This window comes from Nicotiana sylvestris, chromosome 11 (genome assembly GCF_000393655.2).
Source record: "Nicotiana sylvestris chromosome 11, ASM39365v2, whole genome shotgun sequence".
Taxonomy (NCBI): Eukaryota; Viridiplantae; Streptophyta; class Magnoliopsida; order Solanales; family Solanaceae; genus Nicotiana; species Nicotiana sylvestris.
The window spans coordinates 60,144,411-60,278,711 of record NC_091067.1 but is presented as its reverse complement, the minus strand read 5'-3'; the positions used below and the strand labels follow the sequence as shown (position 1 = coordinate 60,278,711).

The following is a 134,301-nucleotide window of genomic DNA, read 5'->3' as shown; positions in this document are numbered from 1 at the left end:
TTATACTGGTGGGCGACCTAGAACTTAAATGTATTCCCGCATTATACTGGTGGGCGACCTAGAACTTAAACGTATTCCCGCATTATACTGGTGGGCGACCTAGAACTTAAAATGTATTCCCGCATTATACTGGTGGGCGACCTAGAACTTAAAATGTATTCCCGCATTATACTGGTGGGCGACCTAGAACTTAAAATGTATTCCCGCATTATACTGGTGGGCGACCTAGAACTTAAAATGTATTCCCGCATTATACTGGTGGGCGACCTAGAACTTAAAAGTATTCCCGCATTATACTGGTGGGCGACCTAGAACTTAAAAGTATTCCCGCATTATACTGGTGGGCGACCTAGAACTTAAATGTATTCCCGCATTATACTGGTGGGCGACCTAGAACTTAAAATGTATTCCCGCATTATACTGGTGGGCGACCTAGAACTTAAAATGTATTCCCGCATTATACTGGTGGGCGACCTAGAACTTAAAAGTATTCCCGCATTATACTGGTGGGCGACCTAGAACTTAAATGTATTCCCGCATTATACTGGTGGGCGACCTAGAACTTAAACGTATTCCCGCATTATACTGGTGGGCGACCTAGAACTTAAAATGTATTCCCGCATTATACTGGTGGGCGACCTAGAACTTAAAATGTATTCCCGCATTATACTGGTGGGCGACCTAGAACTTAAATGTATTCCCGCATTATACTGGTGGGCGACCTAGAACTTAAAAGTATTCCCGCATTATACTGGTGGGCGACCTAGAACTTAAATGTATTCCCGCATTATACTGGTGGGCGACCTAGAACTTAAAATGTATTCCCGCATTATACTGGTGGGCGACCTAGAACTTAAAATGTATTCCCGCATTATACTGGTGGGCGACCTAGAACTTAAAAGTATTCCCGCATTATACTGGTGGGCGACCTAGAACTTAAATGTATTCCCGCATTATACTGGTGGGCGACCTAGAACTTAAACGTATTCCCGCATTATACTGGTGGGCGACCTAGAACTTAAAATGTATTCCCGCATTATACTGGTGGGCGACCTAGAACTTAAAATGTATTCCCGCATTATACTGGTGGGCGACCTAGAACTTAAAATGTATTCCCGCATTATACTGGTGGGCGACCTAGAACTTAAAATGTATTCCCGCATTATACTGGTGGGCGACCTAGAACTTAAATGTATTGAAATTGTTTCCCCGTTCTTCCGAGAAAATTTTCGACAATCGGCAGAAAATTTTCTGCCCCGGTTTTTGGTAACTTCCATGGCATTGCATCTTGTTGCCGTCATCAATTCTTTGCTCTCCTGCAAAAGACAAAAGGATTTAGTCAGTTTTAATCGTGGTGGTAGAGGGTGCCTTTCTGGCGAGCAATTTTTCTCTCTTCCCCTTTTCTTGCTCTTTGTCCCCATAATTGGTTGGCAGGCAAAGTTGCCTGTTGGGGGTCTCTAGCCTGCTGGGGATTGGTTTTCAATTTATCCCCTTTTCTGCTTTCTCTTTAAACACATGATGTGGGAGTCTGCTTCTAACTCCCGAAACCACTCCCTTTTGGAGCTTACTTCTTCCAAAATTTCCGGGCACAATCCCTGCATTGCCTGGGACCGGCCTTTAAGACTGTTTGTATCATCCTGCATTGGATGAATTCTCCTTTGGTTTCTGGTAGTAAGCTTTGAAAAATCCTTTCAAGACACATTTTAGGAAAAGAAATAAAGACATGGAAAAAAGAAAAACTTTCTGAACCAATATTTTGTGGGAGGAGACAATCCAAAGAACTTATCTGGAGGACACAACTGGTCCCCGTGATCATGACGTGCACCATAGATTCCCGACCCAGTCTATTTGTATCAATCGATTTGTCCGACGGTCTGACTTGCTGGGGATGATAAATGGATGTTCATCTTGTTGCGAATGTGGTAGCTTTGCTGATCTGTTTCGTCGCCTCATAGTGCCCTTCGAGGGGTTTTCACTAATGAGACTCTCTCTTTTCTCTCATCTCCCGGCGCCTTATGGTGCCTGTGAAGGTCTTCACCAATAAGACTCTCTCATTTTATATCCCTCATCTTACATCGCCTCTCGGTGCCTGCGAAGGTTTTCACCGATGAGACTCTCTCATTTTATTTCTTTCGAGGAATCGGGGTGTTGTAGATACGACCCTCTTTTCTGGAGATTCCTTTGACTATCAATTCGTTCCCAATCTTACGATCCTCTTCTTTGCTGGGGCTTGGTGTATTATTCTCGGTCTTATTCGCCTGACTCGACATCTCTTGAACATTGATCGGGAGGTCTTTTGGACGTTGATGTTGGTTTTGGTGTGGGGTTAAAGAAAGGCTATGAAAGAAATGAAAATAATTTGATGGGTGATGTGCTACAACTTTTGGAATCGAACCTTTGTTGGAATTTTAAAACATAACTTCTGCCCCAGTTTTCTTGCTTGGGGAATTTATTATTTATACTTATGTTGCGCTATGTGCGTTACGCACGCTGTGCCTATTACGCACACTATGTACATTATGCATCGGATATCCCCTATGATGCATACTATGACCGAGCCGTGAGGCGCCTACGTATCCTCTTTGAGGAATCAGGTCAAACGTAGTTCCCACGGTTTTGTATTTCTTATGATTTTATCTTCTTTTTTCTTCTTTTTTTTTTTTTCATGTCCTTTCCATTAGTGATTCCAAAAGAGGGGTATGAAAGAATTACTTAAGGCTCAAAGGGGGAAGCAAGGGTTAAACAGTGTTTGGATAGAAGAAAGAATTGCCTCCGTCATCTCATTATCCATCAAATGCCAAATACAAACAAATAAACCAAAAATTGCCATAATTAAAGAAATTACGCATAATATCTCTTGACTGCATCTGAATTGATAGCCATGTCGACACATCTACCCTCGATATCTGTCAAACACAGAGCGCCGTTGGACAATACTCTGGTCACGATATAAGGCCCTTGCCAATTTGGGGCGAATTTGCCTTTTGCTTCGACCTGATGTGGGAGGATCTTCTTTAACACCTGCTGCCCTACCTCAAACTTCCTGGGGCGCACCTTCTTGTTATATGCTCTTGCCATTCTCTTCTGATACAGTTGACCATGGCACACTGCTGCCAATCTTTTCTCATCTATCAGGCTCAACTGTTCCAATCGAGCTTTTACCCATTCATCATCATCAATCCCGGCTTCAGTGACAATTCGGAGGGACGGAATTTCGACCTCCGCTGGTATCACGGCCTCAGTTCCGTATACCAACAAGTAAGGAGTTGTGCCTATGGAGGTCCGGACGGTAGTGCGGTACCCCAATAAAGCAAAGGGTAATTTCTCGTGCCACTGTCTGGACCCTTCCACCATTTTTCGCAGTATTTTCTTGATATTCTTATTGGCTGCTTCGACTGCTCCATTTGCCTTAGGACGATATGGGGTGGAATTGCGGTGTGTAATCTTGAATTGTTGGCATACCTCTCTCATCAAGCTGCTATTAAGATTCGCACCGTTATCCGTGATGATCACTTTTGGGATCCCAAATCTGCAGATGATATGGGAGTGAACAAAGTCCACCACTGCTTTCTTAGTTACTGATTTGAAGGTTTTAGCCTCAACCCATTTGGTGAAGTAATCAATGGTCACTAGAATGAACCTATGACCGTTGGACGCTGCTGGCTCGATGGGCCCAATGACATCCATGCCCCATGCTACAAACGGCCAGGGTGCTGACATCGTATGTAACTCTGTTGGCGGAGAATGAATCAAATCTCCATGTATCTGGCACTGATGGCATTTCCTTACGAAAGTGATACAGTCGTGTTCCATGGTTAGCCAATAACACCCTGTTCGAAGGATCTTTCTTGCCAATATATATCCGCTCATGTGTGGCCCACAAACTCCGGCATGTACTTCCGCCATAACCGTCGTTGCCTGCCCGGCATCTATGCATCTCAACAATCCCAAATCCGGGGTTCTTTTGTACAATACTCCTCCACTGAGGAAGAAACCATTCGACAAACGCCGAAGGGCTCTTTTTTGGTCCCCAAAAGCATGTTCTGGATATATCCCCATCCTAAGGTATTCCTTGATATCATGAAACCAGGGTTCGCCATCTGCTTCTTCTTCTACGGCATTGCAGTAGGCGTGCTGATCACGGACCTGGATGTGTAGAGGATCAACATACAGTTTGTCAGGGTGGTGCAACATTGATGCTAAGGTGGCTAAGGCATCCGCAACCTCATTGTGAACTCTCGGGATATGTTTGAACTTTACCGATCGAAATTTCTTGCTCAGATCATGCAAGCATTGTCGGTATGGTACGAGTTTTAGATCTCGTGTTTCCCATTCTCCCTGAATTTGATGTATCAAGAGGTCCGAGTCTCCCAAGACCAAGACGTCTTGGACAACCATGTCGGCAGCCAGGCGCAAACCCAGAATGCAAGCCTCATATTCGGCCATATTGTTGGTGCAATAGAAGCGCAGTTGAGCCGTAACAGGATAATGCCGTCCTGTTTCAGAAATGAGTACTGCTCCTATTCCAACTCCTTTTGCGTTTGCAGCTCCATCGAAGAAAAGCTTCCAACCCGGTTCCTCAGGTAATTCCAAATCAGTCGTGTGCATCACCTCTTCGTCAGGAAAATACGTTCTTAAGGGCTCGTATTTTTCGTCAACGGGATTCTCTGCCAAATGGTCTGCCAGTGCCTGGGCTTTCATGGCCGTCCTCGTTACGTAGATGATATCAAACTCTGTGAGCAGAATTTGCCACTTTGCCAACCTTCCCGTGGGCATAGGTTTCTGAAAGATATACTTCAATGGGTCCAAGCGGGATATGAGATAAGTAGTATATGAAGACAGGTAGTGCTTCAACTTCTGAGCTACCCAAGTTAGGGCGCAGCATGTTTTCTCGAGTTGAGTGTACTTGACCTCATGCACTGTGAATTTCTTGCTAAGATAGTAGATGGCCTGCTCCTTCCTTCCTGTGTCATCATGTTGCCCCAGTACACAACCAAATGAATTTTCCAAGACTGTCAGGTAAAGGATTAGGGGTTTCCCGGGCTTAGGCGGGACCAACACGGGTGGATTAGACAGATACCCTTTGATTTGGTCGAAAGCCTCTTGACACTCTGTCGTCCAACCTTCTGCAGCATCCTTTCTCAGTAGCCGAAATATGGGCTCACAAGTTGCTGTGAGTTGAGCGATGAACCTGCTGATGTAATTGAGTCTACCCAGCAAACTCATTACCTCTGTTTTGTTCCTTGGCGGTGGCAAGTCTCGGATGGATTCAATTTTGGATGGGTCTAACTCAATCCCCCGTCGACTGACGATGAATCCTAGCAACTTTCCTGATGGAACCCCGAATGCGCATTTGGCCGGGTTAAGCTTGATATCATACCTCCGGAGTCTTTGGAAAAATCTCCTTAGGTCTGCCACATGGTCCTCCTGACGCCAAGATTTGATGATCACATCATCGACGTACACCTCTATTTCTTTGTGTATCATGTCATGAAACACAGCAGTCATTGCTCGCATGTACGTTGCCCCAGCGTTCTTTAAACCGAACGGCATTACCCGATAGCAGTAGGTTCCCCATGGCGTAATAAACGCTGTCTTCTCAGCATCCTCTTCGTCCATTAGGATCTGATGATATCCCGCATAGCAATCCACAAAGGATCCGATCTCGCGCCCAGCGCAGTTATCGATCAAGATATGAATGTTGGGTAACGGGAAATTGTCCTTGGGACTTGCTTTGTTGAGGTTGCGGTAGTCGACGCACACCCTGATTTTTCCATCCTTCTTTGGGACTGGTACCACATTGGCCAGCCACTCGGGATATCGAGTGACCCGAATGACCTTCGATTGCAACTGCTTGATCACTTCTTCTTTGATTTTTACACTCATTTCTGTTTTAAATTTCCTTAGTTTTTGCTTGACCGGAGGGTATGCCGGGTCAGTGGGTAGTTTGTGAACCACTAAATTGGTGCTCAATCCAGGCATGTCATCATATGACCATGCAAAAACATCTTTGAATTCCCTGAGAGTTTCGATCAATTCTGCTTTGACATTCGGCTCAATGTGGATGCTAATTTTGGTCTCTTGGATGTTATCAGCGTCTCCTAGGTTTACAGCCTCAGTGTCATTTAGGTTAGGCTTGGGTTTCTCTTCAAATTGGCACAGTTCTCGATTTACTTCTTCGAAGGCTTCCCCTTCGTCATATTCGGATTCATCATCACAAACGACCTCTTGCATCATTGAGTCAGATTCAGATTGATTTATTAGACTAGGTCGAAGATCCGCTGCGCATGCCATGTCATTAGGACCAGTAAAAAGAGAACTGTTCAGAAAGAAAAGCACAAAACAAGAAATTAAAATGGGACAAAAGAGAAGAACTTTATTAAATTTGCAGGATAAAAAGGGTTCACACTTTTACAAAACGAAAGTAAAATTGGGATTACACCCTTGAATAATCCGATCAAACAAACAAACAAACAAAACATTAATCAAAGCCTACTACCAAGACTCCCCTCGGACAGGAAGAGGAGTAATCGTCCAATTGCTGGTCTTGGCCTCAGGCCCCACAAATTGTATCTCTGCTCTGCTGGAACCCTCTCCAGCTTCCACCATACTGACATCCGCGAATAGTCTTTCAAAACTCTGATTTAGGTCTTCACTTATGCCGATCAAAGGTCCTCGAATCTTTGGGATCGCTGACCCCTTGGCACTAGCTTTAACAAAAGACCTCGAGAGGCGTGGCACTGGTTTAGGCAGAAACCAGACCCTCTTCTTCATTTTTCGCGCCTGCTTCCTGTCTGCTGCGGTTGGTTTGAATCCCAACCCGAAAGTTTCCAGATTCTTAGGAAGGGAGACAGGTTGGACTATCCCTTGAAGTTCAACTCCCAGGCCTTTTCCCGGCACAAACCCATTACCCAGCATTTCTGATACCATCATTACTGTTGCGGCAGCTACCCTAGGGTGCGGGATGATTTCTCCTTCAGAAATTTTGTTGGCCGACCCTGTATCGAGAATCTGGTAGACCCAGGGACCCTTGTCATCAGTGGTCTCTATGAAAGGCACAATGGTTCCGCCCATGGTGCATGTTGTATCCTCGCCGTGCAACACGACCTCTTGTCTTTCCCACTCGAACTTCACTGTCTGATGTAGGGTGGAAGGCACCGCTTTAGCCGCATGAATCCAAGGTCGTCCTAACAGCAAGTTGTAAGATACCGTGGCGTCCAACACCTGGAATTCCATGGTAAATAGGACCGGGCCAATGGTCAGTTCAAGTACGACATCCCCCACAGTGGCTGTTCCGTTTCCGTCAAACCCCCGGACACAGATGCTATTCTCCCGGATTCTTCCACGGTCAATCTTTAACTGGTCCAGGGTGGATAATGGACAAATATTGGCGCTTGAGCCGTTATCCACCAATACTCGAGTTACCACCGAGTCTTCACATTTGACAGCTAGATATAGAGCTTTGTTATGCTCCGTACCTTCCACCGGCAGGTCATCATCTGAGAATGTTACCCTGTTCACCTCGAAAATCTTGCTGGCAATGGTTTCCAGGTGGTTTACGGAAATCTCACTGGGTACATGGGCCTCGTTCAGTATCTTTAACAGGGCCCTGCGATGTTCCTCGGAATGGAGGAGTAATGACAATAGTGAGATCTGGGCAGGCGTTTTTCTCAGCTGCTCAACCACAGAATAGTCTTGTACTTTCATCTTCCTCAGGAAGTCTTCAGCCTCTTCCTCTGACACTGGCTTCTTGGTTGCCACTGGGTTGGTTTTTCTTAACTCCACCGGAACAAAACATCGACCTGATCGAGTCAGCCCTTGCGCTTCACAACTGACTTCTTCCACCTGTTTTCCTTGGTACGTCACCACTGCTTTTTCATATTTCCAGGGCACAGCCCTGCTGTCAAGCATAGGCAGTTGGACCACCGGCTTTATGGTTACCCGTTCTCTACATACCCCTTTCAACACGACCGCCGGTGTGGGCAGGATCCCTGGTATTACCAACTTACTTGGCTCGGGTTTGCTTGCTATGACGGACGGGTTCTTCCCCCATAATACTACCGGCTTGACACCTTCTCCCTGCGACTGTACATTTGTTCCTCCACTGGTTAAGACTTCTTTTGGGGCAGCTTGGATCATCATCACTGTTTGTGAGGGTTTTCTTAATTCTCCTCCCTCACACACCAACTCAATCATGTGAGTTTCGTGGTGCGCTGGCAGTGGGTTTTGGTTGATGTTAGGAGCCTCTGGTGTCTGGACCTCGATCTTATTGGTGTCAATAAGATCCTGTATGGCATGCCTTAACTTCCAGCACTTCTCGGTGTCGTGCCCGAGCATCCCTGAACAGTATTCACAACTGATTGAACGATCCAAATTCTGAGGCGGGGGATTTGGTTCCCGAGTATGGACAGGACTAACCAAACCTAATTGCCGCAGCTTGTGGAACACAGCGGTGTAGGTTTCTCCCAGTTCGGTGAAGGTTCTTTGCTTCCGCAACCTGTCATTTCTGGCATCTGGATTTCCCCGAAAACCTGCCCCCGAAGGATTTCTATATGCCCTTGGTGGAGGGTAAGTGTTTTGTGGTGGTGCATATATGTTCTGGGGAGCCGGTGCGCGCCATTGTGGGCGAACCGGAGGCTGAGTGTATACCTGGGCTTGGTGTACGGAACAATGTGGTTCTCGAGGTGGATAGAAATTTTGTGGTGGGTTGTATGGGTAGTTTGACCTGTGAGGCCTGGGTTGGTTGTAGTGCGGCCTGCCAGCCCTGGACCAACTGCCTGCCTCGATCGTGGCAACCTCTTCTTTCTTTCTTCTTAGCGCACCTCCCGTGCCGCTTTGAATAGCCTGGGTTGTGGCCTTAAGTGCCGAATAGTTTAAGATCTTGTCCGATCTCAAACCTTCTTCTATCATGACCCCTATTTTGACCACCTCGTTGAAAGATTTTCCAACCGTTGTCACCAAGTGACCAAAGTAGGTTGGATCCAATGTCTGCAAAAAGTAGTCTACCATCTCTCCCTCTCTCATGGGAGGATCGACCCTAGCTGCTTGTTCTCTCCAGCGGAACCCGAACTCGCGAAAACTTTCCCCGGGTTTCTTCCCAGTTCTCAATAACGTGAGGCGGTCAGGGACTATCTCCAGATTGTATTGGAAATGACCTGCAAAAGCCTGCGCCAGGTCATCCCACGTGTACCACCTGCTGAAATCCTGCCTGGTATACCATTCCAATGCAGATCCGCTCAGACTTTGGCCGAAATAAGCTATCAAAAGCTCATCCTTGCCTCCTGCCCCTCTCATTTTGCTACAGAATCCCCGCAAATGGGCCATGGGATCACCGTGCCCTTCATATAAATCAAACTTGGGCATCTTGAACCCAGCCGGGAGTTGGACATCTGGGAAAGGGCACAGATCTTTGTATGCCATGCTGACTTGATTGCCCATCCCGTGTAAGTTCCTGAAGGATTGCTCCAGGCTTTTGAACTTTCTCAACACTTCATCCTGTTCAGGGGCCTTAACCGGCTTCTCATCTTCTGCCGGTACTTCCAGATGGGGATTGTAAGCCTGTGGTTCCGGTGCGTGGAATGTAGGCTCAGGGGATAGTATTGTGTATCGTGAGCCTGAAACAATGGCTCACTGGTCGTTCGCTGCAAAGGGGCTGATGCAGGTCCCACAAAAATGGGAATATTAGGTGTTGGGAGAGGTTGATGGTGTGGTGGAGCTTGGGAATCATGAGGGCTTCTTCCTTGATGATAGAGGGGATTTGGGTGGCTTGTGGAAGGGCCAGAGTGAGGGTACTCCGGCACGTGTCCCAGTGTCTCAGGGCTCTTTTGCGTTTTGGCCAGGGCTAGCTGCATTGCATGCATCTCTAGTCCCATCCTTTCAATCTTTTCCATTGCCTCTTTTAGCAACTGGCTCATCGGCCTTTCTTCCTCATTACTATTCTCAGAAGTAGTCATGCTTGTTGCCACCGGTCCTTTGGATCTGGTTTGGTATGAATGTGTTGCCAGAATTCTTTAACAACTAACTGTCTTATGTCAGACAACAACAAACTTTGTTAGTGTTAGAGCTTAACAGATTTGATCATAACACATAGAGGATGCAAAGCACCTAAGCAGTTAACCGTTTCTACATGCTTTGCTTCAAACCACATGCGTCATCCCGATTTGTTCATTCGTTTGTTTTTAAAGTATTTTGCGAAACCCCGCGTTTTATTTTATTTACATTTTTCTTTATTTATTAAAAGCGGTCGAATCTTATGGGGATTGCCTACGTATCACGTCCCCGCGTGAATCAGACCAGGCGTAGTTCTGCCTTAAAGTAAAGAAACACAAAATTCTTGTGAAATCGTTAAATTCATTCTCAAAATTTTGCTATTACAAATTACTTCAAGCAAGGAATAGCAATAGTACAGACTCCACAGTTCTTAAGCCGTTTTGACTAAAAGAAAAGAAAACAACATATGGAAAAACAACAAAACCAAATAAACAAGACTCAACCAAAGATTAATTTTCCAACTTAGGGGCCCGCGAGGCATCATTCGGCCTTTCCGCGGCCCTTGGTGTGAGGTCTCTCTGCAGACCTTTCAACTCATTCATGATTCGGTGGACGCAACCCATGATGGAAACAAGGAGGGTCTTCCGAGGCATTTGCTCGCATGCCAGGCATCTCATGTAGATGTAATGCCCAATCTCGTCGATCCTTCCTCGAATGTTGTCCCTTTCTGCGAACAAATGCCTTATCTGTCGGTTCTTCAACCCCAGTGTTTGCGCATTGTTGGCAAGCTGATCCTGGAATATCTCCATTCGTCTTTCCATTCTGGTCATTGCATCGTAACATCGCCTTCTGTCGGCTTGGGCATCTCGTGCTTGTTTGACGATCCGATCATGTAGAGTGGAGTTCGTCTCCCTCAATATTCCGATGCTCATCTCATAATCCCTTATGACCTGTTGCAAACGCTGCTTCCGGGCCATTGTGTGCCTTGCCCATCTGACCTTCATCCTTGCTATGCATGCTTCTGATTGTTCTAATTCTTCTTGGCTCTGGATGACCTGACTTCTCAAACTTGCTATCAATCTTTCGTCAGAGCGACGCTTCTGTCGGTCAACGTCACTCTTACTGTCTTGGTGAAGGCGGGCCTTCAAGATTTGGTTTTCTTGGGCTAGCTTGTTTCTTTCAGCCTGCTCCGAAGCGGCTTGCACATTGTTCTCGAATGTAAGTCTTTCGACTTGTTGCTTTAGCTTCCCGATTTCAACCCGGTAACCTTCCTCCCTTTTTAACCATCCCCATTGCTCTTGCGAATCATCTGTGAAGTGTTGGACGTGTGCCCTTTTAGCAGGTCTTTGCCGAATCTGAAACCTTCCTTCGAACCAAGCATCGTACTTTGGGTCTACCTCACCTTTGGCTAGTTCTCGCACCATGGTCTTGGGCTCCAAGAATCTACATTCATGCCACAGTTTTCTAATCTTCCCCTCGGGGAATATGACTCCCGGGCTTAATTCTAAGGCATGCTTGCTCATGTCTTCGTCAGTAGGGACTACTTGAAACCTGCCCAATTGTCGTAATACCCGATGAGGGGCATATGGCTGGATGCTGCGAAGGCCTATTAAGAGAACATGACATTCTTCAGCCGACATGTAGATCACCTCAGTATCAGCCAACCAACCGAATGCCCATTCAATTTGGTCAGCTGTTGTTGACCTTAACCGTGTAAACCATGCTTCGACGCCTTCAGGAAATCTGGCGCCTGTCATGCGCTTCTTGAATCCGCTGATACAATTCCTCTCGGTCAACCCGTGGTTCATGTATCCTACTCGGTGATGGAGATGTTCCTGCATCCATAGCTGAAGTAACAGGTTGCAACCTTGGAAGAACTTGCCTCCTTCTCGGCATATAGTCAGAGCCCGGTAGATTTCGGACAAAATCAAAGGAACCACAGTACTATTGGTTCTTTTGATTGCCACGTCGGCCATCCCTACCAGACCTATCTCTATCTTTTTATCCTTCCTTGGACAGACCATGACTCCCAAGAATGCTGTGATAAAAGCCAAAGTACGTCTTGCTTCCCATTTGTTTCTGTTCCCTCCGTGAGTTAACCCAAGGTTCGGTTCCTCAAAACCCTGCGGGGTTCCGTACCGCTGATACAAGAAATGGAGATCACAATATCCTCTCGATAAATCGTCATGTTGTACCTTCCGACTAATGCTTAGTAGATCCAGAAACGCATGCGGAGACACTGGCCTTGGCGAAAGCAAATATTGCCCTCTTAACCTCTCATTCAATCCCGCATATCCGGCGACTTCCTCAAGTGTTGGTGAAAGTTCAAAGTCAACAAAACGGAATACATTGCGGGTTGGGTCCCAAAATGGTATTAGAGCTTCAAGAATATCTGTCCTTGGCCTAACGCCCAACAAATTTACAAAACCTCCCAATATTCTTCCTACTACCTCTTTGCTATTGGCTTCCAAATCATTCCACCACATGTGGAGTTGTAGGGGGACCTCGCTGAGGGCCGAGAATGGTTCATTTTTCTCTGTGCTCATCCTGCACATTTATTAAGGTGACCTTTTAGGCCAAAACAGAAACCTTTATTTTGACTCTAAACAAAAATCTTGGAAAACAAAACAAACAGTATATGTATTTATATACATGTGTGTACATATATGCTTTATGGTATATCATTATTGGTAAAATGGAAAGGGGAGTTGGACCCGATGAGGGTTGCCTACGTATCTCACATCCGGTGAGAATCAAACCCGCGTAGTTCGGGCGAATAAACTATTTTTGAGAGGACCCTTTTCCATTTTCTATATTTTTTGTTTTTGTTATTTTTCCCACAACAATCAAATAGACTATTATTTTTCATTCATAACAAACAAACAAATTAACGAAAAACATAAAACATTCCTTCTTTTTTGAGAAGGTGGGGTTGGACCCGATGAGGGTTGCCTACGTATCTCACATCCGGTGAGAATCAAACCCGCGTAGTTCGGTCAAATAAGAATAAGTAGGCAAATAATAATAAGAAGATGAACTAACCTTTTTTTTTGAATTTTCGTTTAAAAGAACTACTTTAAAAGAAGCAAAAAAATATTATTTTTTGATTGATTTTCTTTTTTAAAAGAAACACTTCTAAGATATATTTTTTGAATTTTCATTTGCTTTTTTTTTTTTATTATTATTCTAAAGAAGAAGAAGAAAATATTTTTCGGAATTTTGCTTTTAATAAAAGAAATGCTTCTCAAAATGTTTTTTTTGAATTTTGAATTTTCTTTTCAATTTTGAAAAAAGAATCAAACTATTTTTGGATTTGTTTTTTTTATATATATTATATTATTTTTTGAAAACAATTAGAAAGACTTCCTAAAGAAGTCAATAATGGAGAAAATATTTTTTGGATTATTTTAATTTTGTCATTTTCATAAACAAATAAATAACACATATTTTAAAAACAAGACTCTTTTTTTCATTTTTATGGCAAGACAAACTTTTATGGCAAAACAATGATTATTTTTTCTACTTTTCCTTTGCTTTAATAAAACAAACTAATAAGACATATTTTTTATTTTTATTTCTCAAAATTTCGGCAGAGTTTCGACACTACTTGGACATTTGCGTTTTTTTTCTCTTTCTAAAAATAAGTAGTTATATCTCTACACTGTCATTTCCTCATCTTTTCACGATTTTCTAATTTGTGGAAAATGATGACAACATACAAAATCTTTTGAATTTTCATGCCTTGTTTTTATATGTATTTTTATTTTTTTATATTTATTGTTATTTTCAAAATGTGGCATGGGAAACATAAGGATTTCCAAGACATCTTGGATTTCGCAAATGTTCTCCATGCGCTTTTTCCAACATATGAAGCGTGGGGGACATATGGGAATTCCAAGACTTCTTGGATTCCACAAATGTTCCCCATGTGTTTTCCCAAAAAGCAAGCGTGGGGGACATAAGGGAATTCCAAGGCTTCTTGGATTCCACAAATGTTCCTCATGCTTTGATTAAAATAACATCATGCTGGAAATGACCAAATGACTCATTCGCCCTTGACTGAATACAACATGTAGCACATAGGATGCCATAAGATGGTCTATTATTTTCAGGTTGCTTGTCCTAGACGGACCCAACCCCTGTGTTGAGTCCCCTAAGTCAAATGCACATGATGCAAATAAACGTTCCTACTAGGGATCCGGCATGTGGCTTTGTTATACTAGGTTCAGAACCTGGGTGTTTGTTCTAGACCTGGCTTACCCGAGCGGACAGCTCGAGCCGAGGGGGGGCAGCGTACCGGGAATACAGAAGCTTCACCGGCTTAGCAACTTGTCCGAACCTCGTTCTAAATTGGGATTTGACACTATACAGAAAAGAAGTCGTACGAAGTACACCCTTCTTCATGATTCAGAAGACTCAGAGAGAAGATGGGTTTCGGCACAATTTATATACAGTTCACATAATATCAAAGCGGTAAAAGCAACATTTAGCACATTAGGCTTAAAACATGTAAAAAATCAGATAAAGCCAAATATAACAATTTATCTAAGCTCGAATTTCTAACCCTGAACCAGTAGTTCTGGGCCAAGTCCCCAGCAGAGTCGCCAGAGCTGTCACACCTCCTTTTTCCGCGCCCGCAGGGCGCCTGGGAGTTTTTTCCAATTAAAGGACAATCGAAACGGGATTTGTTTATTTATTTCAGAGTCGCCACTTGGGAGGTTTAGGGTGTCCCAAGTCACCAATTTTAATCCCAAATCGAGGAAAATAATGACTCTATATTACAGTCTGCGTACCAGAAATCCGGATAAGGAATTCTGTTAACCCGGGAGAAGGTGTTAGGCATTCCCGAGTTCCGTGGTTCTAGCACGGTCGCTCAACTGTTATATTCGGCTTATTTATCTGATTTTTAATACAATTATGAACCATGTGCAAATTTTATCTTTTAACCGCTTTATTAATTATTATTATTAAGAAATGTGAACATCGCTTAAAACATATCTTTGGACTGTGTCACATGAAATGCACCCACAATCCGAAACATATTTTATTTGATGTTTTAGAATTTGGATTTGGGTCGCATGAAATGCGCACCCGAGTTTAAGAAAATTAAATTATTAAAGGCGCGCCTAAAGCAACTAGCGCATTATTATTTTTGGGGGGGGCCGTGAAATTTGCTAAACGACCCGTCCCGGAATTTAAGTATTTAATATATATACTTGGAGGGCCCCGCAATTTGTCCCTTTTATTTGGCGAGGCTCGTCTCATTTTACTTATTATTTTTTATTATTATTATTTATTATTTTTTTATATATTTTTAAAGGGATGCCATTTTATGTCTTTAACAATACTAAACCTTATAGCCTATTTACAACTGAAATCTCATAACTCGTTACAATTTTAATAAAAGGAATCTAGCAAAATGAGTGTTTTGGAAGTAATAACAACAAGTAATACTAGTTTTGTCCGAATGAACTAAGCAAGGGAGAAGACGAACAAATTGACGTTAAACTGTGTCGTGGAATAACTAACCCTACTTAATTGAAGGATATCAAATAAACAAAAATACATAACACCAAAAAATGAACAAAACGCATATGGTGAAAACATAAGCAGAAAATTATCATATCAATTTATATATTGCATCTTCGAACATTTAACGCAACATTTCCTTATCTAATACTTGAGGTTTACTAACCTTTGAACCTCGGCAAACTCAGGACGACAAACACGACCCCGACGGAGTTCAAGCCGGACTTCACTGAACGAGGAACAACAACGAAACCTCGGACAAACACCTCGACGAACCAAAGACGACCTCGACGGAGAGCTTGGACCCCACAACTGTCGACGAGCAGGTGGGTTGGTTGAAGGTTTTGGGCGTGAGGGGCCGACGTTAATGGAGGTGGGCGTTTGCTGGTTGTTTGGTCGTCGGGCAGTGGTCGACGGAGGGGAGTGCGACGAAGCTGGTGGGTTGTTTGGACGTAGGGAGTAGAAGCGGCAGCAATGGAGGAGACGGGCTCGTCTGGTGCTTGGTAGTGCACGCCGGTGGTCGACGAGGGCTTTTCTAGTAGTTTTTTTTGTTTTTTTTTTTAAAAAAAAGATGGAGGAACAGTGGTTTGTTGATGATGTTCGGTCGACGGTGATGGGGGAGCTGGTCGGGACGGAGTGGTCGTTTGGTGGTGTCGTTTGGTCGACGCAGGCGAGGCGGAGATGGAGCTGGAGCTCGCGGGCTGGGGGAAGGTGACGGGGTGGTGTTCGGACAGTGGAGGTGACGACGCTGCTGCTACTCGTCGGGCTGGGTAGTGACGATGGTGGAGCTGGGAGGAGGAGGGTCCGTGTGGTGGTGGTGTTTGGAGCGTTTGGACGTGGGGAAGGTGAAGGGGGGGGGGTCCGGTGGTCACTGGTTTTTTCGTTTTCCCTCAGTAGGTTTCCTTTCTTTCTTCGTTTTAAGAAGAAAGCGGAACAGTAGTTTTTTTGCTTTTTAAATTTTTCAAAAAAAATCCTCCTTTCCTGTTGGCTTTCGTCCGTGTTTTGTATTGGAATGCCCATGAAAATGAGCCCACGCGTGGTGGGGTTCAAGGCATATGTCCCCCACGCGTGGTGGGGTTCCCCACGTGTCCTGGACACGGTTTATTATGGGCTAGGTCCGAAAATTAGGCCTAAAACCGGGTAGTTTGAACCCGAATATTATTCTTTTGCCCGGACCCGAGAAATAGGAACACGTTGCTTAACTAGTCCTATGTAAGCAAAATAACTACCAAAAATAAGACTAGTATTTAAACAAAACTATATATTTTTTTAAAATATTTTTTAAAGATTTAAAATAGCTACAAAATATTAATGAAACTATTTTTTTTGTAATTTTCGTTTTTCTTAAATATTAAGATAAAATATGAAGTAATATTTTTTGTATTTTTCAAAGTTAAAATGACTATAGAATATTAATAAAAAACTATTTTTTGTAATTTTCGTTTTTAATAAAGACAAAATATAAAGTAATATTTTTTGTATTTTTCCAAAATTAAAATGACTACAAATCATTAATAGAATTATATTTTTTTGTAATTTTCGAATTTTATATAAAGTACCAAAATAAAGTACAATTTTTTTGTATTTTTCAAGTTTATGAGAAATACATAAACTAAAATTTATATATATATTTTGTGATTTTTTCTTTTTGCAACAAAATAAGGTAAAATAGTTAAAATAGCTATACTAGACCCAATTTCACATATTCACGCTAAAAATGTGAAAATTCTCGGGGAGGGTTAAAAATCACGTGCTTACAGCTGCCCCTCTTTGACTGGAAACACGAAGAGTTTTCCGACAAATTTGTATGGATCATTAGACAACAAAATTTTTATAAAAGTACCTGAGGGATTTAAAGTGCCAGAAGTATATAAAAGTTTTCGAGAAACTTGTTCAATAAAGCTTTAGAAATCTTTATACGGATTGAAACAATCAGGTCGTATGTGGTACAATAGCCTGAGTGAATACCTGTTGAAAGAAGGGTACAAGAATGATCCAATTTGTCCTTGTGTCTTTATAAAAAGGTCTGGATATGAATTTGTTATAATCGCCGTGTATGTTGATGATTTAAATATCATTGGAACTCCTGGGGAGCTTCCAAAAACAATAGACTGTTTGAAGAAAGAATTTGAAATGAAAGATCTTGGAAAGACAAAATTTTGTCTTGGTCTACAAATTGAGTATATGAAAGATGGAATATTTGTCCATCAATCAACATACACCGAAAAGATTTTAAAGCGATTCTATATGGATAAAGCACATCCATTGAGTACCCCGATGGTTGTGAGATCACTTGATATAAAGAAAGATCCATTCCGACCTCATGAAAATGATGAAGAGCTTCTTGGTGCCGAAGTACCATATCTTAGTGCAATTGGGGCATTAATGTATCTTGCCAATAATTCCCGACCAGATATAGCTTTCTCAGTAAGCTTATTGGCAAGATTTAGTACTTCGCCAACACAAAGACACTGGAATGGTATTAAACATATATTCAGATACCTCCAAGGGACCATTGATATGGGTTTATTTTATTCAAATGAATCCAAGCCATCATTGATTGGTTATGCAGATGCAGGATATTTGTCTGATCCACACAAAGGTCGATCTCAGACAGGCTATTTATTTACAAGTGGAGGTACAACCATATCATGGCGTTCGACAAAACAAACTATGGTTGCTACTTCTTCAAATCATGCAGAGATAATAGCCATTCACGAAGCAAGTCGAGAATGCGTTTGGTTAAGATCTATAACTCAACACATTCAGCAAACATGTGGTCTTTCTTCGAAAGAGAATATTCCAACAATATTGTATGAAGACAATGCTGCATGCATAGCTCAATTGAAAGGAGGATATATCAAAGGAGATAGAACAAAACACATTTCACCGAAATTCTTTTTCACTCATGATCTTCAGAAGAATGGTGAAATAGATGTACAACAAGTTCGTTCAAGTGATAATTTGGCTGATCTGTTCACTAAGGCATTACCAACCTCAATATTTGAAAAGCTGATATATAAGATTGGAATGCGTCGTCTTCGAGACATTAAGTGATTTTTCATCAGGGGGAGTAACTACACGCTGCACTCTTTTCCTTAACCAAGGTTTTGTCCCACTGGGTTTCCTGGTAAGGTTTTTAATGAGGCAACAAACAATGCATATTATAAATAACTATGTATATCCCAATATTTTTTTTGTAAGTTCTTAATGAGACACATTATCTTACATAGACATCCAAGGGGAGTGTTATGAATAGTTTGTACATTGGATGCCCATGTTGTGAATAATTTAAAGATTATATCTCCTACTTTATGTCCATCATCTTTACTTTTTATGCCTATAAAAAGTCATTTGCAATGGAAAGATACACTAAAGTGAAAGAATAAAAGACTGTATCTCTTCTTATTTACATTTTAGTCCCTTGCTTTTATTTTATAATACTTCCTTAATTATAACATTTTTGCCTGGCAAAAGAAACCAGTCACTTTGTCAGATCTCATCAGACAAGACTACAGGTGCACTTCGCCTGTTTCATTTGTCACAAGATCACCTCTTTAAGTCCTATATTGTACTGAGAGAGACATAAGGACACTGTTCACTTCAAATTATAGAAATACCAGCCCTCTCTCTGTCTAAGAAGCTCACCTCCTTCAATGGAGGATGCTTACGCCCGATCTGTCGCTGAGGTATTCTCAATTGTACCATTTCTGCTTAAACTGGATTCTCTCAAGACCCAATTTTTATAACAATGCTGCGATTCCATTTACAGGTTCTTGAATTCTTTGGCGTGGATCCAACTAAAGGTCTTACGGATATACAGGTTCATATATTTAATAAGCTTACTGCTTCATCAATTTTTGTTTATTTCAGTACAATTACAAACAACAACTATTACTCTTAATCTCAAACTAGTCGGGATGTGCTGTATGAATCCTCTATAATCATTTTACTCCAATTGGAACCCCTTTCATTTCAATACCGCAGTAATGCTGTATAAAATGATTCCTTTTCCCATCATACATGTATCTTTGTCTTTCTTCAGCCGTGGTTAGGAAATGAGTTTTTTTGGGTTGTGATGTAATTCTTTTTCTTTTGTTTCCCAGGTTACACAACACGCCAGATTATATGGCAAAAATGGTAATCATTCTCTTCCATTTACTTCTCATGTGCTATGCCTGCATATTGGGGAATATTTCTGGGATCAGTATCTTGTATAGTGTAAACAAATATAAGTTACAGTACTCTGTTGTGTCCTATTTTATCGCATACTTAATTGGCTATGCTGCACGCATTATTGCCATCTTGTAAAACTATTGTTTTTGTGAAGTATGAGTTCACAGGAACGAACTCAGGACCAGAATATGTGTAATTTGACTCCATTGTGCCCTTAAATTCAGTAAGCGGAACATTATAGGCATGTGCACACTTTAATTATAGCATACATTGTGCTAGCGGGAGTTGGTCTTAGGTTTGTGGGCATTCTGTTGATGTAAATTCATAGAATCTGTAGAGATTCCTTAGCCAGGTCTTTTGAGAAGGAAAAAAGGTTCCTAGAATTAGAATCTTCTAGTTTAGTAAATTTAACAAGATTAGTGCTAGTTGCTCTGATGGTAAGCAACCTCCACTTCCAACCAAGATGTTGTGAGTTCGAGTCTCCTCAAGAGCAAGGTGGGAAGTTTTTGGAGGGAAGGATGCCGGGGGTCTATTTGGAAACAGCCTCTCTACCCCAGGGTAGGGGTAAGGTCTGCGTACACACTACCCTCCCAAGACCCATTAAGTGGAATTATACTGGGTTGTTGTTGTTGTTGTTAGTGCTAGTTTTTTATAAGTTCATACTACATCCAAGAGATTTAGGTTCCTAATGTAATTATGATGCTTAGGTAGCTATCATTTCTAAACTGCATTGTAATTTTTGGCTAATGACAGAAAACAATTGATGAGCTGATTATGCAGCTAGCTCGATTTGGGTGTTATAGCGGGTATAGGATGTGGAGAATAAAATGAAGTGTTTGGATCCAAGAGTTATGAGGCCACAAAATGTTATAGTGTTAATGTTCTTTTTTTCTTAACTAACAGCGGTGTCTGGCCAGCTCGCCTCGATTCCCACCGGATACCTGCTATCCTCTACTAGAACATGCATGTGGTAATTTTGTTTGTAAAGAAAGAGGTCGTTAGGCCTAACTCAACCCCAAAGCTAGCTCATGAGGTTAGGATTGTCCAAGATCATATAAGGGACCAAATATTCCACATCACACTGATGTGGGACAACTCTATACCCCTCCCCACGCATGCCCGGGCCTGCCAATTGGAGCTTAGACAACATAATATGGAGACCCAACATTGAGTAAACCAAGAATTAAGATGGGTGTAGCTTTGATACCATGTAAGGACCTTGAGTTTAACTCAACCTAAAAAGCTAGCTCATGAGGTGAGGATTGTCCAAGATGGACTAAATTTCAGGTCCCACCGATGTGGAGCAACTCAACACTACCCACCAAGACCAAGGATTAGGCATATGGAAGAAATCGCATAGCATAATAACATTTGAGCCTTGGGTTTCTATGATTTTTCTTCCACTTCATTGACCATCGGGTCATATCCTTGGGTGCATATTATTATCATTCTTTGAGACAGCGAGGGCATGTTTTGCACTGCCTTATGATTCTGGATGGGATGTCATGAATACAGTAATGTTCTAATGGGCAGGGTGAGACAATGTTTATTTCAGGAGAGGCCATTGTGATAACCCTAAACTGTCATTCAATTTTCTATTCTTTGTTTCTGACACAATAAGAAATGTTTTTTTCTCTTTCTAATTAGTATCTATGGTGATAAGTTTTCCCTTCAACACAAATGATAAGTTGAATTTGTTAATAAGTTATAATTTTGATAATTGTGCATGGGATTGTTTCATATTACTATATACATGCTTATCAGTTCCTTGATTTTTGTCTTCTCTGATATCAATTTTCTCTTTGGTTGCATGTTCCATGAATGTTCTTAGTGCTGCCTCAAGAAAAAAGTAAGTTCTTTCGCCTTCCTCTCTCCCCTTCTTTGTCAGATACATACAATTAGGTGGCATCTAAAATAGGGTAAAAGATAAACATGCATAGTCAATAAGCTAACTTCTGTTTACTTATGGAGATTTTATTCCTGTGTTTCATTTAATTACTTTTAATAAACATCTAGATTTTTGATGAACAAGTAGCATTCGTGAATAGAGAGGACGAACAGAGAAAGCTCTTGTTGAATTGATACAAGAGAGCTTTTTCTAGAGGAGCATACAGTACACGTGATAAAAAATGTTTCTAATTAACGGTATTCTTAATTACTCAACACAATTATAGAGCTGACCCAAAGGCTTAAGCCAAATTGGTCATAAATAAATTACCAGGTTAATCAATGTCACTGTTATGCTGTAAGTGTATTTCCTGATAAATGACAAACAAGTGTTTGGTTCCAAAATCAATAGCAAAACTCCATTTTCTTTGTGGACAAAGTAGATATTCACATTTTGTAGGCCACCGAGTTGATGCTTTCATGATTAAATCTCAAGAGAACCCATTTCAAAAGAATATCTCAAGAGAATAGAGCGAACCTGCTGTTCAAAACACCTTCTATTCCCCTCTTTCCTTGCTATCCATGCTATGCATAAAGGTTTAATTTCCTTAAACTTCTTTCATTTTGGTGCTGATAGAATGCAGAAAGATTTGCAGTAAAGTAAGCATTTTATTGATCTGCTCCGGTTCTAATCATTACATTTTCCTCTGAACTTAATGTCGCTACCATTTTTATGATTCTGAGCTATCAGGCCCTCAGGACAGTGTTTTGGATAGCGTGCAGCGACAAATAGCGACGAGGGCCCGCTTCACTGAGGCGAGAGGCGCGCAACGAAGCGCTCGCCTTTTTTATGTGAAGCGACAATTTATACAAAACATAAAATATTATATACATATAACTAAAAACTCAATAACAATAATATATTAATAAATATATCAGTCAAAAATTAAAGACTCAATAGATAGTCATAGACTCATAGTAGATTCATAACCTAAAGTCTAATAGTCTAAACTCTAAAACAAGCAACATCTATTCTTCTATAATTGAAAGAATAGAGCAACAAATCAGAGCAAACAATAGATAAGAGCAAAGAAAAACAGAGCAAAGAAAGAAAGAATCAAAGAAAGAAAGAAGAAGAAAGAAACAACAGAGCTACTGCCTCTGCTCGATGTCCAAAAACAGAACCCAAAAATAAAATAAAGCTCTGGTCGAGAAACAGAGCAAAGAAAGAAAGAAATAAGAAGAAAAACAGAGGAAAGAAAGAAGAAGAAAAACAGAGCTGAAAGAGAAGAAGAGAAAGAAGAAAGAAGAAAGAAGAAAGAAGAAAGAAGAAAGAAGAAAGAAGAAAGAAGAAGAAGACAGCAATGGTGGTCGACCAGAGCTGAAATAGAAGAAGAAGAAAGTAGAAGAAGAAGAAAAGAAAAGAAAGTAACATACCTGAAGTGGTCGCTGATGGCTGATGATGGAAGAAGAAGAAGATGTGAAACCCAAGCCCTAATTTTGTCGCTGAAGGAGAAGAAGTGGTCGCTGCTCGGAAGAAGTGTAACCCAAGCCCTAATTTTTGTGTTTTAGTATAAATCGCTGCCTTTTCTTCCATTATTTTCAAATAGCGACGCTTCGCATCGCCTCTTGCATCGCAGCGCCTCTCGCTACACAGGCAGAGGCGCTCGCTTTTCTTTTTCGCATCGCAACAGCCCAGAAATGGCGACACTGTCTCGCCTCGCATCGCTACATGCTTTTAGCGCTGTAGCGCTCGCTATTTACAACACTGCCTCAGGATTCATTGGAAATCTGTATAGATCTTGAAATCTCTCCTGAGTGAAAGTGTCCGAAATTCTAACATCAGATCAAAATATGACTCTATTGCAACCCCTACTATCAAGCTGTATTCTGGAAGATTTCTCCCATCCTTTGCATCAACAATTCTTTTCTCCCATTCTTTGTTGATCCATCTCCATAGGCTCACTCCTCAAAATGTGGTTATTGCCTTATTGGTTAGGGGTCCATATCCTTCCATTCCGATAATTTGGTCTGAATTCAGCTTTTCGTTTGCCATAGCAAAATCCCCATGGCCACTTCCCAAGACAACTTCGTATCGTGGTGTTTTAAGTGTCTGATGCCCATCTCCCTTCCTATGGCAGTCACAGTGCTTTTCCACCTTACAAGAATTTTCCCTTTTTCTTTTCTTTCTTTTCAAGAAGATGCTTCTGATTTTGTCTAATCATTTCTCCCGTTTTGCTGAAATTGTGAGTGAAGCAGGCAGTGGTCCAGAATGGTACTCAACTGCCTGTTTATCTAAGTCAGCCTGTCTAGGTAATGCATCCTTCGGGTAGTTAAGATTCTTTCAGATTTTTTACCACTCTACACCATACACTTTGCTTTTATGTTTTGCACCTAATGGCATGCGTGATGTACCAATCTTAAATCCTGGTATCCATGTGAGCTGTTGAATAATTGTGATGTTCCTCATAGAGGAAAAGCTACTCTTTTCGAAATCGACATGCAATTTGTAGGCTACTTCAAAGGCCAATAAGATACTCTAATATTGTTTAACTGATCATCCTTGTCTTCACGTGAAAACAGTGTGTCATCTGCAAAGTGGATGCTGGAAATCTGTACTTGCTCTCTTTGAAGCCAGTTGTCTACCCCATCCTTTCATCCTTATCAGTTATTCTACTAAGAGTATCCATCACAGTTATTAATAAGGGTGACGATGGATCTTGTCTAAGGCCTCTAGAAGATTATCGAAGCCTTCACCCTTGCCATTTAACAAGACGAGGACTTAAACAGTGCATTAATCCACTCAATGTCTCAATCTACTTTCACTTTTCATTTAAATCTAGAACTGAGATGAAGAAATTCCAACTAAATGTGGTCATAGGAATTTTCTATGTCCTGTTTTTTATGATCCCTCTATTTCCTTATATTTGTTGTCAATCTAGGTACTCATTTGCAATGAGGACTTAATTCGAGATTTCCCTTTCCTACGACAAAAAAATTCTGTGAATAATGAAGCTCGGCATAAAGGGCTCTTCAATTTTCTGTTTCCTAAATAGATCCCTTGATCTCCTTCTCTTTTTTTTTTCCAGTCTAGGTATTCATTTGCAATGAGAACTTAATTTGGGATTTGTCTCTCCTGCGACAAAAGCATTCCGTGAATAATGAAGCTTGGCATAATACCTTGCAGTCGGTTATTAATACTATCAAGCTTATTGGTTTAAAGACCTTTAGTTCCAAAGCCCCACTTTTCTTTGGGATAAGAGAAATAAAAGAAGCACTTAAACTTCTTTCAAAATTTCTTCTCCTTATATTGTTTCTGAAACATCTCTCAATGTTCCAGCATTTATGTAAAATACGAACACCAATCTGAATCTATCAGGGCTAGGGGCTTCTAGATCGCACTGCTCTCTCCACTTCACAAAAGTGAAACTCCATATCCTGTCCTTCTTTATGATATTACTGATTCCTAATCCTGTATCCTACAACATTATCTTTGTTGAATTGTGTGACTAACTAAAAGCTTACGCTTTTTATTACTTTATTATATCTTCAGCACGCCCCCTCGCGTACGGGTTTGATTCTTTTATATGAGCCAAGCACGTAAAAATTCTTCGTAATAATGGATGGGGGTGAGATTCGAACCCAGGACCTCTACCTGTTCTGCTACCAGGCTGAAGTGTGTGACTATTGCATCTAGAAGGTTAAGCTGTTAAGAGAGCACATTTTTAATTACTTAATTGTATCTTCAACAATCTCCATTCCTTTCAGCTATGGGGGAGTTTGCAGTGTTGTGTGAATATTATTCATTGAGTATGTAATAGAGTATCAGCCAGATTCAGGTGTTTCATGACCCACACCATGACATATTTAATGAACCGAAGCTATTGCTGGTTTCAACAATTCAATTGAGTTGAATAAAGTTCAGACATTGTGCTTATTAATAAAGAATTTTTTTTCTTCTGATAAGTAATAATTGCTACATTGTGGCTTAGTTCTGTCTATGTATTATCATTTCTTGCAGTCATTCCTTTCTGGAAGTTGGTGCTGAAGCAATTTGATGATTTGCTGGTTAAGATTCTAATTGCAGCTGCTTTTATTTCCTTTTCTTTGGCACTGGCTAATGGAGAGACGGTCTTATCAGCCTTCATTGAACCTTCTGTAAGCTAACTTGACTTCTCTTTCTTACTACCATTAGGGCACGGAGCAGGAGTACAATTTGGTGAAATTTTTCTTCTACCAAACATAACTGTCTAATGAATAAACTAACAATAGTGTGTCATACTGCTAGTAGAATGAAACGATGTTACCAAATTTAAGCTACTTATGAACATTTTAATGTATACTTTTTCATCAAACTTAAGCTACTTATGAACATTTTAATGTATACTTTTTCATCCTTGTTTGCTTCATGATTTTAGCACATGATGCACTTTTTGCTTATAGTATGAATAGCATCATTTTTGATTATCTAATAGTAGCAAGGAAAAAGTATGAATAGGAAGAGACTACGTGGCAAAAATAGCTCAGAAATAATAATTCAATATGTTACAGCGAACACGTTCTCCGTGTGATATCGATTAATCTAAAGAAAGTGTGTTACAAAGTGCGTAGAAAAGTCTTTTGGGGGTAATTTTGAAGAACAAAATTCGTTTCATTTTTGCAGTAACCTTCCTTTTACCATAATCACAAGTTATGTTTATAGGTTATCTTGATGATATTGGCTGCAAATGCAGCAGTCGGTGTGATTACAGAAACAAATGCAGAAAAGGCTCTTGAGGTGAGATATCCAGTTTAGTGTAAAAGTAGTTACATTGCTGTGTTAGCATCCTACTCCTTTAAGTTATTCTTTTGATTTCGGTCTCGTTTTACTAGGTTGAATTCTGTATCTTCTTGATCACATGTGTGCTCTTTCTTGTATATTCTGTCTTTTTGTCTTCTTTTCTTTTCCAGATCATTTTCCACAAGAGAGGATGCATAAAGTTAATTTAGAAACTAGTAGCTTAACATCTTATTTCATTTGTATAGAGGACTGGGCCTCTTTTGTTGAGAACCATATTTTGGTGTAGGTTCTCTTCTTTTTGTTTTACGACTTGTATACAGGGTTTCCCCCTATTGTTAATAAAATTATTTACCTTATCAAAAAAGGGAACATCTTATTTCATTTTCCGCGTCAGTAATTTCAGTTCTTATTATATAAGACAAGATAAGCATCACATCCTCATGTTACTACAAATTATCATGTCTCATCCAAACGCGATCCAACTGGTCCTTCGGTACAACAATTTGGTGTGTGTACTGTAGTATTTTCCTTGTCATGACTTTGTTCCAGTGATAAATTATTTATGGGAATTGATAGAGAATGCTTCACTTGTCCCTGATCGGTTGTGTAAGGTTTTCGAAGGGGTTTAAATAGTCTTGGGATATTCTACCCATTACATTAAGGTTTTGGGTTGAATGATCAGATTCTTTCACATGGTATCGGAGCTAAACTTTGGTGAGCCTGTTTGTACAGCTACTTCCTTCGCTCATGTTCTATTGCTTTTCGCTTCTCTCTCAACCTAACCCATGAAGTTGCTCTGGACTTCCCTCTCTCCCAAATCAGCTCGTCAAACCACTGACATCGCTCCAAGCCCCCGTTGTTGAGTCTAATATGTCTCCTACTCTAGGACCACTCTTGTTGAGCTTCTTCTCTCTCTGCCTCAAAAGAGAAAGTAAAAAGAATTCAAATCCACGTGTAAACCCTAGAATTGGGTGACATGCCAACATGCGGGAGGGTGTCCGAGAATACTACGCTTGTCCCTCATTGGTTATGCAAGTGTTTCCAAAGGAGTTTAAATAGTCTGGGCTACTCCACCCGTTGCCATAAAGTTTTTGATTAGATGCTCAGATTCTTTCACAACAATAATATAGCAAATTGTGCATTAAATCTTTATGGTTTGTATTCTCTTAAGATCTATAGAATAACTCGTACCTTGTTTTTGTTTTAGCTTCTGTAGACAGTAAAAGGTTGTTTGGTTCACATACTAGTTATCCAGGATTATAAAGCAGTGTGTTTATGTGGTGATTAATAGTTAAGGGATTGTTATGCGGTGATAAATAATGAAGGGATTATTACACAAGAATTAATTGCTTTAAAGGGCATTTTTGCCTTTGGATAGTTTAACGCCCATGTCACTTATACACATATCTTACTCTACATCCTATCCCCCATAAAATAATACATAGATTCCTATGTATGAGGCCAAATGCTACACTTAATCCCATAACTTAATGCGGGTATTGTTTAATACAACCAACCAAATGTTGCATTAAGTATGAGGCCATTATTTTTTCTCATGCAGCCAGCCAAATGCTAATTGAGTTGTGCTTCGATTATGTTTTCTTATGCGACCAAACCAAACACTATTATTTTACGCGGGGATTAATTATGCCTATACAATCAACCAAACGACTCCTAAGTTGTTTGGGATGCTTTTTATTGTTACAGTTTTCTTCACACAGTTAAACTTTTCGTTTAAACGAAAAGTTATAGATTTTTTTATGTGATTTATTGTTGTTGTTGTTGTTGTTAAACTTTTTGTTTATGTGATGTTATAGATTTGGCACATTATGGTAAAGCGCTTGACCATTATTCTCTTGTGTAGATCTTATCAAAGTTTCTGCTGCTGCTGATCTTCACCTTCTTTTTGTGAAAAATTTCAAATAGTTATAGTTTTGATTTAACACTATCCATTTGGGTAGCGTTTACTTGTTAATATTGAGCTGTAATAGGTGAGTTTCTATTTAATCCATCTTTCTACCTATTCTTGGCATATACCTTTTAAATTGTTGATTTCTGTTCTCTCCCTATTAACCCCTGGCAGTAACAACCTCTTTCCATTTAGCAAAAAATCCACCGTTCATGGTCATACTAGCAACTTTTATTTTACAAAAGATCCCAAAATGGATAAATTACATGCTAAATGGTTTTTGGTTGTGCTCATTGTTATTTTGATTGAGCTACATAAATATGCTATGATATCGATGTACGAACTAGATATTCCTAATTAACAAAAAGAAAAAGATAAGGTGCAAACTAATCTAGTCATTTTTTAAAATGTCATGGTATCACTGTCCCTTGATCATTAGTGTTTGGCATTTTGACTATCTATGTTTACATGGAGGAAAATTATGATTTTCATAAAATGTATCAGTTTTTGTAGTTGTTATGATCTGTCTTGTCCATTGTTTGCTCTTGAAATATTTAACTCACAAGTTGTTTCCTAATTGCAGGAATTACGTGCATACCAAGCTGACATTGCCACTGTCCTGCGCAATGGTAATTTGACCTTCCCCGAGTATTGAATCCTCTTATCAATTGGTGAAAGTTATTTTTTTGTTAGTAGTGCTTATGGGTGTTCCTTTAAGCCTCTAATCTGATTCTGATCCTGTTCATTGTGTCTCTTTCTTTTGGCTTACATATTTTATGCTTAATGGGTGTAAGCTGCATTTATGTAAGACAAAATTCAATCGCATAAAATAACTTAAAGTGGTGCTCGATTACCTGTATCCTTATTGTACTTCATATATTGGTTTTATGATCTTTGATATTGTAAAGCATGTGCCACATAGTCTTTATTTTTGTTGTCTATAGCATTCGTGATTCTGTATCTTTTTATTAGGTGAAATCCACATTTTGACTTTATTGTGAGTAACAGTTTATAGATGTGCTAATGCACAATTTATTTAGGCTGTCCAAAGCTTTTCACAGTCTCTTTTGTATTATTCTATGTCAAGGATTAGACTACAAACTCAAATAATTTTTCATCTTTAGAGAAATTGAAAAAGGAATTTAGAAAATCGGCCTGTCATTGGTAGGAGTTCTGACTCAAAGTTGATTAGAAGGTCCTGAAGAAAAGTGAACTGCCATTGCCAAAAAAGAAAAAAAAAATAGAAAAGGAAAAATAAAAATCAACAAAAGCTGTATTTTATTATGACGACAATGTTGAGGTTAGGGGGGTGAATTAGATTGATAGAGATAAAGTAAGTAGTTGGAGGGAGCACTCTGAATGTCATTAGCGCTTACGCGCAGCAAGCGGGCTTGGACGAGGAAGTTAAAAGACGCTTCTCGAAGGGGTTGGATGAGGTGGTGTGGCGTACTCCGCCTATGTAAAAGTTATTTATAGGAGAGGATTTCAATGATCATATTGGGTCGTCTGCTTGGGGCTCTGACGAGGTGCACAATGGCTTTTGCTTTGGGGTTGTGCGAGGATTGTAAGGTGATCCCGAGTGAGAACCTCGCGACTCAACATAGGCTCCTCGTGATGGATGTTGGTATCTTGATAAAGAGGAAGAAGAGGTTTGTACGGGGTCAACCGAGGATCAGGCGGAGAGTTTTAACTAAGGATAATGCACAGGAGTTGGTGAGGCGGCTGACGGCTATGGCAGCTTGGTAGAGTGGTGGGGATGCTCGCGCTATGTGGACGGCGACGGAGGACTGTATAAGGGAGGCGGCGAGGGAGGTGTTAGGGGTCTCGAAGGGTTACTCTAACCGGCACCGAGGAAACTGGTGGTGGAATAACGTGGTCCAAGGTAAAGTGGAAAAGAAAGCAGCGTACCTTAAGCTAGTGGAGAGCACCGACGATGAGCAAAGGAGAGCGAATAGAGTAAGATATAAGGTAAGTAGGAAGGAGGCGAATTTAGCGGTCACAGAAGCTATGACTGCTGCGTTTGGTCGGTTGTATGAGGAGATGGGGGCAAATGTGGGGATAGGAAGTTATTTAGGCTGGCTAAAGCAAGAGAGAGGAAGGCTTATGACCTGGATCAAGTGAGGTGCATCAAAGGTGAGACAAGTTGAGTATTGATGGAAGAGACCCAGATTAAGCAAATATGGCAGACGTACTTTTATAAACTTCTGAATGAAGAGGGGGGACGATAACATCATGCTAGGGGAATTGGGGCACTCCGAGAGTCACCGAGACTTTAGGTAGTGTAGCTGTATTAAGGTTGAGGAGGTCGTGGGAGCTATGCGTAGATGAGTTGGGGCGAAGCGATTGGACCAGTTGAGATTCCAGTAGAATTTTGGAGGTATGTGGGTAGAGCGGGCTTGGAGTGGCTGACCGGGGTGTTTAATGTTATTTTCATGACAAAGAGGATGCCAGATGAGTGAAGATGGAATACGATGGTTCTGCTGTACAAGAACAAAGGTGATATCCAAAATTGTAACAACTAACAACTATAGGGGCATCAAACTACTAAGTCATACCATGAAAGTTTGGGAGAGGGTGGTGGAAGGGAGGGCGATGTATATATCAGAAAGCTAGTTCGGGTTTATGCCAAGCCGTTCTACTACGGTAGCTATCCACCTTATTAGGAGGTTGGTGGAACAGTATAGGGATAGGAAGAGGGATTTGCACATGGTGTTTATTGACATAGAGAAGGCGTATGATAAGGTCCCTAGGGACTTGCTTTGGAGAGGCCTAGAGGTGAAAGGTGTGCTGGTAGCGTACATTAGAGCGATAAATGATATGTATGATGGAGCTAAGACTAGGGTTAGGATTTGTGGGAGGTGACTCTAAGATTTTTCCGGTGATTATGGGGTTACACCAAGGATCTTCGCTCAACCTGTTCTTATTTGCCCTGGCGATGGATGCCCTAACAAACCATATTCAAGGTGAGGTGTCATGGTGTATGTTGTTCGCTGATGATATTGTTCTGATTGATGAGACACGAGATGGCGTTAATGAGAGATTGGAGGTATGGAAGCAGGACCTGGAGTTAAAAGGTTTCAAGTTGAGTAGGACTAAAACGGAATATCTGAAGTGTAAGTTCAACGGCGTGACGGGGGAAGCCGACGTGGAAGTGAGGCTCGACTCACAAGTTATCCCCAAGAGAGAAAGTTTCAAGTACCTAGGGTCAATTATCCAAGGAGACGGGGAGATCGATGAGGATGTCACGCACTGTATTTGGGGGGGGGGAGGGTGGATGAAATGACGGTTAGTGTCTGGAGTCATGTGTCACAAGAATGTGTCACCGAAACTTAAATGTAAGTTGTATAGAGCGGTGGTTAGACCGGCCATGTTGTATGGGGCTGAGTGTTTGCCAATCAAGAATTCACATATCTAGAAGATGAAAGTAGCCGAAGTGAGGATGTTGAGATGGATGTGCGGACATACTAGGCTAGATAAGATTGGGAATGAAGATATTCAGGAGAGGGTGAGCGTTGCTCCCATGGACAACAAGATGTGGGAAGCGAGGCTTAGATGGTTTGGGCATATGTTCAGCAGAAGCATAGATGCTCCAATTAGGAGGTATGAGCGGTTGGATTTGGCAGGTACGAGAAGAGGTAGAGGGCGGCCTAAGAAGTATTGGGGCGAGGTAATCAGACAGGACATGACGCGATTTCAGATTTCCGAGGACTTGACTCTTTATAGGAAGGTGTGGAGGCCGAGCATTAGGGTTGTAGGCTAGGGGGTAGTCGAACGTTTTTCCTCTTTGTACCGGCTAGTCTGATAGAGTTGTGTATAGGACTGCTAACAGTTTATGTTGTTTTAACACCATTTTTGTGTTATTGCCCTTCCATTTATTTGCTGTCTTTTATGATACTGATCTTATTTTTCTGGTTTCGTGTATTGTTACGGATCTATTTTTTTGTTCTTTTCTGATATTATTGTCTCTTCTGTTGAGCCTATAGTCTCCCGGAAATAGCCTCTCTACCCCTCCGGAGTAGGGGTAAGGTCTGCGTACACTCTACCCTCCCCATACCCCACTAGTGGGATTCTACTGGGTTATTGTTGTTGTGATGTTGCCTTGCTTTGTGACTCCATATGAAATCTATATGTCATCCTGGAATCCAATCTAGTACATAGAGACATGGAATTGTGAAATCCCTTTCTTACTGCTAAATAAAGCCTTGGAAGATTTTATTTATCACTTTCAGTCATTTCCTTTTTATGTCCTTGGTATGACTATTAGCATTTTCGACATATCCTGCTCAAATATCGTGTGAAATTGATCTGTCAGGTTGTTTCTCCATATTACCTGCAACGGACCTTGTCCCTGGAGATATTGTAGAAGTGAGTGGTATGTTAAGTCTTTTAGGGTTATCAACTGGAAAATTGTATAACATTGTTATACTCATTCTCTTTTTATTTTGTACTAAACTTTTCTTTTCGACCTTTCCATGAAATGTGAAGTTGGGTGTAAAATTCCAGCTGATATGAGAATGATTGAGATTTTGAGTGATCACTTACGTGTTGATCAGGCAATTTTAACAGGTACACTTGTCCCTATAGATGATAATTTTCTTCAATTTTCCTTGCAGATTAATGAAAGTTGACCTTCCATTACCATTTGTTTGTCAGGAATGCATGAAAACACATCATATAAAGAATTCACAAATAATGTGAATATAGTGAACTCTTTAACAATTAATAATCTTGGGAGGCTAGAATTTTTCTTATTTGTTTATTATAATATTCCCAGATGTACCTGCATAAATAAAAAAAAGATGATCAATGATAATTTCGTCACAAACAACTTATATTTTATAGGAATTGTATATTTCTAAGACCTTATGCTACAAAATTGACATTAAAGTCATCAAAATAACAAATTATTTTGTGTTATTGACATTAATCTTAATTAATTACATAGCTGTTAATACTGAATTGATTACAGTCATAACTAAAATTTTAAAGATGTAAGCAAATTTTCTTAAAAATTATCAGTTATGAGTTATGAGTTATCAACTATTAGGTGCTAGAAATACTAATTATACAACAACAATAACAAACCCACTGAATTCCCACAAGTGGGATCTGGGGAGGTGGTGTGTACGCAGACCTTATGGGAGAGCAGAGAGGCTATTTCCAATAGACTCCTTGGGCTAAAAAAGATGAAAAAAAGTAGTGGCAACAAGAAGCAAAAACAACAAGATATTATGAAAACCCAAACGAAAGATAGCAATCAAAGAGTAGGTAGTAATAGCAATCTATGAATAAAAGATACTATACTAACACTAAAACTACCGGTGCGGGAAACGAAAAGTAAAATGCTTGACTACCTACTAACTTTCTACCCTAATTCTTGACCTCCACACCCTCCTATCAAGGATCATGTTCTCCGTAAGCTTAAGCTGTGCCATGTTCTGGCTAATCACCTTTCCCCAATATTTCTTTGGCTTACCTCTACCTCTCTTCATACCCACCAAGGTCAACCTCTCACATCTCCTAATTGGGACATCTTTGCTTTTCCTCTTCACATGTCCGAACCATCTTAATTAATTGTTGAAGGGAGAGAGAAGGGAATGGGAACCTAAGGGTATGACCTAGTGGTCTATGAAGCTGGAGGAGAACCATGAGATCCCATAAAAAAAAACTAGGTGATTTCTTTTGATCTACCTAAGCTTTGGTAGCCAGAGTTAACTCGACACCTTTGTAGGTAACAAGTACCCGGTGGAAAAGTCGACTGCCGTCATAAAGCAAAACTTTATTAATGATGGAGGGTTGCTTACTTCGGAATATTACTTACTATTGTATGGGAAACCTAGTAGTGTATGTTGTTCTTTTCATTTCCAAAAAAAAAAATTTACTATTGGAGTGCCAACATCCTCGTAAAAAGGAACTATTAGAGTGCAATATGTAAACCCTTCCTTTGAATACTCAGAGTTTGTAGGTGTTATATCTACTAATTAAATGATGCTTCAAGTTTTATGTTCTCAAACTAAACTGTTTCACTGATAACATGAGATTTTGACTGGAAAGTAAAAGTGTATCAGTTCTATGTGCAGGGCCCTTGGATCTTGTGGAATATGATGATGATGCCAGAGTGCACGAACTAAACTTGGGGAGGGGAATAAATAAAAATAAAAACAAAAAGGCAACAAGTCAGTGAGGATTATGAAAAGAAACGTTGCGATATTTAAATACGTAGTGCAACAATGTAAGTCGTGTCCTAATCTGGGAGCCTCGTTGGGCCCGAGGTAGGCCTAGCGACAAGTTGATTTGGAGAACTTATAATGCTAAATGCCTCATTTTATTGATAAAAATAAGACGAATCCCAAAATGACACTAAATAATAGAAGATAAAAATATCTGCTATTGAGAGTGTATATAGAAGCTGATTAGAGATCTTCATTGTAGGCTCTTTAGGTCCTTTCCCTGTCTTTTATTTTTCTTATGCCATCTTCTGTTTGTTCTGATGACAGGTGAGAGCTGCTCTGTTGAAAAAGAGCTTGATGCAACAACTGCTACAAATGCAGTATACCAGGACAAGACAAACATCCTCTTTTCTGTAAGTTACTAAAACCAGTCCTGTGGAGTATACTATGTAAAGGGAGCTTAGAGCATGAATTTCTTAAAATGGTACATCATGCTGATGTCATTGACCATGTAATGTGGGAGATGATAATACTGTCACTTGATTTATTCAGCCTGAAGAATGTTTAGCTTTTCATGTTTGATTTAAAAATTAGAAGTATTTGCGAGTGAACTTGCTATTGGTTGAAGCAGCAGATCCTTGAATTTGTGGGATGCTAAAGAGTGCTGAGATTTACCTTTTTTACTTAAGAGACATGTCAAAAGGTCGAAAACTCTTGTAGATATAGAGACCCTGAACAGTTTGCTTATATAAGATGACTTTAGAAGTCTAATGTCTTTTTTTTGTGTAAAATGGGAATATTGATGACTTGCTTTGGGCTTGGTAAGTTTGCATCTTCTTCACTGGTCACAAGCTCTTCCACTTTTCACCATTTGTAGGTTTTGTGGTATTAACTACTATCTTGAATCTTCTTCCCATTTGTGACTTTCTCTTTTTCTGAAATTATTCTTAATAATTATTGTTATTACTAAAAATCATTGTTAACTTCAAATAAGTTCGTTCAAAATCTATAGTATTTATTTAGAAAAATGAAAGTTCTCACACTTGGAGATTTCTCCTTATCAAAAATAAAAATAAAAAATGAAATTTTGATTCTGGATGATAGACTGCTCCACCCCAAAAAATCTGGATGATAGACTGAAAATTGATCAGTTAACCCTCATAAAGTTTTGGGATGAAAGAATTGGTAGACATCATTTAGAACCTGCAACTGAATAAAGATGATGGAAAACAATTAACTTCTGGTTATAATGTCAAAGACATTTCTTTTGTTATATGTAATAACTATTTCTTCAGAAACTTGTTTTTAGTATGTTGTTTTAGCCATAGCTGGCTGCTTAAAATAGTTTTCGAACATGGCAATGTGATAAATTTCTGTTTTGATGGCCAGGGCACTACAGTGGTCGCTGGAAGGGCAAGAGCTGTTGTTATTGGGGTTGGATCTAATACTGCAATGGGCAGTATACGTGATTCTATGTTGATGACGGAAGATGTGAGCTTTATACGTTGACCCGTAATAACAATATCCTTTGTTTTGGTATAACAGTGATTTGCTGTCTTGTTGTTGCAGGAGGCGACACCATTGAAGAAAAAGTTGGATGAATTTGGTACTTTTTTGGCAAAGGTGTGTATATTTATTTCCTTTCCAGATACAACTTCTGAGATGATTTTGTTATTCCTAGATTTTACCTTGATGTAAAAACCTGTAGATTGAACCCCCTCAACCTCTTGCTTTTTTACTTCTTATGTACAGTTTTAAATAAAAGCCCTGCTCCCAGTTGTGCACTATGCATAAATGAGTAGGATTTATTGTCTTAGTTTCAGGATATTTATATGACCTGGTATGATTATTTCTGTTGCTAATTGTGAGAGTTGAAACATACAATGGAGAAGGATTGAGAAATGTATTGCTTGATAATTTTCTAAGGTAGTGTATGTTTAAATAATACATACACTTATTCTAAACTAGGAAAGAAATCAAGGCTACATAATTACAATTAAACTAATATATCCATAATCGATTCTAACTAATGTACTGAATACTCTCAACACTTCCTCGCAAGCTGGTGCATACAAGTCATATGCACCCAAGCTTGTCACAAAGGTAACTAATTCGATGACCAGTAAAGGACTTGGTAAAAATATCTGTAAACTGATTGTTTCACGTCACAAACTTATGACAATGTCTCCTGAGAATATCGTCTGACAAGTAACAGCCGATCTCTATGTGTTTAGTTCTCTCATGAAACATCGGATTCTACGCAATATGAATAGCAACTTGATTATCTCACACAAGTTCCATCTAATTGATTTGTTCAAACTTCAATTCTTTAAGCAACTGCTTGATCTAGACTAGCTTTCAGGTTGCCACAACCATTGTGCGATAGTCTACTTTTTCACTATATCGAGCAACCACACTATGCTTCTTGCTTTTCCAAGACACGACATTACCTCGAATGAGAGTTCAATATCTAGAAGTAGACCGTCTATCAAATGGTTATTCTGCCCATCTGCATCTATATATCCATCAATCTACTCGTGTTATAGATCCTCGAAAAGCAATCATAAGGCTGATTTTATTGAAGAACACATACAACTACATCCAAATGAATGTTGCTTGGGGAGTCCATAAACTGAATTACTACACTCACTTGAAAGGCAATGTCATGTTGAGTCGATATGAGGTAATTTAGCTTATCAACCAACCGCCTAGACCTTCCAGGATGGATCATTACAGGGCTTCCCCACTCTTGGCAAAAGCTTAGCATTTGGATCCATAGGAGTATCCATGGGTCTACAATTTGTCTTTTTTCGTTCCTCAAGAATATTCGGAGCATACTTATATTGTGAGATGACAATTCCTGATTTGGACTGAGTGGTCTTCAATGCCTTGGGAATACTTAATTTGCCTAGATCCATTCTCTGGAAGTGTTGGCAGATCTTCAATTTGCTAATACCATTGTCACGACCCAATATCCCATATAGGCCGTGATGGCGCCCAACGTTGCCGCTAGGCAAGCCAACACGGAACTAGTCATGTATTTACTCTTTTTAATAATTTCAAAGTAGTTGATTTTTATTTATTAAGGAGATGAGAAGTGGAAAAATATAATGAAGTGGAAACTAATGAAGGAGCAAATACAGTGAAATAACTACTCAAAACCATAATGTGCCTACTAGCATGTTTCCAAAACCCGGTGTTATAAGTGTATGAGCAACTAGTAGAATATACAAAATACCTATGCTACTGTCTGAAATAAAATAGACAGAAAGTAAATACAAAGAGAGACTGCGGGCGTTGCAGAACGACCGTAGAGAGTAGCTCACTAATATGCCTCGAGGTAACAGGAGTGCGCGCCTGAATGACTGCCATATGCACCTGTCTCTAATCCTGCACGATTAGTGCAAAAGTGTAGCGTGAGTATATAAACAATATGTACCCAGTAAGTATCTAGTCTAACCTCGAAGAAGTAGTGACGAGGGGTCGACATCGACACTTACTATGGGCCAACAATTTAAATACAGAAATTCTAAATAGGCAGGGAGTAAGTGAGCAATAATAACACAATAACAAGTAGTGAGTTAATGATTCTTTAACTGATAATCAATTTAAAAGTCTCCAATTGCCACCTACTAACTTCCACAATTTCGGTCATTTAATAAATTGTAACCTCTCAAGCCATAAAATAATATCAAGTGTAGTCGGGCTCCGAGTATTATCGCCGACGATTTATGCCGAGCCCGATCCAAAATACTGTGTGCACTGCCGAGGGTCGAACGACACGAACCATAGATGCATCTTTTCTACTGCTGAGGCGAACGTCCCGCTCCCATGAGAGTAGAGACGTTTACCTCGCTCGCGGAAGTACTTGCGACGCGAGAGGGCATGGATTTCTCAGAGTTATTACGTATTCCTCAATTCTTCCAAAAATAAGAAATCTAAATCGAAAATTTGCAACTTTAAAAACCCTAGTCTGAGCTCTATTCAAGACAATTAATATGCATAATAAACACAATAATACAATTAAATGCATGATGTGGATCTAAGACTATCCGGACATATCATGGAATATAGCTACGCACGGACTCTCGTCACCTCATGCATACGTAGCTCTCCACACAAGCAATACACAATAAAGGTACACCTAAGGGGATAAGTTCCCTCTTACAAGGTTAGGCAAGAGACTTACCTTGTTCTCAAGCTCACTTCCGGTCTACAAATCCGCTCTAAAGCCTCAACTTGGTGCCAATAAATCCGAAACTAGCCAAATGTTATATAAATTAATCAATATACACTCACAAGTTCATAATTTAGCTATTAGAGTAATTACCCAACCTAAATTGAAGATCCCTAAAATTCACCCTCGAGCCCACGTGCCCGGATTCCGGAAATTTTCGAAGATAAATGTTACTTATAATTTCACGAACTCAAATATATAACTTCTACCCAATTCAATAATCATTTTCGTGGTTAAATCTCATTTTTATCATAACCTAGGTTTTTCAACTAAACTTGAAATTTCCACAATTTTACATGTTAAAATCTACCCACAATCTATGTATTAAACTTGCATTGGGTAAGAATTACTTACCTTCAATGGCCAGGAGGAAACCCCACTTCAAAGAGCTCTAAAATCGTCCAAGAAGTGAAAGAATTGAACCAAAATAGCCTAAGTCCCGACTTTAAATGAACTCAGTGCCTCAAGCGATTTCCGCTTCTGCGGAACATTTGGCCGCTTCTGCGGAGGTTGCATCGTAGATGCGGCCCTCCCCGGCTGGCCTCTTTCCGCTTCTACAATGCCTTCTTTGCATCTGCAACGCCTTCTTCGCATCTGCGACCCGCAGATGCGATCGAGCCCTCGCACCTGCGTCACTGCTCCCTTCAGCTCTAGGCCGCTTCTGCGGGCCATTAACCGCTTCTGCGGCCGCGCACCTGCGCCTCCATGTCCACACATGCGGACTCAGCCCACACAGCCTAGCTTCGCACCTGCGGCTAGCCGGCCGCTTCTCCGGTGCCGTACCTGCGGTCTTCGCAGGTGCGAACGCACCAGAAGCCCTGCTGCTTCAGAAATTCTTCCTAGTCCAAACAAGTTCCGCGCATCGTCCGAGTAGCACCCGAGCCCCTGAGACCTCGTCCAAACATACCAACGAGTTCGAAATCATAAAACGGACTCGCTCGAATCCTCGGAACACGTGAAACAACATCAAAACTAAGGATTACACTCCAAACCAAATCAAATCAACTTATGAACTTCAAGATCTTCCAACTTACTCCGAATGCGCTAAATCATACTTAGACTACCCCGAACAACACCAAATTTTGCGTGCAAGTCTTAAATCACCATACGGAGCTATTTCCAGGCTCAAAATCCCATACGAACCTCGATAACACCAAAACCTACTCAAACCAAACTTAAAGAACTTGAAAACCTTCAGTGCGCCAACTTTCAATATTAAGCACCGAAACGCTTCCAGGTCATCCAAAACCTGATCTGAACATACGCCCAAGTCCAAAATCATTATACGAACCTATTGGGACCGTCAAATCCCGGTTCCGAGGTCGTTTACTCAAAACGTTGACTCAAGTCAAACTTAACTATTTTAAGCCACTATTAAGGAACTAAGTATTCCGATTTCAACCCGAACCCTTCCAAACCCGAATTAACCATCCCCACAAGTCATAAAATAGTAAAAGCACATACGAGGAGTCTTATTTAGGGGAACATGGATGTAGAAAGCAAAACAACCGGTCGGGTCGTTACAACCATCCTAATCATTGCTCATGATAACTATATCATTAATGTAAACTACCAAATAAATACACAGATGTGGAGCAACATACCCGTAGAATATAGAATGAATAGCCTCATTGCAAGTCATATCTACCTCCTGATATAACCATGTTGAACTTACCAAACCATACTTGAGGAGATTGTTTCAAACCATATAGGGACTGATGCAACTGGTGTACAAGACCACTAGATTCCTCTTAAGTAATAAAACTGAGAGGTTGCTCCATATATACTTCATTCTCAAGATTGCCATAGAGAAAAGCATTCTTGATGTTCAATCGATAAAGAGGCCAATGACGAACAATATGGATAGAAATAGATGAACAAATGCAATTGTAGCCATGAGAGAATGTATTATTGTATTCAAGTCCAAAAATTTAAGCATTACCTTTGGCTACTAGATGTACCTTAATTCCATCAATTCTGCCAACTGGGCCAACTTTAACTGCATAAACCCATCGACAACAAATAGTAGATTTACGTAGAGGTAAAAGAACAAGTTTCTAAGTACCACTAGAGTGTAAAGCAGGTATCTCAATCATATCCTATCTCCATTTTCGTTGAAAAGGTGCGAATGAAAATTGCAGACAATGCAAAGGTGCGAATGAGAACAACAAAGTGAGTTTGTATTTCAACACAAAAGGTCTGGATAATTGATACTTCGAATAATCTTTCATTAATGAATTCAAAGTATACCTTGAATAATCATCGATGAACTAACGAAGTAATGGAACCCCAAAGAAGAGCTGGCTCGACTAGGACCTAAACATATGAATGAACTAAAGAGAAAGAAGACTGCATGATTATCAAGGCAACGAGGGAAGGAAGCGTGAGTATGCCTACAAGTTGACATGACTCCTATTCTAAGGTAGACAAGTTACACAAATTAGAAAGAGACCAATGAGGATGTCCTAATTGTCCATGAAGTAACTCAGGAGAGTCGGAAATAAGACAAGCTGTGGTGATCTCGAAAGATTAAGGTTGTAAAGTCCTTGTGATTCGTGTCCAGTACCAATTTCTGTCCCTTACTACAATCCTGTATAACAACAGAGTTATTGAGAAAAGTAACGGAACTATTAAGAGACCGAGACAAATGACTTATGTATATTAATTTAAAGGGGCAACTAGGAAGATAAAGAAGTGAGTTTAAAGTCAAAGACGGTAGTAAGAAAGCTTGACCTGCACTAGTTGCCATGGTTTGAGATCCATTGGCTAATGTAATAGCCAAAGAGATTGAGAATAAGAATTAGAGTAAAAAGAAATTTATTACCAAAAGTATGATATGAGGATCCTAAGTTAGTGATCCAAGGCTAAGTTGCTCTGACATGGCAATTTAGGTGTCGCACCCGTGTCGACACGACACTAGTATAGGTGTGGGTATGGGATCCGCACCGGATCTGGTCAAACAATTTTGAGTACTTTGACCACGACGGATGGAAAATTCAAGACGAGATACAATTGATTCCCGTAATTAGAACCAAAAGTACGGTAAATTGGAAGAAAATAGCATACCTTATCTAGGAAATCAATCCTTTACGTATCTACAACTTGAGAATAGAAAAGAAATCCACACTTTACAAGCTATACATAAGTATTCACAAAATTTCTCATAATTTAGAGATATCTTTATATTTTTGAATTATTTTTAGCCGACTCCTCGCACCTGTATTCGTACTAGGATCTGTATCCCCGAATCTTAGAATTTACATCTCACAGGATCCGACCTCTAGATCTGCACCCGTGTCGGATACCAGCACCCGTGTCCGAGCAACTTAGATCCAAGGTCCAATAATGTCTCATATGGGTGTATAGTTGGTATAATTTAGCTCTATGTAAATTTTGTCCTAACCTTTCGGATTTTGTCAGCTCTTTAGCTCTTGCTTAGAGCTTTTTTGTTTCATAGCTGACTCTTTTATCATGTGCTCTCCCTCTTATGTACTTCTTGCATCTTCTCGATGCCATCTATAAAATTCTTTTACTTCATAAAAAAGGTCCCAATAATGGAAGATTGAGAAAGTTAAGGTACAAGTTTACCGGTTTGGACAACAGATGTGATTTCTGAAGATGTTTGTTTACGTGCTTCCTTGTACTTAAGAAACTCAGTGTATTCCCATAAAGGAACCTTGTTAGAGTTCAAATCACCAGAATCCCTGTAGCCGTGGTTTTCAATTCTTGTTAACATTATTGAACTGAGCAGGACCAAAATAGAATACTTGGGATGCAAGAATCAGTGACAGGACTCATGAAGCGGATGTGGATATGAAGCTTGATACTCAAGTCTTCCCCAAGAGAGGTTTCAAGCATCTCAGGTCTATAATCCAAGTTATCAGGGAGATTGACAAGGATATCACACATCTTATTGGAGCGGAGTGGATGAAATGGAGGCTCGCATCCGGTGTTTTATGTGATAAGAATGTGCCACCATGACTAAAGGGTCAGTTCTACAGAGTGGTGGTTAGACCAATTATGCTGTATGGGGCTGAGTGTTGGCCAGTCAAGAACTCCCGTGTTCAGAAGATGAAATTAGCAGAAATGAGAATGCTGAGATGGATGTGTATGCATACCAGGAGAGATAAGATTAGGAATGAAGTTATTCCGGACAAAGTGCGAGTGGCCCCCGTTGAGGATAAAATGCAGGAGTCGAGGCTGAAATGGTTCAGACACGTGAGGAGGAGAAGCACAGATACTCTTAGGAAGAGCTAGAGGTAAGCCTAAGAAGTACCGGGAAGAGGTGATTAGGCAGGACATGACGCTATTTCAGCTTATTGAGGACGAGACCTTCTATAGAGGATGTAGAGGTTGAGAATTAGGGTTGAAGGTTAGTAGGTAGCCGAGAGTTTCCCCTTCCCTTACTAATAGTATTAGTAGCACTCTTGCATTTTCATATTCTTAAATCTCTATTACTTTCTGTTGTTTCTTTCGCTTCAGTTATCTTATTTTATTGTTGTTGTTCCTCCTCCAATTATCTTATGTAGGGGTAAGGTTTGCATACAAACTGCCATCCCCAGACCTCCACTTGTGGGATTATACTGGGTTTGTTATTAACATAATTGAACAAATGTTGATAAAAAGATTACCTCAGAAAAAAATTCTTCTTTTTTTCTCTTCCTTTTTTCACCTTTGCTGAGCCGAGGATTTATCGGAAACAACCTCTCTACCTTCACCAAATAGGGGTAAGGTCTGCGTACACACTGTCCTCCCCAGACCCAATGGTGGGATTATACTGGGTTTGTTGTTATTAACATAATTGAACAAATGTTCATAAAAAAATTACTTCAGAAGAAGGTTCAGGAATATCTTATTGCCAAGACAATTTGATGTTCCCTAGACTGGATTAGGAATGAAAAGTCTTCCTCCAGTATGTCGGAGAAGTGATGAAATTGGATACAAAGTCACTGTGCCACCAGAAAATGTAGTTCTGCTAGTTGGATTATCATGAGAAAATTGTTCAGATTTGAGTTGGATTTAAACAAACAAAATCCAGATTATGCAGAAACTCCATAGTGTAGCAAAAACTGCAGAATCATTGCCTGGAAGATGGAAAATTCCCTGGAAAATAACTGGCGCGTAAATAGATTTCGCTGGAAAATTCCTTCTCTGACTGGTGTGCGAGACCAAGTGAGAGTTCCTTTTCCGACGGGATTACTGGCTGTTGCTTGCTGGACGATGCATGACCTGGTGGTGGCGCTGGTTTATTGCCTTATGCACAACACCCTCGAAATTAGAGAATAACTAAAGCAACAATAATGATCACCGGACAATTGCACGACGCCCATTTTTCTTTCTTCCGGAGGTTGTGCAGCGACTATTTCCTAACCTTGCTCTAATACCATGTGAAAAGTGAAACATACACGGGAGACAGAATGTTGCGTGATAATTCTCCTAAGCTAGTGGATGTTTAAACAAATATTCCCTGATTGATTCTAATTAATATACACAAATTTTAACCAAACATTCTCAACAGTCATACTGCTATGTTACAAATTAATCAGGATCAAACCTACATTTTGAACATATGCCCTACCCTCTTAGCTAAAGGAGGAAAAGGGATGAAGGAAGGGAAAATATTATAACAGGAAGAAGAGTGATTGAGCAATGAAGTAGAACCTACAATAGCTCCTAGAAACTTATTTGTTTATCCACATTTTTCATTAATCTTTGATATGTTACGGAAGCTATGCTTTTGTTATTTTAGATCATTGCAGGTATATGTGTACTAGTTTGGGTGGTAAACATTGGGCATTTTAGTGATGCTGCCCATGGTGGCTTCTTGCGAGGTGCAATACATTACTTTAAGGTATAGGATTCTCATCAATAGCATTTCTGATCGGTTTGTGCCTAAATATTGTAAGTTCACAAGTGGCTATTTTAATGTTAAAGTACTGCTACAATAAAGCTTTATGAGTTGGATAGTAGATCTTACCCTCCTTATTTATTAGTACAGAGGTTTTTCGACATGACTGGTTTGTTTCAGTATTAGTTTTTGTACCTGACTGATTTTGTCTCTATTAGTTATTGTACACTAAGTTGCTCGCACTCTTCACTATCGGTGCCGCACCCGTGTCGACAGGACATGGGTGTGAGTGTGGGACCCATACAGGATCTGGTCAACCAATTCATAGGAAACTTTAAAGTAGCAGATGATGCTTAGATTACATGATTCGTGAGTTTGAACAATTATTTTCATTATGAGTGATACTTTCATGGACTTATTTGTTTGTTTGATATAATGGGCATCTTATATTTGTTACCCATTTTCCATTAAGTCCTTTTTTGTCCTTGGCTTCTTACATGGACTGATTTGGTTTTTTACCGTATAACTGACAACGAGTATTTCTGTCTTCCCTGTTTAGATTGCAGTTGCCCTGGCTGTTGCAGCAATCCCTGAAGGGCTTCCTGCTGTTGTTACAACGTGAGTATGTGAAACCATGTTCTTTGAATTCCTAAGTTGGTGTCTGGAAAAGTTTTATGTAAAATATCTGTGTATTTTTCAGTTGGGATACTTGCTTGAATGTCATTATCCTTAATTCTTCCCCCCCAGCCAAAAAAAATATTCCCCCAAAATGTTTCCATTGGAGCCAAACGTAAATGTCATTCCCCCTTATGGGTTTCAACAAAAAGTGTGAGATCACATAGACCATGGGCAGAGAAGAAACCTTGAAGAACTTTTTACGAGCGTCATGGCTTAAGATTTATCATGTGATCAGCATGCCAACAAAATGAGTTTTGTCTATTGAACTGTGTATTTCTTGTTATCGGCTTCAAAGATAATTCTTGGTTGTTCACTGTTTCTCTGTTTATCTGTTGCGTAAGTGCTTTGCGTATTACATATAGCCATTTTTCTCTTGGTTTAAGTTCTCTGTTCATTCTGATATGTATCCAGAAAGTTGTTTCTTTAAAACATGTTATGTGCTAATAAGGTGTTTCATCTTTCCAACACGTAGGGCAGCACCATTTTAGATAAAAAGGACAGTAAACGGTAACACTGACTTTTGGTTAGGTACATTGCTGATGGAGAAAGGCTGCAATATTTTCTCATCTCCGTCCTCTTTTTCTAATAACTTTGGACACTTATGCATTGCCCATGATAGTAGTAGAAGATGAAAAACAGTAATTTATCAATTTAGTTAGAAGGTTAACTAACATATAAATGTTAAAAATAACCGAGTACTGAAAAATTAAATGAAAAGGAATACTTTTTGTTCTTTTATTATTGAGTTTGTTACCAAATCTTCTGTTTGTTCCTTCAACACTTCAACACTGGGTATTAATGTTTTTATTTTGAAAACTAAAAGTAATACTACGAGCTAGTTTCTTAAGCATGATAAGAAAAATCAGAGTACCCCGACATATTTCTTTCTGTGATGATTACTGGAAGATGATAATGTCCCTTTATGTGATAAATTGGAAGTGGTTTAAATAAGAGTTTACGGAAGAAAATAGTTTTTACTCTTGTTGCGGTTTTCTTTAGGAGAACTTTTTGTTTTCTTAATTTTTCTATTATATCCAGGCCATTACTTTTTGTTTAATTCACCTAATCATGCTTCACTTCCTATCTGAGTTTCTCTGGTTGAAGACTTTTTATGTGCTAGTGTATTTTTTTGTTGTGGCTATCTCGAACCTCGTAATGCATGCACTGAAGAGAGTATTTATCTATTAGAATATTTTCTTTTTTAATTTCAAGATAATATATTAAGTAGTTGAGTAGGACTGGAGGTTTGGACACAAACGTTGAAGTCTAAATGTTTCAAGTTGAGTAGGACCAAGACTGAGTACTTGGAGTGCAAGTTCAGTGACGAAACTGATGGTGCAGGCGTGGACGTGAGGCTTGATACACAAATCATCCCTAAGAGAGTTAGTTTTAAGTACCTTGGGTCTATTATCCAAGGAAATTGGGTGATTGATGAGGATGTTACTCATCGTATTGGAGCAGGGTGGATGAAATGGAGACTTGCATCCGACGTTTTATGTGATAGGAATGTCTACCTAAACTTAAGGGTAAGTTTTACAGAGTGGTTGTCAGACCTATCATGTTGTACGGAGCAAAGTGTTGGCTTGTCAAGAACTCTATGTCTAGAAGATAAAAGTAGTGGAAATGAGGATGTTGAGATGGATGTGCGGACATTCCAGGATCGATAAGATTAGAAATGAAGATACTCTGGAGAGGGTAGGAGTAGCCTCGGTGGAGGACAAGATGCGGGAAACGACGCTTTAGGTGGTTTGGTCATGTGAAGAGGAGAAGCACAAATGCCCCATTAAAAAGGTGTGAGAGGTTGGCCTCGGTTGGTCTGGAGAGGGGTAGAGGTAGGCCAAAGAAGTACTGGGGAGAGGTAATAAGGCAGGACTTGGCGTTGGTGCAACTCACTGAGGACATGACCCTTGATAGGAAGGTGTGGAGGTCTAGAATTAGGATAGAAGGTTAGTAGGTAATCAAGTGTGTGTCATACCGGTAATATTAGTAGTTAGCCTATAGATTTTTGAGAAGAAGAAAAGACTTCTTGTATTTTTGTGTATTTCTTATATCCCTAAGAAAATGTATTTATACACTAAGGGTGTGTTTGGTATGACGGAAAATATTTTCGGGAAAATCCCATTTTCACTGTTTGGTTGCACAAAATAGTTTGGAAAATATTTTTCTAGATATCACATTTTCCTGAAATTGGAGGAAAATGACTTCCCTATAAAAAGTTAGGAAAACATTTTCCAAAAGCTCCACCTACCCTCACATCTAACTCCAACCCCCTCCCCCTTCTCTCCCCTAACCCACCTCTCCCATCCCATCTTTCTATATTCTGCCTTCGCACTTGATCTAGCAACTACATTTACTTTTTGCTTCTCCAAATTACTACGTTTCCTCCTACGAGCGTACACTAATTGGATGTAGATCTTCTGTCATCCAGAGATCAGCCCAATATGCGTCTGTAAAGGCTTGTATTTGGAGGTGATCATGTTTGGAGAAAAGTAGATCTTTTCCTGGAGCAGATTTTAGATACCGCAAAATGTGAAAGGTAACTTGCATATGAGGATCTCGGGGATCATGCATGAACTGATTCTCCAGGCTAACTGAATAGGCTATGTCTGGTCTAGTGTGGGAGAGATAAATGAGTCTTCCAACAAACCTCTGATATCTTTCTTTATCAACTGATTCTCCAACTCCGCTTTGTAACTTGTGATTGCTTTCAACGGGCGATTCTGCGGGTCTGCAACCTGTCATACTAGTTTCTTTCGAGATATTCAGAATATACTTCCTCCGAAAAATAAAGATTCCTCTTTTTGATCTAGCAATCTCAATTCCCAAGAAGTAATGTAATTTTCCTAGATCCTTGATCTCAAATTCATGTGCCAACAACTTCTTCAATCGGGCCATATCCTCTTTGTCATCTCCTGTCATTACTATGTCATCAACATAAACTATGAGAAGAGTTAGTTTACCTGTATGATGTCTTATGAAGAGGGTGTGATCAACATTGCTTTGTTGGTAACCAAAGGAGATCATTGCTTTACAGAATCTGTCAAACCAAGCTCTGGGGATTGCTTCAGTCCGTACTAGGCTTTCTTCAACTTGCATACCTTTTCTTGACTTTGTGCAGTATCAAATCCAGGAGGAATCTTCATATACACCTCTTCTTTTAAGTCTCCATGAAGAAATGCATTCTTCGCATCAAACTGTTGCAAGTCCCAATCAAGATTAGCTGCATAAGACAACACTAAGGGCAAATGCCTCTTGATAATCCACTCCATAAGTCTGAGTGTATCCCTTAACCACCAATCTTGCTTTGAATCTTTGAATCGAGTCATCAGCTTTGTGCTTCACAGTGAAGACCATTTGCAGCCAATCAACTTCTTGTCTGGTGGTGAAGTGACAAGTTCCCAAGTCTCATTTTTTAACAAGGCCTTCATTTCTTCAATCATAGTTTGCTTTCATTTAGGATTTGCAAAAGCTTCCCTCCAATTATGAGGAATAGATACAGAAGTAATAGACAAGGCAAATGCTCTATAGGAGTGAGACAGAGAACTATATGAGACAAATTAGATAAAGGGTGTTTGGTGGTGCAAGATTTGACCCCTTTGCTATGAACAATAGGTTCATCTAACTCATTAGGAAATGTGGATAACTCACCAGTAGAAGAAGGTTCAGCTTCGGTAGATTGCATGATGGCTTCTTCTGCTCTATTTTTCCTTGAGTAAGTTTTCAAATCAGGCCTATCCAAACGCCTAATAGTCTCCCCTGAATTCTTTCTCTAATTTCACTTTCCCCTGTGGCAATGGTCATCAAAATTGGAGAAAAAATATATTTTAAGCAAGAGTTATCTTCCACCATGATGTAAAAGACTCCCGACATGCTCAGCACTATAATCTTTTATTGTTTTAGTCTGTTGCTCGAAGATACTTTTTGCTTTTTACCCCTACTTTATGCTCTTTTTTTTCAGTCTCCTCCAATCCACCTCCCTCCCAATAGAAAAGAAATAAAAGTTACTATGCATGTTTATCTATTTTTGGCAGGTGTTTGGCCCTTGGGACAAAGCGAATGGCTCGTTTAAATGCTATTGTGAGATCCTTGCCATCCGTGGAAACATTGGGCTGCACCACAGTAATCTGCAGCGACAAGACTGGTACTCTCACAACAAATATGATGTCTGTGTCAAAGGTATGTTCTAAATTATATACTGTATTTGTCCCTTTTTAATCTTCCCTCTTTCCCGTTCTTCCCAAATGGCTTTTCTTACAGCAAAGGTTTTGAAAAGGGGGGGGGGGTGAGGGTGCTAGGATAAGTAACAGTAAGACAGAATAGATTAGATGGGGTTGTGGTGCTTAAATACAGACAATTCAGATATCTAGGCTTGATGTTCCTTGAGAATGGTACGATAAATGAAGATGTAACACATAGAACTAAGTTAGATGGTTGAAATAGAGAGTTTATCGAAGAGTTGTGCGATAGTAGTCCATCAGTCAAAGTTAAAAGGCAAGTTTTGTAGAACCGTAATAAGAGCAGGAATGTTATATAAGATTGAGCGATGGGCCTCGAAAGTCAAATATACGTAAGATGAGTGTCGTAGAAATGTGAGTGTTAAGATGGATGTGAGATTATACTAGATCTGGCGATATTAGAAATGATTACACTATTGACATTAGGTACAAGTAGCACAGTTGATGATAAGTTGAGAGAATGTCACTTGAGATGGTTGAGACATGTTTTCCAAATTCCATAGAGCCCGGCATGCAATGATCCATACGTATGAAAGCATGATAATTGAAGATATTAAAGAGGAATGAGGTAGACCTAAAATCTTATCGGAGGTTTCCTTGAAAGGGCTACAATCTCCTGGAATACATGCAAACTTTGCGAAAAATAGAATGCAGCAGAAATAAAAGATCCATATCGGTGATACTAACTAGTTAGGAATAAGACTTAGTCATGCTGGTAAGCTTATGTTAGGTCCAACTTTCGCTAGGAGTCTTCCTAATCTTTTCAAAGGCAGTTGAAAAGGAAGAGATAATCTAAATTGTTAAATATTCGAAAGAAATAGGCTTGGAGGACCGAAATGGATAGTAATGCAGATATTCTGCCAATGTTTTAAACAATCATTAGCACATGTAAATTGTGAACTCTAGATTTGAAGAGCACAATATTCTTTTTCAAGTCTATCATTTTCTGGTACCTACAGTATTGAAGTTTGTTCATTAGTCTGTAAGTTCTTTGACAAATAGTATTCACTTGCTAAAGAATTTTTGATATATTTTTTCTGTTCAGATCTGTGTGCTTCATTCAGTAAATAATGGTCCAGTGGCCTCTGAATACGTCATCAGTGGCACAACTTATGCACCAGAAGGTTTTATATTTGACAGCTTGGGAGCCCAGGTTTTCCTTGCACTACATATGCTTCTTTTGTTGACTGCAAGCAATGCCACTCATGTGTTAGCAGTGTAGGACATGGACCCGGTGAAACTGAATTCTCCGTGATTGTGATGTAAATCTTAGACAATTATCTCTTGAATGCTTATCATCTTAAGTGAAGGCTTTGCAAAGCCAAAAAAAAAAAAGGAAAAAAAGAAAAATCAGAAAACTTACCAAATATGATTTCCTGATGTCATTTGAATTTATGCAATGAGCAAGAGAAATAGGATAGTCTCTGAAAGGCAGTGTTGGCCCTGTGCTACCTTCCGAAGTTGTTAAATTGACCTTTTACATTAAGAATTTTCAAAAGCCCCCTCAAGCTTGTCATTTGTCCCTGCTAAATACTTTTCCTATCCTTTCAGCTCCTCTAAGAATGAGTCTGGTAAAGAAAATGGAGTTAGCTCAATCCCAAAATCAAGATTAAGATGTGATGATTGTGCAAGATGATATAAGGAAACTACAACCTATACACTTAATCTATGTGAGATTCTAACATCTGTTGGATGCTTAGAGCTGGACATCTGGAGCATGGAGTAGCATTACTTGGGTGAGTATAGGGTAGTTCAACATTAGGAATGTGTTCGGTTTTGATACCATGTCAAGTAAATGGACCTTGGACCTAAGTTAATCCCAAGAATCTAGTTCACCGATGTTGGCATCTGACTAGTCCTGTGTTTTCTTTGTTGAAATAAGAAAGGTACAGGACAGCTAATTCATAGTGGTATGCGATAACCTAATTTTATTGGTCCAAGGACCCTCTATGATGAGTTTGCTCCACTTTCTGGGATTCTGTGAATTGAAATGCCATTTTTCTCATGTCTGATGACTAGATGATTCTCCAGCACTTATTGGCAAATTCTTTTGCATGTACAAAACCTGTGAAGTGGGCGGCTTCTTGTTCAGCCTGTATATATGCTATTAGTAGAAAGTAAACACCCTTATACTTTACAGAAAACAACTAGTGTTAGAACCCGTGCAATGCGCGGATAATTTGACACAGTATTAAGCTTATAAAATTATGATAATATCATATTTTAAAAAAAAATATTAGTTGTTATTTTATTTTTTAATATAGTGTGCAGAAATATAACAAAATCTATATAAAATAAAAGGAACACATCATATAGTAACCAAATAATTTTGTTCCTTATTTATTCTTTGTTAAATTAGAAAGTGGTTAGTACTGTTCAAAATTCTTCAATTCTCTGAATTTATCAATAATTTTCTTGGGGATTATTTATTTATCATTTATTTTTCAACTAATTGAAAGTATAAATATCATAATATTATCTTTATCGCCCTCTTTTCATACATTATTTTCTACTGTAATATTTGATTTGTTTTCTCATTTTGTATTTTACTTAAAATTTAAATAATATAATATTTTTTACTAAATTATGATTTTTAATTCATCAAAGGTATAAAGAGATAAGCCTTTTGTTATTTTTGTAAAAGTCTATCAATATTTTAATAATTACTGCCTCCGTTGCAATTTATGTGAACATATTTCCTTATTAATTCGTGCCAAAAAGAATGACCCCTTTTCATATTTGGAAACAATTTACCTTTGTGCAATGATTTATAGCCACACAGAATATATGTGCCTCATTTTGCACCATAAGTTTAGAAGTCTTCTCTTTTTTCTTAAACTCCGTACCCAGTTAAATAGGTTCACATAAATTGAAACGAAGGGAGTATTATTTTGTGTTTTATATATAATATACTTATCTTAGGTGTAAATGTCCTAATAGTATCTTTATATTTTTGTATTTTTCATTATGAAATTATGAGTTCTATTTATTAAGTAAAATTTCCTACATGAGAAATTTAATTAATATATCTTGATATTCTTTCGTTCTTTTTTTTTAAAGTATTCTTCCTTTATGACTATTTGTTTATTATGATTTTAGTTATTATTATATGTACGACTTTTCTCATCATAATTTTAATAATAAGTCTGATATTTTATATTTCCCATATATATTATTATTTTTATATATTTTCCCACAAAGAGGGGAATAAAGATAATCTTCTTGATTGTTATTTACTTATTTTTTATTTTTAATTAATTCAAAGTATGAATATCATAAGATTATCTTTTATCCCCTAATTTTCGTACATTATTTTCTACTATAATATTTCATTATCTTTCTCATTTTGTTTTTTACTCAAAATTTAAATATATAATATTTTTTACTAAATTATAATTTTGAATTCATCACAATTATAAAAAGATAACCCTTTTATTATTTTTGTGTTTATTTATTATACGGATATTATTGTGTTATTCTTTTAAATGGATGATGTTGAATTGTTTCAAAGGTTAATCAGAGAAATTCTTTTATTATATGTTATATTTCAATAATTATTAATAATTGTAATAATTATTATTTTTATGTTATTTTCAATAAGAAATTAAATTAAATTCCCCTCCCTGTTTGTATTTAATATGGAAGTTTAATTTTTTAATTAAAATTACTACATAAGAATTTAAATTATATCTTTATATTTTTTATTTATTTTTTGGAGTTTTATCTATTATAATATTTTTAGGTACGTGATCTTATACATATAACAAGACCATATGATTTATTATTCAAAAACTTTCTCATTTCAAAAAATAAATCTGTCTTATCCTTTTATATATCTTAGCACTTAAGTTATTTATTTATATATTTTTCCTCATTTTTATAATAGTTTCCTAAAAAATATATAGATATTTAATTTTTGTTCTAATTCACTGTGAGTAACTAATTATTAATTAAACTAACTAATTTTGTTCTAAAACTACTATATGTCTTTCTCCTATACTGCCACTTGTCATAATCCTAGGCTAGACTTCCTTCTTTTTAATAATATATAGTTATAGATATAGATATAGGTATAAATATAGCAAGACCATATGTATTATTACTATTCAAAAACTTTCTCATCTCAAAAAATAAGTTAGTCTTATCCTTTTATATATCTTTACGCTGAAGTTATTTATTATATATTTTTCCTCATTTTTTATAATAGTTTCCTTAAAAATATATAGATATTTAATTATTTTTATTTCAAATTCAAAATGAGTAACTAATTATTAACTAAATTAACTAATTTTTTCCTAAAACTACTATGTGTCTTTCTCCTATAGGCTAGACTTCATTCCTTTTAATTATATATAGATTATTTGCTTGCTACTTGCTTCTATTCTCCTTAGTATCTTCATTTAATAGTTCGTTTGTTTTGGTGTTCCTATGTGCAGCTAGAGATTCCGGCACAACTTCCTTGTCTTCTTCATATAGCAATGTGCTCAGCTCTTTGCAATGAGTCTATTATACAATACAACCCAGATAAGAGGATTTACGAGAAGATTGGTGAATCAACTGAAGTTGCCCTTCGTTTGCTGGCAGAAAAAGTTAGCCTTGACTTTAGCTTCTGTAGTTTCTTTATTACTTCCTAACCCTCTAATTTATATAACATTTCTTTCTATTTTGTAGAAGTCCCAAATGTTTGACATCATTTAACTGATAACATTAGTTTATACAACTTTACATTTTTCAAGATCTATAATTTATTTAATAATTCAAATTTTAAATGATTTGATGATTTTCTATCAATCTATCTGTACAACCATTATTTTATTGTTTCCTTTCACTATTACTTATATAATAAGTTAAATTAACATTTTAGTTCCCACGGGTCAAATAAAAAGGGATGTAGGAAGTATTTGTTTAAGATATGTACATTTTGCATGCGCATAAATTGAATTTTGACTGATAATCAGATGTAATTCTGTGCTTCTTCTCTTCAATTTTTGTCAGATTGGTCTTCCTGGTTTTGATACAATGCCGTCTGCTTTAAATATGCTAAGCAAGCATGAACGGGCATCTTATTGTAATCGCTATTGGGAAAGCCAATTTAAAAAGGTGAGGTGTGCTAATTTATTTATCTTTTTACTTTGATAATATTCACATTCTCATGGATTTTCAAACTGAATTTCTTGTGCTTAAACTTGGAAATAAATCATATCTGAGATATCCAAATGGGAGCGTGATTCAAGTTGCCGAACACATTTAAAATCATGTTTCTTTCATAAGTGTTCCAAATGTGTTCCCCTATTGGATCTTACTAAAAGCTGAGATGATAGTAACTCCCTATTATCAAATGCGTACAAGACCGTGAAATTTATGCAATAGTTTTATCATGGAAAATACGGTAAATATAATGGTTTTCACCATTTCGATCGCCACATTCGTTAAAGACATCATGCATCAACTGTTCCCTCTTGTTTGCAACTGCCTTTAAAATTTTGAATGAAGGCAAAAAGCTAAGATGAATTCAGTGTAAAAGTTTGTTACAGGTAATACAATCTTAAAACAGCAGCTGGGTGCACCAAGCTTTTGCGACGTGGGGGTTCCAGCGTAGAGCTGGACCATCTATTGAGAAAAAGTGGTTGTTGCAAGTTCTACAAATCCCTAGTAGTCCGGACTATCTATTGAGAAAAAGTGGTTATTGCAAGTTCTACAAATCCCTAGTAGTCCTCAATTTTTGGTTGCAAAACGTGAAAGGTCTTGAACTGCGCGAATTTGTTTTTTCGATTAGTTAATTCGGTCTAGAGCATAATTCTGCCAAGCAAGAAATACAAGGCACTGTTATATGAATAAGTCAGAACTTGTTTTCTTATTATCTTGTTATGGTTACTGCTTGTTTTCTTATTATCTTGCTGTTGGTATTGCTTGTTGTTACTGCTCTCTTTTTCTTTCCTTGAACCAGGGGTCTATCGGAAACAACCTCTCTACCCTCAAGGTAGGGGTAAGGTGTGCGTACACACTACCCTCCCTAGACTCCACTCGTGAGATTATACTGGGTTTGTTGTTGTTGTTGTTGTATTTAGAATCAACACCTTTAATTTTCCTTCTCCTGGAAATCAAGCTGCTTTATTAATTTGTTTACTTGTATGATTATCATTTATGAAAAATAATCAGAACACCAAATTTGGTGCTATGCTTGTTGTGACATTCGTCTTTACTTATTCCATATCTTGCAGGTTTCTGTACTGGAATTTTCACGTGATCGCAAAATGATGAGTGTGCTTTGTAGCCGAAAGCAGATGGAGATAATGTTCTCAAAAGGAGCTCCAGAAAGCATACTTTCAAGATGTAACAATATACTGTGCAATGATGATGGTTCTACAGTCCCTCTTTCTGCACATATTAGAGCTCAGTTGGAAGTAAAATTTAATAGGTTAGGCCTATTCGCTTTCTTTGATGGTTGTATTTTTTCTGCAAGCTTGGTACTTGTGTGAGTGGGATATTTTGATCCGGATAGTTCAGATAGAAAGCTCTGAATTCAACTTATCTGAAGTAGGAATGACATTTGTGGAGGATATAAGTGTGGATTTTATGCTGTGCTGGGATTGTGGCCTTAATTTGGTGTCTATGCATATATATATATATATATATATATGTTCAAGTCTGATACTTAGCACCTACTTCAATTATCAAAGGACAATTGATTTATGTTTTGGCTTTGTTGACTTAATTCAGTCTGCAGCCAATGAGCCAATATAAAAATTGCACATTTCACCAATTCATCATTTAATAATGTCCTTCGGTGGTAATATGCTAGCATTTATTACTCATTATTTTATTGTCCGCTCTTTCTATTATCCTTTATGCTTGGTCTCTCTTATTGTTAGACAATTTCTATTCTAAAGGCATAGTGCAAACATTCACGGATTTGCAGATCTAAAAATGGCTATGTACCTATGAAATATCTGTGATGCTTCTTGAGGGGAAGTTCAAGGATTTAACAGCCTCTAGTTGAGATATTTCAAAAAGAAGCTGAGTTAATGGAAGAGTAACACTTTAGAATCAACCCTTTCCAACATGTGCACATACTCTATCGTGCACTATGCAGAATAATAAAATGAACAAAAAGGGATAACTGTTTTGGAAAAAAAAATCATTTTGATAGCAATCATTTCATTCGAAATTGAGAGATGGTATAATTATGATTATCCCCTGGTGTTCTTCATAACTTTGAGTCTCATTTGTCAGGACAATGCAAATAAGACTTTCTTTGTAGATCTGCAAATAAGACTTTCTTTGCAGATCATAATTTCTTTTTTTTTTTTTTTTTTTTTTTTGCTATTTCAATACTTTCTTTACAGACCGTTAGTAGTAAGATGAGTATCTCTATCTCAATCTTCCCTGAGTGAACTCCATAACCTAACAAAAGGATATGGATACTGATAAAGGTATCTCTAGATTTTAGGGAAAAAAGCGAATAAACTGCATCTTCATCATGGAATTCTCTCCTTTGTGAGAAATGACAGAAACATATTTGTCATCCTCAAGGGGATATGATTATTTGTAGTATTTGACCCTCCGTTACTTCTCTGCAAGTGTTAAAGCTTGAATCTAATGAGGATGGGATATATGATGTTATTCAGGGGCTAAATGTTCGCATAATGTGGTGCGCAGTGTGAGAAAATTATTATATCAGACATAGATCTAAGATGAAAGGGCATATGTATTCTAATTGTTATTCTTTGTTTGCTTCGCTTAGAATCTTTCATAGGTCTTTTTGGGAGTGGAATGTTGATATTCTCTACTCCAATTTTTTTTTCCTATGTGAAATTGTACCAAGGCACCAAGGTTATTGTCCCACCAGAGGCAATACCGGTGAAATCTCTCCATCTACTTAAGTCTTGGCAGATAAAGTTATCGGGTATGTGTGCTGCTAGGAAGTACTCTATGCCTAGTGGGCTAGTGAGGTGCACGTAAGTTGGCCCGAATACCACCATTATCCAAAAGATTGTACTAGGGAACCTACTGATAGACAGACCATTTCGAGTCTTAATGGCCTCTGCTAATGGTTAAGGCATTGGTTAAGTTTTTTGAGAACATTTTACAAGAGTTCCAAGATTCCGTAAGTAGTGATTACTACTTGTATGAGACATTGAATAACCTTTCCTATATATTTCTTTGATTAAGGAATGTTTTTGTTTCGAGAGTTCAGTCGCTCAGTATGAGCTCTAGCAGAATTTAGCTGCTGTTGCATTGAAATCTTCTCATTCTTGAGTGGGAGAATTACTTCTTAAGCAGGTTCAGGAGGCTCCGTTACGCCCGAGTATTGCCGTTGCTATGATTATTGGGGATTTTTCCCACTCTTGCTAGTGTACTAAACATGAATATGGTAGTTATCTCAGAGTTATCTGGCAGTTCCTCTAGATGCATGGCTGTTCATCTTTCTAACTTATTATCTTCTATGAATTAACGGGTTCTCGTAACTATTTGAAAATCTGGTGCATTTGTTCATATATAAGGTTATACAGGTGATGCATATTGTTTTTCCCTCCAGTTTTGCAGGAAAAGAAACTCTTAGATGCTTAGCACTAGCCTTGAAAAGAATGCCTATGGGTCAACAATCACTCTCCTTTGATGACGAAAATGACCTTACATTTATTGGGTTGGTATGCTCTCTCTTCTTTATGTCAGTCTTACAACTTCTTGATTTGTTTACTAATTTTTGTGTGAATTATGGAGTACTTCCTTTAAAGACAAAGTATTTAGTATCGGAATGAGATGGATCTGAGTAGAGTGGAACGGATGCATAGGATTGAAATAGTTGACTCCAAATAATTTGGTGTAGAGGCGTTGTTGATTGATATATGTATATACACACATATATATGTACATGGAATACCTTTTTAGCAGTTATTAATGCCTGTAACTGCCACTGATAATGATCTTTTTGCACCCATTCTTTCTAATACATGGCGAAAGTTTCTTCTATCAGAGGTTTAAGTTCATGAAATGCTAAGATTTTAAACTATCCAATCTGAACTTAAGGACACTGCTCTGAATTCTTCTAAATAATGAGAATCTCTATGGAATTTCTCTGGCAGAGATGTTCTGAAATTTCTCTGACATTCTAACACAGTCTGTATTTTCATACAAACATACTGAAAGAGAAGTTTTCCATTTCTTATATTTATGTGGGATAAAGACCTTGCTCTTAAAATTATATCTCATTTACCCTATTTGGCTACAAATGATTTATTTCACTGCGAAATTATTTCATATGGTCTGGATAGGTTCTCTTTTATTGCACTACCAGTTTGTTTAAAAGAATTTTAGATTTTAACTATGATCTAGCCTAAGCGAGTGAAAATTTTAACTTCTTCTATCTCTATCTGCTCACCTATCACTTAATAGATTGTGAAAGGGACATACCACTTTATCCCAAAAGTTGTATACGCAGATTTTTTTATCACTTTCTTCATTTGCGCCTTTCTTCATTAAAGTCACGCTCTATTTTGCACATTTAAAGCGCCAATAGATTTGTTAGATAGTTATGTAAATAACCCTAGTCCCACATGGAATAAGAGTAGAATAGGTGTTGTGTATAGTTATAAATAGGGCTATTGTAAAACACTTAATAGAAAAATCAATAATATATTTTTCTCCCGTGCTTTCTCACATGGTATTAGAGAATTAGTGAGAAACTTATCGCTGTACATTCCAGCGATTTCTGGGAAGAAAGACCTCGTCGCCGTGCAATTTTCCGGCGACCTAAGAGGCTGTCCGCAACAAAATCTTTTTTCCTTGGTGTTGTGCAAAATCCAACACTACCACAAGGTTCCTAAGACAGGCGACAAACCCCAGAAAAAATCTCCAGCAAAGCCTCCTCCATGCGCTTGTCAGAGACAAGTTTCGGGTGGCACGTCTGTCCCACGCGCCGACGCGTGAGCCTATTTCCGGCCATTGTTTGGCCGACTTTCAGGACAGATTGTTCGCAAGGCTTTTCCGAGCCTACCCATCAAGGTTACACCAGATTCCGACGAATTTTTTATTTTTCGGTGAGCCACAGTGTTTTCCGGTGAACAGTCCAATGAACAGTGAAAAGTGGACAGTAGTTTCTCTTATACTTTGGGAGTCAGCTAGGGCTCACGGAGGTTGTTAGAATTTTGGTCGAAACAAAATGGGAACCGATACTTTAAATGGTTTCTTTACCAGATTATATTGAGTTCCTTCAGTACAAAACATGTAAGCAAACTTCTTCTGAGATAGCTTCTGCTGTTCAAATAGGTAATAACGTGACTTGTGTCTCCCATTCTTCGTCCTCTGAGTCTAGGGTGATTGATTCAGGTGCATCTGTTCACATTTCTGGTATCAAATCTCGTTTCACTACTATTTCATGTTCTCAATCTCTTCCAACAGTTACAATTGCCAACGGGTCTCAAACCATGACAACTGTAATAGGTCAAGCAAGTCCACTTCTCCTTGCCTTTAGATTCAGTTCTTTATGTTTCCAGTAGTCTTTTTAATCTTATAGTCGTTAGTCACTTAGCCAAATCACCTAAATGCTATGATTTGTTTCTTGATGACCTTGTTTTTACATAGGAACGCAGTATTGGGCGGATCCTTGGTACCGGGCATGAATCAAATGGACTTTATTACCTTATCCTTGAAAAATCACATGGACTCACATCTTGTCTTCCTTCAACAACTTCTCATGTTACTGATTCACCCGATTTATTACATAAACAGTTGGGACATTTGAGTTTGTCAAAACTTCAGAAAATGGTGCCTGGTGTATCTCACTTGTCCACTCTAGAGTGTGAGTCATGTCAGTTCGGTAAGCATACTCTCTCCCATTTCTCTCTGCGTCCTGATAATCGAGCAGTGTCACCTTTCACTTTAGTCTATTCAGATGTTTGGGGTCCTAGTCGGGTCGGTTCTACCTTGGGATTCCGCTACTTGTCAATGTCATTGATGATTATTCCTAGGTGCACTTGGATATTTTTGATGAAAAATCGATTTGAGTTATTTTCTATTTTCCAGACCTTTCACGCTGAAATTCAAAATCAATTTGCGGTTTCTATCTGCACATTTCATAGTGATAGTGCCCTAGAGTATTTGTCTTCCCCATTTCAGCAGTTTATGAACTCTCGTGGGATTATTCATCAAACATCTTGTCCGTATACATCTCAATAAAATGGGGTAGCTGTAAGAAAGAATAGATATTTTATTGAAACTGCTCGTACCCTACTCTTACAATCTCATGTTCCGTTGCGTTTTTTGGGGATGCAGTTGTTACATCTTGCTATCTAATTAATCGTATGTCATCCTCAGCTATCCAGAATCAAGTTCCATTCTCTATCTTGTTTCCCCACTTACCTTTGTTCTTTCTTACACCCCGTGTCTTTGGGAGCACGTGTTTTGTTTATAACCTTTCTCCAGGAAAAGATAAATTAGCTCCCTGTGCTCTTAAATGCATATTTTTGAGTTACTCGAGAACGCAAAAAGGGATATAGATGCTATTCACCTGACCTCCAGCGGTACCTTATGTTTGCTGATGTCACCTTCTTTGAAACCCAATCATACTTAACAGGTTCAGATAATCACTTAGATATTTCTGAGGTGCTACTAGTTCCATCTTTTGGAGATTCAATCACTATCTCCCATTCATCTTCCTCTACAACTGCAGCTTCACCACCTACATTTCCAATTCTAGCTCCACCACCTATAACTCCAAGCTCACCACCTAGTTCAACTCAACCTTCTACCGCTCCACCACTCCTGACTTATCATCGTCGTCCGCGCCCATCAACAGGCCCAGCTGATTCACGTCATGCACCTGACCTTGCTAATACTGCGGACTTGTCTACTCTTAGTCAACCGATTGCACTACGGAAAGGTATACGACCCACACTTAATCCTAATCCCCATAATGTCGGTTTAAATTACCATCGTCTGTCATTACCCCATTATGCATTTGCATCATCTTTGTCCTTCGTTTCCACCCCTACCTCTACATGCGATGATTGACGAGATGTCTGCTTTATATATGAATGGTACTTGGGAGCTTGTTCCTCTTCCTTCGGGTAAATCGACTGTTGGTTATCATTGGGTGTATGCAGTCAAAGTTGGTCCAGATGGCCAGGTTGATCGACTTAAGGCTCGTCTTGTTGCCAAAGGGAATACTCAGATATTTGGGCTCGATTATAGTGATAATTTCTCTCCCATGGCTAAAATAGCATCAATCTGTATTTTTCTATACATGGGTGCTGTTCGCCATTGGCTTCTCTATCAATTGGACATTAAGAATGCTTTTCTTCATAGTGACCTTGAGGATGAGGTTTATATGGAGCAACCACCTGGTTTTGTTTTTGTGGGGGAGTCTAGTGGCTTTGTATGTCGGTTTTGCCACTCTATGGTCTAAAGCAGTCTCCTCGAGCCTGGTTTGGTAAGTTTAGCACAATTATTCAGGAGTTTGGCATGACTCGTAATGAAACTAATCACTTTGTGTTTTATCGGTATTCTGCTTCAAATATCTGTATTTATCTGGTGGTTTATGTTGATGTTATTCCGACAATGATTAGGATGGTATTACTAAGTTGAAGCAACATCTCTTTCAACACTTTCAGACTAAGGATCTGGGCGGATTAAAGTATTTTCTGGGTATTGAGGTTGCTTAGTCTAGCTCAGGTATTGTGATCTTATAACAGAAGTATACCTTGGACATTCTTGAGGAGACAAGAATGACAGGCTGGAGACCTGTTGACACTCCCATGGATCCGAATTCTAAAATTTTGCCAGGACCAGGGGAGCCGCTTAGCGATCCTGCAAGATATATCCGGCTAGTTGGTAAATTAAATTACCGCACAGTGACTAAACTTGACATTGCTTTTCATGTGAGTGTAGTGAGTCAATTATGGATTCTCCTTGTGATAGTTATTGGGATGCAATTGTTTGCATTCTTCGATATATAAAATCAGCTCTAGGCAAACAAAAGATTAATGTTTGAAGATTGAGGCCATGAGCAAATTATTGGATATTCAGATGCTGACTGGGCAGGATCACCTTTTGATAGACGTTCTACGTTTGGATATTGTGTTTTAGTACGAGGTAATTGGTGTCTTGAAAGAGCAAGAAACAGAATGTGGTTGCTCGGTCTAGTGCAGAAGCAGAATATCGAGCAACGGCTGTGGCAACATGTGAGCTAGTTTGGATCAAACATTTGCTCAAGGATTTGAAATTTGGTGAAATCAGCAAGATGAAACTTGTGTGATAATCAAGCTGCCCTTCATATTGCATCAAATTCGGTATTCCATGAGAGAACTAAACACATTGAGGTTGGCCGTCACTTCGACAGAGAAAAGATATTCTCAGGAGATATTGCTACAAAATTTGTGATGTCAAATGATCAGCTTGCAGATATTTTCACCAAGTCCCTTACTAGTCCTCGTATTAGTAACATATGTAACAAGTTAGGTACATATGATTTGTATGCACCGGCTTGAGGGGGTCGGGGGGGGGGTTAGATAGTTATGTAGATATCCCTAATCCCACATGGAATAAGAGTAGAATATGTATAGTTATAAATAGGGCTATTGTAAAATACTTAATAGAGGATATCAATAATATATTTTTCTCCCGTGCTTTCACTCAAGATTTAACCAACTTTTCGCCTTTTATTACACTGCATAGGCTCTACACCAGACTCTGTATTTTCCCTTGAATTAAAAGTCAAGAACACGTGGGTATTGAAGTGCATGGCTTAGTACCTCGATGCTTACATTAAAGCACCACCTATGTGAGTTAAATTGCTTACTCTGTGCTGCATGGAATACGAGTAGAATATGTGTAGTTTATAGTTATAAATAGGGCTATTGTAAAACACTTAATAGAAGATATCAATAATATATTTTTCTCTCGTGCTTTCACGCAAGATTTAACCAACTTTTCGCCTTTTTCCCTTGAATTAAAAGTCAAGAACACGTGGGTGTTGAAGTGCATGTCTTAGTACCTCGTTGTTTACATTAAAGCACCACCTATGTGAGTTAAATTGCTTACTCTGTGCTACATATAAGTTCAAGGTTTAAGTGCGCCTCAAAGGTACCTTTAAGATCATAGCCCTGGAGTTGTTTATAAATGGTTTTTCTAGTAAAGATCTTATGTTTCGGTTAAGGTTGAAATACATGTGTGGATATGGGACGGAAGAGGTTCATTTGGACGTGTGCTTCTTAGGTATTGCCTGATACAAATGCCTTGAAATTAATAGTATAGATTGACAATGAAGGAGTCTTTTTTCAATTAGGTTGTCTTACTTTAATTTGTTCAACGCAACAAGTTCCTTTGAAGGAATAGCTCCTCTAGATACAGAAAGAGATTAGGGAGCTTACTCTTATTTGTGTATACAATGTCACTACTGTTATGTTCCCTTTTGTCCTACTATGAATATTCTGTCATTCAAAATTAGTATCGGCTAAATTCTTATATATCACAAGTTGGCATTAATAAAATAGACAGTATTCAGACCTCCAGGGCTAGACCAGCTATGGTCTAATGGTAAGAGTGCATCGCGTGATGTGTTGGCTAGCCAAGGGACTGGATGTAATTGATTCAAAAGTTGAACCCGACTCATCTGGGATAGAGGCATAGTGTTTATTTATTTATTTTGGTGACATTTAGCTGCTGAAACATTGATGTAGTAGATTTGCATCCAAAGAGCCTTTTTCCAACTGTGCATCCATGTTCCTACTATAAATCATACTCCTTCCGTTCCAATTTATGTGAACCTGTTTGATTGGGAACATAATTTAAAAAAAATGGAGACTTTTTGAATTTATAGTCCTAAACAAGTCAAAAAGGGTCCAGAGTATTTGTGTGGTTATAAAAGTTTCTCATTAAGTGTAGAATTGAAAGTTTAAGCTAAATTGTTTCCAAATTTAGAAATGGGTCATTCTTTTTGGAACGAACCAGAAAGGAAATAGGATCACATAAACCGGAACGGAGGGAATAGTATGATTTAAGAAATTTTCTTTGTGGTGCCTCCTACCCTCTCACTATCCGATTAAGTCAGATGTTTGATGGACATGTTGTTGTTGTAGTTTACTTGTCCAGGCAAAACTTTACCAATTTACATTTATGCTGCTCTCATTTTAATATTGATCATATAGCATGTGTTCACGAGACTAAGTGGGCAGGATCGAAGGTGAGGAATATAGATGGGTTTAAACTGTGGTACTCTGGACGCTCGAAGGGTAAGAACGGAGTGGGTATTCTGGTGGATAAGGATCTTAGAGAGTCAGTGGTTGAGGTTAGACGAGTGAGTGATAGACTAATGTTTATTAAGTTAGTGGTTGGAGGGCTCACTCTAAATGTCATTAGCGCCTACGCGCCCCAAGCGGGTTTGGATGAAGAGGTTAAGAGGTGTTTTGGGAGGGTTTAGATGAAGTGGTGCGTGGTATTCCGCCCACAGAGAAGTTATTTATAGGAGGGGATTTCAACGGGCATATCGGCGCGTCTGCCAGTAGTTATGGCGAGGTGCATGGCGGCTGTGGCTTTGGGGTTAGGAACGGAGGTAGAACTTCTCTATTGGATTTCGCTAAGGCTTTTGAGTTGGTGATTGCGAACTCTATGTTCCCGAAGAGAGAGGAGCATTTGGTTACTTTTCAGAGTACGGTGGCTAAGACTCAGATCGATTATCTTCGCCTAAGGAACTATGATAAAGGGTTGTGCAAGGATTGCAAGGTTATCCCGAGTGAGTCACTCGCGACCCAACATCGGCTCTTGGTGGTGGACGTCAGCATCCCGATAAGGAGGAAGAGGAGGGTGGTTCGGGGTAGTCCGAGGATTAGGTGGGGTGCCTTGACGAAGGAGAAAGCTCACGAGCTGGGGAGGTGGCTATTGGCTATGGGGGCCTGGAGAAGCAGTGGGGAAGCTAGCGGTATGTGGACGATGATGGCGAACAGTATTAGGAAGGCGGCACGAGAGGTACTAGGGGTCTCGAAGGGTTACTCGGGCGGGCACAAGGATGACTGGTGGTGGAATGCCGAGGTCTAGGGTAAGGTGGAGTTAAAGAAAGCGGCGTATCGACGGTTAGTGGAGAGTACGGATGGGGAAGAGAGGCAGAGGAACAGAGTAAGTTATAAGGAAGCTAAGAAGGTGGCGAAGTTAGCGGTCACGGAAGCGAAGAGTGTAGCATTTGGTTCACTTATACGAAGAATTGGGGGAAAAACCGGAGATAAGAAGTTGTTCCGGCTGGCCAAGGCGAGAGAGAAGACGGCTCGGGATCTAGACCAAGTGAGGTGCATCAAGGACGAGGAAGGCCAAATGTTAATAGAGGACGCACAGATTAAGCGGAGGTGACAGACGTACTTCCATAAGCTGCTAAATGATGAAGGGGACGGAGACATTGTGCTAGGGGAATTGGAGCACTCCGAGTGTCACCGAGATTTTAGCTACTGTAGGCGCATTAGAGTCGAGGAGGTTGTCGGGGCTATGCGTAAGATGAGCAGGGGCAGAGCGACAGGGCCAGATGAAATTCCAATAGAATTTTGGAAGTATGTGGGTAGAGCAGGATTGAAGTGGCTAGCTGGGCTGTTTAATGTTATTTTCAAGATGAAGAAGATGCTAGAGGAATGGAGGTGGAGTACGATGATTCCGCTATACAAGAACAAAGGCGATATCCAGAACTGTAACAACTATAGGGGCATCAAGCTATTGAGTCATACCATGAAAGGGAGGAGGCTTCTGAGAATCAGTTTGGGTTCATGCCTGGTCGTTCCACTACGGAAGCGATCCATCTTATTCGGAGGTTGGTGGAACTGTACAGGGATAGGAGGAGGGATTTGCGCACGGTGTTTATTGACCTAGAGAAAGCTTATGATAAGGTACCTAGGGAAGTTCTTTGGAGATGCCTGGAGGTGAAAGGTGTTCCGGCGGCTTATATTACGGTGATTAAGGATATGTATGATTGAGCTAAGACTCGGCTAAGGATAGTGGGGGGTGACTCGGAGCATTTCCCGGTTGTTATGGGGCTACACCAAGGATCTGCGATCAGCCCGTTCTTATTTGCCCTGACGATAGATGCACTGACACACCATATCCAAGGGGAAATGCCATGGTGTATGTTATTCGCTGATGATATAGTACTGATTAATGAGACGCGAGGCAGTGTTAACGAGAGGTTGGAGGTTTGGAGACGGACCCTTGAGTCTAAAGGTTTCAAGTTGAGCAGGACTAAGACTGAATACGTGGATTTCAAGTTCAGCAGCGTGCCGGGTGAAGCGGACGTGGACGTGAGGCTGGACTCACAAGTCATCCCCAAGAAAGGGAGCTTTAAGTACCTGGGGTCGATTATACAGGGGGATGGGGATATTGACGAGGATGTCACGCACCGTGTAGGAGTGGGGTGGATCAATGGAGGCTAGCGTCTAGTGTCCTGTGTGACAGGAAGGTGCCTCCGGAACTTAAAGGAAAGTTCTATCGAACGGTTGTTAGGCCGACCATGTTGTATGGTGCAGAGTGCTGGCCAGTGAAGAATTCTCATATCCAGAAGATGAAAGTTGCAGAGATGAGGATGCTGAGATGGATGTGCGGACACAGTAAGCTAGATAAGATTAGGAATGACGATATTCGGGTGAAGGTGGGCGTGGCTCCCATAGAAGACAAGATGCGGGAAGCTAGGCTTAGATGGTTCGAGCACATGAAGAGGAGAAGCCTGGATGCACCGGTGAGGAGGTGTGAACGGTTGGCCTTGACGGGTATGAGGAGAGATAGAGGGCGGCCTAAGAAATATTGGGGAGAGGTGATCAGGCAGGACATGGTGCGGATGCAGATTTCCGAGGACATGGCTCTTGATAGGAAGTTGTGGAGGTCGAGCACTAGGGTTGTAGGTTAGGAGATAGGAGGCTAGTGTGATAATGTTTTGTTTTAGGCTGCTAGGGGCTTCAGTTATGTTCTTAATACTTCTTTAAGGTCGAAAGTTAGGCTATAGTATGTTTAGCGGCCCTGTATGTACATATTATTCCCTTGCGTATGTAGTATTGTGCCTTTGTTGATGCTTAGTGTTAATACTTTGCTCTCTATTTTCTGGTTATCCTTTGCTGCTACTGATACATTGTCTCTTTCCTTCTTGTGCCGAGGGTCTACCAGAAACAGCCTCTCTACTCCTCCGGAGTAGGGGTAAGGTCTGCGTACACACTACCCTCCGCAGACCCCACATGTGGGGTCTCACTGGGTTGTTGTTGTTGTTGTTGTTGTATACTACTCTAATATTTGCTTAATTAAAGGTTGGGATGCTTGATCCACCAAGGGATGAAGTAAGAAATGCCATCCTTTCATGTATGAATGCGGGCATACGTGTAATCGTTGTTACTGGGGATAACAAGGTAAAATGAAGAGTCTGGTGAATACTGAATAGTTTAAGCTGCAATAATCTGCTTTGACCCAATTTAGTTTCTGCATAATTTTAGACAACTGCAGAATCTTTGTGCCAAAAAATCGGTGCCTTTGATCACTTGGGAGATTTTACTGGGTTTTCTTACACTGCTTCTGAGTTTGAAGAACTTCCGGCATTGCAGAAGTCAGTGGCATTACAGCGAATGACAATTTTATCCAGGTAATACCTTTGCTTCTTGTTAGAACCCTTTTTAATTTTTAATTTATATATATAAATTTATTGACTCTTGGTTCTAGCTTATCTTTTTCTGCCATTTATAGTGGTTGATTTCCTTCCATTGACAGATATCTTTTATGATGTCAGGGTAGAACCATCCCACAAGAGGATGCTTGTTGAAGCATTACAGAATCAAAATGAAGTGGTAACTCTCCCCTCTTTTGGTTGTCGCTTTGATCTTTCCTCAAATGAAAATGTGCTTGCACAGGTCCTCTGTTTTAGACTAGAAAGGAACGACATAAAATATGGTTCGTAACTTCGTCATGAGTACATTTTTTTTTTTTTTAAAGTATGCATCATGATAAACTGTTTTGAACTGGTAGTATGATGGCACGTGTAGTAAGGCTGGTGAAGTTGCATTTGTACGGCCAATCATTTGTTTGCAAATCATTATCTCTTTGTCTATATGCTGGGGCAACTTCTAGTTCTGCCTGTTAACTTGCTTATTAATCTGCATGGGTTTGGGTACTTTGGCATCTTGAGTGCTTTAACTTGCTTATTAACCTGCATGGAGGGGTACTTTGGCATCTTGAGTGCTTCTTTTGGTTAGTCTCTGATATGTTGTGTCTTCGCATGTCCTATAGGTTTAGTTTACCTTCTCGAGTACTTTTTAATGTAAGATTACTTGACAACTCCTCCCATTGAAATGGTTAGTAGCAATGACAAGCGTATACCTCTGTTTTGAGCTGTTTTAAATACAGAGTACGAGGTACAGGATTCCTTCTGTTATTACCTCTTTCCAAACTTTTTATATGAATATTCTCTTGTCCTTGTGTAAATTTGCTGTCTTCTAGCCTCTTGTCAAGTATTTTCACCGCCTGAGTTTGCTTAACAATTGTTATCATTGAAATGGACCATAACTACGTTGATTGGTTTCCTCGATCATTACTTCTTTCTAATACTTTGCATGTGAAACTTGTTTTATCCTTGTTTAAATGAACAGGGTCCCTTAGCCTTGTCGTGAGTGTTTTGATTATCAAAGCTTGCTAATATTCTTCATATTGGAATGCACCATAAATTTGCAGAAAGAGACTTAGATTTTTCGTTCTTTTAGTTCCATGCTTGTGAAATATCTTTCCGGCCAAATTATTCTTGTGTTGACAAATTTAGTTCTTTCTCTTTTCTTTTCATATTGATATGTTTTTCTGATATTTTAATTCTAAGGTTGCTATGACTGGAGATGGAGTCAATGATGCACCTGCATTGAAGAAAGCAAACATTGGAATTGCCATGGGATCTGGAACTGCAGTTGCGAAGGTACTTGCTTTTTTTTGCATAGCTTATTTCTGGTGATGAATTAAAAAGCTTGCTAGAAGTCTAGTGAAATGTTAAAACTCCCACTTGCCAATTTGAATTTCAGAACCAAGATGCACTCTAACCCTCCCCTTGTAGATAGTCGAGGATTTAATGTAGTTGTATGTTAAGAGTATATCTAGGTAATATGCTTTATTCTTTCTGGTTGCCCATGATTAGGAATTCCAGTGATTAGGAAAGTTTTCTTAGCTTAAAATTTTCTGATTTTATGTAATCTAAACTCCTATATCATGAATACTGTTTAATGTATTGTCTAAAATCAATTCAACACGAGTTTTTCTCTTTGACTATATGGTATCAGCCTCTACAATCTTAAGTAAACATAATTAGCTTCCACATACTGGAAGAAGGCATAATTGCAAAGTTTTTTGTTTCTCCATAATATTGTTGTCTTTTGGTGATGTTTGGTGGCACTATCTCCTTTGACCATTATTCTGGCTGTTTTTCAGGTGAATTTTCTAGTAAAACATTTTCGAACTTCTTTTCTGTCTTCAGGGGATGAGTATTTGGGTATTGAGTCCTCCTCTGAACATAATTTTACGGTCATAGTTCTGAAAAAAATATCTTTTCTTCTTTTTCTTCATGATTCAGAATTTGGATATTCAGTCCCTCATTTGAACATTAAATTTGGATATTTGTTCCAGGAAAGTCGTGTTGCCTTCTTTTTCCTCATATGGTCTCAGAACATGAATTGAGTCTCTATTGTGCACATTAAATTTCAGATCACTGTTTCGAGAAATAAATGAAGAATGGAGCATTGATTATCGAACTTAATCAGGTGTCTGCAAAAATAGGATAATTTATTATATATCAAACCATAAGTTTCAGTTTTCCATTCCCAAAAGGGAAAGCTCTTTTTTCTTTCTGAGGGACTAGGAGATTGGATCTAGTTGTAAGAAGAATGCTTAGTTCATTTTTCTCCTTATAAGGAGGTTCCAGTTATCAAGAAAATGCCTCCAGTTGTTTTTGTTGTTTTAATTGCAAAACATTGAATATCTATTCATGCCATTTGAATCAAGGAACCCTAGATGCTGCTGGAGTAAGGGATTGTCAACTAGGATGTTCTTGCATGTCATAGATTCTTATTCAAGACTTGTATCATTTCTTGATACCATGGTATTAAAGTTTGGGTATTGCATTGTATCATTATTGTGGAAATTTATTTGGCTATTCTCCAGCTATCATTTCTGTGGAAAGAGTAAGAAACTTGAATAATTTCATTCATATTTTTGAATGTCATATACATGGCTTTATATACAAGAAGAGGTTAGAAACAAAATCCCATAAAATCTTACAAAATCCCATAAAATCTGGGATAAAATAAAACAAAGAATCAAAATTTGATATAGAAAGATCTTAGAGAATCAAAACTTGATATGGACAAATCTTAGAGGATCAAATCTTGATATGGAGAATATCTTCTTGGAAATCCTCTATCATTCAATACTCCCCTCAAGCTGGTGAATGGATATCTTCCATTCCTAGCTTGCTTATCAGGTCTTGAAACACATTGTTTGACAGTCCTTTTGTTAAAACATCGGCCAACTAATCTTTTGTAGATACAAATGGTGTACAGATGAGTCCACTATCTAATTTCTCCTTAATGAAGTGTCTATCTACCTCAATATGCTTAGTGCGATCAAGCTGTACAGGATTATGAGCTATATTTATTGCTGATTTATTGTCACAATATAGTCTCATAAGTCCTTCCCATCTTATCTTCAAATCATCAAGGATTATCTTTAACCATAACAACTCACAAACTCCCATCGCCATAGATCTGAACTCGGATTCTGCACTTGATCTGGCCACCACATTCTGTTTTTTACTTCTCCAAGTCACAAGATTTCCTCCTAAAAAGGTACAGTATCCAGAAGTTGACCTTCGATCCACTAATGAACCAGCATAATCCGCATCAATATAAGCCTCTAAAACCATGTCTCCTCCTCTTCTGAATAATATTCCTTTTCCGGGGCTTCCTTTAAGATATTGTAGAATCCTGTTCGCCGCTTGAAGATGCATTTCTCTAGGGTCATGCATAAATTGGCTAACGACACTTACAGCAAAAGCAATGTCTGGCCTTGTATGAGACAAGTAGATCAATTTCCCTACAAGCCTTTGATATGAGCCTTTATCTACCACAAAATCTTCTGGAGAATTACACAACCCATGATTATATTCAATTGGTGTGGCCACTGGTTTACACCCTAATTTTCCTGTTTCTTTCAACAAATCAAGCACATATTTTTGTTGGGAAATAAAGATTCCTTGTTTAGAATGTGCTACATCAATTCCCAAAAAATACTTTAATTTTCCATGATCTTTGATATCAAATTCCTTGAGTAAACAATTCTTCAAATTGTGTATCTCCTCTGAATCATCACCCGTTACTATGATATCATCTACATAGACCTTACCTTTCTTGTTTTTGAGTGCCTTATGAACAAGGTGTGGTCTCCTTGACTCTGCCGATAGCCTAGCTTGATCATAACCTTTGTAAATCTTCCAAACCATGCACAGGGTGATTGCTTTAGTCCATAGAGTGCCTTCTTCAGTCTACATACCATTCCCTTCTTGCTTTCAAAACCAGGTGGTACCTCCATATAGATCTCCTCATCTAAATCTCCATGTAGAAAAGCATTTTTAACATCAAATTGCTGTAGGTTCCAATTAAAAATCTCAGCCAATGACAATAAGATCCTCACTGTATTCATTTTTGCCACTGGGGCAAAAGTCTCCAAATAATCAATTCCATAGGTCTGTGTGTAACCCTTTGCTACCAAACGTGCTTTAAATCTTTCTATAGACCCATCAGACTTGTATTTCACGGTAAACACCCATCTACACCCTACCGGCTTTTTCCCTTTTGGTAATTCCACCATTTCCCAAGTTTTATTCTTCTGCAATGTTTCCATTTCCACCCTCATAGCTTCTTCCCACTCTTTGTTGCCTAATGCTTCAAACAAATTTTTTGGAACAGGAATTGTGTGGAGGTTACTGAGAAAAGTTTTATGGCTTGGGGATAGGTTTTGATATGTCAAGGAAAGGCACAAAGGGTGTTGTGTGCAGGGTCTGGTTCCCTTTCTAAGTGCAATGGGAAGATCAAGATCATTTGGTTGGTTATGATCTTTATGATCAGTTTGGTTTGGTGTTTCTGATTGTTCAACAGGTTCAGGATAGGTATTAGGAGCAGGAACATGAGGAGATAATTGTGGTTGAGTAGTTTGATCAGTTAGCCTCTTTCTTCTGGAATAGACCAGCAATGGTGGATTACTTTCTTGAATTCCTTTATCTATATCAAGATTAGAAGACTCAATAGGTTCATTAGGATTTAGAGACTCATATGAGTCACGCAAGGACATAGATAAGGATTTGTCATGGCTAGGAATAGACAAATCAAGTAGTGATAAGTCTAGAGATCCTTTTCCATCCAATAACTCCCCCTGAATGTAAGAATTTTTAAAAAATGACTCACTTTCATCAAATGTGACATCAGCTGAAACAAAAAACTTCTTGGTTGATGGTTGGTAACACTTATATCCTTTTTGAGTAGGAGAATATCCAATGAAAACACACTTAAGAGCACGTGGATCTAATTTGCCTCTATTCTGAGAATGAATGTGAACGTAGGCAATACTCCCAAAGATTCTAGGAATCAATTTACTGTAATTTTCGAAATTCAGGAAGAAACTCCTAAGAATATTAAGTGGGCTCTTAAAATTCAGAATTCTTGATGGTATTCTGTTACTAAGATATGCAGCAGTTAGGACAGCTTCCCCCCAATACTGATTTGGAACCCTTTTGTGAAACAATAGTGATCTAGTAATGTCAAGTAACAAACCGTTTCTTCTCTCCGCTATCCCATTTTGTTTGAGGAGTATTGACACATGAAGATTCGTGAATAATTCCCTCATTTTTGAAGAAAATAGAGAGGTTTTGATTGAAGTAGTCCTTGGCATTATCAGAACGAAATCTTTTAATTGTCATATCAAATTGGGTTTTAACCGGATTAAAAAAGGTAGGAAGAACGTGGCTGACATCTGATTTTTGCTTTAACAAATAGATCCATGTTACTTTTGTACAATCATCAATGAATGACACAAACCATCTAGCACCGGAAATATTAGGAATGGAAGAGGGTCCCCATACATCACTATGAATAAGAGAAAATGGAGTCTGACATCTTTTGTTGCTTATTGGAAAGGAAACACGTTTATGTTTTGCGATTTCACAATCTTCACAATGAAAAAACTCAACAACCAAATTTTTGAATAACGATGGAAACATTAGCTTGATTACATAAAAAGAAGGATGACCTAAGCGACGATGATAGAGCCAAACTCTCTCTTTATTGGATATAACAGATTCAGACAAGAATGAACTAGATAAAGAATTCTTAATTGTATCTCACTAGCACGCCCAATCATCTCCTTCGTGTCCTGTTTCTGAAATGCACAATATGAAGAGAAAAAGGTTACTTTGCATTTGGAATCTTTGGTGACTTTGTGGACAGAAATGAGATTTGCAAATAACTTTGGGACATGAAGAACATTCTTAAGTATCAAAGATTTTCCCAGTTGTATGTCTCCTTGGCCAGCTACAGTAATAACTGAACCATCGGCTATAGTTATTTTTTTATAGCTAGGGCAAGGTGAATATGATATAAAGAGATGGGAGGAACAAGTCATATGATCAGTTGCCCCGGAATCAACCACCCACATTGGAGAAAATTTGTCTCTAACATTAGCAACAAAAGTGGAAGAAATACCTGCAAAGGCCATTGAACAACTACCTGCCAAAGATGATATCTCCAGAGATTCCAGCAATGTCTTCAATTTCTCAATATCTTCTTTGTTGAATTCTGGGACTAATGGACTTTTTTTATCAACTTGAGTGCTGCTAGCAATGTGTGCCTGCGTTCCATCAAAATTATTTTTGGTTGGAGGTTTACCATTGAGTTTCCAACATCTCTCTCGTGTGCCGGTACTTTTTGCAGTAAGTGCAGTAAAGATTGTCCCTGTTGACAATCGGTTTGAATGAACTTGCGGGCTTGATGGTGCTCTCCAATTGTGAAACTCCAGATTCCTTTTTATTTGTCCCTTTTGTCATAAGAGCTGATCCTTCATTTATTTGAGTTTCAAGCATAACACTCATCCGTCCTTCCTCTGTCCGTATAATGGCCATTGTCTCATTCAATGATGGCAGATCTTCTTTCCCTAAAATTTGCACTCGTACAACATCAAACTCTGCATTTAGCCTGCAAGAAAATCATAAATTCTTTCTTTTTCAATAAATTTTTTCAAAATTACAGCATCGTCTGTTCAACGCATTTGAATGCATTGATAGTGATCCATCTCTTGCCATAACCCTTGTAAAAGGTTAGAAAATTCAGTGACAGATCGAGCTCCCTGTTTTGTTGCAGATAATTTTGTTTATATTTCATGGATCCTGGCAGCATCATGAACTTTAGAGTATGTCTCCTTCACTGCATCCCAAATTTCCTTAGCAGTATTCAGAAACATAACAGTATCACTAATTTCTGGAAGCATGGAGTTCCATAACCATGACATCACCATTGAATCATGTTCATCCCATGCATCAAATTTGGGGTCTTATTTGGATGGTCCTGTACCGAGGAGATGTCCTAATTTCCTTTTACCTTTTAGAAAGGTACGAACAAGCTGAGACCATTTTAGATAATTTTTCCCATTCAACCGATAAGAGGCTTGAATATTTTGTAAATCTTCGGTTGAAACTGTAGAGCTATGCTCTACAGTGGCAGAAACATTTTCAGAGACCGGAGTATTCGCAATAGTACTCTCTTCGGACATGGTTTTCAAATGGTATCAACCCTTGGGCGGAATAAAGAGGACAAATGTGATGAAAAGCTGGATGAATGAAAACAATCTGTCAGTAATAAGCCCAAGGCTCTGATACCATGTGGAAAGAGTAAGAAACTTGAATAATTTCATTCATATTTTTGAATGTCATATACATGGCTTTACATACAAGAAGAGGTTAGAAACAAAATCCCATAAAATCTAACAAAATCCCATAAAATCTGGGATTATACAAAATAAAATAAAACAAAGAATCAAAATTTGATATGGAAAGATCTTAGAGAATCAAAACTTGATATGGACAAATCTTAGAGGATCAAATCTTGATACGGAGAATATCTTCTTGGAAATCCTCTATCATTCAACAAAACTATGCCGATGATGTCGTGGAAATTTTATTATCATATCTCTTATTGGTAATTGGGAGGAGATTCCTTTTAGTGTGATATGAGAAGCACTTATCTGTGACTTTCAGTGGATGATAATTTCAACACTTCTTGTCTTTCTGGTGACACTATATCGGCGACGCTATTTTAATGATGTTTTACAAATCATTGTTCCTTTGAGAATAACTTTTTGTGGCAGCGTGCCAGTTTGGATTTACAAATTCCTTCTCTACCTTGAGTTTGAGGGAGCACGGTGAGAATCAAGAGATTTAATGCTGATATATGCCCGGGTGTATCTAGAGCCCATTGGGATTAGCTGAATAATAGTAGCTTTACTTGGGCTTAAAAGCACTTTTGAAGTGCTGGAGCTGAGTTAAAAAAAGAAGTAGTTACGTGTTTGGCTAGAAGTGATGAAGCTTAAAATAAGTAGTTGATGTGTTTGGTGGAAAAGTGCTGATAAGAACCTTTTTCTGTTAAAATGACTAAAATCCCTGTAATATCTTTGTCTCCTTATATGATCTTGGACAATCATCACCTCACAAGCTAGTTTTTGGGGTTGAGTTAGGCCCAAGGTTCATTCTTATCACGGTATCAGAGCCAGGCCCATCCCAATTTATTGTTACCGATGTTGGGCCCCCATTTATATTGTCCACGCTCCAGTTGCAGGCCTGGGCGTGGGGGGGGGGAGGGGGTGTTTAGTTGTGTCCCACATCGGTGAGTAATGGGTATCTTGGTCTCCTTATATGATCTTGGGCAATCATCACCTCACAAGCTAGCTTTTGGGGTTGAGTTAAGCCCAAGGTACATTCTTATCAACACTAAAATAAACTAATTATTGCTAGATTATAATCCATTTTCAGTTCTAAATTAATTAGATAAGATTATTTTTAACAAATATAAATTATTTATTGGAATACAACAACAACAACAACAACAACAACAACAACGACCCAGTATAATCCCACAAGTGGGGTTTGGGGAGGGTAATATGTACGCAGACCTTACCCCTACCCCGAAGGGTAGATAGGCTGTTTCCAGGAGACCCTCGGCTCAACAAAACAACAGGAGCCGATATATTAGTACCATAAAAATGCATAATAAAATAACAACATAATAAGAGATATGAAATACAGAATACGAAATACGAAATAGATGACTGGTATAGTAAAACTAGTAGGTAAAGCCCTGCATCAATAGACGACCAATGACATTCTCAGTCTAACTCCTAACTGGCTAGTCTCACTCTATTGTGCTGTAGAAATATTCATAACTCTCCCCTAACCTACAACCTTAATGCTCGACCTCCATAATTCCCTGTCAAGGGCCATGTCCTCAGTAATCCTAAGTCGCGCCATGTCATGTCTGATCACTTCTCCCCAATACTTCTTAGGTCGTCCTCTACCTCTCCGCATGCCCACTACAGCCAGTCGCTCACACCTCCTCACCGGTGCATCAGTGCTCCTCCTCTGAATGTGACCGAACCATCTGAGTCTTACTTCCCGCATTTTGTCCTCCATGGGGGCCACGCCCACCTTCTCTCGAATATCTTCATTCCTAATCTTATCCATCCCCGCACATCCACCTCAACATCCTCATCTCTGCTACTTTCATCTTCTGGATGTGTGAGTTCTTTACCGGCCAACATTCAGTTCCATATAACATGACAGGCCTAACCACTGCTCTATAAAACTTACCTTTTAGTAATGGTGACACTTTCTTGTCACACAAGACTCCCGACGCTAACCGCCACTTCATCCACCCCACCCCTATACGGTGTGTGACATCCTCGTCAATCTCCCCGATCCCCTGAATAACCGATCCAAGGTACTTGAAACTACACCTCTTGGGAATGACTTGAGAGTCAAGCCTCACTTCAACTCCCGCTTCCGTCGGCTCAACTCCAAATTTGCACTCGAGGTATTCCGTCTTCGTCCTGCTCAACTTGAAACCTTTAGACTCAAGAGCATGTCTCCAAATCTCTAGCCTCTCGTTGACGCCGCCTCGTGTCTCGTCAATTAGAATAATGTCATCAGCAAATAGCATGCACCATGGCACCTCCCCTTGAATATGATGAGTCAGTGCATCCATCACCAGGGCAAATAGGAATGGGCTGAGCGCAGACCCTTGGTGCAACCCCGTAATAACTGGAAAGTGTTCAGAGTCGCCTCCTACTGTCCTAACCCGAGTCTTAGCTCCATCATACATGTCTTTAATCACCCTAATATAGTCAATCGGGACCCCTTTATCCTCTAAGCAGCTCCATAAGACCTCCCTAGGAACCCTATCGTACGCTTTTTCCAGATCAATAAACACCATGTGGAGATCCTTCTTCCTATCCCTGTACTGTTCCACCATCCTCCTAATAAGGTGGATAGCTTCTGTGGTAGATCGTCCCGGCATAAACCCGAACTGGTTGTCTGAAATAGACACCGTCCTTCGCACTCTCATTTCTACCACTCTCTCTCAAACTTTCATGGTATGACTTAGTAATTTGATGCCCCTATAGTTGTTACAGCTCTGGACATCACCTTTGTTCTTATACAACAGGACCATTGTACTCCACCTCCACTCTTCAGGCATCCTATTAGTCTTGAATATAACACTAAACAATGCAGTAAGCCATTCCAAGCCTGCTCTACCCACACACCTCCACAGTTCAACCGGAATTTCGTCTGGCCCGGTAGCTCTGCCCCTTCTCATCTTACGCATTGCCTCCATGACTTCATCGATCTCAATGTCCCTACAATTACTTAATTCATGGTGACTGTCGTCATTCCTCGATTCCCCAAGTATAATATCCTGATCCCCTTCTTCACTTAGAAGTTTATGAAAGTAGGTCTGCCACCTCCTCTTAATCTGGTCATCTCCCATCAAAACTTTGCCATCATCATCTTTTATGCACCTCACTTGGTCCAGATCCCGAGTTGTCCTCTCTCTCGCCTTAGTGAGTCGGAATAACTTCTTCTCCTCACCTTTGTTCCTTAGTTCCTCATACAGACGAGCAAAAGCTGTCGTCTTAGCCTCCGTCACTGCCATCTTCGCCTCCTTCCTAGCTACCTTATACCTTTGGCCGTTCTCTCTCTTCTCCTCCTCGTTAGTGCTCCCTACTAACCGCAGGTAAGCCGCCTTCTTTGCTTCCACTTTACCTTGGACAACTGCATTCCACCACCAATCTCCTTTGTGGCCACCATTGTGGCCCGTAGATATCCCTAACACCTCTCTCGCCGCCTTTCTTATACAGTCCGCCGTCGTCGACCACATTGTGTTTGCGTCCCCACTACTTCTCCAAGCTCCCATTGCCGATAACCTTCCTTCCAACTCCTTAGCTTTATCCTTAGTTAAGGCGCCCCACCTAATCCTGGGGCGTCCTTGTACTGACCTCTTCTTCCTCCTTATCCTAATACAAATGTCCATCACCAAAAGCCTATGCTGCGTTGAGAGGGTCTCACCTGGGATAACCTTGCAGTCCTCGCACAACCTTCTGTCGCATCTCCTGAGGAGGAGATAGTCAATCTGAGTCTTCGCCACCGAACTTTGGTAAGTAACCAAATGTTCATCCCGCTTCGTAAAACTCGAGTTTGCAATGACTAGATCGAAAGCCTTGGCAAAGTCCAACAGCGCAATACATAACAGTTCGGTACATTTAGAATCTGCGAAATATTGGGTGAACTTTCTTTACGTGATAAATTGTTTTACGATATTTTAAGTGAGAAAATCCACTCAACTTGAACTAATAAGGAATGCAGAGATAGAAGGCAGCTGAGGAAGAAGAAAGAAAAGAAACAAATAGAGTTAGGGCCTTTCATTGTGAAGGGTATTTAGGGAATTTATAAAGTGTAAGGGATAAGAATGTGAATACTTGGTCAAACCTAAATTACCAGCTTTTAAGGCAATCCAAACACCCTCCTAGATTAGTCTTGTGGTATATAATTATGCTCTTTATTATTGTGTCATAAGTAGGAATTCTGGTAGTTGGAAATTTTTTCTCATGATAAAGTTTTCTTATTTTATGTAGTCTAAAATGATCGTATTTCTAGTAGCGTAAACTCCTATATAATGGGCGCTCTTGTATATTGTCTAGACGAGTTTTATTGTCCCTCTTTCTCGCCTTCATTACTTTTCTGGTTAGCTCAGGTAATATAGTGCCAGAAAGGGTTTCACTGAGTAAGACCGTATATTATTGATGCTACCTGATTCTCTTAGGCCTACGTATTTGTCTGTTATTTTTTTAAATATGAAAGTTGTACTAAAGAATTCACCTTAATATGATTTTACTGCTTTAGAGGTGGGCTGGATCCTCTCCTCCTTTTCCTTCTGTTTGTACCTCAGAGTTTCAGGATTTTATATTTTGTAATTAGCAGATGAATTTGTTACAATTTACAGTAAAGGTAGACAAAATTCCTATGAGCTGTTTGAAGCAAGTAATATAGCGTTAAATGCTTAAATATGTGAAAATGAATATGGCTTCTGCCCATAAGGTTTTCCCGTGGAAAATATTTTCTTTGGAGAAATTCTTTTCACAATAAAAATAACCAAACTGGACAAAACTTGCCACTGCTTAAATAAATTAGTGAATATGCAAAACACTAATCATATCCTACAGTACATTGGTGCAACCACCTTTTTGTTACCCCTCTGCAGTTTCGAATGACTTTACCAAGAAATTCATTGTTTAATGACATAGTGGGCTTTGTTTTAAGATTTTCTGGTCTGTCATAAATTGTTTATATTGGATTCCCGAAATTGGCATGTGAACTTAATCTCTTTCATCCTGGTCTCAACTTGCAGAGTGCTTCAGATATGGTTTTAGCAGATGATAACTTTGCCACTGTTGTTGCTGTAAGCTGATATTCTATTTTCATCAAATTCTCCTAAATCTCTTACCTTTAAAATTATATTCCTTTGGTTTATTGAATTATGTTTTCTGAACAGGCGGTTGCTGAAGGAAGGGCTATATACAACAATACGAAACAATTTATTAGATACATGATATCTTCAAATATTGGTGAAGTGGTCTGTATTTTTGTGGCAGCTATGCTTGGGATTCCTGATACTCTTGTCCCTGTGAGTTTGTAGCCTATAACTTCTGTAACATGTTCATACCCGTTCTTAAACATCTCAAATGCATATTTTCCCCTGCTAATCTGCATTTTAGCCCTCCTCACTCCCCCCCTACCCCCCTTCTGCCCACCCTCGGAGTAGTGTTTGTTATATTTCTAAAGAAGCAGTCATGATATGTTACTGTCTCAAAGTGTTGAGAGCTTTTGATGGGGTAGAGAAGGGTTTTGTACAGTTGAGGAGTAGCCTTTTTTTCTCTTATTATGTTTGTGCACCCACGAGACTCCCTTAAGCATAGAAGATTGAGTGTCTTTTGTAGAGAACCATATTTTGTTGCAAGGTTCTCTTTTTTTGGTATACTTCTTGTATACGGGCATTTATACCCTTCTTTTAAGGAAATTTTTATTACTTTATCCAAAAAAAAAGTCCCTATTTCGCAAGCAAGAGGTTCGAGGAAAGTGATGCAATAGCGGTCCACCTTGAACATTTTTTTGGGGTAAAAGTTTCAGTAATTTGCACCAAGAAAGTGCTAAATATGTACACAAACAAGGACTTAGCTTCCCTTAAATATTAAAGGAATCCAGAAAGTCTGCAAAAAGAAAATACATCAGTTCTGCTTAAATCACACCAAGAGTATGGCAGATTAATAGCCCTAGACTATACAAAAGGCGAAAGCATAAAGTTTTTCCGCGAGCATCTGTCCTCTCCAGCTTCTTACTGCAGATTTAAAGGTTGGAAGAACTACCCAATGCACTCCAAATACATTCAGGAACATAGCCCAAATGTCCCAACACAAAATGGTAATGCAAAAATAATTGTATAGGGGATTCTACTTTTGCTTCAGCTTCATATAGGTAGCATCTAATACCTACTCTGAGTCCTCTTTTTTTAAGTCATCTTTGCTCTCAGTCCTCCTGTAGTATCCATTTCTGTCACTATAAATAATCATCCATATCCATTTTTTAATAACACGGCTCCAGCCTTCTTTTGAAGGCTGGGAAGCTAGTTTGATGCTTTATATGTTTCTCTTCTAAGTATGTTAAGTTGGCTCGTTTCTATTAAATGGACCTTGGGCCTAACCCAACCCCAAAAGCTAGCTCAAGAGGTGAGGATTGCCCAAGGCCATATAAGGAGACCACCCATCCCCTTCATTGTCGATGTGGGACTCAACACCCCTTCTCACGCCCCGGACTGGACATCTGGAGCGTGGACAATTATGGGGGCCCAACATCGGAAAATCGGGATGGGTTCTGCGCTGGTACCATGTTAAATGGACCTTGGGCCTAACTCAACCCCAAAAGCTAGCTCAAGAGGTGAGGATTGCCCAAGGCCATATAAGGAGACCACCCATCCCCTCTTCATTGTCGATGTGGGACTCAGTAACTTCTAATTTCCTTATTACTCTCAAGCTTAGTTTTTTCAGATTTATCAGGTTATTTTGTTGATAACAGGTCCAACTGCTATGGGTAAATCTAGTCACTGATGGATTGCCTGCCACTGCTATTGGGTTTAATAAACAAGACTCAGATGTTATGAAGTCCAAACCTCGGAAGGTATTATCTTCTCTTTCCGTCTTAGTTGACTCATGTCGTTGTGTTTCTAGGTAATATGGTCTTTTGTGTGCATTTGCTACTGCTGTTTTGTTGTTTGTTTCAAGTTGTTTACTGCAAGGCTTAGATGGCGTACTTGCTTTGACTTTAGAAGCTCTGTTTCCTCGTGCTTTTGTCCAGTTCTTTCTGCTACCAGGCTGGTGAATCAGGCTGGTATTTTTATAACTTTATGGTGATTAAGGGCTGCTTGATAGTGCTTGTTAAGTTATGAGATATTATTATGTTATTAGCCCCAAACATGAAACATATATTTTAAGGTGATGAATTATATCAGAGACAGCCTATGTAGTGTTGAACTTTTTCTGTTCTTCCTGGTTGAAAACTAAACAGAGAGGCTGTTTGAATGAATTATTTAATTCTGGAAGTTAAGTTGGGATGCTATTGCATTTACAATATTCTAGGTCAACACATACTGGATTGTCAAAGTGGTTTATAACATGTGGAAAAGATACTACATGAAGACATGCACTCAAATTTCTGGTTAAAAAATAAAGCATTGCATGTTTTTTTTCTGGGGTGATCACATTTAACAAATTGCTTATCTATTTTTATCTTTAGAGCAAGCTAGAATTGATTTCTTTGTGATATGTAAATGCAATCAAACATAAAATGCATGTTCTTTTCTAGGGTGATCAAATTTAACAAATTGATTCTCCAACTTTATCTTTAGAGCAAGTGAGAGTTGATTTTTGTGTGACATATATGTTAGATAGTTATGTAATCAATCCTAGTCTCACATGGAATAGGAGTAGAATATGTATTGTGTTTAATTATAAATAGGGTCCATTGTATTATTATAGTTAATAGATGTATAATATTTTTTCCCGTTCTAATTCTCACATGGTATCAGAGCGGAACTGAGAAAATTATCGTTGTGTGTTATTTCAACGACATCCGGAAGAAAGACTTGCCGTCGTGCAATTTTTCCTGTGACTTAAGGCTGTCCAATTTAGAAAAGTCATTCTCCGTCAGTGCTGTGCAAAAACAAATACCATAACAAAATAGATCCGCCTCTGGTGACCAACCCATAAGTAGAAACCTCCTCACACGCCCACACGCCGCCATAATTTTTTTTTTGTGAGATTCTTTCTCACGCGTCGACGCGTGCGGTCCCTTCCGGCCATTTTCCAGTGACGACTCTTCATGACAGTTGGCTCACAAGGCAATTTCGAGCCTACCATTCAGGTTACACCAAATGATAACTTGTTTTATTTTTCGGCGACTTGTTGCAGATTCTGGCAGTTGTTTCTAGTTTCCGACGACTAGTCCTTTTTCTACTGCATCTTAACTGCTTATATGACTTCTTAATTATTTGGTCCAACAATGTCTTTGGGAGTTGATGTTTTTGGTTCCAAAAGCATGGGTGATTGAAATTCAAGTGTTATAATTACTTCGGAACCCTTAATGGGAAGTTCAAACTATTTAGTTTGGCTTTCCTCGGTTGAGTTGTGGTGCAAGAGTCAAGGTGTTCAAGGCTACTTAACCAAAAAGACCAGCGATGGAGACGAAAAAGCCAAAGCATATTTGGATAAGATTGATTCTCAGTTATGTAGTCTCTTGTGGTGATCAATTGATTCCAAGTTAATGCATTTGTTTAATCCATTTCAGACATGCTATTCCATTTAGAAAAAAGGTTCGCACTTTATACACTAATGACATATCTCGCTTTATGAGGTGATATCTCGGATGACAAACTTAAAGAAACAAGAACTGGATATGTCTATTTACTCGGGATAAGTACAAGAGTCATTGAGGAATTTGAGAAGTTGCTGCTAGTTTCTGCAAGTGTTTCAAAGCAATAAGAGCAACGACAAAGATGTTTCTAGTTCTTACTTCTTACACTCGCTGGACTTCCTAATGACCTTGATTCAGTATGCGACTAGATTTTGGCTAGTCCGACTGATCCTACAGTTGATGAATTATTCTCTCGATTACTTCGCCTTGCTGCAGCATCCAGTCACACAGTGATCCCATCACAGACAGTTGATTCCTCTGTTCTCGCATCTCAGATAGTGAAAAATCGGACATCTCAGCATATGGAGAATCGACGAAGAGGAGGTCGCTTTGGGAGATCTCGACCTAGGTATAGTCATTGTAATAAACTTGTACACACTCGTAAAACATGCTATCCATTACATGGTCGACCACCTAGAAAATGTTCATGTTGCGCAGACCGATACTACAGGTAACCAAAGATTTTCTTTATCTGAAAAGGAACATAATGAGTTCCTTCAGTATCGAGCAAATAAGCAGACATCTCCACAAGTAGCCTCTGTTGCTCAGATTGATACTTCTGTTGATGATAATTCTTTTGCTTGTGTAATCCAATTTAGTACTCTTGGACCGTGAGTCATGAACTGGACCTAGGGGATTCTGATCATATCTCTGGTAATAAATCATTTTTGTCGAATATTGTGTATTCACAGTCTCTTCCCACTTTTACTTTAGCCAATGGGTTCCAAACTAAAGCAACAAGAGTTGGACAAGCTAATCCCCTATCTTCTGTCACCCTAGATTCTGTTTTTTTATGTCCCTAGCTGTCCTTTTAGTCTTGCATCTATTAGGCGTTTGACTAGTGACCTCCATTGTGGTATATATTTTATTGATGATTCTTTTGTTATGCATGATCGCAGTACGGGACAGACGATTGGCACAGGGCGTGAGTCACAAGGCCTTTACTACCTTAACTCACTCAATCCCTTTACAACATGTCCAGTAACAGATTCTCCAGACCTAATTCACAGACGTTTAGGATATCCAAGTTTAACCAAACTTCAGCAGATAATGCCTAGTTTGTCTAGCTTGTCTATATTAGATTGTGAGTCGTGTCAGCTTGGGAAACATACCAGAGCCACCTTTCCGCGTAGTGTTGACTTGTCATACTGAGTTTGTTTTCTCTTTAGTTCATTCTGATATATGGGGTTCTAGTAGAATCGGTTCAACCTTAGGATTTCGTTATTTTGGTAGTTTCATTGATGATTATTGAAGGTGTACTTGGCTTTTCTTAATGAAAGATCATTGTGAGTTTTCTTTATTCCAGAGTTTTTTGTCCTGAAATAAATAATCAATTTGGTATTTCTATTCGCACTTTTCGCAGTGATAATGCCTTAGAATATTTATCCTCTGAGTTTCAGCAGTTCATGACTTCTCAAGATATTATTCATCAGACATCTTGTCCTTATACCCTTCAGTAGAATGGAATTGCAGAGAGAGGATAGGCATCTCATTGAGATTGCTCGAGCACTTCTCATTCAATCCCATGTTCCGTTGCGTTTTTGGGGCGATGTAGTTCTCACAGCTTGTTACTTGATTAATCGGATGCCTGCATCTCCCATCCATCTAGAATCAAGTCCTGCATTTAGTATTGCTTCCCCTGTCATCCTTATACTCTTTTTCCCTCGTGTTTTTGGGAGAACATATTTCGTTCATAATTTAGCCCCCGGGAAAGATAAGTTAGCTCCTTGTGCTCTCAAGTGTGTCTTCCTTGGTTATTTTCGTGTTCAGAAGGGATATCGTTGCTATACACCTGATTTTGTAGGTTCCTTATGTCAGCCGATATCACATTTTTTAGTCTCATCCTTACTTTACTTTTTCTGATTATATTGATATATCTGAGGTCTTACCTATACCAACTTTTAAGGAGTCTACTATTGCTTCTCCTATATCCCCAGCCACAGAAGTCTTACCATACCAACTTTTAAGGAGTCTATTGTCGCTTCTCCGACATCCCCTACTGCAGGAACACCACTCTTGATTTATCGTCGCCATCCGCGTTCAGTATCAGACTCTGCTGATTCATGTCCTGCACCTGACCCTGCTCCTATTGCGGACTTATCTTCTCCTTGTCCACCGATTGCCCTTCGGAAAGGTATACGATCCACACTTCGTAATATCCATTATGTCAGTTTAAGTTATCATCGTTTGTCATCACCCCATTATGCGTTTGTATCATCTTTGTCCTTTGTTTCCATCCCTAAGTCTATAGGTGAAACACTGTCTCATCCAGGATGGCGACAAGCTATGATTGGCGAGATGTCTGTTTTACATATGAATAGTACTTGGGAGCTTGTTCCTCTTCCTTCAGGTAAATCTACTGTTAGTTGTCGTTGAGTTTATGCAGTCAAATTTGGTCCACATGGCCAGGTTAATCGACTTAAGGCCCGTTTTGTAGCCAAAGGGTATACTTAGATACTTGGGCTCGATTATAGTGATACTTCCTCCTGTGGCTAAAATAACATCATTCCGCCTTTTTCTATCCATGGTTGTTGTTCGCCACTGGCCTCTCTATCAGTTTGTCACTAAGAATGTTTTTCTTCACGGTGACTTTGAGGATGAAGTTTATTTGGAGCAACCACTTGGTTTTGCTGGTCAGGCGGTGTCTAATGGCCTTGAATGTCAGTTGCGCCGGTCACTCTATAGTCTAAGTAGTCTCCTCGAGCTTGGTTTCGTAGGTTCAACACAGTTATTCGAGAGTTTAGCACGACTCGTCGTGAAGCAGATCACTCTGTATTTTATCGGCATTCTGCTTCAAGTCTCGGTATTTATCTAGTGATTTATGTTGACAATATTATTATTAACGGCAATGATCAGGATGATATTACTAAGTTGAAGCAACATCTCTTTCATCACTTTCAGACTAAGAACTTGGGTAGATTAAAGTATTTCTTAGGTATTGAGGTCGCTCAGTCTAGCTCAGGTTTTGGGATCTCACAATGGAAGTATGCCTAGACATTCTTGAGAAGACAGGAATGACAGGCTGTATACCTGTTGATACTCCTATGTATCCGAATTCTAAACTTCTGGGAGGGGGGGGCGCTTAGCGATCTTGCAAGATATAGGTGGTTGGTAAATTAAATTACCTCACAATGACTACACCTGCTATTTCCTTTCGTGTGAGTGTTGTGAGTTAGTTTGTGGATTCTCCATGTGATAATCATTGGGATGTAGTTATCCGTATTCTGCGGTATATAAAATTAGCACCAAGCAAAGGATTATTTGTTTGAGGATCGAGGCCATGAGCAGTTTGTTGGATACTTAGATCCTAATTGGGTAGGATCACCTTCTGATAGACGTACTACGTCTGGATATTGTGTTTTAGTAGGAGGTAATTTTGTGTCTTGGAAGAGCAAGAAACAGAATGTGGTTGTTCGGTCTAGTGCAGAAGCAGAATATCGAGCAATGGTTATAGCAATATGGGAGCTAGTTTGGATCAAACAATTGCTCAAAATGTTGACATTTGGTGAGATCAACACGATGGAACTTTTGTATGATAATCAAGCTGCCATTCACATTGCATCAAATCCGGTGTTTCATGAGAGAACTAAACACATTGAGATTGACTGTCACTTTGTCAGAGAAAAGATACTCTTAAGAGATATTGCTACAAAGTTTGTGAAGTCGAATGATCAATTGCACATATGTTCACCAAGTCCCTCAGTGGTCTTCATATTAGTTACATATGTAACAAGCTCGGTTAAATATGATTTGTATACCGGCTTGAGTGGGAGTGTTAGATAATTATATAATTAATATGTTATTAATCCTAGTCCCACATGGAATAGGAGCAGAATATGAATTGTGTATAGTTATAAATAGGGCTCATCGTACGATAATTAATAGATTAATAATATTCTTTTCCCGTTCTAATTCTCAGAATATAAATGCAATCAAACATAAATAACTGGAAAATCCTGTCTGAGAGATATAATGTTGTTAGATGATTACTTAACAATTCTATGTAATAAGATCTAACGGATACAAAAGTAAGACGGGTCTATCTTAATCCATTCTAGTACTTCTATTGAGATGTACTCACATATAGCTTATCCTTTTTAACAAACTTATGTATTTTGCAAGAGCAGAATCATGGTCGTTGATTGACCTTTTCAGGAGTTCTTGACAATATCCAAGTTTGGCAAGTTTGAAATAGAATATATGAATTTCTGCTTTCCCAGTTCCCCCCCCCCCTCTCTCTCTCTTTAATATCTTCCATCACTTTGAAACAAGCTTTTGTAGCATCTCCTTCACATATATCTCCGATGAAGTTTCTGATCCTACATACTTGGGACATATGCTTGTCAATGCAACTTGGAAATGCACTTATTTTCACTTTTTCTTGTATTATTCAATTTGACTGATGTAGTAAGGTGTCAAATGTCCTTAATGTGTCAAAGTTGATTGTATTCTTTCTGCTTTGTATCCTCGATATGAAGCCTTTGTTCCTCATCTTTGTTTGTTGGACTGGAAATGCATTAAATTTTTGACCTTTTATATGAATTAAAAAACTAAGATGCTGAAAAATTGTTAAATTTGAAACTTACTTCACTTGTTTATGACAGGTCAATGAAGCAGTAGTTTCCGGGTGGCTGTTTTTTCGTTATCTAGTTATTGGAGGTAGCACACATTCCTTGTTCACTTTTATTACAACCCTAGTATTTGCAGGTTTATGGCCTCTGTTTTTAGTTGAGTCTTGTAGCTTCTTCTTCGCGCTTTTTGTGTCTGATTTTTTGTTTTTCCCCTTATTTTAAAATTGTCGTAGGTTTTCCTTGGTGAAGCTAATATCTAAAATATTTCTAACACGATTAAATGAGGGTGAATACAATGCGTATGTTATTAGTGCACACCGGCACTAGTATTTGGAGATAAAAATTCGCTTCAGTAATTTAATGCTTTATATGATACTTGGTCCTATATTTGCTTTCCTCGACTTCATTGTTGATCATAATTCCCATTCATGCAGCATATGTTGGACTTGCCACTGTTGCGGGATTCATATGGTGGTTTGTTTATTATGATAATGGACCCAAACTCCCATACAATGAATTGGTAAGTTCACTCCAAGAAGCCATTGGGTGCATCCTATTCAGTTCTCTCCAGTTTATGTTGTTTTCTACTTTTCTTTCTTATATTGATGGAGTTGGAGTGTTCTCAAGTACCTCTGGTCACAAAAAGTTTTACATTTAAAACCGGCAATCACTGTGCTCTCCTCCAGCTTCAAACCTTTGTCAGTAAGAATCTAGCTCTAACACCTCCCTTGAGGGCCGAACAGAAAACAAATGAGTTATGGGTGAATGAAAGTTCTTTCTCTTCTCATTTGTGCATGTAAGAGGGCCGCACTGAAGCACTGGTTTCATAGTGTTAATCTAAGTTGCTCCGACACGGCAATTTAGGTGCCGCACCCGTGTCGACACGACACTAGTATGGGTGTGGGTATAGGATCCGTACGAATTTGGTCAAATAATTTTGGGTACTTTGACCACGACGGATGAAAATATCCGAGACGAGATATAATTTGATTCCCGAAATCAGAACCAAAACTAGGGTAAATTTGAAGAAAATAGCATACCTTTTCTAGGAAATCAATCTTTTACTTATCTACAATTTGAGAATAAAAATAAAATCTACACTTTACAAGCTATACGTAAGTATTCCACAAAATTTCTCATAATTTAGAGATATTTTTGTTTTTTTAGTTTTTGAATTATTTTTAGCCGGATCCCCGCACCCGTATCCATACATCTCGAAGGATCCGACCTCTAGATCCTCACCCGTGTCCGAGCAACTTAGGTGTTAATATGTGGTTTGGCGGGAACATTCAGATTCAGGGACTTGATGACTTGGAATGTGTCCTTGAATTTCCTTTAAAATAAAACTAACTCTTTCATGTTTATTTTTTCAGATGAATTTTGACAGTTGTTCAACCAGGGAAGCAAATTATCCATGTAGTATATTCAGTAATCGCCACCCATCTACTGTTTCAATGACGGTGCTTGTTGTTGTTGAGATGTTCAATGCATTGAATAATCTCAGTGAAAATCAATCCTTACTGTAAGCATGCTACTGAAACTGTTGCTGATCTAATTTATTATCTTGCATTTTTAAAAAGTATAACCCTACACCTTTTTCTCTTTTAATTTGAGGAAATGGTAGTCTATTCTTTTAAACAATTGCATCTGCACCCAACGATGTGGCCTATTGGTCAATGAAGTGGGTGAGAACCCTAAGGTTGCGGGTCCAAATCCCAGCGGAAGCAAAAAATACTACTCCCTCCGTTCCAATTTATGTGAACCTGTTTGACTAGGCACGGAGTTTAAGAAAAAATGAAGACTTTTGGAATTTGTGGTCATAAACAAGTAAAAAAGGAGCCCAAAGTATTTGTGTGGTTATAAAAGCTTCTCATTATGAATAGATTTGGAAGTTTAATTAAATTGTTTCCAAATTTAGAAATAGGTCATTCTTTGGAACGGACCAAAAAGGAAATAGGTTCACATAAACTGGAACGGAGGGAGTATGTGATTTCTTCCCATCTATCCAAGCCTTAGTGGATAGAGTTACCCGGTACATGTTGCTGGTGGGAGGTGGCAGGTATCCCGTGGAATTAGTCGAGGTGCGCGCAAGTTGGCTCGGATGCTACAGTTATTAAAATAAAGAATTGCATCTAACGAATGCCTCCACCAATTGCAGTAATACTGAATTACGGTGACTCGGATTTAAGATTTAACTTCTTGTGAACCTGGAAATTCATGGTGCTCCTCATAGGCAGTTGTACTGTCATTTTCCTATTGCTTATGATTCCTTAGCTTTGTTCTTACCAACTTTTCAATTCTGTTCTATATCAAAAATACTTTGCTAAAAGTAAATATTTGATTGACATGTTTCTCTGAGTTCTTTTCTGACGAATCCTTACAACTTATATTCTGAAAGTTAATTTAAAGCCACTCAAAGTCCTGTGTACCTCATCCACTTGGTGGTCCTTTTGGCCATTCTATAATTTTAAGAGAGAGATTTCTTTAGAGATCGAAAACCCCTTCCTAAATTCCAGAATCCCTCTTAGAAATGATAAAAATAGTATTTTAGGATTTTATTGAAGGTGGGTATGAATTTTTGAATATTTTCTCTGACTGATGAAAGTTGTTTTTGTTCTTTACATTAATTATCACCTTGTGATCTACTCATCTACTCTTTTTGGTTCTCAAGAAGTAAATGTATGTACAAGGGGCAGTTACTTGTCCTTCTCAAGATGTGGATGGCGGTCCACCTTTTGTCATATTCTATGTCGAATTAACTTGTCTTTTTAAAGCTTCTAGAGACATTGTTTGCTGAGGCTCTGTTTTGTTTCTAGATCTTGTTGTCTTGCCATTTCTGTATAGAATGCCGACAATATTTAGACATTACATCAGAATAACTTTATGTCCTTTCAGGACTGACTATGTTTTTTTGGTTCTTAAGTGTCATCCCTCCATGGAGTAATTTATGGCTTGTTGGTTCAATTATCTTCACCATGATCCTTCACATCCTCATTCTTTATGTGCAACCATTATCCGCTCTATTCTCTGTAAGTGACCTCTTGTTCTTCTGACTTCAGCATAAGTTCTTTCAGTTTGATGATGCTTCTTTGTGCTGGACATGTTATTTAAAAAGATTCTGATATGTGAATTGCAGGTGACACCGTTAAGCTGGGCAGAGTGGACAGCTGTGCTATATCTTTCATTTCCTGTAAGAGAATTGACCATCGAAATCCTGCACTGTGAACTCCTTATTCTTATTTATGTTTGTGAGCTGCAAAAATTCTTTTTGTGCTGTATCGCAATGTAGATATTCTTTTATCGTAAATGTTTGAAGACAGCCAAGTGTCTGATTTGGTGGAGAGATGTTCTAGTTTTAAATGAGGGAAAGTATTGCTAAGGTTGGTGCCACATGTATCAAATATGTCATTTTTAGGAGACCAAAAGGTGATCTTTAGTTGATCTCTATAGCTCGTATCCAATCTTAAATGCAATCTGCGTTACGTGCCCAGCTGCTGCCTAGATAGAGTCTCTGTTAACTGCAGATATATATAGATACATTAGAAGTCAAGCATCTGAAAGAAAATATGGTGGAGATATATTTTATGCTGTTTCTCTCTTTTGCTGATTCTCTGTATTTCAAGCCTCAAAACCATGCATTGTGGCCAAGTTTCTCGAGCTTAAAATGATCAACGGGGACCAAAAAGAGTTGCTGAATTATCGTTATCATTTGCTATGTTTCTGTGTTCATGTGATCATGTTGACATTTTGTCTGACCTTTCCCCATCGTGCTTTGGGTGATTTCTTTTGCCAGTAGCTTGATTCTTCTGTTCTCCTTCATAAATGTTCTTTCCATTTATCATGATTTCTATATGACTGCTGCTACTCTTCTTGTTAGGTGATAATAATTGATGAAATACTGAAGTTCTTCTCTCGGAATTCAGGTAATACTGTTCAACCTGTTCTTTTAAATGATTAGAAAATAAAAACTTCCATTTGGCAATCCCCAATACGCTCTTAGGCTCTCCACTCATAATTTATTAAGTGAAATTGAGAAGGATAACACTACCTATTGTAAGACTCGAACTCAACCTACGCCTTTGATCATGAACATCTGGTTTACCTTTCGTTTTTGCTCCTCTAAACAACTTTAGAGGTCGTACATTCTACAATGAAGTGAACAACAGAAATTAAGATACACTGGTAACAAGTTTGAGCTTGTATTTCTAGTATTACTGCTGGAGAAGGCATTATCAACTTGTAGACATTGAGAATGAAGCATCTAAAAACTAAATGAGGACTGAGTTTTACCGTACAAGTGAAATTTATGTATAATTTTTGTTACTTCCTTGTTTATAGGTATAAGGTTCACTTTCAGATTCAGACGTGCTGACTTACTTCCAAAAAGAGAAGTACGCGACAAGTAAGCTGAATGCTGCTTAGACATTGCATAGACTGTACAATGGGAGTATGGATATTATACAACTGAGACCCCAATACACCTCATTCTATATTCATGTGAGCATATTGGAAGTAAGTGACTAAATGTAGCTCAAGCATCACATGTCATTAGGTTGCAGCTGAAAGATCAGATACGCCCTCATATCCTTAGACTTCCTGTTGGAAAATTTTTTGTTTCACGATCTATAGAGGGAGTTAGTGTTGTCATAGCAGAAAAGTGATTGCAACTTTTGCTAATTAATAATCTTTCATGGTCAACTGCTGTTAGAGTTAGTTGAACCAATAAGTTTGTTGATTTTCAATCGAACTTTTCACTGCTATACCTCAATTCTTTTGCAGTCGTATACATCTTTCTTCTGAATTTCTTTTGTATCCATTTTAAGGTATTTTCTTATATGTCTGGCCAATTCATTGTTGTCTTTACTTGCCAAGGATTAGGCGTTTAACGATCTCTTGGAAGGTTGGAGCACTCTTTACTGGCCTACTAACACAATGGAGAAACAACTTGAAAAAAAAAAAAACAATAAATAGGTAATTTTACTAAGTTTATGAATTTGGTACACTTAAATAAAGTTTTCCGAGGCTGGATCTTTTGCTACTTTGATTGTTTCGTCAATGCTGTTATATTTCAAGTTGGCGGCCACAAACCCCTTCACCTCAGCTGAGAACATTCAGTAACTAAACCTTTGAACTTACCATAATTTTCATTGACATTCGGAAAAACAAACTTGGGATACACAGTCCAAGGTAAGACCGGTTCAGGATCAGCATAAATTGCTATTTTTGGAGGATTTGTTCCTTTGTTTTTATGATTTGAGATTTCTCAAGCTACGTCCCCCTGTGCTCACCTCAACATTCATTTAAAGCCTTTCCCCTTAATAATAAGGTAAGCAGAAGAGTCCAATCATTTTTTTCCTTGATGTCAGTCTGGAATCTATACATATACACTAAACTCAGTCGTTTGGTTGGGGTTTAGGATGCCCTTTTGAGTACTATTTATTATATTATATTATATAAGCTTCTTAAGAATAAGAATTCACTAAGAGAGTTTCACATAATTGTCTTGATTATGAGATATTATTGACAAAAGAAATAGAAAATATATCTACAACAACAACAACAACCCAGTATAATCCCACAAGTGGGGTCTGGGGAGGGTAATATGTACGCAAACCTTACCCCTACCCCGAAGGGTAGAGAACCTGTTTCCAGGAGACCCTCGGCTCAAAAAAGCAACAGGAGACGATATATTAGTACCATAAAAATGCATAATAGAATAACAACAATATAGGAGATATGAAATACAGAATACGAAATACGAAATAGATATCTGGTATAGTAAAAATTAGCAGGTAAAGCCCTGCATTAATAGACGAGCAATGACATTCTTAGTCTAACTCCTAACTGGCTAGTCTCACTCTATTGTGCTGTAGAAATATTCACAATTTTTCCCTAACCTACAACCTTAATGCTCGACCTCCATAATTCCCTGTCAAGGGCCATGTCCTCGGTATATCTACAAACATTAGGAAATATGTGCACACATGCATTATGCATACGTGCACAGATATGCATGTGATGCTTGCTCAATTCATGAAGAATATATTACCGTTTTATGAAGGTAATGCGACAAATAAGAAGTAGAGTTGCAAATCTTCAACTATATTTCTGCCTAGAACAATCACCAAGAGTCTCAGCTAGTAGGGATGGTAATAGCTTCAAAGCTAATCTTTGCACGTCAATATTGGAAAAGATTAATGCTTTAGAGACAACTGCTTATAAAGGATCATTAGATATCCATCTCTTAAACGTAAGAATGCATTCTTCTCGCTTGTAATCTGCAGCTACGTGCCCTGCTCCCTGTTTAAAACAATCCAACATGTATTAAGGAAAGGGGGGAATAAAAAGGAATAAGTTAATTGAAATGATATTAAGGTTCTTACCTTTACTGTGACATAGGTCATTTTATTATTGGAGTATTGTCTCATGTAACTACCGACAAGCCATAAAGAGTGTGAGCTCAGTATTTATGGAGAAAAAAATCTGATGTAGTAATTCAATATAAAGATATAGTAAATGAGAATGACTGAATCTAGAAAGTACCCAACAATTTTTTTTTAATTTATTTTTTTGGTGAAAGGGATTAGCATATATTAATAATTACTAGATGGCCCGAGCCCGTGCACAGCACGAGCATTTACCCGACATAATTAGTTTTATTACTCACAGAATTACAAGATTGCCACAAAAATGTAAACACTACTCAGTATAAAATTACATCTTTATCCAATTGCAGAAAGAAAAGAAAGGAAAAAATAAAAAATTCAAGCCTTTAACAGAATTTCAAAAGATGGGAGCAATTTTCTCAAATGCTTGAACGTCCATACATATGAAACATCTCAGAGGAAAGAATTTGAGAGGTTCCTCTTTATTGGTCTTCATTCTCTTTAAAGCACGTCTATACACTTAGCAATAGCAGGTACCGCCAAATAAGGCTGCAATAGCGTCATGCATAGACTGTAAAATTCGCTTCTCTGTGAAAACACAAAGTTAGGAAGAAAATAAAAATAAAAACTGTTAGAAGGAAAAAACTGGAAAGAAATATTCCGAGTCCACAATTTTCTTGTGCGTCCTTAAGGAATTTTAACCCCCTCACACGTTGACAAGGTAATGGATTAAATCCTCCCAGGATAAAACGGAATAAACCTTCCTGTAACAGTGGCAATACAAACTGCAGGATACCAACGAACTCAAAGAACGGAGCAAAATCACACTAACGAATTTGAGAGAGAGAGACTGCGAATTAGGATGCAGTGTATTCAGAAAGAAAGAAGTTCTGGAGTGTTTTTCGTATATAGAAAATGGAGCCTTGCCTCAGAATTTATAGGCAATTATCAGAAGAGGTGTCTGGAAAAGGTGCCTTTTCAGAAGAATACGCTGCCTGCCGCGGTTCTACCGCGACTGAGGCAGAACCGCGGTCAGAGAGGCTCTCTGAATCTGCCTGCCGCGGTTCCACCGCGGTCGCGGTAGAACCGCGGCCAGAGAGACCCTCTGAATCTTCAGCAGGATTCTGGCGTATTTTCAGCAGTGATTTGGCATTTAATTAATTATTAAATAATTAAATAAATTTTGTCCAAAAAATAATCTAATCGATCGTTTGACAAATCCGAAGCCGAAGCCGAGCGAGCAACGACGACGACGGCGCGAGGGTTCATTCTCTTCAACTCCTTTTAAGAGCTTTAAGAAGTGATTCTATATATAAGCACACAAATGTGGTTGTCCCTCACCAATGAGGGACAAAGTGCAAGACAAAAGTTCACTTCTTCAAATTTTTCATTTTCCCTCCATTTTATTTCCCTCCATTTCCAATTCACACTTCTTCTACTTTAAAGCCCAATGGCTTAAAGTCCAACAATCCCCCACATGAATGGGAATGGCTGTATCAAGAAAGATCATAGATGAAAGCTATGTGATTTTGCAAGTAAGGATTAATTGCATCTGGATAAGTAGGTTTCCCTTTGAACTTTCCGTAGTGAACATATGTCGGATATACTCGGTCAATCGGTAGATTTGATATCTTTGAACCGTCGAACTTTAGTGTATACCTAGACAACCATATGTCACACAACCAACCCTTAACCGTCTTTTGGTTCTCATTGTTGTGTTCGTTTTAGCCATGAACACCGCCTGGTCTCATAAGTGCGTAGAGAATTGGCCTTACAGAATTCTCCTTGAAGCGGCTTACACTTCACACTTACGTAGGTGATTCCTAAACGTGTAATCCTTTAGATTGACACTATTTGATAGATACCTCATCAAACTTTGGTAATCATTAAAGAACGTGTAAAGTTCTATCCTTGTTACTGAACATTGTCTTCATCACGAGAATGGACCAAAGATTTTATTTTGACAATGTTGAACCGGTCAATCACAACTTTGTTTGAGCTCCTTGAACCTAGATCTCGGAACATCCAAAATTCTAGGTAGAGTTACCGCCATGTTGACTTGTCCTCGGCCATAGTCCCATTCCCTTAGATGATTTCTCAACTCCCTCTCTAGTTAAACCTTTTGTAAGCGGATCCGCCACATTATCCTTTGATCTTACATAATCAATAGTGATAATTCCACTAGAAAGTAGTTGTCTAACGGTGTTATGTCTTCGTCGTATATGACGAGACTTTTCGTTGTACATAACGCTCCCTGCCCGTCCTATAGCAGCCTCACTATCACAATGTATGCAAATAGGAGCCAAAGGCTTTGGCCAGAACGGAATGTCTTCTAAGAAATTTCGAAGCCATTCAGTTTCTTCACCATCTTTATCCAAAGCTATAAACTCTGATTCCATTGTAGAACGAGCGATACACGTCTGTTTGGAAGATTTCCAAGATACTGCTCCTCTACCAACAGTAAAAACATATCCACTTGTGGACTTTATTTCTGTTGAGCCGGTTATCCAATTTGCATCACTATATCCTTCGATAACCGCAAGATATTTATTGTAGTGCAAAGCGTAGTCTTGGGTATACTCCAAGTATCCCAGAACTCGTTTCATTGCCACCCAGTGATGTTTATTGGGATTACTTCTGAATCGACTAAGTTTACTTATTGCACAAGCTATATTAGGTCGTGTACAGTTCATGATGTACATTAAGCTTCCCAACACATGAGCATACTCCAATCGAGACATACTTTCACCTTTATTCTTTATAAGATGATGGTTTAAGTCCATTGGAGTTCTTGCACTTTTAAATTCCAAGTGTTTGAATTTTTCCAGTACCATTTTCACGTAATGTGACTGAGACAAAGCTAGACCTTGAGGAGTCCTCTGGATTTTAATTCCTAAAATTACATCGGCAACTCCTAAGTCTTTCATATCAAACTTACTAGCAAACATACGTTTAGTAGCTTGAATGTCGGCAATGTCTTTGCTCATTATCATCATATCATCAACATATAAGCAAACAATGAATATATGATTTGGAACGTTCTTAATGTAAACACATTTATCACATTCATTAATCTTAAAACTATTTGACAACATTGTTTGGTCAAATTTCGCATGCCATTGCTTGGGTGCTTGTTTTAGTCCATAAAGGGACTTGACAAGTCGACACACCTTCTTTTCTTTTTCCGGAACCACAAACCCTTCAGGTTGGTTCATGTAAATTTCTTCCTCAAGATCACCATTTAAGAATGCTGTTTTTACATCCATTTGATGGATTTGAAGACCATACAAGGCGGCTAACGCTATTAGCATCCGAATGGATGTAATTCTTTGTTACCGGCGAGTATGTGTCAAAATAGTCAAGACCTTCTCGTTGTCTAAATCCTTTGACAACAAGTCTTGCCTTGTATTTGTCAATAGTACCATCGTCCTTCATTTTCTTCTTGAAAATCCATTTAGAACCCAACGTTTTGTTACCTGGAGGAAGATCAACCAATTCCCAGGTATGGTTGCTCAATATGGATTCTATTTCACTATTGACAGCTTCTTTCCAATATTGTGCTTCTGAGGAAGACATTGCTTCCTTGAAGGTACGAGGCTCATTTTCTAACAGAAAAGTCAGAAAATCTGGACCGAATGAAGTAGATATCCTTTGACGTTTACTTCTTCTTGGATTTTCTTCATTAGGCATACCATCTGTTATTTCCTCCCGAGGTCGTTTTGACTTTTGGCAGGTCACTTCACTTTCCTTTTTATACGGATAAATAGTTTCAAAGAATTCAGCATTATCTGATTCTATTATCGTATTAATGTGAATCTCAGGATTTTCTGATTTATGAACCAGAAAACGATATGCCTTGCTATTGGTTACATATCCAATAAACACACAATCAACCGTTTTTGGACCTATCTTAACCCTTTTAGGTTTAGGAACTTGTACCTTAGCTAAACACCCCCACACTTTGAAGTATTTCAAGCTAGGCTTCCTTCCTTTCCACTTTTCATAAGGAATGGACTGTGTTTTACTATGAGGTACACGGTTGATTATCCGGTTAGCTGTAAGTATAGCTTCCCCCACAAGTTTTGTGGTAAGCCAGAACTTATTAGCAATGCATTCATCATCTCCTTCAACGTTCGATTCTTCCTCTCCGCAATTCCATTAGATTGTGGAGAGTAAGGGGCAGTTGTTTGGTGAATAATGCCATTTTCCAAACAAATTTCTTCAAAAGGAGATTCATATTCGCCACCCCGATCACTTCTTATCATTTTGATCTTTTTATTTAGTTGCGTTTCAACTTCACTCTTGTATTGCTTGAAAGCATCAATTGCCTCATCTTTACTATTAAGTAAATAAACATAGCAGTATCTCGTGCTATCGTCAATAAAAGTAATAAAATACTTTTTCCCACCGCGAGATGGTGTTGACTTCATGTCGCAAATATCTGTGTGAATTAAGTCTAAAGGACTTGAATTCCTTTCAACGGACTTATAAGGATGCTTAGCATACTTTGATTCCACACATATTTGACATTTGGAATTAATGCAATCAAATTTTGGCAATACTTCTAGATTTATCATCTTCCGCAATGTTTTGAAGTTTACGTGACCTAAACGCGAATGCCATAAAGTGTTTGACTCAAGTAAGTAAGAAGAAACATTCACTTTATTGATAGGAACTGCTATTACATTTAGCTTAAAAAGGCCCTCATTTAGGTAACCTTTTCCTACATATACATCGTTCTTACTAAGTACAACACTATTAGAAACAAAAATACATTTGAATCCATTCTTGACAAGAAGTGAGGTAGACACAAGATTCTTGCGAATTTCTGGAACATGGAGGACTTGGTTTAGAGTCACTATTTTTCCCGACGTCATCTTCAACGCAATCTTGCCAACTCCTTCAATTTTGGCCGTAGATGAATTTCCCATGAAGATTGTCTCGTTGGGTCCTGCGGGGGCATAAGAAGAAAATAACTCCTTGTTAGCACAAACATGGCGGGTGGCTCCAGAATCTATCCACCATTCTTTTGGATTTCCTACCAAGTTGCATTCAGACAACATGGCACATAAGTCCTCCATTTCATCTTCAACCATGTTAGCTTGATTCTTTTTCTTCTTATCATTCTTTGGCGCATGACAATCCACGGCCTTATGCCTAGATTTTCCACAGTTGTGGCAATTACCCTTGAACCTTTTCTTGCTTGGGTAATTCTTTGGTCCAGAAGCCTTCTTCCTCTTCTTATTTTGTGGCGCCTCCTCAACATCGTTTGCCCCCATTATTGTCGAGTTTCCACGTGACTTCTTTTCAGCATTTTTGTTGTCTTCTTCTATCCTCAGACGAACAATCAAGTCTTCTAGTGTCATCTCCTTCCGCTTGTGTTTAAGATAGTTCTTAAAATCCTTCCACAACGGAGGTAACTTTTCAATGAAAGCAGCGACTTGAAAGGCCTCATTTATGACCATACCTTCAATAACAAATTCATAATTAATAATAAGATAAATCTTATTAATAAAATTATTGATTCGGGTCATACCTTCAGCAAGGAGGTCATGCACAATGACTTGTAATTCTTGGACTTGAGTTATGACGGACCTAGTGTCAATCATCTTGAAATCCAAAAACCTTGCAACCACGAACTTCTTAAGTCCGGCATCCTCAGTCTTGTACTTCTTCTCAAGCGCATTCCATAACGCTTTTGAAGTTTCCATGACACTATAGACATTGTACAAGCCATCTTCCAAACAACTCAATATGTAGTTTTTGCACAAGAAATCAGAATGTTTCCATGCTTCAGTTACAACAAGTCGTTCATCATCCGGAGTGCCTTCAGCCAGGAACGGAGGATCCTCCTTGATGAAACATTGCAAACTCAACGTAGTAAGATAGAAGAGCATCTTCATTTGCCAGCATTTGAAGTCAATACCAGAAAACTTTTCGGGTTTTTCTGTCGGTGCCATAGCATGGGCAGGAGTAGAACGGCTTGACGAGGCAGCAACACTCGTAACAGTAGCACCCGTTCCCGCAACACTTCCATTAGTTTGGTTTTCATTCGTCATATTTCTGTAGAGTTGGAAACAAAACAAAATTTTGTTAAATCAGTGAAGTTTTGATATCTTCAAACTGAATACCAAACCAAACACACAACACGTAATAATGCTGAAGTTTTTATATACTTCAAACCCGTACGTTTCTTATTCCGGTAAAGTTTTATTATACTTTAAATCGGACAGAACAATTATTGGAGTAGAAAGCACGAAGGCTTTAGTCTCCAAACCAGTATATATAGAAAACAGTTTAATAATCAACACAGAAACGTTAGTAATTGTAAAATTCCTTAAGCTTGTAAAATTCGCTTCTATGTGAAAACACAAAATTAGGAAGAAAATAAAAATAAAAACTGTTAGAAGGAAAAAACTGGAACAATAAAAAATAAAAAATATTCCGAGTCCACAATTTTCTTGTGCGTCCTTAAGGAATTTTAACCCCCTCACACGTTGCCAAGGTAATGGATTAATTCCTCCCAGGATAAAACGGAATAAACCTTCCTGCAACAGTGGTAATACAAACTGCAGGATACCAACGAACTCAAAAAACGGAGCAAAATCACACTTACGAATTTGAGAGAGAGACTGCGAATTAGGATGCAGTGTATTCAGAAAGAAAGAAGTTCTGGAGTGTTTTTCGTATATAGAAAATGGAGCCTTGCCTCAGAATTTATAGGCAATTATTAGAAGAGGTGTCTGGAAAAGGTGCCTTTTCAGAAGAATACGCTGCCTGCCGCGGTTCTACCGCGACCGCAGCAGAACCGCGGTCAGAGAGGCTCTCTGAATCTGCCTGCCGCGGTTCCACCGCGGTCGCAGTAGAACTGCGGCCAGAGAGACCCTCTGAATCTTCAGCAGGATTCTGGCGTATTTTCAGCAGTGATTTGACATTTAATTAATTATTAAATAATTAAATAAATTTTGTCCAAAAAATAATCTTATCGATCGTTTGACAAATCCGAAGCCGAAGCCGAGCGAGCAACGACGACGACGGCGCGAGGGTTCATTCTCTTCAACTCCTTTTAAGAGCTTTAAGAAGTGATTCTATATATAAGCACACAAATGTGGTTGTCCCTCACCAATGAGGGACAAAGTGCAAGACAAAAGTTCACTTCTTCAAATTTTTCATTTTCCCTCCATTTTATTTCCCTCCATTTCCAATTCACACTTCTTCTACTTTAAAGCCTAATGGCTTAAAGTCCAACATAGACTTGAGTTTAAACCTATGAAAAATAAACTATGTGTGGAAAACTAAACATTCCTAGTTCAAACCCTAGGGAAAATGGATTATTTATCAAATTTACATATACCTTGCTAGCTTCATGATTCCTCTAGACATGACTCTAAGAACTGATGGATATCAAGCTGCAATAATCTACAATAAAGCCAGATTGTATTGTGAATCGTTATCCCAAAGTTCAAGCATGAATTTCAGGAAGCATCTCTATCCCCACTAATCTCAAATTACCGGGCAGATTTACCAGTAGATATCATATATACAAAAAACGTTACAACAATAACATATTTAGTATAATCTCCCAAGTGGAGTTTGGGGAGGATTGTATGTACATAGTCCTTACCCCGACTTACCCTACTTTGTGCAGGTAGAAAAACTGTTTTTTGATAGACACTCGGCACAAGAAAAGCAAAGTCACTACATAAGAGAGTGATAAGTACCTTTTTGCCGAGTCTACTTTTTCGTGCTGCCTCTCTATTCTGAGCAAGTCTCCTTAGTGTATGTGAAGAAAATTAAATTAAAATTCCATAAGATAAACGCTTTGGATCTGGTGTTTCTGGTATGTCATGCTCGGAACTTGAAGTTGGATCCTTCCTGTGTTCTCTCTCATTGCCACCATATTGGAAGTAATGAGAAATTTTGAGTAAAAACTTTAAAAAGAAAGGAAAGCACTATATCTTGAAAGAAGAAACACAAAAATGAAATTTTTAATTGAGGATACCATAACTGCTTTAGGTGGACTTCTAGTTAGTTCCTACTTCTTTGCACATAACTTGCTTTTCTTCCATGAAAGATAATTCTTTTGGGAAGTTACCATAAATTTATAAATTTTCTATTTGTAGCTCTGTCTTTTTCTCTTTTCTAAATTGCACAATGATATGTCTAAATACTTCTTATTTTTATAAATCACACAAGATTTCAGAAATGTTCTCCAAGTACAAACATTAGTTGAAGACTATTGTTTAGTTGATTATAGAGGAAAAGAAAGATAGCCTTGTACCATTCATAACCACTTGGTAAATTGCATCTTACTGTTTTGCCTGCTTCACCAACTGAATCCCTCCAATATTAAACCTTCTCCAGATCTGTCTTTCAAAATGTACTCATTTATGGTAACAAATTTAGCAATATTTCCTCTACTACGTTTTCCCTTAAGTAGTTATTCTTGTAAGAAGTCAATTACACCTGCAGGCTGCAATAACCAAAGATTATGTTAGTATTAACTCGTTCACTGAAGAGCTACACCCAACCTTTAATATTGCATTTTAAGAAACTTTGTTTTGGACAAGAAAGAGAAAAAAGACTCAAATCATGCAATAATAATTTGTAACCATTACAAGTTTACACATTGTAATACTATTTTCATCTTTGATTCATCAAAACAAGCTATGATATACAAAAATGATCAACTGGTAATTAATGTTCCTATTATTGAATAAGTTTCCTGAAAAAATCAGAGTAAACCTTTAGTACTAAGAGTCAAGCTCTAAACCCACAAATTTAATTGGAAACAGTTAGCATACTTAGTTGAATAATTCGATCGCAAAACACCAATAAAAACAATAAATTGTCTTACTAGAAGGTGAAAGTAAAAAGTTTCTAAATTTGCACAGAGAATAAGCTCACCTTCATGATATAATCCAAGGCTGATACCTTTGTAATAATATTCTTATCTTTACTTGTGACATCGAATACTGCCAATATAGAATAGTTCATCATTTCATATCCCCAAAGATTGTAGTAATATTCTTTTTCCAAAATGAAAGGATAAATGCTAGAAGGAATAAAAAGGAAGGAATATGTTCTTGCCATCCTTGAACCATCCTATGTTACAGCAAATATACCAAGACTGATATAGTGAAAGGAGTTTCCTTCGGCAGATGAAATTAGAAGGACAATAGGTCAAGAAAAGGAAGCAACCCGCAACGATTCAATGCACGTCTGTTCGTCATCTAAGCATTTCTTGTTCTAAACTTCAATACATGGTACTAAATAAAATCTCAGATTACATTCAATTCACATGTACATGTAATAAGTTTTTACAAATGATAAAGCTCCTTCTTTTAAAATAATTTTGATATGTATTATACAATTCAGTCACGATCTGTCACTCTCTCGGTGACAGTAATATATGTGTCTTTAACAATATATCTTTATGGAGTTCTTGTTAAAAATTAGATTGAGTATAATCCTTGCAGCTAGCTGGAATTAAGGACATTTGAACAAACAGACACCATATAATTTTTCTCAATATTAACTTCAATATAATCTTTTATCTGTTTTACAATATTAGACGATGAAAGAATTGATAGTGAATATTTTTTATTCTTCATGGTATTTCGTTGTACCCTGTTTATCTTTTTTCCTTTAATCAATAAGATATAAATTTTACTGAGAAAAGACAAAACTAATTAGAAAGTGTTGTGAACTGTACAACCAAACAAAAAGTATAATTTTTTGTCAACAAAAAATATGAGAAGCTGCAGATGATAGAGGAGAAGCCAAAAGGATGGACAAAATATAAACCCACGTGGCATTTACAATTTGACACATAGTAATCTACAGAGCATTTACGAATTGAATGGTGTGGGGAGAATGGACTCAGCTACAATTACTGATATAGCCTTCGCCGTTCAAAGGATAATGTAAGAAATAACCTGCATTCAAGAAATAATAGAGTCATGAGTGTTATTTCTTGAGATTAGCATTTTTATTACCTCTGTTATCTGTGACTATTTCTAGTGGTGTTAGGCCCCTTTGTTCTGCAATTTGGAGACCCCTTAAAAGTGCGATCATCTCCTTCAGGGTGTTGGTGGTATGAAACATGTTTTCCATGAATCCAATGATCCAGTCTCCACTGGATGTCCTAAAGACACCTCCAATGCCACCTATCCTTGGGTTATCTAGAGCTGCCCCATCTATGTTAATCTTATAGTGACGCCCGTATGGAGGTTCCCATTTGACACCTATAGTAACTGTATTCCTCAAACTCTCCCTGACTGTTACTATGTAGAATTCAGCGATCATAGCAATGGTATTAGAAGTGGAGATGTGATCTTTCTTTTCGTTGAATAGGTTATGATTTTCTATTATCCATATGTACCAGAAGCAGAAGGGAAGGATAACCTTCCAGGATAGAATATCATTGAAGGGCACCCTTAGGTTGGTCCATGTATTAGACCAGGACTAGGATGTGAAGTTTGGGTACCACTATTGGTTCGCAGTTGTGCTTTTAGTGGTGAAATCATGCCAGAACAACTTAGCATTAGGAGTTGAAGAAAATATAGGTACTTGTTTCTAGAGTAGAGGAGCAGAAACAACAAGCAAGGTTACAGTTAACCCCAATTCTGTGAAGGAGGGCTCTCGTTGGCAGTCTATCATGGGACAGTAGCCAAATGAATGCTTTGATCTTATTGGGTACCTTTAACTTCCATATCCAGCTGATTTATTTCCATCCCTATTCTCAAATAAATCAGCTTTGCTGCTAAGAAAGGTGTAGGCTGATTTGGTGGTAAAAATATCATTGTGTGTCAGACCCCAAATCATCTTGTTTTCCTTGACTAAATTAGTAGGAATAAATGTGAATTTGATCAGGTTCATGATGTTGTTAGAAAGGTTGAGGGAGAGGGAAGAGGTATTCCATTCCCCATTATTGTAGATTGTGGCCACCTTGGCAGTAAGGTCATTAGTGTAAGAGAACCCCAAGCATTTTTCTGATGGATGTATTATTTGGTATCAATGCATCATTGAAAAAAAACCTACCCTGTCCCCTTTGTTAACAATCCACCTACTGGCCGACCTACATATATTCCATCCTTTGGATTATTTTGGGATATGGTTCCAATTACAGTGCTTGGAGATGAGAATTCTTGTCCAGAGAGATGAGGTATTATGAACTATCCTCCAGGCTAAACCAACATGGAATGTCCTATTATTGCATTCCACTTTTGCTAGCACAGCCGCCATGGCATCTTGGAGTTTTAACCCTTTTCCAGCCCGGTACATCATTTCCTATTGGAACCTTGTTTGTTGTTCCCTGGTTCTTCCGAGTGGATGACCTCTCAAGGGGCTGTCCTCTAGTGCTCGGGGTTGATTGCAAAAGAAGCTTTGAAAGCTTGTTGGATCCTCCTAAGGTATCACATGTACGTTTCCCCATTAAAAACCTTGCTGGTGAAACCCTCTTCGGGATAAAAGCTCGGCCGAAGGAAAAGAGTGCAACGGATGCCGTTAAGGCCTTGAGATCTTCGGGTTTAGCATTTTCAACTGCCCTGACCGGGCACCTGCATATGGGTTAGTGTAAAATGACGAAAGAGGGAGGTGGTCTTACCTTATCGTGGGATGCGCCGGCGATGTTCCGAGGTCCGATGTGTCCCTATTGTTTGGAGCGAGGACTCGGTATGGTCCTCCATTGTGTTTAATCGGGCTTAGCCGAATGTGTTGTTTAATTATCCTTTGACTCTTTCGAGAGTGGAGATATTGGTGCCAACGCTATGTTACGTAATGCGAACGCATCCCTTGCCACGCGTTGTTCCCCATAAAGGGTTTTAACCCCATCCTCCATCGGAAATTTCATCATTTGGTGGAGGGTAGACGGTGTCGTCCTCATGCAGTGTATCCTTAGTCGTTCGGATAAGGCGTAGTATTTCATGTCTCCTTCAATGACATGGAATTTTGGCAATTTGGGCTGCACTGGCCACGCCCACTAGGAGTGTGACCCCTCCTTTTATTGTTTCGACTGCCGTGTTGAATCCGTTAAGGATTCGAGAGGCAGGCACGATTTGGTCTAGCAGTCCGAGCTGCTCTATTACTCTTGGCTTGATAATATTGGTCGAGCTACCTGGATTCGCGGGCACATGTTTTATTTGAAATGAATAAATGAAAAAAAAGGTTACCAGTGTGTTGTTATGAGGTTGGGGCGAGGTTTCAGAGTCTTCCTTGTTGAATGTGAGGGCATCTTCGGGTACGTATCCTCGGGTTCGTCTTTGTCTGGTGGTAAATATTTTTGACCTCCTCGTCACGGGTTCCTAGGGAGTGCCGACGCCCCTCTAATATCACGCGGATAACGTGTTATGATTCATTTGCTTCGTTCTTCTTGGCTGCCTCTCTTTCTCGGAATTGGATTTTAGCCCGATCGCTAAAACATTCTCGGCAGTGACTTTTGTTGAGTAGCCTGGCTATTTCCTTTTGGAGCTGGTGGCAATCTTTGGTCTTATGGCCGTGTGTATTATGAAGTGCACACACTAAGTTGCGATTACTCTAGGAGGGATCCGACTGAATAGGTTTGGGCCATTCAATGTCCCTGGTTTTACTGATGGTGAACACGATGTCCGGCTCATCGACGTTGAAGTTGTATTATGATAGGCGAGGTGCCCTCACTGGCCCCGTATCCCCGTCGAATCCGCCTCGGATGATGGGTTCCTGAAGGTTCTGTCCTCGATTCACCAATCAATCATTGCAAGGCGGATTGCATCTCGGGACATTCCTCCTATCTTCGGGGTACGACTGATACCTCTCTTTGTTCGATTTCGACTCCTTTGCCAGGAGTCTGCTCGGATATACTGAGCTTGAGGGGGCTCCCAACTGGTCATCCTCGACCCAGATCTTTGACTAGTACCGGTTGTGGACGTCCGACCAGGTTACGGCGGGATACTCGATCAGATTCTCTTTCAGCTGCCTTGAGGCCACTGAGCTTTGTTCGTTCAGGCCTTGAGTGAAGGTCTGCACCACCCAGTTGTCGGAGATCGGGGGTAGTTCCATCCGTTTCATTTGGAAGCGAGATACGAACTCTCGTAGTGTTTCATTCTCCCTCTGCTTAATCTTGAATACGTAGGACTTCCTTGTTGCTACTGTGATGGCACTGGCGTGTGCCTTTATGAAGGAATCAACTAGCATGGCAAATGAATCTATGGAGTTGGGAGCTAGGTTGTGATACCACATCGTGGCCCCCTTCAAGAGCGTTTCCCCGAACTTCTTTAGTAAGACGGACTCGATCTCGTCCTATCAGGTGCATTTTCTTTCTATTTGGATACCAATCATCAATAATGGAATAGTTTAGAGCTCTAATCCACGCTTCAGTAGACATGAAAGGAACACCCATGTCATGATCACCACTCCTTCAACAAGCCGCGGATTCGGAATTTTAAGTTATCTAGTGCATAATATCATTACACTTACTATCTCATTTGTGAAAATTAAGTTTAGACCAATTATGTATATTGATAAGTTTAGACCAATTATGTATATTGAAAAATAAATTTAATATTATTACCCTTACTACCTCATTATAACTCGAAGCGGAAGTAGTTAATTTATATGTCCGTATCTACTGCCCTCAATATACATCCGTTGGTAAATCTTTAAATGAAAGGCTTCAATTTATAGAATTATAAGCAAATGAAGAGGAAACAAACTAACCTGAATATAAGCGCTCGATATCCTTTGGTGCTAAGATTTACATGACAGGAAAAACTATCCATAGAGGTATATGTGTAGGATATCTTTATACCATCTTGTTTACATCTTTCCCATCTTCTTATGGTTCCCTAGTATGTATAAGTAGAAAATCAAGGCAAAATAACACTTCAACATGGAGAGCTTCTTGGACTGCAGGGTCATTTGCCCAATGATCAGAAAGCTTGTGCCTTGACTCCTGCAATTATGGATAATTCGTTGTTTCTAAGTATTTTGACTACGACTTAATTCCTTAAATAGTCATACAACTTAATGAAATTGCCTAATAAAGTGTGTACGGTAGAAATCGGAGAGCTCGATTTTGGAGACTTGATTACACTCCGAGCCCGAGTTCGGGAAGCTCGAAGTACACCTCGAGAAGAAAATCGGGGACCCGTTATGATCTGCCTCGGGGGCAGTACAATTTCGAGGACACTCAAGAAAGAGCGGAAATTTCTCAAGGACACGTGGATCAGGTCATAAATTATGGGATAAGATTTGTATGAAATAGTATAAGTCCGTACTAGAATGTTATACAGCTGTACCAATAGAATTCTTTATCATAATTGGAAATGTACCATATTAGGGTTTTCCCCTCCTATATAAAGAGGACCTCAATCATTTGTAAGGATCATCTCATTCACTGCAATAGAACATTCCACTCTGCTTTTCTTGTTTACCGTGCTTAACAATTGTTCTTTAGCTTTATTGTCTTTACTTTATTGTTTATGCTTTATTGCTCTTAGCTCACCTCGAGGCCCCCGAGATAATCGAGCTCGAGGTCCTTATTGCTCTAACAATACTAGTTTGGTTCAACAATCCTTCTTACTTAAACTTATTATTATTTGTACATTCACTAGTATTGGAATAAATCACATATATTTAAAATCACAGATCATATTTAATTGTTACTTACATTTTTCGAGGTAAACAGTTTGGCGCCCATTGTGGGGCTAAAGATAATAATGATTATATTAGTGCGAGTTTTCTGATAATACACGTTATTCTTCATACTTTTTCTTGTCAAAGATTCTTTGATTTCGAGCTAAGATATGTCTAGCACACAAAATGCACCTACTCATGACAGTGAGGGACTCGGAGAAAACAGCGGTATAGGGGTCGGTGTACCACCCATAAACCCTGAGGGACTGCCAAATATGGAGCCAGTTGATATCAGTTCACATAACGCTCTACACACGGGCGCAGGCACAAACCCCGTAAGGAATGCACACAGGGAAGCCCAAGCCGGAGGCCAGGAAATACGAGGAATGGAAGAATGAGGAGTCAGCCTCCAAGTGATATTCGAGATGTTGCAAGCTTAGCAAGTCGCCATCGCTCAACTTTAGAGTCAGAACAGAACTCCAAACACCGCCGAACTAGTGAATGCTCGGCATACTGAACCAGCGCTTGAAAGGCCGATGAAAGCGGCTTGGGGATTGACCCAACAATCATGAAAATGATCGAGGAACTGACTAAAAGGATCGAGTCAGGAGAAAAGAATATAAAAGACAACGATAAGAAGGTGGAAACTTATAACTCCCGGGTAGACCAGATACCGGGAGAACCTCCAGTTTTGAAAGGTCTAGATGCCAAAAAATTTATACAAAAACCTTTCCCCCCAAGTGCGGCTCCAATGCCCATTCCCAAGAAGTTTCGCATGCCCGATATACTGAAATATAATGAAACAACTGACCCTAACGAACATATTACTTCATACACTTGTGGAATCAAAGGAAATAACTTGAATGGCGATGAAATCGAGTCAGTATTATTGAAAAAGTTTTTGGAAACACTATCACAAGGAGCTATGATCTGGTATCACAACTTAGCTCCTAACTCTATTGATTCATTTGCTATGTTGGCGGACGCCTTTGTGAAAGCACACACCGGGGCCATAAAAGTGGCCACAAGAAAATCGAACGTCTTCAAAATAAAATAAAGGGATGATGAGATGCTAAGGAAGTTCGTGTCCCGGTTTTAGATGGAAAGAATGGAATTACCAGCGGTCTCCGATGACTGGGCAGTTCGGGCCTTTATGCAAGGTTTGAATGAAAGAAGCTCGATTGCATCTCGACAGCTAATGCAAAACTTGATTGAATATACAACTGTGACATGGTCGGATGTGCACAATCGTTATCAGTCAAAAATTAGGGTCGAGGATGACTAGTTGGGAGCCCCCTCGGGCTCAGTTCATCCTAACAGATTCGTAGCCAAGCCCCCGAAGGACACAGACCAGGGATCGAGATTCAACAAAAAATGGTATCAACCATATGCCGATCAAAGGAACCTGAAGAACCTCAACATGTCATTCACATGATCATCGGTGGAGTCGACGTCCCACAGGAACCTATATTCAAACGTACCAAAGTATCCATCACAGGGGAGAAATGGACTCGGGATTACATGCCCGAGGACACCCTCACATTCAGCGAGGAAGACATCAAGGCCTTATCTCAGCCTCACATAATGCACTAGTAATTTCTATCCTTTTAAATAAAGTTCAAGTTAAACGTGTTATCGTGGATCCAGGTGGTTCGACAAATATAATCAGGTCAAGGGTCGTGAAGCAGCTCGAGCTGCTCGATCAAATCATACCGGCATCTCGAGTCTTGAATGGCTTTAACATGGCAAGTGAAACAACGAAGGGAGAAATCATCCTCCCAGTCAACGTGGCCGGAACCATACAAGACACTAAATTTCATGTCATCGAAGGTGACATGAGGTGTAATGCTTTGCTTGGAAGGCCGTGTAATGCAATGCCATCAACCCTTCATTAGATGATGAAGTTCCCAACAAAGGATGGCGTGAAAACAGTATATGGAGAGAAGCGTGGAGCTAGGGAGATGTTTGCAGTGCACGACTTGGCACCGGTATCGACACCATCCACATCGGAAAAGTCGAAGGACGAACAGGTGGCCAAATAACAATCATAGCCCGTGCCCTCGGCTGAGCCCGAGGGACAAGTGTCCAATGAACAGGTTGCTGAGGATGAAGAAGAAGATTTCCTCATTCCCCGAGCCTTCGTTACCCCGAGGAATCGGATGCGACGAAGTCCACGGTCGAAGAACTCGAACAGGCCATATTGATCGAGCATCTTCCAAAACGAAAGGTATACCTGGGGACGAGGTTAACCCCCAAACTCAGGAAAAAACTCATTCAATTTCTTATCGATAATATTGATTGCCTCGACTGGTCCTACTTAGATATGATAGGGATCCCACCGAAGATAACTACCCATCGACTAAGTGTCGATCCTAGATTTAAAACGGTGAAGCAAAAGAGGAGACCTCAGTCCGAGGTAAAGCATGCATTCATCAAAGAAGAGGTAACCAAACTTCTCAAAATAGGATCCATCAAAAAAGTACAATATCCTGAATGGCTAGCTAACGTAGTGGTAGTCCCTAAAAAGGGAATAAACTTAGAATGTGTGTAGACTACAAAGATTTGAACAAAACATGCCCTAAAGATTCTTTCCCATTGCCCAACATCGATCGTTTGATCAATGCTACAGCCGGCCACGAGATCCTTACCTTTCTCGATGCCTACTATGGGTACAACCAAATTCAAATGAACCTGGAGGACCAGGAAAAGACTTCATTCATCACGAGTATGGTACGTATTGTTATAATATAATGTCCTTCAGGCTAAAAATGCAGGAGCCACATATCAACGCCTAGTTAATAAGATGTTCGAACATTAAATAGGCAAATCCATGAAAGTTTATATTGATGACATGCTAGTTAAGTCCTGGTGTGCAGAGGAACATTTGAACCAATTACAGATGACGTTCGATATCTTAAGAAAGTACAACATGAAGCTTAACCTGGAGAAATGCGCTTTTGGAGTCGTCTCGGGCAAGTTCTTTGGCTTCATGGTGTCGAATAGGGGTATTGAGATCAACCCCGATAAAATCAAAGCCATCAAGGAAATCACCATAGTCAACAATGTGAAAGCTGTACAACGGTTGACCGGATGGATAGTTGCCCTAGGCCAATTTATCTTGAGGTCATCAGATCGGAGCCATCATGTCGTTTCCTTACTCAAGAAGAAGAACAACTTCGCATGGACTCTTTTCACAAAAAGTGCCTCGAATGTGAAGGGATCTTGGCTTGGCACTATTTTAAAACCACCTACGGGCAATGTCATTAGGCAACCTATCAAGACTTCTAAATTGACTAACAACAAGGCCGAGTATAAGGCCATGATTGTAGGTCTCGAACTAGCCAAGGGCCTTGGGGCAGAAGTCATCGAGGAAAAATGTGACTCCGTTTTTGGTAGTAAATCAAGTAAATGGGAGCTTCAAGACGATCGAATGAAGATATACTTTGACAAACTTCAAGTGACATTGCACCGCTTCAAGGAATAGACACTGGACCATGTACCTCGGGAGCAGAATAACGAAGCCGATGCACTTGCAAACTTGGGGTCTTCGGTAGAAGAAGATGATATTATCCCGGGGACTCTCGTCCAACTATCAAAGTTGGTGGTTGAAGAAGTCCATGCAGAGATTAGTTCAACAAGTTTAACGTGGGATTGGAGGAATAAGTATATCGACTACTTGAAGTATGGGAGGCTCCCCGCGGACCCAAAAGAGTCAAGAACACTTCGAGCCAAAGCAACTCGATTCTCACTCGATGAAAATGGAACGTTGTACAGAAGAACCTTCGATGGACTACTGGAAGTGTGCTTGGGACCCGGGGACACCGATTATGTATTACAGGAAATCCACGAGGGCACCTGTGGGAACCATTATGGTGCAGACTCTCTAGTTCGCAAGGTGATTAGAGCAGGGTATTATTGGGATAACATGGAAAAAGATACCAAGGAGTTCGTTCGAAAGTGTGATAAATGACAATGATTTGCACCGATGATCCATCAATCCGGTGAACAACTCCATTCGGTCTTATCCCCGTGGCCATTCATGAAATGGGGGATGGACATCGTCGCCCCTCTACCAACGGCGCCATGTAAAGCTAGATTTTTTTTGTTTATGACTAACTACTTCTCAAAATAGGTTGAAGCGCAGGCCTTCGAGAAGGTAAGAGAAAAAAAAAGTCATTGACTTCATATGGGACCACATCATATGTCGGTTCGGGACCCCCGCCGAAATAGCATGTGACAATGGGAAACAGTTCATCGGCAGCAAAGTAACAAAATTCCTTGAGGACCATAAAATCAAAAGGATCCTATCAGCACCTTACCACCCAAGTGAAAATGGTCAGTCCGAGTCCACAAACAAAACCATCATTCGAAACTTAAAGAAAAGGTTAGATGATGTAAAGGGCAAATGGAGAGAAGTTTTGCCCGAGGTGCTATGGGCATATCGAATGGCGTCGAAGTAGAGCACGTGGGAGACCCCATTTTCTTTGGTACATGGGTCTGAAGCTTTGATCCCAGTTAAAGTCGGGGAACCTAGCGTCAGGTTTCACTATGCCATTGAGGACTAAAATCACGAAGCTATGAACATTTATCTCGAACTACTCGATGAAAAACGTGAGGCCGCGTTAATTCGAATGGCCGCACAGAAACAAAGGATCGAAAGGTATTACAACAGAAGGACGAACCTTCGATATTTTAGAGTCGGGGACTTAGTCCTAAGGAAAGTCACTCTCAACACTCGAAATCCAAACGAAGGGAAACTAGGCCCTAATTGGGAAGGACCGTACCATGTCTTCGAAGTCGTAGGGAAAAGATCCTACAAACTTAGCACAATGGAAGGTGAGAAACTACCAAACAATTGGAATGTATCGTTGCTCAAGCGATATTATTGCTGAGGTATGACCTTCTCCCCTTTTCCATTTGTATTTATAACTAACTCCTTGCAGATGTTCGATTAAAGATATCGAAGCACCTTTCAGCTCGAAGACCTTGGGTTTTAAATCATGCGTTGCACTCTTTTTCCCTTAGATCGGGTTTTATCCCAAGTGGGTTTTTTCCGGCAAGGTTTTTAATGAGGCAACACCTATATGCTACCTAAGTAACATTTAACAAGTATTCAAGGATTCTTTTCAATCAACCTCGAATACTGGGGGGCATCACCCTCGGAGGTTATATTTCTTTTTGAGAAAGATACTTCATGCCTAAGAGGGCCTCGATAGGAGAACTTTGTAATGGGCCAAATGGTCAAATGAACCGTGTCCATATAGGATAGTCGAGCCCCGACGGCAAAACATGTACACATGAATCAACTATTTAAAGAAGTATTCTAGTTATATCAAAAACACTTTGTATCTCAAAGAAGTTTGGTATCTCAAAGTATTTCGGGGCCAAAGCACCCCGAAATACTCGGGGACTGGCACTGACAGTACATCCGAGTCATCGAAAGTTTGTACTCATAAGACCTCAAAGAGGTACCCCCTCGAAACACCCCTCAAAACAAAAGCCAAGGCCAATATACTCGAGGACTAAATTTTCGAACAAGTTCGAAAAGTTATTAGGAAACAAGTCCAAGTGACAAACCCCAAGGCTACGGCCATACTAAAGACTACGGTCACATAAAGGCTACGGCCAAAATAATGCGATTCGGAGATATACGACTTCCGCTATAAATTAAAGGCCTTCAAACATTGAAAAATCGGTTAAGTCAGGCTACCCCTAGCAAAAGTAAAATATAAAGGGCTTCGATAATTTCGTCCCCCGAAAAATCTAAGGGCTTCGATAAATTCAGCCGTCAAATAATCCAAAGGCTTTGATAACACCAGCCTTTGGAAAAACCTCAAGAGGTATTTGATTATGTCTACACAAACGAAATGACTAATATGGTTCTGATACATTGAGCCTTCGAAAAACCCAACGGGTACAAAAATACATGCTAAGGCATAACTAAAATTTCACTAAGTCTTTTAGCCGAAATGAGGGAAAACTTATATAGCCATTTTAGAGGCCGAAATGGCCCAACTCAAAGAGCCTAAGGGCCAATTTTAAAAGAGCCTTAGGGCCAGCTTAAAAGAGATATTGGGCCAAAAGCTTATGGGAGTCTGGGGCTCCGTTCTCATTCAACTCGGACCCAAAGGCCCTATTGTTCCGAGCTCACATCAAATTGATTTTAAAGCTTAGTTCGAGGATCATCTAAAACCTTAAGGGGCAGATCTTGAGCAATAAAAATCTAAGGGTTTATTACGAGTCTGAACAAATACTCGAGCTAAGTATTTGAATCATCGGAATTTTCCACAAACGGGGACAAAATAAAATTCAACACGAGTCGAGGATAGAGGAAAAAAATACTTTATATTCATAAGGGAAATTTACAAAACATATTTACAATGCCCACAAGGGGCCCTTGCACAAAAAGAAATCCTAATGTATTTTCGGGGTCACACCACTGAGAGCATCGTCTTCAGAAACTGCATCTTCAGCGGCTCTATCTTCGCGATCCTCCTTTCCTTCAGGAACATCTTCTTCACCTTCCTCGTCTCTAGAGCCACTCACCATATCCTTGTCATTGGAGGAGACAAGAAACCTAGCATCGGTTTCCTGCGCCTTTGCCTCAACTATCTCCCTGGCGAGGTTAAACCCTCGGGCATGAATTTCTTCGAGAGTCTCCCTCTGAGCTTGGCACTTAGCCAGTTCATTGCTCCGTCTTCCCCGGTCAGAGGCCTCCCTCAACTCAGCTTGAACGGCTGCGGATTCCCTCAAGTATATAGCAATGGATTTATCATCCACAGCCTTCGTCTTCTCAGCTTTGGCCTTAGCTTATACAGCTTCAACCTTAGCCTGCGCAGCTTCAGCCCGGGCTTTAGCCAACTCGGCCTCCAGCCCTTCGATTTTCCTATCTTGAGCCTGACCTTTCGCTTTAAAGCCTTGGAGCTGAGCCTCTATCAAGGCCAGTTGGGCCGTAACAGCTTCCTTATCGGCAGCAAGTTGATCCATGTTCTTCTTCCACTTATGACAATCAACCTGAACTTGATTTACCTCACCCCGGAGCTGCCCAATAATATTCAGCTTTTGTTGCAGCTGAGATATCAAAGTATTAGCCTCTGAAGTAGGGCCAAGAAGGTTGTACTCTGTTAAAATCACAATTACCTACTCATCTAGCTTGGAATCGCTTTTTTGAGCTTTGGCCAATGCGGTTCGGAGATCCTTAAGCTCCTCCTCCTTCTGGCTACAGAGGAGCCTCAGGGCCTTCTCTTCACCCGAAACTTTCTTTATCTTGGCCTCACATTGGTTCAGCTCATTTTAAACTTTGTGATGGCCTATACATGAAATGGAGACATATCAGTCGCAAGGAAAGAAAGAAAAAATTGTGATACTAAAGGTAAGTACTTACCCGGGAAAGGAGATATTAAGCCTTTTGGAAGATAGTGGACGCATCATTCAGGTCATTGGCATCCTCAAGCCCAGTGTAGAAACCCTGAAAAGGATCGTCCTCGATGACCTTGCTTGGATCGAGCTTACGCAGACCGTTGGCATCTTCAATTTCCCCCTCAAAATAAGTCACGACAAAGAAAGGGAATGACCTGTTGTCGCGGTCCCAAGCTCTTCACTCGGGGCGTTCTCATTAGCGTTGGGGGTCTTAGCATTTATCCCCTTCAGTATAGTTGTTGAGGATGGAGGGACAATCTCAACCTCCGGGGACACAGGTGCCTTGCCCGTTTCTTCCTTCGGGGCATCCTCACCACTGATGAGGTTTCCAGTTCGGAAGGCTTGGCGGCCTCGACTGGCTTCCAGGTCTGGGTCACCAGCAGCAACTCTTCATCATCATTTTCTTCATCATCCAGGGAATTATGGGTTGAATCTGCGCCCGTTTGAGCAAATCTTTTCTGCAGCCTTCGAGGGGGGGGGGGTTTCTTATCTTGAGGGTCCTCGGGCTTTGAAACCCTTTTCCTTTTGTTGTCCTTCTCGGACTTCGGATTGATGGCTTGGTCTTTTCTCCGGGCAGATCCGGCCTCATCTCGGATGCACCGCCAAGGCCTGTATAGGTAAGCATGAGTAAGTTAAACACCACCAATGTATGAAAGTGGTTGAAACCGTTGAAAGGCACTTACTGTGGTTCTTGGCCTCCCACTGGCCCCTCGATAATTCACGCCATTTGTGCTCATCGTAGGAAAAAGTGACAGCTAACTTTCGGACCCAATCCTCGAGGTCGGGCACCGCTGGGGGTGCCTAAGCATTGGCTGCCAAAAGAAGGATAACAACATTATGAAATATGTAAGCAGAATATGAATAGGTACAGGGAATACAAACTCCACTTACGGTTAAAGTTCCACCTCTCCGGGAACGACATTTTATCTTCGGGGATGACGTCCGAAGTCTTTACTCTAACGAACCAGCTCATCTAACTCGGATCTTTGGGTTCTTCAGTACTGGCAAAGAAGGATTTCGTTGTTCAACGCTACAACTTGATGAGCCCTCGAAATAACTAGGGCCGATATAATCGAATCAGGTGGCTGAGGGTGAATTCCAAACCCTTGGCCTTTTCAGAAAAATACTGCAACATGATCACGATACGCCAAAGGGAAGAGTGAATTTGACCGAGGGTGACTTCGTACATTTTGCAAAAGTCAATCATCACCGGATCGAGGGGACCCAGTATGAAGGAGTAAGTGTAAACACTCAAAAACACCTCCACGTGGGTAGTAATGCTTTCGTCGGGGTTCAGGATCTGAACCTTAACCTCATCTCCCCAGCAACAGTCCCTCTTTACATCCTTGATAAGCTTCTTTGTTATCAAGCTAATATATCGAGATGCGTGCTCGCATCGGCCTGGGACATCAGGAGGATTCTCGATATTGAAATCTTTTTTAATAATGCAATTACCGGGGGTAATTTCCTGAAGTGTAGGCGGCACCACCGGTTTGACCGGCCGGGAGGTAGAAGAAGACGATGATTTATCCTTTTTGGAGACTGTTTTGGAAGTTTTGGCCATGGTTGTAAGCTAAATAATAAGGGTTGCACAGGGATGTGGTGTTTCTGGCAAGAACTTGGCATTTTCCGGCACTTAAAGAGGCGGAGAAAATAGGTGATTGGAGAAAGAGATGAAGATGGAAAAGGGGTGAAGAAAGAGTAAAGTTCTTTACTTAGAGGAATTGCCTCATATTAATAGGAGGGCAATGACGGTTCGTCAGCATTATTGGCCGACCAATTCTGGCATGCATTCAATGTTTTTAGGGAAGTGAACTGACGGGACGTTTAGCTCACTTCGAACGCTTGCATCATGGGGATGATGTCATCACTAAGGACTTCGGGAATCCAAATCGTTTCATATCATTTCATTCTAAGAAATGCGGGGACTATCTGTGTACGGTAGAAATCAGAGAGCTCGATTTGGAGACTTGATTACACTCCGAGCTCGAGTTCGGGAACTTGAAGTACACCTCGAGAAGCAAATCAGGGACCCGTCATGATCTGCCTCGAGGGCAGTACAATTTCGAGGACACTCAAGAAAGTGCGGAAATTTCTCAAGGACACGTGAATCAGGTCATAAATTATGGGATAAGATTTGTATGAAATAATACAAGTCCGTACTAGGATGTTATACAGCTGTACCAATAGAATTATTTACCATAATTGAAAATGTACCATATTAGGGTTTTCCCTCCCATATAAAGGGGACCCCAATCATTTATGGGTCATCTCATTCACTGCAATAGAACATTCTACTCTGTTTTTGTTGTTTACCGTGCTTAACAATTGTTCTTCAGTTTTATTGTCTTTACTTTATTGCCCTTAGCTCACCTTGAGGCCCCCGTGATAATCGAGCTCGAGGTCCTTATTGCTCTAACAACAATGGTTTGGTTCATCAATCTTTCTTACTTAAACTTAATATTATTTGTACATTCACTAGTATTGAAATAAATCACGTATCTTTAAAACCACAAATCATATTTAATTATTACTCACATTTTTTGAGGTAAACATAAAGTTACTTCTTTTTTTTCTTTTGGTGAAGTCACTATAACAATGGATGGAAAACCACTTTAAAAGTGACTTGAAATGGTTTTTCTTTATAAAATCACTTACCATCCATATCATATAAAATAATAACAGGGGTTCCACATACTAAACAAATATGTAGAATCTTTTTAACTTTAATCCTAACCTTCCTTGTGATTTACACTTACATTTTCTATTATGATTTCTTTCCACTAATTCCTTAATCTATTTATTGTGATAAAGTGTGATTTGCTTATAAGCCATTTAATGTACTCTTTTGTTTAATAAATCTGTAAACATCTTTCTAAAAAGAATTCCTTTAAAATGAAAACGTAATAAATAAGTTAGCTCTACTACAAGGAGATCAAAGAATGTTTTCTGATGTATCTCTTTTAACTTAATACATAGGCTAATTTTACTACCTAGAAAAAACTTTCTTATGCGTCTTATAATTCTTGTAGTTTGTGTTACAGAGCCTCGCATAAGCTCTTAATTTTCTGAATGAAATTGGTTTTAATTAGTACTGGTCTTCAAGTACTATATTAAATTTAAATTTGCAAGAACACTTGCATACCCCTCATAGCCATACCCTAGATTGACGAAGGACTAGGTCTTCCTCTCTATTACCTTTTCTTCAATATGGCAGCATTAATAGGACAACTACCACATGCAATAGATGTTTTGAAATAACTATGACTATGTGTTTATAATGGCTAGAGATGGAAGCTAGCTGTAATTAATGAAACCGTGATGGGTCCTCCCATTATCGGCCTCATCGGGTTGAGCCTATACTCACCACCGTACTAGACCCACCAAGCACAAAGCATGGTCCAATAACCAATTATCACACTCATAAATGGGCTCACGTCTATGGATTATCATCAAATTCGAATGTATAATTATAAATAAAATAGAAGAATTAACGTAAATAGTCACATATCAAACCACTTAAACTAAAAAAGTAAAGAGTAATCCAGCCGGCTATTTGTATAAAGATTCCAATAAAATATTTAATAATGTAAGTCCATTTTTTTACATTCTCCCACTTGGGATATATTATCAAAAAAATTATTTTAAAACAAAACTAAAATGAACTAAAGAAAAATTAATTTTCTTAAAAAGAAAATTTCGGGATGATGAAAGAAAAACATTTGTGGCCACATTTTTTTAATTTTAAAATAAGTCCGTAAACTTTAATCGACCTTTATTAACTCAACCTTGAACATCAGACTATGATGATCTGTGTTTTTTTATCAACACATGACCTTACATAATCACAACATTCTTGAGTCAACAAGATCATGATCTAGTAGTGTGGCAAGAAATAGTATCACATGTAATATATACACAAAACAAAAGTATGCACTCATGCACTATTACCTTATTGGTCATCTATATGTCATAAAGTCATATAACAGGTGCACATTTTTGGGCGAACCATTTTTTAGCTCAAGATACCGTATTATAGAATTGCATCACATACCAAAAGTGAATGCCATCTTGGATGAACCAGTTTTCATCTCAAGATAGCGTATTACCGAAATACATCAAATATATATAGCAAATAAAGTTGCATATATTTGCACATCTGAAAAAGCCTTGGGCGAACCTATTTTTACCTCAAAATACAATGATATGTCTTAGAAATAATGTGAACAGAAATGATGCATCATAAAAATAATATATAAAAATAAATGAGCATTTCATTTCATATAATAAATATTCACAACCACAAAATATTAAAATTCCCACTAAACTAAAGAATCAAAAGGCTCTAAAATGCCCATATTTATAAAATGACATTTAAAATTAATGGGCATGAGACCTTTAGTTAGTGGATCATCTAGCATTTCGTTTGTATGAATATTTTGAATAATAATGTTTCCTTGCTTTACTAGATCTCTAATTATCGAAAACTTGATTTGCATGTATTTGATGTCACTATGTAGCTTATTATTCTTGGAAAAGAACACAACTGAACTATTATCATAATAGATTACAATGGGTCTCTGAATTGAGTCAACAACTCTAAGTTCTGAAATAAAATTTTGGAGCCAAACAACTTAAGTGGATGCTTTATAACAAATCACGAACTCAACATACATTGTCGATGATATAACCAACATCTATTTAATGCTCTTCCAAGAAATAACACCACTAGGAAGTGCGAAAATATAAACATATATGGACTTATAATCATCTGTTCACCCGCCAAAATCAGCATCTGAATAACGCACTATTTCAAGACTATCAACCCTTTTGTAGAATAACATATAGTCTTTATGTTATAGCCCGAACTTAGGGAGCGTGATCGGTGCTCAACTGAATTAAACCAGTCGAGCCAGCTTATGTTGCATCAACCTCTCATTATTACTCATGCATAATTTACCATACATAATTAGATCTTGACTTTTAAATTAAATATATTTGGCTTAATGGCCTAAAATTCTTCTCTCGATAGATACATAACTTTATAAATATCTATAAATATTATGAACATAAATACATGACAAAACTCAAAACTTGAGCACATGACCTACAATGTACATGGAGCTTCTATGACAATAGATACCTAAGTACATAAAACGAACTAGACTCAAATACCCACTAGAATGTAGCAGACTCACCATAAGCTGAGTAGTGAGGAAAGTCCCTATCAAAGATCTACATCATCCAATAGAAGTATACCTGCATCCACTAAAAGATGACGTGCCCCAGAAAAAGGGACATGAGTACATGTGGAATAGTACTCGTATGTAAGGCAAATAGAACAACATATGAAAATACGGTAACTCAAATAAGAAACAAATGAAGTACATCAAGAAACTACGAAATGACCCATAGAATCACATGCCAAGTCTTATTATACTTAAAAGAGATTTACAGTAATATGATTGAAAGACCTATTTTAGAAGCAGACACACTATGATTGAAACCATTGGAACATACAATACCTCTAAATTCTCATTTTGGCCAGCAGCCATATTTCATGTTCATACTATCACTCCCCTTTACTTTCCATGGGAGCCATTTAGAACATTTCGGAACACTTTAGCCTCTACTCATGAGGACGTAAGATCTTATGACACATTGAAAACATTTACAAGGAAGTTATACCCATTTCATCTGAAACATAAATTGGAGTCATAGACATTCGTTAAATCAACCTCATGTGAAGTATCTTTGTAGGAGAGAATAAGGATGAAAATTGAAACAAGACTTAAGCATATTGGCATATGATAAATCATATGTTCAAGATAATCTAACATCATAAGAATTGGTACTTTGAGCAAACGTACTTGGAGGTCACAGTGAGATCATAGAATCTGATTCTATAGAGGGAGTTTAGCCAACATGCCTTGCTTGAGCTTCCCTTATATTACCATAACGTCCCAACACTTCTAGAAATTCCAATAAACTAGAGATATGACATAATTGAACCATAATTAAGAAGAGATTCATGGTTTCGGCTCACCTAGGAATTTCATCAAGCACTAGGTGTGCAAATTCCACTACAAGGTTTCTATGGTATAATCCCTTTACCCCACAACAAATCATTCACCCAATTTATTTCAACAACCTCCCTACCACCCATTCATGCACAAAGACACAACTCCCACACCTAAGAATCATACTTTTCATTACCTACTTTCAGTCAAAATCCCGAAATTTAGGGCTAAGAAGAAGAACCTTACCTCTTAAATGAAGATCTTGTGATTTCCTCCCTTGAATCCCCAAAGCTTGCATAAGAATTTAAAGCATGAAGATGTTGATGCCCTTTCTTCTCTCTCTAGATCCCTTTCCTCTCTCTAAAATATCATATTTCTTTGCTCCCAAATGACCCATTATGCCTTTTTATTAAAATGGGGCCAGGTTAGAAAATCTCCAAAAAGAACCCTCCGAAGTCAATTATGTGGTGCAATTCCGTGGCAACAAAATAGATATGTGGCCAGCATAATGGCCACAAAATGGCATGTCAATTTCGCGATACAATTTCACGGTAGCAGAATGGTTATGCAGTCAACAGAATGGCCATAAAATAGTTTTTAAATTTGAGTTGCTTCTGATTCATTCTATGGTGATTTCATGGTCAGTGGAACAAATCCACTATAGCATAATGGACCACAAAATCTTTGTTCTCTATAAATTATTCTACCAACTCCACTATGCATTGCACAATCCAAAAATTCGTGTTGTGGCACATTAGCTTACCTTTGCACTATAAAAACTTAAATTCTTGGAAAATTTTACGGGGCCTGACACTTTAGTATTCAGAAGATATCTCATGACCTTCTTGGTTGCAACCCAATCATCATGACCATGATCGTATAAGTATCTACCAAGGACATTTACAGCAAAAGTTATATCAGGTCTAGTGCAAACATGATGTATCGACCCCACCGGTCGTTTTGAGCTTTAGAGTTTCGTTCGGTGGTTTAAGGTCTTGAGAAGATTCATATTATATATTATGAATTGTGTTTATGGTTGGTTTCGGTTTTCGGACGATTCGGGATTGATTTGGAATAATGATACTTGCTTTAGAAGCTTAAGTGATAAGAGTTGATCGGAGTTTCACTTTTATATAGACGACTATGAAATGATATTTTGATAATTCCAATAGCTTTTTATGGTTCTTTTCGACTTAGGCGTATGTCCGGATTTAGATTTGGAGGTCCGTATGTTTATTTGATGCTTTTGGCGAAAGTTGGAAAGTTGAAGGTTTGGAAGGTTGAGATGTCACGACCCCAAACCGGACCCGGTCATGATGACGCCTCTCGTGAAGACAAGACCAGCCGACACAATCCCCAAATCCATTTCAATAATTTTAATAGATCAATCTAGGCCTTTTTAATTAATCAGATATTGCATAATGTAAATTTAAATTGACAGTGTGGAAATAGATACATCCCAACATCAGGGTGTCACAAGTCACGAGCATCTACTAAGGCCTAAAATACAACGAAAATTCTGGAAATACTAAATACAGTCTAATGACATCAAGAGGGAGTAAAACAGTGTTGCGGACGCCGGGAAACTACCTCGCTAAACTCTAATGACTCTGCCTCTGCTCAACCAATACACGATACTGGGTGCAGAAATACTTGAATTTGCACACAAGGTACCGGGAGTAAAGTGAGTACTCCAACTCAGTAAGTAATAATCATAAATAAAGATTGAGCGATAAGAAATCACGAAAAGTGCATCAACATGCTATATAGAAGCAGTACAAAACCAGTAAGAAAGCAATGAAGCTATGAAATCTCTTTAAGCATCTTAGCTTAGTTTAAAACTTCTTTAGAAATATCTCTTTAACAGTTAAGCAATTAAATTCAAAGCAACTAGAACAGATAAGCACAGAAAATCTGCCCCTCGGGCAACAACATGGAACAACACCAGCCCCTCGGGCTATATCTCACATCACAATAGGTACCCGCGCTCACTGGGGGTGTGCAGACTCCTGGAGGGACCCCTTATGGACCAAGCTCAATATCAAGCCATCTCGTGGCATCATCACTAGGCCCTCGGCCTCATATCAACAAGCCACCTCGTGGCCTATATATCTCAGGCCCTCGGTCTCATAATCAATATCAAATGTTTCCTCACAACATAGGCCCTCAGCCTTACTCAGTCAAAGTTCTCACAAGCCACTCGGGCAATAGTAAAAACATGATTCTCATTCCAAAATATCATTTAAAAGATCACTTAAGTGTTAAAACAGAGTAAGCATGGCTGAGTACGAAAACAATGAAATATAACATGACTGAGTTCAAGTATAAAGTCAAAACAGTGAGGAAATATCAATAAAAGTCCCCCAAGGGTTCAAATAGTTGGCACGAAGCCCAAATATGGCATTCAACCCAAATAATGATGATAGCAAATAGATTTCAGTCAAATACGTGGTAAAATAGTCATTCGGGATGGACTAAGTCACAATCCCCAACAGGGCACGACCCCACGCTTGTCATCTAGCATGTGCGTCACATCAATATACACAGTGATATGCAAATCCGGGGTTTCATACCCTCAGGACAACATTTACAATCATTACTCACCTCGATCCAGTCCAAACTCTAGCCTGCGATGCCTTACCCGCACGAATCGACCTCCGAATGCTCCAAATCTAGCCACAATCAGTACATAATCATTAAAATATGCTAAGGGAACAAAGCACACTTGAAAATATCCAATTTACATCAAAAATCCCGAAAATTCTCAAACCCGACCCCCGGGCCCACGTCTCAGATTCCGAAAAAGTCACATCAATAGAATCCTCATCCTCTCACGAGTCTAAACATACCAAAAACATCAAAATCGGACCTCAATTGCCCCTTCAAATTCCCAATTTACACTCTCCAAAGTCAAGCCTTAATATTCCAATTTTAGGCTTTAATTTCCACACATTTCATGATTAAATAAATAAGAATCAACATAGGATCGAGTATTGAGTTCAAAAATCTTACCTCCAGGTGTTATATCTTGAATCCCTCTTCAAATCCTCTCAAAAGCTCCAAAATCGCCCAAAAATGGTGAAAGTTAGCCCCAAAATCACGGACAATGGTTATTTAAACATTCTACCCAGGCATTAAAACCTTCTTCGCGAACGCAGTCAAAGCCTCGCGTTCGCGAAGCACAAAAATTCATTGACCAAAATTTCTCCTTATGCGAACGCGACCTCCAGCTCGCGAACGCGAAACGTCCGCTTTTCAAACCATCGCGAACGTGACCTCCTTACGCGACGCGTAGCACAAAAAGGCTGGGACCCCATCTGCTCCCACTTACTCTATGCGAATGCGACATAGGCCACACGAACGCGAAGAATAAAACATCCCAACATCGCGAATGCGACACACCAAATACGAACGCGAAGGTAAAAATCATTGCCTCAGAAAACACCCTTCGCGAACGCGGGTCCTTGACCGCGATCGTGAAGAATAAATTGTCTGCAACACAAAACCAGCAAAAACTACCAAGGCCAAAGTCCAAAATTGATCCGTTTAACCATCCGAAACTCACTCGAGGCCCTCGGGACCTCAACCAAACATGCAAACATATCCCATAACCTCATTCAAACTTGTTCCAACCTTCGGAATGCTCAAAACAACATCAAAACACCAAAATCACATCAGATTCAAGCTTAAGAGTTTTAAGAACTTCCAAATTACGCTTTTGATCAAAAACCCAACCAAACCACGTCCGAATGACCTGAAATTTTGCACAAACGTCAAAAATGACACAACGGAGCTACTGCAACTTTCTGTATTCCATTTCAACCCCTATATCAAAATCTCACCTATCAACCGGAAAACGCTAAAATCTCAATTTCGCCAATTCAAGCCTAAAACTTCCACGGACTTCCAAAATGCATTCTGCTCACGCTCCTAAGTCCCAAATCACCTAACGGAGCTAACTAAATCATAAAAATTCCGATCCGAGATCATATACCAACAAGTCAAATCTTGGTCAAACTTTCCAAATTTCAAGCTTGAAACTGAGAGCTATTCTTCCAAATTCATTCCAATTATCCTGAAAAACAAAACCAATGATTTACATAAGTCATAATCCATCACACGGGGCAAGTCATGCCCGAGATCTGACGAGTAAAGGGCAAAAGCTCAAAATGACTGGTCGGGTCGGTACATGAGAGGTTTAACCAAGAGTTGACTTTGTTGATATCGGGTTTAAATTGTGATTTTGGGAGTTGGTATAGATCCGTTGTGTCATTTTGTACTTGCATACAAAATTTAAAGTCATTCAAAGTTGATTTGATATGGTTCAACATGAGTTGTAGAAATTAAAAGTTCATAGTTCATTAGGATTTAATTGAGGTGCAATTCGTAGTTTTGATGTTATTTCATGTGATTTGAGGACTCGAACAGGTCCATGTTATGTTATGGGATTGGTTGGTATAATTGGACGGTCTCCTGCGGGCCTCAGGTGTGTTTCGGATGGGCTACGGTCCATTTCTCATTGTTTTGGGTTTGTTGTCAGCTGATATCTAGTGTTCTTCATCGCGAACGCGACTAAGGAGTCGCATTCACGTAGAGAGATTTTGGCAGCAGACATTTTGTTCTTCACATGGCGAAGAGACGATTGCGTTTGCGAAGCATGGAAGACTGTTACCTTCGCATTCACGTGCTAGATGTCGCGGCCATGCTTAAGGAAAGGCTGGTAGAGTAGGCAATTTCCCTTCGCGTTCGCGTGTTTGGAGACGCATTCGCATAGGGGCTGTGATCTTGGTTACCGCATTCGTGACATGTAGTTTGCATTCATGTAGAACGTTCTGGGCAGCCGTTGAGTTTTGTCTTCGCGATTGCAAAGGCCATTCCGTGACCGCGATGAGTAATACCTGGGCTGACTTATATTTACTCTTATTCGAGGGATTTTGTTATTTTAGCACTTTTTGAGTTAGAGAGCCCGGATTTGGGCGATTTTGGAGGGACTTTTCACGTTTTGGATTGGGATAAGTATTCTTGAACCGAGTTTGGTTATATTTCATGATTTCATCTTTCTTTATATCATTAAATTAGTGATTTAAATTGGAGAAATTGGAGGTTTTTTTAAAAACTTTCTAAAATATAAAATGATGATATAAAGGCCGATTTGAGCTCGTAATTGGATGATTTTGGTATGGTTGGACTCGCATCGGAATGGGTGTTCGGATTTTATTGGTTTTGCCGGGTTCCGAGGTGTGAGCCCAGCATTGACTTTCTGGGTCGACTTTTTGGTTTTCATTAAAGATCGAAGCTTTATTATTTGGAGTTATTTTCTATGGCTTTTATTTATTATATTAAGTTATTTTGGCTAGATTCGAGCCATCCAGAGGTTGTTTCACACGGGAACGACTTATTAGTGCATTGATTTAGTTTCTTTGAGGTAAGTATCTTGCCTAACTTTATGTGGTGGCAAACACCCCGTAGGATTTGGTCTAATTGCACCATTTGAATTATGTGAAAGATGTGTACATGAGGTGATGAATGTGTACTTAGGCTTATATGTGAAAAAATTGATAGATTTAGACTCTTAGGACACTTTTATGCATTTAATGAGAAGTTATTACTTGTTACATCTTTTGTTGTTGAATTCATTCTTGTATGCTTATACTGTAATCGTTATTTTATGTTCTATCTTCTATTGTCGAATTTTCTCTTATATATCTTAATTGAAGTTATTATTACATGCTATATCTCTCATTGTCTTGTTTATTCTTATATGCTTTAACTGAAGTTATTAGTACATGTTCTATCTTTCGTTGTCAAGTTACTCTTATATGTATTAATTGAGGTCACTAGTACACGTCACACATTTCATTGTTAAATTTATTCTTAAGCAAGTAATTGAAGTTGAAGTTAGTAAGAGTTATTAACCTGATTTAGTTGAAGTTGTTGTTTTGTGGAGTATCTTTCTTTATTGAGTTATTTCCCATTTCATTATGTTGATATTGAGATTCTTATACACATTGTGGTTGAGTCATGGGCTATGTCCTGTGGTGACATTGGTATTGCTATTTTGGAAATGTTGTGGCCTATGGGCACGTGTGGTACAAGTTGATATGTCGTGTTATGATCTTTGACACATGTGGATTTGTTATGTGAATTGATTGTTTCCATGCGGAGCATAAGGGTGGGATTTCACTGTTGTTGATTATACAGAGTGATACGAGTGACTTTTGATATATTGTGGGTGGAGTGATACAGGTGGCTTGCTGTGATATGTTATCTGGGCGGAGTGATACATGTAGCTATTGTGTTATTGTCTGGCGGAGCGATATGGGTGGTTATTATGATATTGTCAATACGGATATAAGGGTGGCTACATCAGGGAGTATACGTGATGGTCTGGGGGGAAAATTGTTGATGATATTCGTGTGATGGTGTAATTTACCTTGTGTGTGATATGTATATTACACGACTTGTTGTGTTGTTTCCAGTGAGTAGCTTGATGTCTTTGATATAACTTACTGACTTAGACTGTAATAGTATACTCACACATGCCTATATTGTAACATGTCCTTTATGCCAGTTTAGGAGTAAGAAAACTTGAAACTTATTGATCATGCACGTGTATTCTTGTATATCTGTTTTCATTGTGATATTGAGCATGTGACCATACTGGGGCAATTATGATGTTGAGCCTGTGATCACACCGAGTGGATTGTGATAATGAGCCTGTGACCATGTCAAGCAGATTGAGATATTGGCACGTGAATGTATGTGCAACACGTGAGTTGTCTGTGTGGTTGCATGAGGTGCCATAAGCATATGATTTGTGATTTGGGACTCGTGACTTAGGATTATGAGATGAGGTATCTCGAAGTAATTTTTGTTGAGGAATTTGTGTTAGAACGTCTTGATCATTATTTGGTTGTCATTTGTTTTTCCATAATTAGTTCCAATGAAACTTTAACTGTCTTTTGATTACCTTACTGTTTATTCACATGTTTATTCCTTGATGCCATCTATTAATTCTTTCTTCCATTATTAGATTTATACTTATATATCGCATAGGTTATTATGTCTAGTAGGTGTCTTGACTTGCACCTCATCACTACTCTACCGTGGTTAATCTTGATACTTAATGAGTATTGATTGTGGTGTACTCATACTATACTTTTGTACATTTTTGTGTAGATCTAGGTATCAGAGATAACAGACTCCAGAGTTAGTTTGTTGATCGCAAGGGTTTAAGGTAGAGTTGCTTGGTCAACGTAGTCCCTTGGAGTCCTTTTCCCTTTGATTGTACTGTTAATTCATTATCCGAACAATATTTTATTTTATTTTGAGATACTTCTATGTATTCATCTAGAGTTTGTGACTATGTACTACCTAGTCTTACGAGGATTGTTGTGACTATTGTCGCGTAGGTTTGTATCACCTTTACTTCGGTACTTTATTTTAAACTCGACTTTAAAAATATCTTGTTAACTGTTGTAATTGATCAACTTACCTAGTTGTAGAGACTAGGTTCCATAACGATCCTTAAGGTGGGAATTTGGGTCATGAAAAGTTGGTATCAGAGCTTTAGGTTCATGGGTTCTACGAGTCACGAGTAAGTTTAGTGGTGTCTTACGGATCGGTACAAATACGTCTGCATTTATTTTTTAGAGGTTACAAAACTATTAGGAAAATTCCACTTCTTTCATTCTTATCATGCAGATTTATTGATTTCGGTGTTTGAGCCTTTGTATTTCTATTCTCTCATAGAAGGTGAAAACACGCACTACTGAATCAGCTGAGCAGACACCTAAACCCCCTCCTAGAGCCGCGAGAGGTCGGGATCAAAGTAGAGGCAGAGGAAGGGTACGTGTCATAGCTAGAGCACCTGCCCGAGCAGCAACTGAGGAGCCACCAACAGTTTTGATTGGGGGACAGGCACCGGAGGCACCTGTTGCTACCCCTGAACTTTAGGAGACTTTAGCGCAGTTCCTGAACATGTTTGGTACATTGGCTCACACATGATTGATTTTGGTTTCACCAGCTACTTCACAGACTGGGGGAGGAGCTCAAACTCCCATCGCCCGTACTCTAGAGTAGCAGGCATATGTTGATCATACTCCGGGTGTGGTGCTAGTACAACCATTGCGGTTCAGCTTGAGGTCAGGACAGAGGCATCAGAGGAGGAGCAGAAGAGGCTTGAGAGGCTCAAAAAGTATGATCCTCCCACTTTCAGTGGTGCAGTTACTGAGGATGCACATGGTTTTCTAGATAAGTGCCCCCATATTCTCCGCACTATGGGTATTGTGGAGGTGAGCGAAGTTGTTTTTACTATATTTCAGTTGTCAAGAGTAGCATATAGGTCATGGCAGGATTACGAGGAGGGTAGTCCAGCTGATGTAGCCCGACTCACTTGAGCTCAGTTTTTCAGAGATGTTCTTGAGGGAGTGTATTCCCTAGACCCTCCAGGATGCGTGGAGCACATACTTCAAGTAGTTGCATCAGGTCCAATGATGGTGTTGGAGTATGCCATCAGGTTTAGTGAGTTATCCCGTCATGCACCTATTTTAGTTTCTACCGTTAGAGAGCGAGTCCACAGGTTTATCGAGGGGTTTAGTTATGGTCTCAGATTCAGCTTCACCCATCCTTTTGGAGGATCGTGATCCTCCTCCATCACTTTATTAATAACATGGAGGCACCTCATACCTTTTGCAAAAGTCGAGGACTATTGTATCCACCAGGCCAAGCGTGAAGGGGCATGTATAAACACTTATATACCCCTCCACATGTGTAGTAATGTACTCATCTGGGCCAGGGATGACCACTTCCTTACCTTCCCACTTGTTGTCCTCCTGAACCGTTAGGAGCGTGTCCTTGGTGATGGAGCATATGTACCTCAATACCTCCTCGCCTCGATCCCTTGCCCAGAGGTTTTTTCAACTTTAAAGTCGTTTTCTATAAAACAACCTCTAGGGATGAAATTCTTTAGAGGAGGTTCGAGGGCCACTTCAGATACGACCACTTCGATATCCGTGGCTGGGTTAGAAGTTGAAGGGGAAGTCTATTGGGGAACCAATTTCAAAGTCTTCGCCATCAAATTCTGGGAATATGAATGTACGAAGGCGGGAATGAAGTTTGAAGACGGGGATGAAGGTTTAAAGGTCAAACTTGAAGATTCAAGGATAAAGTATGAAGATTTAAAGATGGAAGATGAATATATGAGGATATGAAGAACATTGTATAAAGATTTGAAGTGGTTAAGATCAAGTAAGAAATTAGGGGGTAAATTAAGAAGTTGTGGAATCGAAAAGTAAAAAAGTGAAAAAAGAACTGGAGCTTTTATAGGGAAGAGGTAATAAATGCGTGACATTGCGCATTCGAGGACGGTCAACCAGTAGCTGACACATGTCCGATGTCAGAACAACAAGACTGATAGGACGTTTTACTGACCCATCGACCTGATTGCAGCACATAGAGAGAGGAGTCGAGGTCAATTAATCACTTCTCGTCGCTTCGATAAATCTGCTCTCCAAAAAGTGAGGGGACTATTTGTGTACATGTAAAATCGGGGATAATGTTACTCCCAATATTTCGGTATTGAAACGAGCGGGAATCATGTCCTGATACAACCTCGAGTAAAGCCGAAGGGCTATTTGTTTCTGAGACCGGAGAGGACGGAATATGCATCTAGAATCAGACACGGCTGAGCATCAGGTCTGAGTAGAATGGAGGTTCGAAACCAAGGAAAAAGAGGAACCGTTAATCACGAAAAGTGGGGAGCCATAATACCTCCCTCAACCAGGTATTACGATGCAAATCCTGCCCGATATCAATCGCAGATCAATATTTACCAAAAAAAGAAGTTTTTTTACCTTATTTAGACTTGTACTAAATTTGAAACTCGATATAAAGGGGAGAACCTTTTAATTTTAAACCAATGTTGGCACTCATATCAAAGCAATAAAGTTCATTTTTATCTTCTAGCTGTTGTTCAAAGTGTTCTTCAGTTCCTCTTTTCTTTAGTTACAACCGAGCTCATATCTAGGACTTGATCTAAGCTAGTTTTAGTATTCAATTCAAAGCCAGGATTAATTATTCCATCACCTTTGGTTTGATCATTCTATCTATTTTTAATTTAATTATTTGTTGTTCTTAGATCATTCCTGTTAAACTAAATCACATATCCTTTAAACCACGAACAAATTTAATTGTTACTCATTTTTAAGGCTAAATATATACCTCGGCTTTATGAAGTATTTAAATATGTGAACAAAAATAATACCAAAATAAACATAAAACTAAAGGGCACACCCAAGCCCGAAAGCAATTAAAATGGACACATCGCAATACTGAGGTAACGGTTGTTATTTTGTTTTCGGTGCAAAGGATAAGATTATATTAAAACAAAGTAGTAGTAGTACTAGAAGCAGTTGTAGTGAGCCTAGTCATTGTCCTAAGGGGGCTACCTCGTGATGGGTCGTAACAAAAAGGGGTGTCCAGGGAGAAACTACTTCTATTAGGGCCTATATTAGTAATAGTACATAAAGGTCGTAAAAGAGGTGTTTGCAAACGGTTTGAAGGTGAAAGAGTTGGTAGAGACACTCCTCTTACAAAACGCTTGCTTGTGCGATTATCTTCCAGTTTTGTTTTAACAAAACATGATGGTTGTGTATATACAATGATTCCTGCAGTGCTCTCCATTCGGCTACCGGACTTTGCAACTAGATCAGCAACTTGGTTTTGCTCCGTGTAGGTGTAAAGTATAGCTGAATCATCCAAGTGTGCAAGTAGAAACCTACAATCATTTATGATGTTAGTATATAAAGGATGCGATGTCTATAGGATAGTAATGATAGTCTTGGCATCTAAGTTCACTTCTAATGGCTTGTATCCATGTGTAAAAGCTAATTTCAATCCATAATAAAGTGCAAATAGTTCTGATTCCACACTCCTATGAGAGATATGGTAACCTGCAAAGCCCATAATCCAAGTCCTAAAGGATTCACGGATTACACCACCAATTCTGCCTTGCCCTAGTGTTAACTTGAATCATCAGTATTGAGTTTGAAAGGGGTAGAGCTAGGGGAATGCCATTTGATAGAAAGAGGTATACGATCATAAGAGGATGTTGGTGGAATATTAAGATAGTAGTATTCTGCGGTCATATTGAAAATATATGACGAGAAGGGTGGAGTTTATTGGGCGTGAAATATCTTTCCATTTCAAGATAGGCATATATGCTATACCAAAAAGGTATGAGAATGGAGTTTGGGATATTGA

At 39.1% G+C, this 134,301-nt stretch overlaps 1 protein-coding gene across 2 annotated transcripts; it reads left to right on the top strand.

Annotated features, from left to right (window-relative positions):
• Positions 1–18,994: 18,994 nt before the first annotated feature.
• On the top strand, positions 18,995–93,448 carry LOC104211965 (calcium-transporting ATPase 3, endoplasmic reticulum-type). 2 transcript variants are annotated; one of them, XM_070162335.1, is made up of 34 exons: positions 18,995–19,208; positions 19,292–19,342; positions 19,626–19,659; positions 21,527–21,544; positions 25,604–25,740; positions 26,285–26,359; positions 28,855–28,900; positions 32,584–32,643; positions 32,757–32,837; positions 34,769–34,854; positions 35,831–35,932; positions 36,011–36,064; positions 44,428–44,529; positions 45,086–45,144; positions 49,236–49,380; positions 50,485–50,592; positions 53,876–54,028; positions 54,435–54,539; positions 55,661–55,857; positions 57,979–58,090; positions 67,703–67,801; positions 67,886–68,031; positions 68,176–68,233; positions 69,253–69,345; positions 80,417–80,467; positions 80,561–80,692; positions 82,138–82,239; positions 88,635–88,689; positions 89,036–89,121; positions 89,975–90,123; positions 91,525–91,630; positions 91,738–91,791; positions 92,479–92,524; positions 92,940–93,448. In XM_070162335.1, the coding sequence occupies exons 1-34, from the start codon at positions 19,176–19,178 to the stop codon at positions 93,005–93,007; spliced, it is 3,003 nt and encodes a 1,000-aa protein (XP_070018436.1). In that variant the 5' UTR covers positions 18,995–19,175; the 3' UTR covers positions 93,008–93,448. The 2 variants fall into 2 exon arrangements, with proteins under 2 accessions (XP_070018436.1, XP_070018437.1); XM_070162336.1 differs by lacking the exons at positions 18,995–19,208; positions 19,292–19,342; positions 19,626–19,659; ... (4 more) ...; positions 32,584–32,643; positions 32,757–32,837 and adding an exon at positions 34,400–34,503.
• Positions 93,449–134,301: the final 40,853 nt, after the last annotated feature.

What these genes read in the sequence shown, in the direction of transcription:
- LOC104211965 (XM_070162335.1), top strand. Translation starts at nt 19,176, where the DNA reads ATGGAGGATGCTTACGCCCGATCTGTCGCTGAG. An exon ending in CAGCCTTCATTGAACCTTCT is followed by an intron (nt 25,741 to 26,284) that starts GTAAGCTAACTT and finishes TTATGTTTATAG; the next exon opens with GTTATCTTGATGATATTGGC. An exon ending in CATTATCCGCTCTATTCTCT is followed by an intron (nt 91,631 to 91,737) that starts GTAAGTGACCTC and finishes TGTGAATTGCAG; the next exon opens with GTGACACCGTTAAGCTGGGC.